This window comes from Bufo gargarizans, chromosome 4 (genome assembly GCF_014858855.1).
Source record: "Bufo gargarizans isolate SCDJY-AF-19 chromosome 4, ASM1485885v1, whole genome shotgun sequence".
NCBI lineage: Eukaryota > Metazoa > Chordata > Amphibia > Anura > Bufonidae > Bufo > Bufo gargarizans.
In genome coordinates this window covers 444,314,350-444,458,528 of record NC_058083.1, presented here as the reverse complement: position 1 = coordinate 444,458,528, position 144,179 = coordinate 444,314,350, and positions in this window count along the sequence as shown.

Here is a 144,179-nt window from a genome sequence, read left to right as displayed (position 1 = left end):
GCACTGGCTCTTGGAAGACACTGCAGCAACTATAAAACTGTGCTGTCTATGGATGGGTGTCTATGGTTTGCTAACGAGAGAGAGAAAATGTTTTTTTTTTAAGAAAATTATGCAGAAGCCTACAGCATATGGATGTCATAGAAGGGATGCACTTGTGAGCCCCCATCTATGATTCAGAATTAAAGGGGTTGTCTCACTTCAGCAAGTGGCATTTATTGCGTTGAGAAAGTGAATATAAGGCAGGTACTAATGTATTGTGATTTTCCATATTGCTTCCTTTGCTGAATTATTTTTCCATCACATTATACACTGTTCATTTTCATGGTTACAACCACCCTGCAATCCATCAGTGGTGGTCGTGCTGGCACACTATAGGAAAAAGCATTGGCCTCTCTCATGGCTGGGACCGTGGGAGCGCACGTAGGCTAGTGCTTTTCCCTATTGTGTGCAAGCACAACCACCACTGATGGATTAGAGGGTGGTCTGTAACCATGGATACGAGCAGTGTATAATGTGATAGAAAAATGAATCCAGCCAGCAAAGGAAGCAATATGGAGACTCACAATACATTAGTAAGTATTTTGTATTAACTTTGCCTACATAATAAATGCTATTTGCTGAAGTGACAAAACCCCTTTTAGGGCCACTCTGCAGGGTCATCTCCCCTTTTTGCAGACTCAAGCTATATATGAACTATGTATTACATTTGAATACCTGCCGTGCATTACTACATTTCCCCTGCAGCGGCCACAGCAAGGGAAATACCTTACTGGCCATCACTTCCCGTGGCAAAATCAGCTGCTTGCTGTGGGTGCTGGGAGCAAGACGCGAAGTGATCAGCTGATCATTCTGAAATGGGTTTTCTCTGATGGGACAACCCAGTTAACTCCATTTCACCTTCCTGTTCTTTTGTTCTTTCTTTTGCACAGGCACATATTGGTGTTCAATACCTATGTTCTCACTGACTTGATCACTAAATAGACTATATGGTGATTATATAATCTCTCTATGAATACAATGATACTTTACTTTTTTGCATTAATTTCAATGTTGAAAAAAAAATTTATTTCATTTTTTTTTTATCTTGTAGAAATAGTTTCTCAGAAGTAAATGACATGAACCAACATTTCAGAAGAATATGATGAGTTAAACTAAAAAGTAGAAATGTTAACTCTAAACCATTCCAGACTGCTGTGAAGTCTGTATTACACTGTAAAGTCTGTATTACACTCGCCGATATTTCGCATGAACACTCATTAGCGATCATCTTGCAGTGTAATACCACTGTCGGACCCCCGCCGATCAGATGCTGATGATCTATCCAGAGGATAGATCATCAGTTAAATGAAAGTGCAGAACCCCTTTAATAATCAGTGCTTGCAAGTGGCATATTGTGTGGTCTAATAGCGGTCGGCCGCTGGCAAACCACTAGACAGTATGGGGACGAGTGATGGTATAGCGATCGCTCCTCCACATGGTGCAGAGGAAATTTCTCCTCGCTTCCCTCCCGACAATCGCTTGCTGATCTGCCTCTCTAATACAGGCTTTTCTGTTACTCCCTAAGACTAGAAATATTCTGGATACTGTAGAACAATCTTCTAGTTATCAGCTCTGTGCTACATGTATTTACAAAGTCTGAACTAAAAACGGCCTTATTTTATTCTGTGCAATACTTGTCTCTCTCAAACAGTATTAAAGGTTTCATGAAGATAACCCCTTTATGGAACTGGCTCTTCTCATCTTCTCACAGCTGTTATCTTAGAGGTAAGTCACCAAGGTTAAATGGCTACCGTTGCAAACAATGGCTGTTCATTTAAAGGAAAATCAGACATCATATAGTACATGACAATCTCTTACAAGGCATTCTGGACATGGATCCAGAGTTCCCCCTAATAACTGCTCCAATTGCTCTGGTAGATTTATTTCCAGCTGGCAGCTAAGGGGCCTGTCTTTACTTGGGGGGTTTGTCCTTCTCTGCTCCATCTCTCTCCCTATCACAAAAGCATCCTAAAATCTCATTGTGAGAGGTACATACCGTATGGAAATAAAAGGTTAAGGAACAAAAAGAAACCAATGTGGATAAACAGAACTGTAAAGAAAGCAATAAATGACAAAAAGAAAGCATATAAAACACTAAAACAGGAAGGTAGCACAGAAGCACTGAAAAACTATAAGGAAAAAAATAGAACATGTAAAAAACAAATAAAAGCGGCCAAACTAGAGACCGAGAGATTAATTGCCAAAGAGAGTAAAACTAACCCTAAAATGTTCCTCAATTATATAAATGTTAAAAAGCATAAATCTGAAGGTGTCGGCCCTTTAAAGAGTAATGAGGGGGGAGTCGCAGAGAGCGACGAGGAGAAAGCAAAGCTGTAAAATATTTTTTTCTCCAATGTATTCACTGAGGAAAATAAACTGTCAGATGAAATGCTGAATGTTGAAATAAATTCCCCATTAAAAGTGTCCTGTCTGACCCAGGAAGAAGTACAACAGCGACTTAAATAGATTAAAATAGACAAATCGCCAGGACCGGATGGCATACACCCCCGTATCCTAAGGGAATTAAGTAATGTCATAGCCAGACCCTTATTTCTGATATTTGCAGATTCTATTGTGACAGGGAATGTCCCACAGGATTGGCGCATGGCATATGTGGTGTCAATATTCAAAAAGGGTCCAAAAGGGGGGCACGGCCTGACTGTCATGGTGGGAGGACGCAAGTCGTTTCAGCTCCGCCACTATCCTGTGTTATCCTTATCGTCTGAGCATCTGACCGGAAGAAACACCCCTATGTGATTCGGGGCCTCGCGGTTTACCGGTACCCGGGCTTTCTGGACTGTAGCTGCTGCGGTCTCTGTCTGCGGGATACCTTTGTGTGCGGCCTGTGAGCGGAGCGGTTCCCTGTGCTACGGACCCCTCGGTGAGAGCGGGGGGAGTGGGGACGCTACAGGATTGTACTCACCGGCTCTGGCGATCGGGTGGCGTCTGGAGCGGCAGGTCGCGGTGGCTCCCGGGCCCTCTCCCTCCTTCCTTGCTGGTCTGCCGGCGGCTCCCCACGTGTCTGGTGGTGCGGGCGCCATCTTGCCGGTGACGCTGGGGACGGTCCTTTTCGCGCTCCTGGACTGGCGCGGGTCCCTTGTGCTCCTGGTGGCATCGGGTGCAGCGTGAGGCTTGCCTGTAGCTGTGGGACAAGTGCCCTCTGGTCCGAAGCTGACAATTGTTCTGGCGAAGTGGTGCAGCCGCTGTCCTGTTAACCCTGTGTGAGGAAGCTGATTAAAGGGCCAGTACGCCTATTGCCGGTGGAGGGCTGGTCACCTTATGGGCCGAAAAACGGGCACCTCGAGTACAGCTATTCCACCTAAATTAATGCTGGACAACATGAGCCAAACGGACGATCGGGAGGCTGGGACCTCCTCTGGGCACTCAGCAGTGGACCTTGCGAAAGTTATGGCGGCCATCACTACCTGCCAGACGGCGCTCACGGTTAAAATTGACCATGTCCAGGCTGATCTTACTCTCCTCAGACATGATATAGAGAAAATTAGAGAGAGAACAACCGAAGTGGAAAGGAGGGTGAGTGACGTGGAGGACAGGGTTCAGCGTGATGACTCTGCGATAAACGCTCTGCAGAATCAAGTCAAGACTCTGATGGCGAAGGTAGAAGACGCCGAGAACCGTAACAGACGGAATAATATCCGCATTATGGGGTTACCTGAGAGAGCAGAGGGGCCCTCTCCTGAGGAGTTTGTGGAGCGTCTTATAAAGCAACTCTTTGATCCGATAAATCTCTCAGGGACTTTTGCGGTGGAACGGGCCCACAGGATTCCCACTCGTCCCCTGCCTCCGGGAGCACCTTCTCGTCCTTTTATCTTCAAGGTCCTTAATTATAGAGACCGTGATGCTATCCTGGCTGCAGCTCGCCGACTGAAGGACATTCATTTTGACAACACCCGGATTTCCTTCTACCCGGACTTCTCTGCAGAGGTGCAGAAGCAACGTAGGCAGTTTACGGCGGTGAGGGCCCGACTAAGAGAAAAGGGACTTATGTATGCCATGATGTATCCGGCACGGCTTAGAGTGCAGGAGGGAGAGCAGGTGAAATTCTTTGCCACCCCTGAAGAGGCATCGGACTGGCTTGACCGCAGGGGCTGAGCGCTACATATCTGATGTTTTGGGGTGTCTCACCGTTTGTTTTCAGATGTTCGCAATATCATCGGAGCTGAATGTGTGATGGTTGAGGTTGCCTGCTGCATAGGTTCAGTTTACGGTTTACCTAGGGCAGTGGGGTTTAAAACGGGGTCTCGGTTTCCCCTTTTCTATTAACGAGGTAAATGGGGGGAGGGTTGTTAGGCTTGGATAAGTTGGGGGCATCTGGGCAGGGTGGGGGGCATTGCCTGTCGATACGGGCTTGCTTTGGGGCTCTGGTTCTAAGTTGGGGAAGATGGTATGACTGTGTGAGTGTATGGCTTGGGTGGTGCGGTTGCTTCTGGGGTTATTGCCTTAATAGGCCGCCATGATGTCGGTATGTCGATTTGTCTCTTGGAATGTCAGGGGTCTCAATGACAAGATTAAACGATCACTGGTCTTTAATTTTCTGAGAATCCACAACCCGGACGTTCTGATATTGCAGGAGACACATTTACAGGGGCGGAAACTTTTGGCGTTAAAGAAGCCCTGGGTGGGCTCGGCATACCACGCTGTTTACAATTCTAGGGCCCGAGGAGTGTCCATTCTGGTAGCAAAGTCCCTTCCTTTCCGGTCATATTCTGTGTATACTGATGCGATGGGGCGCTTTGTGATTATCCATGCTGCAATCAGGGGCATTGATTATCTTGTGGTGGGTATTTATTTTCCCCCTCCCTTTCATAGGGAAATCTTGGATGAGAATTTGAGGAGAATAGCATCTATGCCTCCGGCGCCTCTGATTGCATTTGGGGATTACAACGCGACACTGGACCGGTCATTAGATCGGCTTCGCCCTAGTGATGCCCATACTGACGCGTTAAGCTCCTGGGCGGATGTATTTGATTTAACAGAGGGTTGGAGGTACTTGCACCCGGGATTGCGCCAATATTCCTGTTATTCTGCCCCGCATGCAGCGCTTTCACGGATAGACTTAGTTTTCCTTAGTAGAGATCTATTACCCGCTCTGGTGGTGGCTGACTATTTGCCACGAGGTATTTCTGACCATGCCCCCCTGTTGGTGGTTCTGAAGCAGCCCATTGCACCTGCTGGGAGAGTATGGAGACTTAATAGTAAATGGCTGGAGGTCCTACCAGTTCTTTGGGCGGTACAGCGAGGTATAAAGGACTACTGGGATCTCAATGAGGGCTCAACTAACCCGTTGACAGAGTGGGATGCCTTTAAGGTGGTAATGAGGGGCACTCTGATTCAAGCAATAGCAACGTATAGGATGGAGATAAGTGTTACTAGGACTAAGTTAGAGGGGGAGGTGGTAGAGAAAGAGCAGGCTTTTATTGCGAATCCAGATGGGGGAAACCGTAGGTTATGGGATGAGGCTCAGAGGAAACTTAGTCTACACTTGACAGAATATACCCAGAAGAAGCTATTGTATCAAAGGCGTTTATTATTTGCTGATGGGGATAAGAATGGGAGTGCCTTGGCATTCCTGGCTAGGACTGAGTCGCCTCAGACAGTGGTCCCGCACATCACTTGTGGGGATGGCGTGAGGGTATACCGGCCGGAGGACATCTGTGACCATTTTGTTCAATTTTATGAGGATCTGTATAGCTCCAAAATTGGGTTGTCCCCGGAAGAGATCCGGTCCTTCCTTCATACCATTCCCCTCACACCTGTTGCGAGGACGGATAGGAATTTTTTAGAGGCTGCTATTGATGTAGAAGAAATTAAGGCGGCGATTGGGGATATGGCAGTGGGGAAATCACCTGGTCCGGATGGGTTCCCAGTCGAATGGTACAGATTGGATGTTGAGATGCATTCTGCACGTCTATTGAAACTGTTCAATTATGCGTATGAGGCCGGTGGGTTGCCTTCATCCTTTGGAGAGGCTACCATTGTGGTGATTCATAAAACTGGGAAGCCTCCGGACCACTGTGCGTCGTATAGACCTATTTCCCTACTGAATACTGATGCCAAAATCTTGGCTAAAATCTTGGCCAAGAGACTTAGTAGGGTAGTCTTATCTATTATTGATCCTGACCAATCTGGCTTTATGCCTGGGAAGACAACGGATATCAACCTTAGGAGATTATTTACGAACTTGCAGGTCAGGCATGATAATGCGGGTTCAAGAGCTCTGGCTTCTCTGGATAACGAGAAAGCTTTTGACTCGGTAGAGTGGCATTTTATGTGGGAAACAATGTCCCGCCTTAGCATCCCTCCCTCCTTTGTTCAGTGGGTTCAATTATTGTATCAGGCACCTACAGCGCGCATCAGAGTTAATGGCGTTCTTTCCCGACCTTTTAGGCTATTTAGGGGTACGAGGCAGGGCTGCCCCCTGTCCCCGTTGCTGTTCGCTTTGATAATGGAACCTCTTACGCAGTTGATCAATAATAGCTCTTTGATAGAAGGGTGGACGATAGCTGGGATACAAGAGAAAGTATCGCTATATGCGGATGACCTGTTGGTCTACTTAGCGGACCCTGGTCCCTCCTTAGAAACCCTGCTAGATGTGGTAAATGGGTATGGTAGATATTCAGGGCTACGAGTGAACTGGGCCAAATCTAGTCTGTGTATAGTGGACACGGAGGAGGGAGTGGATATCTCTCCGGTATCCCCCCTGAAGGTGGTAGATAGTTTCCTTAATTTGGGGATACATATACATAGAGATCCTCGGCGGTTCTGTCATCTAAACTTGAGGCCCACTATGGAATATGTCACGCGCAAGTTAGAGGCCTGGGAAAATCTCCCCTTGTCTTTAATAGGCAGGATTAACATCTTTAAAATGGTGTTGTTACCGAAACTATTATACGTATATAGAGCGGCTCCAGTGAGGGTCCCGAAGTCCCACTTTGATGCCTTAGACAAGGTTACGACCCGATTCTTATGGTGCCATCGGGCCCCTAGGATAGCAAGGAAGACGTTGAAAGCCTCCTACTTACAGGGGGGTTTGCAACTTCCCGACCTATATGTTTATTATATTGTGACACGCCTGATGTACGCATCCTGGTGGATTAGAGCAGACCCCAACAATCCAGCGGTGGTGCTGGAGGCAGCGCTGGTTGGCTCTTATGAAGCTCTAACGAACTTGGTTTACAGGGGAGGGGGAGTTTTGGTCGAGGGGAGATACACGGAGTCTATGGTGACAGTTATAGAGGCCTGGGAGAGGTTTGTGGAGACTCATATGGATACTCAGGCAGGGAACATCTGGTCTCCATATATCCCACTATGGCGTAACAAGCACCTCCCTGAGCTTCTACATTTGCCAGATTTTGAATTTTGGCCTAGGAAGGGGCTTAAGTACTTGACGCAGCTGTTCCGGGAGGGGGTCTTTTGCTCTTTTGAGAGTTTGCGGTCGGACTTCCTGTTGCCTCAGACGTGTTTTTATCGGTTCCTCCAACTGAGACATGCTTGTGATAAACAGTTCCACTCCTTGACCTTGAACTTGGAGTGTGGTCCTCTAGAATCAATAGCTAGGAGGGCACAGCCATATAAACCGATTTCTTCCTTTTATGGTGAAATTATTAAGATGCAGGAATCTCCTATTCGACGATCCTTTGTGAAGTGGTCGACGGATATCCCAGAGTTGGAGGACTCTCATTTGGAGGAATGGCGTCTGGGGTGGAGGAGGTCTGTCGTGAGCGCTCGAGATCAGCTTATTCAGGTCAAGTGGATGCATAGGGTGTATCTGACCCCGGTGCGTCTATACCAAATGCATCAGATACCGAGTCCTGGGTGTGACAGGTGTGGGGGTGATAGCGGATCCTTTTTCCACATGGTCTGGTTGTGTCCATCTTTACAGGTGTACTGGAAAGGGGTGTGAAACTTCATTAGTGATAAATTGGGCCTACCAGGGATCTGCGATCCCATCGTATGCGTGTTGGGATTAGTTGTGGAGGCGACTCCATCCAAGTATACTAGAATACTGTTACGATTATTAATGTTCTATGGCAGGAAGAACATACTTTTGAACTGGAAACCTCCCAAGTGTCCCACGGTGAATCAGTGGGTGCAACTTATTAACAAGGATCTTCAGATGTACAAATTGACGTATGAAGCGAGAGGAGCCCCTGATCGTTTTGACAAAATCTGGGGTATATGGGTGCAAGCGGAGGGTACGGTTTGAGGTCTACGGTCGGTTGGGACTGCATCACCCAAGTGTGTGGCTGTGTGTGTGGTTGTGGAGTGAGTGAGTACAGACCTTTGTTCTCCTTTTCTTTTGTGACAACAGTGATGTACTGTAATTAATTACATTTGTATCTCGTACTGTTGTACATTTTTGTCATTGATATTTCTGTCTGGTCTTGCTTGCATGCGTGACTGGCAACTGGATCTGTTTTAACTTGAAAAATGTTAAATAAACGCTATTAAAAAAAAAAAAAAAGGGTCCAAAAACAGAGCCTGGAAACTATAGGCCGGTAAGTTTAACATCTGTTGTGGGTAAACTGTTTGAAGGTTTTCTGAGAGATGCTATGTTACAGCATCTTAACGGAAATAAGCAAATAACGCCATATCAGCATGGCTTTGTGAGGGATCGGTCATGTCAAACTAATTTAATCAGTTTCTATGAGGAGGTAAGTTCTAGACTTGACAGCGGCGAATCAATGGATGTCGTGTATCTGGACTTTTCCAAAGCATTTGACACTGTACCTCATGGAAGGTTAGTATATAAAATGAGAATGCTTGGACTGGGAGAAAACGTCTGTATGTGGGTAAGTAACTGGCTCAATGATAGAAAACAGAGGGTGGTTATTAACGGTACACACTCAGATTGGGTCACTGTCACTAGTGGGGTACCTCAGGGGTCAGTATTGGGCACTATTCTCTTCAATATATTTATTAATGATCTTGTAGAAGGCTTTCATAGTAAAATATCAATTTTCGCAGATGACACTAAACTGTGTAAAGTAATTAACACTGAAGAGGACAGTATACTACTACAGAGCGATCTGGATAGATTGGAGGCTTGGGCAGATAAGTGGCAGATGAGGTTTAACACTGACAAATGTAAAGTTATGCACATGGGAAGGAATAATGCAAGTCACCCGTACATACTAAATGGTAAAACACTCGGTAACACTGACATGGAAAAGGATCTAGGAATTTTAATAAACAGCAAACTAAGCTGCAAAAACCAGTGTCAGGCAGCTGCTGCCAAGGCCATTAAGATAATGGGTTGCATCAAAAGGGGCATAGATGCCCGTGATGAGAACATAGTCCTACCACTTTACAAATCATTAGTCAGACCACACATGGAGTACTGTGTACAGTTCTGGGCTCCAGTGAACAAGGCAGACATAGCAGAGCTGGAGAGGGTCCAGAGGAGGGCAACTAAAGTAATAACTGGAATGGAGCAACTACAGTACCCTGAAAGATTATCAAAATTAGGGTTATTCACTTTAGAAAAAAGACGAATGAGGGGAGATCTAATTACTATGTATAACTATATCAGGGGTCAGTACAGAGATCTCTCCCATCAGCTATTTATCCCCAGGACTGTGACTGTGACGAGGGGACATCCTCTGCGTCTAGAGGAAAGAAGGTTTGTACACAAACATAGAAGAGGATTCTTTACGGTAAGAGCAGTGAGACTATGGAACTCTCTGCCTGAGGAGGTGGTGATGGTGAGTACAATAAAGGAATTCAAGAGGGGCCTGGATGTATTTCTGGAGTGTAATAATATAATATAGCTACTAGAGAGGGATCGTTGATCCAGGGAGTTATTCTGATTGCCTGATTGGAGTCGAGAAGGAATTTTTTATTCCCCTAAAGTGAGGAAAATTGGCTTCTACCTCAGAGTTTTTTTTTGCCTTCCTCTGGATCAACTTGCAGGATAACAGGCCGAACTGGATGGACAAGTGTCTTTTTTCGCCCTCATGTACTATGTTACTATGTACTATGTTACAGTCGTGCATATTTTCTGATGCAGTTCCCTCCCTATAATTATCACAGTTTCTAACTTAGCATGTGTATCCATCTCAGCAAGGTGGACAGAGGAATAATGAAAAGAACAAACAGCAGGTGGTGCTATATACATACAATTTATTGAATAACTCCTTAGGTATACTTTTAGTTACATGCAATTAAAGTAGTTTGATACAGGAGGTGGTTTGAAAAATACACAATAATTTTACAGGACAACTCCAAGGTCCACCAGAGTGGAAGCCACTCTTTCTTCTGGCACATAGACTAAACTCTTTGATGCTGGTTGTCTTTCCTAATAGATGGACAGCAGTTTTCATTCATAGACCACCCTTTAGAGCTTTCATCTTTCATCACAGGAGAAAATGAAACTCAGCTCTTGCCTTAGATATGGAAAAAAGTTCATAAGTGTTTAGGTTGCTCCTTCCATTGTGAAAATAAAACTGTGACTCTTAATGGGTGTCTGACTGTCAAGATTTACAGAGAAATAAAACAAATCAAAAGGAGAAAATGTGCGCTAGAACACTGAAACAGGGATGTTGTAGAAGGTCCAATGAGTCAAAATTTGAGACCTTCAGGGTGAAAGAGGGAATTATGAATACCCCATTAAAGCAATCAATAATCAGTCCAGTGAAGGTAATGGGGCTCATTGACTTATTTTTTTAAAACTTCCTCCATGTAGTAATGACGATAAATACAGTATATTGTCATCTATTTTGTTCACCTGACAGCTATTGAAGGTGTATAGGCTCCTTAAGAAGCAAGGAAAAGTATATCTGCAAATGGAAGTTTTGAACAAAGAGGGTTTCTATACAAAATACTGAAGAATGTGATATTGCTGTATGCTTAGTTGTTCAGGCTTCTGTGTAGTTTCCCACTAAATATATATATATATATTATTTTTTTTGCTTTTTCCATCCATTAGAGAATGAATAACCTGTACTTAGTGGTCTTCTTGACTGGAAAAGCAAAAAGATTTTTATTATTTTTTATTTATTTATTTAACTTTTGTACAATATATGCTTGATAAACCCAGCAATCTGATCAAAATCCTTGATGCATCTGAATAGTTTTGAGCTTTCTTTTAAGATGTTTTGTTCCAGGGACCAGTAGAGAAAATTTCCATATAAAATCCTGTGTTTTTTCTTTAATAGAAGGTATTGCTATCCCTTCAGAACTCCTGCTGTTCATTTTTTAAATTGTCAAGAATTTTACATAGTAAGCTACTAAGCTGGTCACACAGATAAAAGTTGCTGGTCCCGCCATTGACTAGCCAACTATTTCAAGTTGCGGGGGACCTCAGAATGCCCACATTCAGTATATATCAGGAAAAAAGGGGGGTGGAAATGAAATAAGCAAATGAACCACACTTACAGAACAAAGATACTGATTATAAGACCCCTATTATGATGTACATAACATGCAGTGGGCCCATACTGTACCTCCCTATGGCTCTGATTTTATGTGTCCTATTGGAGGTACACATCTGCTCTAGGAGCCTTGTTCATGGCTGTACAACGGTACACTTCCAGGTGGTTTTGTAGTACTTGGAAACTCTTCTTTAAGTAATTCAGGAGAATATATTAAGTTGAAGAGTAAAATTCACTCTGACACCACAAGAGATGCTTATTTGCTTATTATTGCATTAAATGGAAAAAGTGTAAAGCCCCATAAAGTGCCCTCTAGTGTTAAGGAAAATCAAAGAATTTGAAGCTAAGTATCAGGCAAACTGGGCTTATTTAGAGCAAATGAAGCTACAGTAAATTATAGGCACTTTCTTGCACTTTCTATCACCATGAACTTATTCCCCATTATCTACCATATACTGTAACTATATGTATTATTATATATATTGTGAAACTAAAGTTGAGCGGCAAAGCAGCCAAATCGAATATTACAAAAAAATCTGCTTTGTGACAAAGTAATATTGCATTTCTTTGTAAATAGTGGGTGAAATGACAGGGAGCAATGATTGTGCCAACCCCCCCCCCCCCCATCATTGTACCCCTTAGATGCCGCGTTTATACATGATTGCAGCATCTGATATACATAAAAGAGTATATAATCAAAAAAATTATACTTTCCTGATCCATTTGCTCACAACGGGCCGGCTGCCGCCATCTTGCTTGAAGGTCTGGCATGAAATCTTGTGCGGCCCGAGATGACGTCATCATGCACGGAATTTCAACTGAGATCTCAAACAAGATGGCGCTGGGCAGCCCCTCGCAAGCAAGTGGATCAGGTAAGTATTTATTTTTTGTTTGTTTATCGCATTTCAGGTTAAATCGAATCACTACCACGAAGTGCGAGGAAATTCATGGCAAATCAAATTTATCCTGAAATTCGGATCGAACTCTACTTCATAGACTTTGATTCGCTCATCCCTAGTGATAACCAGTAAACCACACTAGTTCTCCAAGACTACTAAACTTAACCCTTAAATACCACCGTGCAATGTAAAGTATAAAGCATATTAGTATCAAACCCTCCACCACCTTAGACAACCAAACATATTATGAATTTACCACTAAACCTCTCTAAATCACCAGTAGTATGACAGCCAAAAGGGTTATTATTGGTTCAGACCCTTACTCATCTGCTTCGGTGGTCACAACTGCTCATGGTACAATGACATCACAGACTATTCCATGGTAATGCTTTTACGGTGGGCAAAAAGAGGGCTCTCTTACTGTGTGTGGAGAACTAAGGAGGCAGTATTACTGTGTGGGGTTTAAATTAGGCACTGTTTCTGTATGAGACACAAAGGGGGCCATTGTCACACTGCAGTATGTGGGGCTGCGTGCTCTATAGTCTGTATTGTACCTGTTTGCACTGCTTTGGATTTTATAATAACATTTTGGAATTTTCTACTGGAGAAGTGCCATGAGATTTCTATCTCTTTTATTAGACAGTATGTGGGGCACAATTACATGTGAGTCACTATTATTATATGGGTGCTCAATTACTGTGGGGTGCAAAAGAGCCAAGGAGGCAGTAGTACTGCATAGAGGGGCTTAAATGGGGGGCAATCAAGGTGCTTTATCGATGCCTTAGGACTTGTTCCAGTGATCTCTCAAGACACTAGCAACAGCCCTGCACTAAACTTAAAGGGACCCTGTCATCAACTTTATGCTGATCCCACTGTGGGCAGCATAAATTAGTGACAGACATGCAGATTCCAGCGATGTGTCACTCATGAGATAAAAGTAAGTGGTTGCTGAGAACCAGCATCATAATCATTACAGCCCAGGCTTTGAAAAGAGTCAAATCTACCTGAGAAGAGTCCTGGTTATTATAATCTCCTGCTCTACCTATTCATGTGGTGATGATTGGCAGTTCTCTCCTAAAGAGAAAGGGAGAAAACTAGGTAGAAGACTGTCAGGTGGCCGTGACTCTTTTCCTGGCCCAGTCTACAATAATTGTGATGTTGGTTTTTGGCAACCACCAGTGGCGTGCCCAGGGGGAGCAGGGGGCGAGGGGCAGTGCGCCCCGGGTGTCGGCTCTGACAGAGGTGCCAGCAGGCCCAGAAGCAATGAGCGCTTCCATCAATACAGATGGAAGCGCTCATTGCTGAAACGCTGACACCTGTGACCCAGTCCCACATACTGCGGCAGGGCAGAGAGCAGAGTGCATAGTTCCCTGCCCCGCCGCCGATCACCACCAAAGGCTTCAGGCCTAGTAGTGAAATCCCAGCGAAGGCGCGCGTGATGAAGTCATGACTCGCGCCTGTGCCGGGCGCAGTGCCGGGACTCTGCAAGCAAGCGCAGGTAAGTATTTGGCTTTTAGGGTTTCCTTCTTATTTTTCTTTTTTTTTTTTTTATGTGCCAACTTTGGGGGACATGAGGGGGCCGGGGTGGACAGAGGACGTGTGGGGGCAAACTTTTATTTTATTTTATAATGTGGCAACTTTGGGGGACATGAGGGGAGTGCACACAGGTGGACATGGGGGGAATATGGTGGGATACCGTGTGGCACAGTGGGGGGGGCAATTTATTATGGGAGGGATGGCAATGTGGGGGACACTACTGTGTGGGGGGCAGCATGGGGGACACTACTGTGTGGGGGGCAGCGTGGGGGACACTACTGTGTGGGGGACACTACTGTATGGGGCAGTGTGGGGGACACTACTGTGTGGGGGGCAGCGTAAGGACACTACTGTATGGGGGCAGTGTGGGGGACACTACTGTGTGGGGGACACTACTGTGTGGGGGCAGTGTGTGGGAAATTACTGTGTGGGAGCAGCGTGGGGGACACTACTGTGTGGGGGTCAGTGTGGGGGAAATTACTGTGTGGGGGAAGCGTGGGGGACACTACTGTGTGGGGGAAACTACTGTGGGGGGGCAGCGTGGGGGACACTACTGTGTGGGGGAAATTGCTGTGTGGGGAGCAGCGTGGGGGACACTACTGTGTGGGGACACTACTGTGTGGGGGGCAGCGTGGGGGACACTACTGTGTGGGGGGCAGTGTGGGGGAAATTACTGTGTGGGGGACACTACTGTATGGGGGGACTACTGTGTGGTAGCAGTGTGGGGGACACTATTGTGTGGGGGGCAGCGTGGGGGACACTACTGTGCAAGCAAGCGCATGTGAGTATTTAGCTTTTAGGGTTTCCTTCTTATTTTTCTTTTTTTTTCTTTTATGTGCCAACTTTGGGGGACATGAGGGGGCCGGGGTGGACAGAGGACGTGTGGGGGCAAACTTTTATTTTATTTTATAATGTGGCAACTTTGGGGGACATGAGGGGAGTGCACACAGGTGGACATGGGGGGAATATGGTGGGATACCGTGTGGCATAGTGGGGGGGGGCAATTTATTATGGGAGGGATGGCAATGTGGGGGACACTACTGTGTGGGGGGCAGCATGGGGGACACTACTGTGTGGGGGGCAGCATGGGGGACACTACTGTGTGGAGGGCAGTGTGGGGGACACTACTGTGTGGGGGACACTACTGTATGGGGGCAGTGTGGGGGACACTACTGTGTGGGGGCAGCATGGGGGACACTACTGTGTGGGGGACACTAATGTGTGGGGGGCAGCGTAGGGACACTACTGTATGGGGGCAGTGTGGGGGACACTACTGTGTGGGGGACACTACTGTGTGGGGGCAGTGTGTGGGAAATTACTGTGTGGGAGCAGCGTGGGGGACACTACTGTGTGGGGGTCAGTGTGGGGGAAATTATTGTGTGGGGGCAGCGTGGGGGACACTACTGTGTGGGGGAAACTACTGTGGGGGGGCAGCGTGGGGGACACTACTGTGTGGGGGAAATTGCTGTGTGGGGAGCAGCATGGGGGACACTACTGTGTGGGGGGCAGCGTGGGGGACACTACTGTGTGGGGGGCAGTGTGGGGGAAATTACTGTGTGGGGAACACTACTGTATGGGGGGACTACTGTGTGGTGGCAGTGTGGGGGAAATTACTGTGTGGGGGGCAGCGTGGGGGACACTACTGTGTGGGGGCAGCGTGGGGGACACTAATGCGTGGGGGACACTAATGTGTGGGGGACACTATTGTGTGGGGGGCAGCGTGGGGGACACTACTGTGTGGGGGAAACTACTGTGGGGGGGCAGCGTGGGGGACACTACTGTGTGGGGGAAATTGCTGTGTGGGGAGCAGCATGGGGGACACTACTGTGTGGGGGGCAGCGTGGGGGACACTACTGTGTGGGGGGCAGTGTGGGGGAAATTACTGTGTGGGGAACACTACTGTATGGGGGGACTACTGTGTGGTGGCAGTGTGGGGGAAATTACTGTGTGGGGGGCAGCGTGGGGGACACTACTGTGTGGGGGCAGCGTGGGGGACACTAATGCGTGGGGGACACTAATGTGTGGGGGACACTATTGTGTGGGGGGCAGCGTGGGGGACAATGTGGGGGAAATTACTGTGTAGGAGACACTACTGTGTGGGGGGCAGCGTGGGGGACACTACTGTGTGGGTGGACTACTGTGTTGGGAGCAGTGTGGGGGAAATTACTGTGTGGGGGACACTACTGTGTGGGGGGACTACTGTGTGGGTGCAGTGTGGGGGGACTACTATGTGGGGGCAGTGTGGGGCAAATTACTGTGTGGGGGGCAGCGTGGGGGACACTTCTGTGTGGGGGGCAGCGTGAGGGACTCTACTGTGCGGGGGAAACTACTGTGTGGGGGGCAGCATGGGGGACACTACTGTGTGGGGGGCAGTGTGGGGGAAATTACCGTGTGGGGGACACTACTGTGTAGGGGGCAGCATGGGGGCCTTGCTATTGGGGAGGCACTGTAGAGGCCAGTCTATTATTTCTGGGGACACTATAGAGGGATTATTACCTGGAGCACAATATAGGGTGTTATTATTATCACTGGGGGCATTCTAGGGGACATTATAGCTGCTGTAGACACTATAGGAACATTTGGGGTCATTTATCAAACTGGTGTAAAGTAGAACTGGCTTAGTTGCCCATAGCAACCAATCAGATTCCACCTTTCATTTTTGACAGCTCTTTTGGAAATCCAGTTCTACTTTACACCAGTTTGATAAAGGACTCCAATTATGTCTATTAGGGTTACTATTTTTTCAGCAGTATAGTACCTGGGGCATTGGGGGGCACAACGGCCACAGGTATTGGGGGTGGCAGCAGGATGACACTGTGGGGACACCAGGATGGAGAGGTTGATGGAAAAATTGAGAAATCTAACGTGTCTGTGTTGCATACTCTGTAGAGACGAGATGCGGCTGAAAGAATTTCTCATGGCGGTCTAACGGAGGAGAAGTCTACATGACAGGGGATGTCCCTGGATGTAAGAGATATGTGGTCAAGTATTGGGGGGGGGGGGTGCCAGAGAAATTACCCGCCCTGGGTGCCAAACACCCTGGGCACGCCACTGGCAACCACTTAGTATCGGTGAGCTGAAATCAACTCACCTGTCTCTACTTTATGCTGCTGTTAGTATCGGCAGCACAAAGTTGATGACAGGTTCCCTTTAATATGCCATTAATTCTCCTCAAACGTCACGTGACCATAGTTGCCATATAGTCAAGCAGTAAAACTTAAAGGATAACTTTCATATATTTTTTTACTTGCTACTTTATTAGAGCTAGGCATGTATACCTGAGTAAGGCTACTTTCATGCTTGCGGCAGAGTGATCCGGCAAGCAGTTCCGTCGCCGGAACTGCCTCCCGGATGCTGCAATCTGCATGCAAACGGACAGCATTTTTAGACGGATCCAGATGCGGATCCGTCTTACAAATGCATTGCAAGAATGGATCCGTCTCTCTAGATGTGATCCGGAGAAACGTATCCGTTATGTATTTTTTTCACATATGATGGATCCGGCATTGCGGTATTTTTAATGCCGGATCCGGGACTAATACATTTCAATGTAAAATAATGCTGGATCCAGCATCCTGACAACTGATCATTAATTTTCGATGGAGGTAATACCGTAGCATGCTGCGATATTTCCTCTGTCCAAAACGCCATTTAGTGAATGAACTGATGACATCCTGATGCACCCTGAACAGATTTCTCTCTATTAACAATGCATGGGGATAAAACTGATCAGTTCTTTTTCGGTATTGAGCGCCTATGATGGAACTCATTGCCGGAAAAGAAAAACACTAGTCTGTCAATGATTTCTAAAAGATCTGTAATTACCTTATAATAACAGCTTTTATTAATGTCCTCTGTCCCTTTCCACTGCTCCCTTAAAAGGCTGTCGCTATGGCTTGTCTGTCTCCCAACTTAATGTAAACAGAAGACGGAGGGGCAGTCCTTCACACTGCATGCCTGCATTAGGCTTCAGAGTGAGGAGGCGTGTCTCTCAGTAATCCAATCTGATTGGCTGGCAGGGAGCTGCTGGCTACAGCAAGTGTGTATGGGAAGTAAGGGAAGGCAGTCTTGGCCTCAGAGAACTGGCAGAGGAGCCATCTTGAGAAGATCCTCATATTGTAGGATTCAAGACAGCCGTAACTAAGGGGAAAACTCAAGGAAAACATTGGTAAGTGAAGAAACTAAAGATTGCTTTATGCATAATGCTGCTGCAGCAGTAACATATGCTAAAATTGATTTTTTGATGAAAACATGACAGTTGCCCTTTAAAATGAACCTATTAAATGCTGTATGGAGCAATTACTCTCCTTGACTCATAAACTACTGCTTTACAATATATAGATAAGATTGTATAAAATATAAAATCTGCCATTGCCCTTTTTACAGCAAGATGGGATTTCTAAAACATTTCATGTCACTGTATGGGAAGAAGTAAAGAACTGCTAAAATCGCTTCTGGTGAATTCAAACATATTTATTGCAACAAAAGTCCATCCACCAACAATTACCGGTACTCTCTAGTAAATTTACAGGTGTAATCATTTCTGTATTTAAGAGGAAATCACAGTAAACTTCCCATCTAAAAATGTCTTTTGTGTAAAATGCATGCTGCTTCTCTGTACCAAATGGAGCTATGCCAATGTCAGCTTGACTAAGTTAACCACTTAATATCAGAAGCTTTGATCATATGTATATTAACAGCACTGGTGTATAAATGGGAGGTATTGGGACTGTATAAGGTACAACAAAGAGCAACAAAATGATAAAACATGCAGAATTTAAGTTATAAGCATAGATTAAAAGAATGTATAGTATATGTTTCTTATACAATATATATATATATATATATATATATATATATATATATACAGTATATATAATACAGTAAAAAGCTGTTCCATGTAGATAAATGTTTGACTATGTGTCTTGGTACTTCAAATCTGCAGGCGCCATTGAGGGATACATAAAGCTAGTTTCACATAAGCGCCAAAATGTTCAGACAGGCTGTTCCAGTAGAGCAGGGATGGACAACCTGCGGCTCTCCAGCTGTTGTAAAACTACAATTTACACCATGCCCTGCTGTAGGCTGATTGCTGTAGGCAGTCTGGTCATTTTAGGAGTCGTAGATTTGCAACAGCTGGAGAGCCACAGGTTGGCCATCCCTTCAGTAGAGGAACAGCCTGCTGGAGTTCATGGTTACTGCCTCTCCCCTCCACAGTCCATTGACTATAATGGGCCCTGGCAGGGATCCAGTCTGTTTCCATCATTAGTGCCAGGATTCCACCAAACAGAAACTGTTGCTTGCAGCTGTATTTGTCCAGTTGAATCTTGGCACTAATGCTGGAAACAGGCTGGATCCCTGCTGGGTCTCATTATAGTCAATGGGGCCTGGCAGTGCTCTGGCAGTTTCCAGCTATGCCGGATGTGATTAACAGAACATTTGAGCGCTAGTGTGGAACAAGCCTTAGACCACAGGTTGTTTCAAAAAGATGGACCCAACTTCAAGGCGGCATGTTTCATGATGGAAACATGTTTTAATTACACAAAAAGTTTTAGAATTAAAACATTTTATTAAGGGCTCTTACACACTTGCGTTGTCCGGATCCGGCGTGTACTCCATTTGCCGGAATTACACGCCGGATCCGGAAAAACGCAAGTGAACTGAAAGCATTTGAAGACGGATCAGTCTTCAAAATGCGTTCAGTGTTACTATGGCAGCCAGGATGCTATTAAAGTCCTTGTTGCCATAGTAGTAGTGGGGAGCGGGGGAGCAGTATACTTACCGCCCGTGCGGCTCCCGGGGCGCTCCAGAATGACGTCAGAGCGCCCCATGCGCATGGATGACGTGATCCACCCTGAAGCACCATGGGAGCCGCACGGACGGTAAATATACTGCTCCCCGCTCCCCACTACACTTTACCATGGCAAACAGGACTTTAGTGTCCCGGCAGCCATGGTAACCATTCAGAAAAAGCTAAACGTCGGATCCGGTAATGCGCCGAAACGACATTTAGCTTAAGGCCGGATCCGGATCAATGCCTTTCAATGGGCATTAATTCCGGATCCGGCCTTGCGGCAAGTCTTCAGGATTTTTGGCCGGAGCAAAAAGCGCAGCATGCTGCGGTATTTTCTCAGGCCAAAAAACGTTCCGGTCCTGAACTGAAGACATCCTGATGCATCCTGAACGGATTTCTCTCCATTCAGAATGCATTAGGATAATCCTGATCAGGATCTTTCCGGCTTAGACCCCCGACGACGGAACTCTATGCCGGAAAAGAACAACGCAAGTGTGAAAGAGCCCTAAGTCATCAAGTTTTATCATTACACGTTTTCCCCTAGTGCGTGGTTGTCCTATACTCTTCCCCTTACATAAGCATGTTGTTTTCTCAGTTTGTCGGTATGAATAACAAATTCTCTTTGGCAGATCAATGCCAAAACGCCATTGATATGCACGCTGCTCTGCAGTTGCATATTTAGTCTTTCTGAACTGCAGAACGCAAAAAAACTCATGTTGCGGGGTCACTATCTGGCAAACAGTTTGTGGTTGCAGAGATATAGCGATTTCAAATTGGGTTCATCTTTTTGAAACACTCTGCATTGCCGGCTCAGTATGTAGGACTGGCTGAGAATGTAATGTGTGTGGGGAGTTATTGGAATTTAATTTCCCCACCAGTTCCTTTTGTTCTCCTAGGAGATACACTGCCAACAGAAGACTTAGGCACTTGTATATCATAGAGGATGAAGCAGCATCATAGGCGGATTTGGCATTTCTGGGGTCCCAAGCAAAGTTATCCACCCTTTCCCCGCTCCCTATTGTAGTACTAAGCTTGGCTCCCATTGCACAGCTAAAGTCCTACCCATTGCATAGATAAGGTTTGTCCTTGTCGAAACCACTAAGCCCCATTCTCAGCTTAGCAGTGCAGTTTGGGCACTTCAGATGCAGCTCTACAACTGCACAGGCGCACGGTATAGAGAGGGTTAAAGTTCCCAGGTTACACTACTAAGCTTAGAGTGTCACCCTGTTAGTCACTTTTTTAAGTCAATCCTTTGTGGCCAACAGGGGGCCGCCTGATTTCTGGGACCCCAAGCATTTGCTTGGTTTTTATGTGGTGGTAAATTCTGCCCCTTCCACGTACAATGTCAACGAGCTGCCTCTAAAGCCAGCGACATAGTGACATAGTGTTGTGTAGTAAAAAAAAGAATGGACTTATGGGAAAGGGACATAATAATTCCAGCACTATATTTAGGAGCCTATTTTATTCTTTGCATTGTGTAGAATAGACAATTAAAGGGTTTCTACCACTTAGGTGTCACATATTTAGCTGTCAGACACTAGCGATCCGCTAGTGTCTGCTCTGCCCAACCATCCTAATATAATTGCTTTTGGGGCAGCCGTTTTGATAAAAAAACTACTTTTATTAATATGCTAATGAACCTCTAGGTGCTATGGGGGCGTCATTAGCACCTAGAGGCTCCATCTACCTTCAGAAACTGCCGCCGCCCAGCGCGTCCCTCCAGCCCGCCCATCTCCTCCTGAATGCGATCCTCCTTGTGAGCGCCTGTATTCGGCGCATGCGCAGTGAATGTCTGACAGCTTCCCTGCTCAGACATCTCCACTGCGCCTGTTCCTCGGAGCACTATGGCGTCATCGCGCAGGCGCAGTGGAGATGTCTGAGCAAGGAAGCGGTCAGACATTCACTGCGCATGCGCAGAATACATACGCTCACAAGGAGGATCGCATTCAGGAGGAGATGGGCGGGCTGGAGGGACGCGCTCGGCGGCGGCAGTTTCTGAAGGTAGACGGAGCCTCTAGGTGCTAATGACGCCCCATAGCACCTAGAGGCTCATTAGCATATTAATAAAAGTAGTTTTTTTTTATCAAAACGGCTGCCCAAAAGCAATTATATTAGGATGGTTGGGCAGAGCAGACACTAGCGGATCGCTAGTGTCTGACAGCTAAATATGTGACACCGAAGTGGTAGAAACCCTTTAATTTGCACAATGGGCCCTACATGCGCTCACATACAAATGACTGTATAGGGGAATAGGGTGAGGTGAGCAATTAACCATATTTTTGCCAATCTTGTCAAATGTCACACCCTCCATGTGTAGTAACAGCAAAGATAAGCCAGAAAAAAATAATGCATTGGCAATCTAAGAGAAATGCTAAAACAATGGTGCAGAGGTTTTATCTGCAATAAAAAAATCAAATTAAACACGCTGCTATCATCTCAATGACCTATGAGAACCCATGGATTCTAGTATTGTAAAGTTTGAAAATATATTCATAAGTCAGTTTGCAAAAATATTTATGGAAAAAGCACCAATCAGAATCAGCCAGGTTACTGGTCTTACCATTCTATAATATGTAATAGTGACACAGAATTTGTTTTATGTGCATTTACCTCTGCGGGTAAATCTTTGTTGTGTTCATATTGAATTTTTGAAGCAGTATTCTATAATTTCTTTCACTGACCAGTTTTAATAAAAAGCTAATATGACGAGTGTGACGAGAGATTTGCAACCACTGCAATGATTTCCCCCTAGAAAACTGGCTAGAACTTTATAAATATCATTAGAGTGAGTTACTGCTCATGTATTTACTCATAAAATAACCGATTAGATGCTACATTTACGCATTTGATCAGCGCAATCTAGCATAAGACCTATACGAGATCCAACAAATCAATTTAATCTTCATTGATAATTATTAAAGGGGTTGTCATTCCATGAATAATATTCTACAGTTTATAAACCTTTTGTAATTGCATGTAATTAAAAATGTATTCAATGAAATCTATCTGTATAGCGCCACCTGCTGTTTGTTCTTTTTCTACTTTCTCTGTCCTGCTCAGTGAGACGGAAGCACATGCTCAGTTCCATCCTTCAACGCCCACCAGCTGAAGCAGAAAGGACATGGTAGGGAGAAAGGACAGAACCCCTAAGCTGACAGCTTGAAATAAATCCTGCAGAACAATTGGAGCAATGAATGGGGAGATCTCTGGGTCCATATGAGGTACAGGCCTAGTTCTAGCTTTATTGGAGAATGGTTGTCATATACTAGATTATTTATGATTTTCATTTTTTACATTAATCATGGGATAGCCCCTTTAATGATCATATTTTATGATAAAATTGTTCATTTTCACTTTTTAGTTAAATTGACCCTTTAATTAAAATTCCATTTCACAGTAATTGGGGAATGAACAGAGCACTTACGTTGTGCCCTCATTTTCATCTTTTCAACTGCAGATCCTCCAATTTCCAGGCTCCTCTTCTGTCATCCAAGATGGCCGCTCTTATTCTAAAATTACCTGATGGATACCGTGTAGTTTCTAGTCCAAGACACTTCCTGCTTGCCTTGACTTGTGGGTGGGTCGGTTGTCAGACTTCTATTGATATCTGATATTGATGACCAGTCCTGAGGAAGGGTCGTTAATATCGAGAATCTGGAAACCCCTTTAACTTATATTTTTTAATGTGTGCTCTGGGTTCTAACGAACTGGAACTGATAAATTCCCTTGGCCAGTCTGCCTCCCTCCACCCTCCAACTGCAGAGTGTTTGGCCCAATACACTTTACTTTCATTGTACATAATGAATAAAAGTGAGCAGAAGTTTCACACTACATCACATGGCCACCATCTGAGCATTGCTAGCAGTACTGAAGTCAGGGGCCCTGAATGGTTGAGGGGCCTAGGGCTCAGATGCTTGGTCATCCTTATTAATATTCACTCCAGTGCAGTGAATACTAAAGAGTATGTCTGGCCCCCTGCCAAATTGTTATTCTTAATCACTTTAGTGCTGTGAATACTAATGATGTTGTCTAGCCCTTCACTTAGATGTGGGTTGGATGAGGGGCCCTCTACTAGCACATAGACTTTTACTTTATAATTTTTTAGATTTTTTGTGCGGTTAAAACCCCAGACTCTCTGTGTGGCAGGCAGGAGATTTACCATTACACTATAGACCTGCCTGGTAAGAGCAATACAATTTTCTGTGCTTAAAAAAGCTACTAAGTAGTATAACTGCATTACTATTAATGCTTTTCTTCACGTTATTAAATAAAAAGTATATTACTGTAATGGAAAAAATAAAATCACAGGTGTTCACTGGGAACTGAACCCTAGACCTGTCCCATGGCAGTCAGCAAGGTTTATTATTACACTATATGACCAAACATGTAGGATGGGAGAAGGTTCTGTGGCTAAAAAGCATTAACAGTTATACTATTTGGTAGCTTTTTAAGCACGCAAATGCCTTGTTAAAGGGGTTATCCCACTTTGTGTTTTTATACTTACCTGCTGCCACCGCGCGTTCACTTCCTGGATTCTGGCTGGGGGCGGGCTTCATCTTGATTGAAGTCTTCTCCTGGCCAGGCCGCGCGCTGGACTGAACACACACGCCGCCGCGCATGCGCGATGGTGACTTATTTCTGGCCAGTATAGTACAGAGCCGACGTGCGCGTTCGCAGCTTTGTACTATTCTGGCCGGGAAGAAGTCACCGTCGCGCATGCGCGGCAGTGTGCGCGTTCAGGACAGTGAGCGGCCCGGCCGGGAGAAAATAAGGAGTCTTCTGGGCAAGCGCGACCATCGGGATTTTGGAAAAGAGCGGTGGCCGTAACCAGGGGAGACCGAGTCACAACAATAAGGTAAGTGGGGATGAATTTTATCCTAATCGGTGGGAATTTGTTAATAAAGTATATTTACAAAAATGATCACTGTCAAATCATTAACAGATTTATGATGGGATAACCCCTTTAAGGTTCTACCAGGCCAGAGCTTAATGGCAAACCTACTGTCTACAGCAGGCATCCTCAAACTGCGGCCCTCCAGCTGTTGCAAAACTACAACTCCCAGCATGCCTGAACAGCCTACAGGTATCAGCCTACAGCAGGGCATTGTGGGAGTTGTAGTTTTACAACAGCTGGAGGGCCGCAGTTTGAGGATGCCTGGTCTACAGACATAAAAATCTTGGAATATTCCAGTTTTCACACTGCTCATTGTTTCTCTGCAGCTCACTTGTCAGCTTTGCTGTGTAGATTGGGACATAATCAACAGAAGGTGGAGGATTTAGTAACAGCTGGAGCCCTAGAAAGAAGCAGTATAATAGCACTATACGTAGAGATAAGACTCTATATGCATCTCCCCTGTGACTCCTTGGGCTGTTCTGCATTACTTTTTAGACAGTATAATGGTCAATGACATTATCTGCCAAAAAACTCCCATTCTTCACAGAGAAGGATAAGTTTATTGGGGAAAACTGTACAATTGAAAGGATGCTCTAGTATGCTGTCGCCTCTAGCTTGGATATAAGGTAATATAGGCCTCTTTCACATGAGCATATGAAATTTGTCCGTATTTCAGCTCTAGAATACACACAGATGATATACCACCCATATTGTCATCAGCATCGCTTCAATAATTCACCTGGATTTACATTCATATTCCTTCCTCCTTGTATTTGTGATGCACTCCTATAGACTATAATAGGAGTATTTGGAAGCAACAATGCACAAAACTAGACAAGTTGCATAATATTTTAAAACAAGAATATATAGCAAATATAGTGAATATTCAGAAAAAAAAACGAATGTAGAACAATTTAGCTAATATAGTGCTATAATCTTTTTTTTTTAATAGTTGTCATTTTTTCCAATCTGAACGTCAGATTTCTATGTCTTATTTGCCCTTGTGCGGTTCAGTTATATGTTCTAAAGCATTTTTTGGCTTGTATTAGTGGGGGAAAAAGGGCTTATTAGTCGTTGTGTGGTGAAGTGAGAAAATTACAGCCCTTTTTAGCGTGTATTAGTGGCAAAAAATATATATTTGCCGTTCAGTGGTGCAGTTATACGTTCTAAAGCCCTTTTTGGTGTGTATTAGTGGCTGCCTATCTGCCTTATCGTCAATCTTCTTGCACATCTGACCGGGGTGCCCTCTGCACTCACATTCCTCTGCCATGTACCAGCTCCATCAGCAGCAACTTGATTCTAGAGCAGCTTTCTTCACCCGCCTAGTGAAGAAACTACTCACCAGCAGCATCAGCTGCTAGACCTGGAGCAGGACCTGAACCAGCAGGTGGTGGCATACTTGGACAGCACCCTGCCATCCCACATTGAAGATCTGCTCGACTACTGGGCAGCCAAACTGGATTTGTGGCCACAACTGGCAGAGTTTGCCCTGGAAAAGCTGTCCTGCCCGGCCAGTAGTGTGGAATAAGAGCGGGTGTTTAGTGCAGCAGGGGCCATAGTTGCCCCAAGAAGAACTAGCCTGTCCACCCAAAATGTGGAGAGACTGAACTTTGTCAAGATGAATCAGGCGTGGATCAGCCAGGATTTCCACCCACCAATGCCTGATGCATCAGACTAGATCATCCATGGTGCCACACCAACACTTTGACAAAAGAGACCGGTTTCTTCGGGCTACCTGCTTTAGCTACTATTCTGATGCTGTCACCCGCCTGATGCCACACATCTGATGCCAAGTGCTCCTTCTTACATCTACCATCTTCAGCTGATACTGGTATTGCCACCCACATCCCTACTCTGTCAACAGGTCACTCTGTGGTCTCCTGATGCTGCTGCCACCTCACCACTCAGGTCTCCCGATGCTGCTGCTGCCATCTCCGCACTGTCATTGTGCCACCCTGTGGCCTCCTCCTGATGCTGTTGCTGCCGCCACCTCCACGCTCTGTCATTGTGCCACTCTGTGGCCTCCTGATGCTGCTGCCACATCTACACTTTGTCATAGGGCCACTCTGTGGACTACTCATGCTGTTCCCACCCTCCCCACTTCATGACTGGGCCTTTCGGCCTGGCTGACATCATCATTTATTTGACCCTTCTTCTGCTCTGTCAGAAGGAAGGAAAAATGAGAAGCACAACAGATTCTGTCTATGTAACAGCTATAAGGCCTGCATGACATGGTCCCTATTTTGCATGAGAATTGGCTTATGATTTTGTAGGCAAAATCAGGATTGGGAACAAAACACAGAAGACATGCAAATATTCCATTCACGTGTCATCTCTGTTTTAGATCCACTCCTTTTGTTTTTGGCTTTAGCAATACTGATGGATTACTGACCAAATGCTGACCGAGTGACAGCGGATGCTCCACAGACAGGATCCGTTTTTTGGTGGTTATTGTTCTGACGGATCAGAGGAAGGGCAAAATAATCAATGACGTCAACACAAACTGCTGACACCCTCTCCACTCTGTCAGGGAGCTCTACTTTTATAAGCATTTAATAGAACAGGTTTTGTAGAAATCTATGTAGAATCTGTGAATTGGTGCAAATGGAGTGCGGTCTTTCACGCTATAGTAGGATCTTGGGCCTCTGCACAGTTCTTTATACCTGGCGCTAACATTGACCTGTAAGGCTGAGTTCACACTTGAGTTATTTGGTCAGTTTTGGCCCAGTAACTGCCTAAATAAGTGAATTGTGCAGTGATTCTAATAGTGACGCCTGTCATCTATATGTCATACTGACTCACAGTATTGTTTCACTGCCACAGCAGACTCCCTATGCGTGTTACTGCAAGGCACAGTGTTCCACACCACTATACAGGCTCTCTTTGCAGCCAGGAAAAAGCATTTTTTTTAACACGATTCAACACGAATAAATTCAGAACAAACCGATTTTTGGGGGAAAATTCGGCATACCGGCCAAATCAAATTTTGGGGAAATTCGCTCATCTCTAGGTGCAAGTTTTTCCATTATACATTATCTCTGAGTTTCACTACGGGTTTTGTCTCACCATAAGGGTCCATTCACACGTCCGTTGTTTCTTTCCTGATCTGTTCCGTTTTTTGTGGAACAGATCTGGACCAGTTGCGTACCCATTCATTTTCAATGGGTCCTGAAAAAAATCGGACAGCACAATGTGTGCTGTCCATTTCCGTTGATCCGTTCCGCATGTCCGAAAAAATATAAAACTTGTCCTATTATTATCCGCAAAATCAGATCCTGGTACAATACAAAGTCAATGGATCCGCAAAAAACGGATGACATACGGATGACATACGGAAACATTTTCAGGAACAACGGATCCGCAAAAAACGGACCGAAATTCGGGATATAGAAAAATACTGACGTGTGAATGTAGCCTAAGGGCTCATTCAGACAGCTGTAGATTTTTGCAGTACGCAAATTACGGATCCGCAAAACACGAATACCAGCCATGTGAGTTCTGCATTTTGCAGACCACACATGGCCGGCCCTATGATAGAAATGACTATTCTTGACCGCGATATATTTTTTGCGAGGCCGCGGAACGGAAGTACGGATGCAGACAGCACACAGTGTGCTGTTCGCATCTTTTATGGCACCATTCAAATAAATAGCGGAACAGATGCAGACCCATTCATATGGTCACCTGAAAGAGACCTACCTGATGGAAATAACTTACCAAATAAATGACCAGTAAACTCAGCCTAACATTTGCAGCAGATTCTGATACACAAAATATGCGCCATATACAGCTGGGGTCCCAAATGGTATCTTAATTGCTAGATCAGCGATAAATTTGGCAACTTTGAAGGCAAAGGAAGTATTGCAATCTGGAGGAGACATCCATGGGAAACCCTAGCAGTGTGTGGTCAAGCATTAGGCCTCTTTCACACTACAGTTTTTTGCGTTCCGTATACGGTCCGTTTTTTGCGTTCCGTATACGGTCCGTATACGGAACCATTCATTTCAATGGTTCCGCAAAAAAACGGAATGTGTTCCGTATGCATTCCGTTTCCGTATTTCCGTTTTTCCGTTCCGTTGAAAAGATAGAACATGTCCTATATTTGGCCGAGAATCACAGTCCGTGGCTCCATTCAAGTCAATGGGGCCGCAAAAAAAACGGAACACATACGGAAATGCATCCGTATGTCTTCCGTATCCGTTCCGTTTTTTGCGGAACCATCAATTGAAAATGTTATGCCCAGCCCAATTTTTAATATGAAATTACTGTATACTGTATTTGCCATACGGAAAAACGGAACGGAACAACGGAACGGAAACGGAACCACAACGGAAGCAAAAAACGGAACAACGGATCCGTGAAAAACGGAACGCAAAACACTGAATGCAACATACTGTAGTGTGAAAGAGGCCTTATCCTGCTGAAAAATGCCAGTTGGAAGCCCTGCCATGACATTTTTATCTGGATGTGTTTTTTTTTTGTTTTTTTTGGGGGGGGGGGGGGTTGAGTGTACATTTAAAACTCTACTATAAAACAATTCAACCCATAGATAGGGATTTCCTTTCATTGATCAGAATAAAATGCATTGCTTTTTATAGAGATTCTGCATATTCAGTGTAGAAAAGGTATAAATTAACAATTCCCTAATTCTAAAATCAATACAATGGAGCCACATTTTAAAACAGTATATAGTAGGAAATGTCAGTACTAGTCATGTACTACAGTTTATGGGAACTAATGGAACAATAGGAGAGAGTCTCTTTGATATGATACAATAGAGTTCCCCGGTTTGTGACTTCTTAACTGTTGAAAAACTACAACTTCCACCATGCCCTGACAGGCACATGCTTTTACAACAGCAGGAGAGCCATAGGTCAGCGAACACTGCGGCACCTGAACATTTCCACTCTGGATGCTGTCAATGTTTGTGTAGTCTAACCGATGTGTTCTTGGATATATCTGCGCTGCAAAATACTGTATTTGCATAATAATGAGTTCCTCTTCAGATGACATCTTCAATGGTCTGCATTGATCCATCTGTGACTGAGTCACTTCAAAGACACTGATAACTGTAGAATTCAAAATCTGCTGCCTGTTAGTTTTTGAGCTCAATAAGGTCATGACTATTTTAGGATAGCCGTGGAAGCATTTTTAAGCAGTAAATGTACAGTATGCATTGTGTCCTTTTCACACAGCCACATATCTGCACCTAGTACTGTATTTTCATTTACAATTAATTGCAATCTCTTGCAAAGTAAGATAAAATCAATTTTTATTTATAGTTCTGATTGAATACTAAATATGTTTGTCTTAATTTCATTGAAAAGCTTTGAAGGTCATCTAGCAACAGTACTGATGAATGAGTTTGTGCCAGTATCGGACTGGGCTGCCTAGGGCCCCCTAGTTACATTTTTTATGGGGCCCACTGTATAGCTACAGGCAAATACAGCATTGGCAGACACCAACAAGGTGCTACAAGATGATTGGTTATGGGGGTCTCTGCAACATCTTCAAAAGGTAAGTCCTAGAGGGAGAGGATATTGGTTGGCCTGCCTCTGTTGGGTTGGCCTGCCTCTGTTCCTAGAGGTCATCTTAGCCTTCCGATGCGTCTTTATAATAACAAACTGCATAGTTTGTTAAATAATCTGCCCACCTTTTTATATTGATATAAGTTATTTGAGATGCTGTGATGGGGGACTGGGGGCCCACATTTGTCAGGGGCCCACCGTGGGATTCACCTGTTCCCCTGTGGGCCAGTCTGAGTCTGGTTTGTGCCACTAATAACACTTATTCCCTACCCACGTCCCATTGGTTCCAGACTGTCTTCACTATACTTTCAATTCCCACATGTACACTTCCTACTTGGATGAGGTCAAATGGGCTGCTGCAGCCAATGAATGCCCTCAGCGTTGACGTGTCCCCAAGTGGCATGTGATCCAGCAGCGATATGCTGCTTGGGGTCATTTCACTGCTGAAACCAGTCATTGGAGAAGATTTATCAAAACAGGTGTAAAGGAAAATTGGTTTAGTTGCCCATAGCAACCAATCCGAATGATTATTTCATTTTCCAAAGAAGCTCTGAAAGATGAAGAGTGGAATTTGATTGGTTGCTATGGGCAACTAAACCAGTTTTCCATTCCACGTCTTTTGATAAATCTCCCCCATTGGCTGCAGCGGCATACGTAACTCAATCTGTGCAGGATGTTTATATGTGGGGGCCGGAACTGAGCAGCAGGTTAGTATAGTTCCCTTCAAAGGTCCTGCTGGGTGGGGGAGAATTAAAAAAATATAAATAATAATAACTCATTGAAAACCACTTTAACCACCTCCCGACCGCTGTACGCGTATATGCGTCCGGGAGGTGGTTGCTTTATTCCTCCTGGACGCATATACGCGTCTTCTCGCGAGACGCGAGATTTCCTGTGAACGCGCGCGCACAGGCGCGCGCGCTCACAGGAACGGAAGGTAAGCGAGTGGATCTCCAGCCTGCCAGCGGCGATCGCTCGCTGGCAGGCTGGAGATCCGAATTTTTTAACCCCTAACAGGTATATTAGACGCTGTTTTCATAACAGCGTCTAATATACCTCCTACCTGGTCCTCTGGTGGTCCCTTTTGTTAGGATCGACCACCAGAGGACTCAGGTAGGTCAGTACAGTCGCACCAAACACCACACTACACTACACCCCCCCGTCACTTATTAACCCCTTATAAACCCCTGATCACCCATGATCACCCCATATAAACTCCCTGATCACCCCCCTGTCATTGATCACCGCCCTGTCATTGATCACCCCCCTGTCAGGCTCCGTTCAGACGTCCGTATGATTTTTACGGATCCACGGATACATGGATCGGATCCGCAAAAAGCATACGGACGTCTGAATGGAGCCTTACAGGGGGGTGATCAATGACAGGCGGGTGATCACCCATATACACTCCCTGATCACCCCCTGTCATTGATCACCCCCCTGTCATTGATCACCCCCCTGTAAGGCTCATTTCAGACGTCCGCATGATTTTTACGGATCCGATCCATGTATCCATGGATCCGTAAAAATCATGCGGACGTCTGAATGGAGCCTTACAGTGGGGGTGATCAGTGACAGGGGGGTGATCACCCTGATCACCCCCTGTCATTGATAACCCCCCTGTAAGGCTCCATTCAGACGTCCGCATGCGTTTTGTGGATCCGATCCAAGTATCCATGGATCCGTAAAAAATCATGCGAATGTCTGAATGGAGCCTTACAGGGGGGGTGATCAGTGACAGGGGGGTGATCACCCTGATCATCCCCTGTCATTGATAACCCCCCTCTAAGGCTCCATTCAGACGTCCGCATGCGTTTTGTGGATCCGATCCATGTATCCATGGATCCGTAAAAAATCATGCGGATGTCTGAATGGAGCCTTACAGGGGGGTGATCAATGACAGGGGGGTGATCAGGGAGTCTATATGGGTGATCACCCCCCTGTCATTGATCACCCCCCCCCCCCTGGTAAGGCTCCATTCAGACATTTTTTTGGGCACAAGTTAGCGGAAATTTTTTGTTTGTTTTTGTTTTTGTTTTTTCTTACAAAGTCTCATATTCTACTAACTTGTGTCAAAAAATAAAATCTCACATGGACGCACCATACCCCTCACAGAATCCAAATGCGTAAACATTTTTAGACATTTATATTCCAGACTTCTTCTCACGCTTTAGGGCCCCTAAAAAGCCAGGGCAGTATAAATACCCCACATGTGACCCCATTTCGGAAAGAAGACACCCCAAGGTATTCCGTGAGGGGCATATTGAGTCCATGAAAGATTGAAATTTTTGTCCTAAGTTAGCGGAAAGTGAGACTTTGTGAGAAAAAAACAAAAAAAAATCAATATCCGCTAACTTATGCAAAAAAAAAAAAAATTCTAGGAACTCGCCATGCCCCTCATTGAATACCTTGGGGTGTCTTCTTTCCAAAGTGGGGTCACATGTGGGGTATTTATACTGCCCTGGCTTTTTAGGGGCCCGAAAGTGTGAGAAGAAGTCTGGGATCCAAATGTCTAAAAATGCCCTCCTAAAAGGAATTTGGGCCCCTTTGCGCATCTAGGCTGCAAAAAAGTGTCACACATCTGGTATCGCCGTACTCAGGAGAAGTTGGGGAATGTGTTCTGGGGTGTCATTTTACATATACCCATGCTGGGTGAGAAAAATATCTTGGTCAAATGCCAACTTTGTATAAAAAAATGGGAAAAGTTGTCTTTTGCCAAGATATTTCTCTCACCCAGCATGGGTATATGTAAAATGACCCCCCAAAACACATTGCCCAACTTCTCCTGAGTACGGCGATACCACATGTGTGACACTTTTTTGCAGCCAAGGTGGGCAAAGGGGCACCTTTCGGATTTCGCAGGCCATTTTTTACAGATTTTGATTGCAAGGTACTTCTTACACATTTGGGCCCCTAAATTGCCAGGGCAGTATAACTACGCCACAAGTGACCCCATTTTGGAAAGAAGACACCCCAAGGTATTTCGTGGGGGGCACGGCGAGTTCCTAGAATTTTTTATTTTTTGTCACAATTTAGCGGAAAATGATGATTTTTCTTTTTTTTTCTTTTTTCCTTACAAAGTCTCATATTCCACTAACTTGCGACAAAAAATAAAAAATTCTAGGAACTCCCCATGCCCCTCACGGAATACCTTGGGGTGTCTTCTTTCCAAAATGGGGTCACTTGTGGGGTAGCTATACTGCCCTGGCAATTTAGGGGCCCAAATGTGTGAGAAGAACTTTGCAATCAAAATGTGTAAAAAATGCCCTGCAAAATCCGAAAGGTGCACTTTGGAATATGTGCCCCTTTGCCCACCTTGGCAGCAAAAAAGTGTGACACATCTGGTATCGCCGTACTCAGGAGAAGTTGGGCAATGTGTTTTGGGGTGTCATTTTACATATACCCATGCTGGGTGAGAAAAATATCTTGGTCAAATGCCAACTTTGTATAAAAAAATGGGAAAAGTTGTCTTTTGCCAAGATATTTCTCTCACCCAGCATGGGTATATGTAAAATGACACCCCAAATCACATTCCCCAACTTCTCCTGAGTACGGCGATACCAGATGTGTGACACTTTTTTGATGCCAAGGTGGGCAAAGGGGCACATATTCCAAAGTGCACCTTTCGGATTTCACCGGTCATTTTTTACAGATTTTGATTGCAAAGTTCTTCTCACACATTTGGGCCCCTAAATTGCCAGGGCAGTATAACTACCCCACAAGTGACCCCATTTTGGAAAGAAGACACCCCAAGGTATTTTGTGAGGGGCATGGTGAGTTCCTAGAATTTTTTATTTTTTGTCGCAAGTTAGTGGAATATGAGACTTTGTAAGAAAAAATAAAAAAAATAAAATCATCATCATTTTCCGCTAACTTGTGACAAAAAATAAAAAGTTCTATGAACTCACTATGCCCATCAGCGAATACCTTAGGGTGTCTACTTTCCGAAATAGGGTAATTTGTGGGGGTTTTCTACTGTTTGGGCATTGTAGAACCTCAGGAATCATGACAGGTGCTCAGAAAGTCAGAGCTGTTTCAAAAAGCGGAAATTCACATTTTTGTACCATAGTTTGTAAATGCTATAACTTTTACCCAAACCATTTTTTTTTTATCAAAGACATGTAGAACAATAAATTTGGCGAAAAATGTATATATGGATGTCGTTTTTTTTGCAAAATTTTACAGCTGAAAGTGAAAAATTTCATTTTTTTGCAAAAAAATCGTTACATTTTGATTAATAACAAAAAAAGTAAAAATGCCAGCAGCAATGAAATACCACCAAATGAAAGCTCCATTAGTGAGAAGAAAAGGAGGTAAAATTCATTTGGGTGGTAAGTTGCATGACCGAGCGATAAACGGTGAAAGGAGTGTAGTGCCGAAGTGTAAAAAGTGCTCTGGTCATGAAGGGGGTTTCACCTAGCGGGGCTGAAGTGGTTAAACATCCATTGTAAAAAGTTTTTTTTAACCTTTTCTATGCCTTGAATTAGAACTTTACCAGGATTAAACTCCAAAAAATGTTTGGAGGCCCCTGACACACAACATTTAAATGTGTAAGCATTATAAATTGAGCCAGAGACATGTTTGACCACCCTTATTTTAAAGGCTACATATATACACCTTTGGGGACAAATATTTATTTTTAAATGATTGCATTATACTCAATATGGGCTAAAAATCATGTTTACAGTTGGTCTTGAGCATGGCAAAAATTTCACGAGTGTATCCCCCACCTTCCTAAATATTCTCATATCTCAAAATAATTACAGACCACAAAAGCAGACCCCTAAAAAAAACAATGATCACACACTAGACCCTTCAATAAATATGTAGACCTAAGAACAGACCCCACTTTATATAGATTCCAGGCCACACTCCTGTTTACAAATCCTTGACCAGATCCCCTTAAAATACAGACCCTAGACCAGGGGCACTAATTAATATAGATCCTTTAAACAGTGGTGTAGCATGGGAAGGGAGGAAGGTGGGTGGTAGCTCCTGGCACCTAATTGGAAGGTTGTACTAGACTGGATGGCAGAGCACAGGAGCCAATAGTTCCTGTCCCTGCCATTCAGCCTTATAGGCTGAACACCACTATGTTGGAATTTGTAATATTATCAGTAATGTTGGTCTTGTTACAGTATGGGGCGTGTCTCTATAAAAAAGGGTGTGTTCATAGGTTAAGGGGATGCAATACTTAGCTGACCCCGGACTAGACACCCTCTTTTTATACACACCAGACCAGGTTACTTCTATTTACAGAGTCAGACATGCACCGCTGTAGAATATGTCCAGCATTAGAGGGTGGAGAGATGCATATAACTATACAGTATATACACAATACACACATACACTGTATATGTATATATATATATATATATATATATATAGTTCAAGGAAAATGGCAGCACTGGTGCGAACAAAAACGAAGTTAGGGTGCACGTCCCAGGGGGAATAGGCTTCTTACCCCAATGTATAAATCCAGAAAAACGAGTGGCACTCCAATGGATAAAAATAAGTGAACCTTTATTCACCCAGGTGGTGCAACGTTTCGGCTCTACACTTGAGCTTGAAAAAGGCTCAAGTGTAGAGCTGAAACGTTGCACCACCTGGGTGAATAAAGGTTAACTTATTTTTATCCATTGGAGTGCCGCTCGTTTTTCTGGATTTATATATATATATATATATTCATAGTGAGGAACAGAAGTATTTGAACACCCTGCAATTTTGCAAGTTCTCCCAATGCAAATTCACATTGTAGGTGCATTCCCACTCTGAGAGACAGAATTTAAAAAATCATTTAAAAAAATCAGGAAATCACATTGTATGATTTTTTTAAGAATTTATTTGTCTTGCACTGCTGAACATAACTTCTGTTCCTCACTGTAGTTATGATTAGGCTGTTGAGTTAGACATAGTAGCTTGCTGTCCTATGTCTCTTTTTTAATAATTGTGCAATTTACGATAGATCGCACCTTGTTGGTGCCAATTTAGTATGAAAGTTTATTCGAACATATTTTTGTAAAGAAGAAAATAACTTTATCGAGGCAAAGAAAACAGAAACAGAGAGGGTTCAATGTTACCTCAGCTACACCATAATTATCTCTGACTGAGCGCAATTCTCAGATTTCTAACATCAACGTTTGTTTTCAGGTACATTTCTTATTCTCCATTTCTTGCTTTCACGGTAGAGAATAAATGTAAGCCTGATTGACAGTATCCTGATAGACAAGTAGAACATAATTGTGGAAAATTGAGCCTTGTTGTATTCAGCAGTTAGCACGGAAGATTGTGCCATCGTCAGCAAGTTTCTTAAAAGTTCTCTTGCGTTCTAGGGCCATTTATCAGTTGGCCAATTTATGTTATATCACAACCTATAAAAATCCCCCCTACTGCTATTCAATTATTTAAATAAAATAATATTAGAAAAGTTCAGTAAGTAAGCAACTTAAGTAAAATACATTATAGCAGAATCCTAATCTCTAGACAGAAAACTATATTTTCCAATCTGTTTTTCCTGCGAAGCTCCAGGAGTAGTCCTGAAATACACACATAGATCAGTCTGTGATGCTCATATTTTTTAGATTAATTTGGTTTACCTGTCACCCTTAGGGGATTTTACATTCTGTATTTGCAAGGAAAAGCAATGTTTACAGGAAGTTTGAATGTTTCTGGATAGAAAGCACAAAGCCAAAAGTAAGCAAGCATGAACTTGTGCAGCGACCGGGCAGCAGGGGCCCACGTGAGTGTGGGTGGCCTGATGGAGGTAGTAATTGGGGCTCACTGTTTCCTGAAGAGCTCCCTGGTCCAGCATCCAGTGACGGAAAGAAAGGCATTGGATTCCTTTGGGGCATAATCTTATTTTGAGGGATCTCCTGCCAGATGTTGGTTGAGGTGCCCTTGGTAGTCTGGCTAAGGAGTCTGACTTTTGTGCCTGACTCTGAAGTTAACTTTACTTGTCTTCAGACTAAACTTATGTTGACCTGACTGCACTTCACTGACTGACTTTCACTACATTTTAAGGAGACTTGGCACTGTGGGGGGCTGTGGAGGTCACTGTTAAGAGGGCGGGGTACTGTAGATGTCACTGTTATAGTGGATACTGTTGATATCTTTTTACGACACACACAAACATTAAATAAAATAGATGAAATATACCTGTGCAAAGCTGGGTCCTTCAGCTAGTAGTACTATAAAATTAAGCTAAGTCAATCTCACATGCTTTGGTATGCACCCCAAAAGGATCAGAAATCTATTGTAAAAACATTGTTCACTTTTTTAAAAAAAATCCTGAAATATTGTTTTCACACTGACCAACATTTACAATTTTTTTAGAGTGTGGGAGGAAATAGGATTAAGAGGAGATGAACACACAAACACAGGAAAACCATTTGCTCTCACATTTGATCCCACAACACCAGTCCTGCAAGGCAACAATACCAAACACTGAGCCTCTGTGTTGCCCCTGAGAAGGCAGCTACTCTTCCCTGTTCCTCCTCCCAGTCAAGTGACCAAAGCATATGGCACAGAGCATGCACACAAACCTCTCTTATAAAACAGTGTGAGGAATACTTACTAATTCTATGATATGCATAAATTTAGACAGGTTGTCTAGACATCTCCAAATGTATCACTGTGGCTCAGATTGGATGATTTGGTGCAGGAATACGCACGTTTGTCTAACATGTTGGTTAGCGTAGTTTGATGCAGAATGTTTTAGCACATTTTGGCACAATTTTGGCACAAAATGTTGCTTATTAGACCACATTTTCAGTCAAGTTATGGTAAGCTATGCCCCCTTTGGGGGGCTAGGTGTAGACAATTCTCTAAACCCAGAATTGCCAAAAGACATCACATTTTGGGCACAATTTATACCCAAAATCTAGGAACGGACATTAGTAATTGTGGGCCAGTATGTTGTTTACCGACTGATGTTTTCTGAAGTCCAGGTGTCTACTCTAGAAGTTCTGCCCCATGATCCTGGAAAGAAAATAGAATAAAATGTAATTTTATATTTTACAATACTACCTGTCCATTTTTACAAAGGTCTCATCAGAACTGTTTATTGGTTTTAAAAGGAATGAAAGAGTGTATTGTGGGTTTTATATAATTTCTGATATTCAGGGTATAAATATCCTTAGCGGTAGAAATGCACATTTGTACTTACATTATATATTTCATTAGGCATTGCTTGATTTTGTAATATGCTAAGGAAAATATCTAATGTCATAGGATGCATGGCAATAAGGTTGTTTGCACTTATGTGGTTGGCCACTGATATTGGGTGATAAAATGAGACATGTAGTGCTGAAAACCTTTAACTTTGTATGGGACATTTCAAAAGATAATGGGTCAGAGAGGGTTAAAAAATAATAATAATAATCAACAAGATCCACAGCAATGATCTGTTTTCAATGCTTCTAGACTGTCCATACCATGCTTTTCGATATACTGTATAGCAGTCATAAACTGGTTCATTTCTCTTCTATTCCAGTGTTTGACAATAAAGGGTTTACACTAGGTAAAAAAATAAAAAAATAAATTGCATGTGTCCTTATGGCGATCTACCTCAATCTGCTTACACCTCAACTTTTTCTCTAGCTTTTTTTTTTTTTTTTCATGTTAATTGTAAGTTTATATTCAAAGGTGAACACACATTCTAAATCCTTATTTCATGGTGTTGAAACATATGTAGCTTAAGCTAATCTACACTGTAATTATCTGGGAGTTAGAGTAAAAATGTTAATAAAACATTAAAATATAGAGGACATCTGTATAATGAAATAATTAACCCAATGCCATTTTAGCACCAAAAGAATTAAAACAATTTAGCAAATTATAAAACAATATTTAAAACTGAAAACTGATATTTTCAGTAGATTAAAATGGTATTACGGTTTTTGGAGTCAGTCATAATTGCACTCTTTGTTCCTTAAGAATAGGAATCTTTTATAAATTGCCTGTTAATGGAAGCAATTCAAATTGCTATTTAATTGTAATAGATGTGGTCATTTATTTCAAGTGTTGCATTGAAAACATCTTGCTTAAATAGGTTTGTTCATAATTATACTGTACTGTAGATAGGACACGTGAAACTAAAATCTGACATAAAGTAGATGACACAATGAGCAAAGTCAGAATGTAGCTGGGTTCTTACAAACTGCTTACCTTTTAATTATATTCTTTAGTGCTGGCTTTTTTAGCTCTTATACATGCTACATGGTAATGACAGCTCAATGAACTTTAAGATCCACCATTTTTTATTATTAAAAGTCTGAAATTATTAAATGCAAATAAATTGTGTGCAGTGCCACACAGAAAATGCCTAGTAGGATGCAATCCATTGCAAACCCTCTCTGAAGTGAGGGCTCCTGATGTTGCCAAACCTTCTGAGCCAGAAGTGCCTTAAAAACTTGAGTCTGTGAAGGTTCTGATTTATCCAAGTCATGGTATATCTGTAAAGAATAAATCAAGGCAACTGGACTTACTGTAGATTTATTGAAAACGTTTCACTCGTTCTTCCAAAGAGCTTTCTCAATTCTGAGTGACTGTACAAGAATTCTCTTGGCTTCTCCATTTTTACGTAGATGGCCTCCTTCACACCTCGTTTGTACCAATCGGCCTCCTTATCCAAAACACGTACTTGACTGTCTTCAAAGGTGTGACCTGTTTCTTTTAGATGTAAGTACACATCTGAATCTTGACCAGAGGTTTTGGCTCAATTTGAAAGAATTGGCAGAATTGAGAACGCTCGTTGGAAGAATGAGTGAAACGTTTTCAAGAAATCTACAGTACGTCCAGTTGCCTTGATTTAGTCTTTACAGATATATTCAAAACTTGAGGTTCAGTATATACTTAATTTGCTAAACCTTAGGAGTTCTTTGATCTGAGGTCTGCCTTACAAGCAAGGAAGCATCCATAGCTGTAGAACTATTGAGAGTTTAAACTAGGTGAGGGACCTGTTGAGACATGTCCTCAAGGTCAACAGAAGAAATGCCTAATAACACTCCCTTTTCAGATCAGAGTGGAGTATAAGAAGTAATGGTTTATGTTAGAACAAGGAAAGAGATTAAAAATGAGTGAATCGATTCTAAACAAATTTAATTTGTTACAATTTTCCCAACAATTCTGCTTCCAAATATAACAAAAGTTTTGTTGATTCACTCCAAAGGAATTGTGCTAGAAGGCACTCACCATTTTACATATCAAATTTAGTACTGGCTGTCGAGTCTGCCCATAATGCCTTGCAGTCAGCCTGACTGCCAATCTGGAGGAAGAAGCGTATCAGCCACTGATGTGATAGGACACATAAGACAGACAGTAAAGGTCTTACAGAGACAAGGTTAGGGTTTGTGAAGATATTGTATATTTAGTTTGTTATTTTAGTTTTAGATTGAATTATGGGTTTTTAGCACTAGGGATAGGATAGAGCAGTGGTGGCGAACCAATGGCATGGGTGCCAATGGCGGCACTCAGGGCCTTCTTATTTTGATATAGCCTTTATCGGGTAAGTGCAAGTGACAGCTTCCTACTTATATAACTCTATTTGCACTTTATTTTTGTCTATTTCGGACAGCCAGTCAGCTAGAGCACGTTATCCATATTGCAATATCAGTAAGGCACTATCCAGTGTGAAACATCTTTTCCAACATTACTGGAAACATATTTTGCTGCAGTCATTGCACAATTTTGACTTGTTTTTCAAAAACTTGAAAGTTTTCTACATTTAATAAGCGGACTAATTATTTTACAGCACCACTAGCAACATATATTTGGTCGCAGATGTTGCACAGTTGTAAATTTTCTACATTTAATATGTGCACAAATTAGTGTATTTTCCAGTGTCAGCACTGGAGATGTGCAAAGTATTGGAAAATTTGATTCGGTTGCTTTGCCGAATTTTCCCCAAAAATTTGCTTAGTGATTAATTACTTCATCATGAAGCGCATTTCTTTGTAAGTAGTGGGTGCAATGACAGGGAGCAGCAAATGCACATGAATATGCATGATTGGGCATCTTAATAATGCATTTACTATGCTGTGGAAGTCTGTAGAGGACACTCAGGCAGGGATAAGGTAAAAGTAGAAAAAAGTGCTATATTTTGTAAGAAGAGAACCATGGTTACAGCATGCTGGCATGCAAGGGAGGTGCGGTGGAGAAGTTAGAGAGGGTGGGAGTAGTGGCAGTAGCAGTAAGGGAAGCTGCAAAGCTGCAATCTCTCTCTCCAGTGATCCATGGCCTACACGTGCAGCAAGTTGAGGGACACAACCATTCTTTCCCTGAGGGCAGACCTTGGACTTCTGGGGCCTCCTGTCTAGTGGTGGCCTTGATGTTAGTTGAATAGGCAGTGGGGTGCAAGGCAGGAGAGCAGGTAGAGGACCATAAGATATTGAAGGCAATCTCTTTACTGAATAGATGATGGGGGTTACAGTACAAATGAAACCAATGGGCACAGTTCTTCCAAAAGACTGTATTAGAGATGACCTTGCAGTTCGCCCGGCGGTCGGTTCGCGGCGAACTTCGCACGTTCGCAATTCGCCGAACATGCGAACATATGATGATATTCGCGCCCGCCATATTCTTTTACATTGTGAAGAACTTTGACCCATGACACATCCATCAGGTGGTACAGGACAGCCAATTGAAAAGTTTCAGCACATGGACATAAATAAACCTGATCTGGCCGCCATTTTACATTCAGTCTTTTGCCAGTGTAGGGAGAGGTTGCTGTGTAGAGCAGGGACAGACTGTTAGGGACACAAATTGCTAGCTAATAGGGCCACAAAGTTCCTTTTAAGAACTGGTATAGGTGTACTATCGATAGGTGAGACATACTGAGGGGTGTAATATACTTATAATAAACTTTCTAACATGGAAAGTATATTATAGTGCAATTGTATTGTGCAGCCGTTGCGTGCGGTTTTGCTGCGTCACTGCATCTACACAGAAAGAAAAACACTATTTGAAGAAATAATTTCTACTGGTGTGATATACCAGTTGCCCCCCCAAAAAACTGATTGAAGCAGGGATTTTATATACCAATAATATACGTTCTATTTGTCTGCGTTTTTGCAGCATTTTACCGCATCTACACAGGGTGACAAACACTATTTGAAGAAATAATTTCTACCAGTGTGATTTACCAGTTGCCCCCCAAAAAAACTGATTGAGGCAGGGGTGTGATATACCTTCTTCCACAAATACTGCTTTTCTATAGGGACTTTTGTCACAGGGTCATTTTAAAATGACAGGCAGAGGAAGTGGCAGGCCATTCCGCAGGGGTGGTAGGGGTCAGGCAGGTGCACCAGGAAGGAGTCTAAGTGGGAAGTTGTAGAAGGTGCGTGCGATTACGTCAAAGGACGCACCAGACTTGGTTGAGTAGCTCACTCAGCTTTCCGCTTCTGCACCCTCCTCATCATCTCTATCTGCACCCTCTTCACTCTCTGTTGTGTCCACCCCCAAAGACACCACCACCACCATATCCCCTCCGCTCAAGTCAGAGGAATTATTTTCCCATCCATTACAAGACCTTACCAATGTGCAGCCATTCTTGGCATCGGATCAGGAAGAGGAGGTATCAATGGTCGCCACCCAGCAGTCTGACGACAGTACCCAGATCAGCCAAAGGAGAGTGGTCCCCGCTGTTGCTGCCTACTCCGAGATCTCTAATGTCTGTGGTGGTGAAGGTGACAAATCCAATGATGACGTGTCGAGGAAGAAGAGGGGAGTTCAGAGGGAGAGACGGAGCAGCAGATAGGGAGGAGAAGCAGGCAGAACTTACAGTGCACAGGAGGCAAAAAGCAGACTGCTAATGTATCTGCAACTAAACATCCACAATGCACGGTCACATCTGGCGCTCCCAGGACGCCGGCACATGGCTCCGCAGTGTGGGCTTTTTTTAATGTGTCCGCTGCTGACAATAGTGTTGCCATCTGCAGCCTGTGCTGTCAATGCATAAGTCGTGGTAAGCCCAACACTCACTTAGGGATGACCGCCTTAAGAAGGCACCTGGCCTCCCATTACCGAGCCCAGTGGGAGCAACGCCGTCAGAACCCACAAAGCCACACTCCCGGCGCTCACCGTATTGCCTCTTCTCCTCTCTCCTCCCAGTTAGCCTCCACTCCACCTTCCACCGTGCAGTCGTCACATTCATCTGGCAAAAGGCAGGCTTCCTTGCCCAAAATGTTCGAGCGAAAAAAGATGATGATGCCGGATAGCCCTCTTTCCCAACGGCTGACCGCTGGCTTGTCAGAACTGCTAGCCCGCCAACTACTGCCATATAAACTGGTGGACTGGGAGGCCTTTAGAAATTTTTTGCCCAATTGGAATACCTCAATGGAAGGTCCCCGGAAGGAAATATTTCTCCCACAAGGGCATCCCAGAGCTATAGGGCCATGTTAAGCGCAAGTGAATGTATCTCTGGCACACAGTGTCGGTGCCAAGATACATCTGACCAGAGACACATGGTCTAGCAAACACGGGCAGGGAAGGAACCTAACTTTTACTGCCCACTGGGTGAACCTTCTGACGGCCGTCAAGCATGCAACCCGTGGCACCTGTGTAGATTTAGTGTTATCACCACGGATTCCATGCAGGCCTGCCTCTTCGTCTCCTCCTCCTACTCCATCCTCCTTCTCCTTCTCGGCTGACTCCTCCTTTTCCGCTTCTACTATCTCTTCCGCTGCGCCCCCCCCCCCCCAAGATCCCCAGAACCTATTCTACATGCCAGGTGAGACGTAGTGGTGAGCGGCAGGGGTCATATTCGAATTCGCGATATTTCGCGAATATTTTTAGAATATTCGTCGAATATTCGAAAATTCGAAGATTCGCAAAAAAAATTTCTTGCTAAAAATCGGCAAGGTAATGATTGTGTAATATGCGAATTTTCGTAATTCGAATTTTCGGATTCGAATTTTTATTGCGAATTTTTCAACTTTAAGACAAAGAAGATTATAGCACTATGTTAGTTAAATTGCTCTATATTCGTTTTTTTCGAATATTCGCTATATTGCTATAATTACGAATATTCGAAAAAATGAAGTTATAGCAATATAGCGAAAATTCGAAAAAAATGAATATAGAGCAATTAAGCTAATATAGTGCTATAATCTTCTTTGTCTAATAGTTGTAAGTTAAGTTAAAAAATTCGCAATAAAAATTCAAATCCGAAAATTCACATATTACACAATCATTACCTTGCCGATTTTTTTCAAGAAAAAAAAAACAAGATTATAGCACTATATTAGCTAAATTGCTCTATTTTCGATTTTTTGAATATTCGCTATATTGCTATAACAGTTTTTTCGAATATTCGTAATATATAGCAATATAGCGAATATTCGAAAAAAAACGAATATAGAGCAATTTAGCTAATATAGTGCTATAATCTTTTTTTTTATAGTTGTAATTTTTTTCCAATCTGAACTTCAGATGAGAAAAAAATTACAACTATTAGACAAAGAAGATTATAGCACTATATTAGCTTAATTGCTCTATATTCGTTTTTTTTCGAATTTCCGCTATATTGCTATAACTTCATTTTTTTCGAATATTTGTAATATTCTAAAACAAGAATATATAGCAATATAGCGAATATTCGAAAAAAACGAATATAGAGCAATTTAGATAATATAGTGCTATAATCTTTTTTTTTATAGTTGTAATTTTTTTCCAATCTGAACTTCAGATGAGAAAAAAATTACAACTATTAGACAAAGAAGATTATAGCACTATATTAGCTTAATTGCTCTATATTCGTTTTTTTCGAATTTTCGCTATATTGCTATAACTTCGTTTTTTCGAATATTTGTAATATTCTAAAACAAGAATATATAGCAATATAGCGAATATTCGAAAAAACGAATATAGAGCAATTTAGCTAACATAGTGCTATAATCTTCTTTGTCTTAAAGTTGAAAAATTCGCAATAAAAATTCGAATCCGAAAATTCGAATTACGAAAATTCGCATATTACACAATAATTACCTTGCCGATTTTTTCAAGAAAAAAAAATCGTGCATTTTCGAATATGACCCCTGCCGCTCATCACTACTCCTAAAGTCAAGTATATTGCAGCCTTCTTATTGGCCCACAAGCTAGAAGCAGGAAGGGATCATGTGTACTGATAAAAAAAAAAAAAAAAAAAAAAAAAGGAAAAAAAAGAATATTCGAAATTACGAATATATATAACTATATTCGAAATATTCGCGAATTTTCGAAGTGGCTATATTCGCGATAAAAATTCGAAATTCGAATATTCGTGATCAACACTAGTGAGACGTTGCCATGCTGTGCCTGGAAGCCAAGAGCCACACCGGTCCTACACTCCTTTCAGTTTTGCGGTCACAGGCAGATCAGTGGCTAACCCCGCTCAATTTGACAGTTGGTAAAGTGGTGTGCGAAAACGGTGCCAATATGCTGAGCACGCTGAAACAGGGCAAAATTACACACGTGCCGTGCATGGCACACGTCCTGAACTTAGTCGTGCAGCAATTCGTTGCCAAATACCCCGGGTCCAGGACGTCTTGTGGCAGGCCAGGAAAATCTCTTTCAGATCTTACACGGCCATGGCTCGCCTTGCTGACATTCAGCAGCGACACCACCTGCCCGTCAGATGTCTGATTTGTGACTGCCCGACGAGATGGAACTCCACAATGTATATGCTTGATAGGCTGCTCCAGCAGAAACATGCAGTTAATGACTACCTGTGCGAACTCTGCGGCAGGACAGGTTCTGGGAGGTTGTTTTTTTTTCACCGCGCCAGTGGCTGCTTATGCGCAACGCATACAGACTTCTGCGGCCATTTGATGAGATCATCAAACTGGTCAGTTGCAGCCAGGGCGCCATCAGTGACATTGTACCTAACGCCTTCTTTCTGGAGCATGCATTGCTTTGTGTCAATGATCAAGCCGTCGAGGAGCAGGAGCAGGAAGATTAGGAAGTTGCAATGCTGGATGAATTCTCAGCAGGGGGGCTACTCCATCTGAGTCAAGTCAACAACAGGATTCTGAAGAGGAGTTAGAGGAGGATGGTGCCGGGGCAGAGGAGGAGCAAGAAGAGCATGCTTTAAATGTTTCTGGGATCCCTGGTGTTGTCTCCAGGGATGGGGGGGGGGGGGGGGGGAGAACGAGGACGACATTATCCTGGATGATGAGCAGGAGCCAGGCCACTCCACCGCTTCCATTTTAGTGCAAATGGGGGGCCTTCATGCTCCAGTGTTTAAAGAGGGACCCCCGTATAAAAAACATAAAGGGCAAGGACCAGTACTAGGTGGCAACGGACTTAGATCCCTGGTATAAACACAAAATAGCAGAAAATTTTACCACCATCACAGAGGGCTGTCAGAATACAGCACTTCCAGGCCTTGCTTCAAGAAATGCTGCATTCTGCTTTTCCGGGCACTGGCAGACGAATTTCCACTCACAGAGAAACAGTTGCGGGTACCAATCCAACAGCGCATGGAAGAAGAGGGCGGTTTGAGGATTTGTTGGTTACTTCGGATATAAGATCATTCTTGCAGCCAACCCATCGACAGTCGTCCTCCGGATCCAGCCTCAGGGAACGCCTAGACCGACAGGTGTCTGACTACATCGGGTTAACGGCCGATGTGGACGCTTTGAGAAGTGATGAACCCCTAAACTACTGGGTGTGCAGGCTTGACCTGTGGCCAGAGCTGGCACAAATTGCCATGGAATTGTTGGCTTACCCCTCGTCCAGTGTTCTGTCCGTAAGGACGTTCAGCGCAGCAGGGGAGATCGTGACCTATAAGCGCACTTGCCTAGCTCATGACAGTGTGGACTACCTCACATTTCTAAAAATGAATGAGGCATGGATCTCGGAGGAATTCAACAAATGCGACGAGTCGACCATGTTTGACTAAAATTCATTCATGACAGCCCACTAATATCCGCCACCACCCATAACAAATCATGATCCCTGTCTTAGGTTACTTTCACAGTAGCGTTCGGGGCTCCACTTGTAAATTCCGTTTGATTGCTCTCACAAGCGGCCCTGAACGCATCCGTATGGCCCCAATGCATTCTGGGTGGATGCAGATCCGCTCAGAATGCCTCAGTCTGGCCCCGTTTGGCCTCCGCTCCGCTCAGCAAGCGGACACCCGAACGCAAGTGTGAAAGTAGCCTTAGGTAAATACAGCAGCATAAAAGGCCTTTTATGCCCTTTGAATGCCTAATTTTCGAGGCCTGTACTGGCCCACAGTTACATATTTATCCTGTGACCGCCTAATGTACCTCCAGCCACAGAATCCAAAGTTCTTTGCTATTAGGTAAATGCCCGTTGGCTAAATTTTGGGGCCTGTGCTGGCCGACAGTTACATATTTATACTGTGACTGCCTAATGTACCTCCAGCCACAGAATCCAAAGTTCTTTGCTGTCATGTAATTCCTATTGGCTAATTTTAGAGGCCTGTACTGGCCGACAGTTTCACATTTATCCTGTGACCGCCTAATGTACCCCCAGCCACATAATCCAAAGTTCTTTGCTGTCAGGTGAACGCCTATTGGCTAATTTCTGGGGACTGTACTGGCCGACAGTTACATTTTTATCCTGTGACCGCCTAATGTACCTCCAGCCACAGAATCCAAAGTTCTTTGCTGTCATGTAATACCTATTGGCTATTTTTTGGGGCCTGTACTGGCCGACAGTTACATTAGGCGGTCACAGGATAAATATGTAATTGTCGGCCAGTACAGGCCCCAAAAAATAGCCAATAGGTATTACATGACGGCAAAGAACTTTGGATTCTGTGGCTTGAGGTACATTAGGCGGTCACAGGATAAAAATGTAACTGTCGGCCAGTACAGGCCCCAAAAATTAGCCAATAGGTATTACATGACAGCAAAGAACTTTGAATGTACCTTCAGCCAGAGAATCCAAAGTTCTTTGCTGTCAGGTAATGCCTATTAGCTCATTTCTGGGGCCTGTAATGAACCTCCAGCCACAGAATCCTACAAAGTTGTGTGCTGTCAGGTGATGCCTGTTGGCTAATTTTTGGGGCCTGAACTGGAGTGGCAAGTTCTAACAACAATACTTAGTGCACCAATCACTAATATCTCATGAGACCTTATAAAATGTAAAGTTGTGTGTACCATGACAAAATAAATCGCATCATTAGGGATTTTTGCAATTCTTCCTTAACGTTGCGAAAATTGTTGCCAACCATCTTTTCTGATCGCATCCAACTTCGGTCTGGTGGAAACCCAGTTGCTGTAGTAGGCCGTGCATATTTTGTGCATGCTCATAGGCGGAAATTATATTGCCGATATTTTGCATTAAAAAAAATAATGACTGGAGATTGCAAATTCGAATAATGCATCTGGTATGTCACTGTCCATGTTTGAGCACTCCTAGTAATTATTTCTTGGCTGCATATATGAGCTAAGGGTTTTTCATGTTTGCCTGCCATTAAAGTGAATGGGGCCCGCCACGAACTTTCAGTTTGCGAACATTTGATCGCGTTCGCAAACCATCCCGGCCGATGTTCGTCTATCACTTGTCTGTATATGGGAGGTGTCCTAGATCTTTCTCTGTAGTGTGGCCAGTACCAGAAGCAGTTAACCCTAACAGCATGCAGTAAAGTCTAAAGCCGTAAGCAGGCAAATAATCCTCAGTAAAGTTGCTTTTTGGCAGTTTTCCACTCACAGAAACCATGTTTTCCTGGAGACCTTCTTTGCAGCAGCAGCACACAACAGGTCTTCTTTCTTGTTTGTTCTTTAGCATATTCTCTACTGAGGAGGGGGGGTCTTTCTCTCCGCTACTACACTAATAACTGCCAGTTTAACTTTTTTTTTACCCATGCATAGCCTTTTGAGATACATAGTTCGTTGATCATCTCAGTAAAAATTTTAAAAGCTTTTTAGAATGTGAACTAGTCCTTGAGCATTAATCCTTGAGCAGTGAACCAGTGGGTCACTGTATAATGTTCTTATTTTATTTTAGGGCTCATTTACATGGGAAGATAATTTGCCGATATCAAGCAACAATAAAGCCAGTCAATCAGTGCTTGCTAAAGAGCCCTTTTCACAGGCCGAGAATCTTATAGAGGACCTTTCATGGGTCCAGACTTTATAAACTATAAAATTATCAGGGTATGTAGGGCATACAGCGGGGATCTAATAGCGCTTACTATTTTTCCCGTCTTAAAAACCACGGGAGAATCTAAATTCCACTCGGTCACGAGGGGAATAAAGAAAACAAGAGGGATAGGGGGCGCACAATAGGATAGTACGTTTAACACAAAATAAATTGATTGAAGGATAAAGGTGCTCACCTTTTACGGTTGTGCTAAAGATAGGCACAACTCTATTGTCGACTTGTAAAGATAGAGACCCTTTAAATCCAGGAATGCAGCCGCAGAAGGAATTTCTTTGGGATCGGATGCCCAATCCCCCAAAGGATGCTTATAGGAAAGGAAGTTCTGGTCAGCCGCAAAATCACTGGTGAAGCAGGTCTTTGTAGATGAATCTTCTTTATTTCATAAATACCATATGTACATAGAACAACACGTTTCGAGGCTCAAAATGTCCCCTTTATCAGGTTATTAGGTTACCTAATAACCTGATGAAGGGGACATTTTGAGCCCCGAAACACGTTGTTCTATGTACATATGATATTCTATGTACATATGATATTTCTTCTGGCTACCTGCCTCAGCTACTATTCTGATGCTGTTACCTGCCTGATGCCAAGTGCTCCTAGTACTAGTATTGCCACCCACCTCCACACTATGTCACCTTGTCACTCTGTGGCCTACTGATGCTACCATGTCCACACTATGTCACCTTGCCTTTCTGTGGCCTTCTGATGCTGCCATGTCCACACTATGTCACAGTGCCACTCTGTTGTATCATGCTGCTGTTGCTGCTGCTAAGTCCACACTATGTCACCTTGCCACTATGGCCTCCTGATGCTGCCATCTCCACACTATGTAACCTGGCCACTCGCTGGCCTCCACATACTGCTGCGAGCTACATACTATGTGATTGTGCCACTCGGTGGCCTCCTCATACTGCTGCCACCTCCTGATGCTGTCGTTACCTCCAGACTTTGTCATTGGGCTCCTGTGTGGTCTCCTCATGCTGCACCACCTCACTACTCTGTCACTACTCTGTCATAGGGACACTCTGTGAACTTCTCATGCTGTTCACACCCTCCCCATTTCATGACTGGGCCACTATTTTGGCTTTCGGCTTGGCTGACATCATCATTTATTTGACCTTTCTTCTGATCTGTCAGAAGGAAGGAAAAATGAGATGCACAACAGATTTGGCAGTCTGTGAAGCAGCTGTAAGGCCTGTATGGTCCCATCAGATTGGCTTATGATTTGGTAGACAAAAGCAGGAGTGGGCTCAAAACACAGAAGACATGCAAATATTTCCTTCACGTGTCATCTCTGTTTTACATCCACTCCTGTTTTATTGGCGATAGCAATACTGAGCAAATGCTGAACGGGTGAAGGCGTATGCTCCAAAGACAAGATCCGTTTTTTTGTGGGTTATAGTTCTGACAGATCAGAGGAAGGGCAAATTAATCAGTGGCGTTAACACAAACTTACTGCTGACATCCTCTCCACTCTGTCGGGGGGCTCTAATTGTATAAGCGTGTAATAGAACAGGTTCTGTAGACATCTATGTGGAATCAGCTGACAAGGGTGTAAAAGGAGTGCACTTCTTCTTGACACTAACATCGACCTATAAGCCAGAGTTCATACTTGAGTTATTAGGCCAGTTTTGGCAAATTTAAGTATACTTTCTTATAATTTAATCAAGTTTTGGTTTAATAAAATCAATCTTAAAATATTTAATTAATTTAATAATAAAAATAAAATGTAGCATAAGACAGGATAGAATCGAACAGTCTTTTGTTTATTCAACGACGTGGAGGGTGTTGTGATGGAGAAAGCATTCCAAAAAACAATTGCTCTACACCTGAAGCCGAATCCTGTCAAGATTGATGCAAGTGCGGTATTGGCTGCTCATCCAGCAAGATACTTCTGGGGGAACCTGCCTGGCATGCTTACACCTCTACTAGCAACAGACAATGAAAAGAAGACAAAGCTTCAAGATTGCTTGGAGCCTGGAAGAGTTGTGAATTGAATCAAGATTCAAACCAACTAGGGCCCAGTCTCTTCGTCAGTGGTTTCCTAGTCATCATGGAATGGAAAGGAGGGCATCCTTATTATATTTACTAAATTTAATAATAAAATGCTTAATACATTTTCTAATAAAAATTAATTTTTCCTAATACAGGAGGAGGAGGACATCCTGTGGTGCACGGGGATGGAGATGGTCTTCAGATTCCCACACAGACGTCTCTGAAATGAACTGCGGCTCCTAAAAGCAACTCCTGGGAAGATCATGGAGCGTCTCGATCATCCGTCATATATTCGCCCCAGTTTATTTTGGAAGTGTGTAGAACTCATGTGGGACTCCCACGCTGAAGATTGATCATGGAGACACCGAATTGTATAATATATTTGGAATACATTTCATAATAAAATGTTTAATAAATTTAATAATTACATAAAAAAATAATTCTTAGGAGAAAATTGGCCAGTCTTCAGTTTATTCAACAACGTGGAGGGTGTTGCAATGGAGAAAGCATTCGAAAAAAACAATTCCTCTACACCTGGAGCCGAATCCTGTCAAGATTGATGCAAGTGCGGTATTGGCTGCTCATCCAGCAAGATACTTCTGGGGGAACCTGCCTGCCATGCTTAGGCCTCTACTAGCAACAGACAATGAGAAGAAGATCAAGCTTGTTCTTTTCTGTACATTCAATGCCTAATGTTTGGGGCCTGTACTCCACTGACCTGCAATAAAATTGTTATCCACTGGCCGCCTAATATACCTCCAGCCGCATAATCACTTGTTCTTTTCTGTCTGGTGAATGCCTAATGTTTGGGGCCTGTACTCCACTGGCCTGCAGTAAAATTGTTATCCACTGACCGTCTAATATACCTTCAGACACATAATAACTTGTTCTTTTCTGTCTAGTGAATGCATAATTTTTGGGGCCTGTACTGGCTTACAGTAAAATTGTTATGCACTGACTGTCTAATGTAACTCCAGTCACATAATTACTTGTTCTTTTCTGTCAGGTGAATGCATAATTTTTGGGGCCTGTACTGGCTTACAGTAAAATTGTTATCCACTGACCGTCTAATATACCTCCAGCCACATAATCACTTGTTGTTTTCTGTCAGGTGAATGCCTAATTTTTGGGGCCCGTATTCCCCTGGCCTAAAATAAAATTTTTCTAGGCTCAGCAGGGCACATTTTTGAGAGTTTCCCTTTAAGATGCATAAAAATGGCCCCTGATTAAAATAAAAAAAATGGTGGGGATTTTTGCCATTGATTCCCTTTTGGTATGTCACTGTCAATGTTGTGGGCCTATTTGTGCACTTCTAGTATGTATTTGGTGGCTGCAAATATGACGTGAAGGTTTTTCAGGTTCGCCTGCTATTAAAGTGAACGTGGTCCGCCACCAAACGTCGTCCATCATTACCAATGAACGAGTGAAATGCTCTTTCATCTGGTAATCTGATTGTTTTTGCACACAATGATGTAAACACGTTCTGCTCCTGGCAAACAATGAGTCAGTATGGGGAAGAGAGATGGCATTAGAAATCGCTTCTCCCCATACTCTGGAGAAGATTGCTCCATGTTATTAAAGTGGTGTCCTCCACCAGCGATCATCAGATTCTCAGGAACGAACGCTTCTCCCGATAATCTGCCGCTCTGTTGTCTCATTAAAAGGGACCTTTAGTTACAAATGTATGTCATCAGGAGTATGTTTGGACAATTGATATTTTGTACAGTCATTAATACAGTTTAAATTATTGTCATTCGGACAGCCCCTGTGTACAGTTTGATGTGTTGACAAGTGATGATTTTTATGTCTTTGTCCGTTTGTCATTTGATTGTTGGATATGTTTAAATGGGACAATGACAGGTAAAAAATGTTCATATGAACAATCATTCAGACAATCATCAACCTGTGTCAATGAGTCTTTACAGTGGATAAAATTTGGAAAGCAATACATGACTTATAGAAGCACTCTCGCAAAATAAATTATTATCTGGCCTGCAAGAAAAGTCATAGTTGCCAACAGTTCCAAATTTGCAGGGACTGTCCCTAAGGCCTCTTTCACACTGCTGTGTGTGTCCCGTGGCTGTATTGTGGCCTGCATACGGCGGGTACGCAATACACGGGACACTGGCTAGGTGCATTCCGCATCTCGGATGCAGACCCATTCACTTGAATGGTTTCGCAAATCCGGAGATCTGGTGCTGGACGGAACGGAAGCACGGAATGGAAGCACTACGGAGTGCTTCTGTGGTGTTCCGTTCCGTGCTTCTATTCTGCAAAAAAATAGAACCTGTTCTATCTTTTTGCGGAATGGACAGATCGCAGACCCCATTCATGTGAATGGGTCTGTGATCCGCATGCGGCAGCCTAACGGTCGGTGCCCGTGCATTGCAGACCACAATTTGCGCAGGCATGGCCAGCACACATTTGCGTGCAAGAGACCTAATTCTGAGGCAGTCTGCAAATTCGGGCTGTCCCAGGAGGAAAATTGATGGGACATATGTAAGCTACACCCATAAATGGACATTCACATCCAGTTTGGGAGCATTCCTGGAGGTGAGGTCTATTTGCTACTAATTTACCATCTGCAATGTGGGTGAATATGGAAATGTGCATAGCATAGTGAAGGTAATCTTTTTTTTCCGGTGGCTGTACCTTTGAGTTAACCCCTCCTTTCTGGTCCTCAGCCATGTTATGTGACCAGCACTCCGACTCTTCAACTGACACAGGAAGTCAGTTTCCTTAATCATTCATATGGCAGCCTGAATGTGAGTCTCATTGGAATAAATAGAGGAACTAACTTCCTGTCCACCCATAAGACGATGTGTCAGTTAGAGAGTCAGTCACATGACACAGCTGAGGACCAGAAGGGAGTGGATAACTCACAAGTACAGCCACCAGTAAGACGATTACTTTCACTACAAATTGCAACATATACCCTTCTAATGGGCTAGAGAATACAATTTTTTGTGGGAGCGTTTCTTTTAAGGGAACCTGTCAGCACCAAAATGGATCATAAACCGCCAGCAGTACCTTAAAGCTGTTAATATCAGGCTTCTAATGATGTTCTTATGTAAGATGTCTGAGGCACATGATCGCTGTAAAACAACTTTTATTCCCCCGCAGGTCGTATGCAAATGAGGCTTCCTTGCTTCGAGACTATGTAAGCACGCCCCCTAACCAGCCTCTCTTTTGTTAGATTGACAGCCTGCAGCGCTTCCGGCATGGCATAAGTCTCGCGCATGCGCAGTGCGCCGCTGAAACCCGGCTAACAGCAGCAGCCGGAAGCAGGATCGCGCCTTACCGAGGAACGCGCCGCGCATGTGAGAGACTTATGCGATCCCGGCCACACTGCAGGCTGTCAATCTAACAAAAGAGGGGCCGGTTAGGGGGCGTGCTTACCTGGACTCGAAGCAAGGAAGCTCACGTGAGATTTTATCTGTAGGGGTGTTTCTTAGGCGGAGCTTAGGGGCTTGACTCTGAGAAAATATGACTCTTTTCTGGTCACACAAGTAAGATATGACTCTTTCATGTTAATTTGTATAAAAGGTGGTAAGTACAAAAATGCATACCGGTAATACTTATTTAATTTGTCTGCAAATGAAATGAAAGTGTAATTTATATGTTTAGGGTAACACAATGAACATTTAGAAATGCTCAGTGAGGGTAGCATAGTAGAGGTGACAGGTTCCCTTTAAAGGTGTTTTCGGATCCTTATTTAATAATGGCCTATCTTCATGAAAGGACATAAATATCTGCAACACACCGAAAAGCTCTTCTGCAATTACTCTGGAGCCAAAATTCACTTCCGTGAGGGCAGTGCTGAAATAACTAGCTCCTTCTACTGCACAAAGTAGTCAGAGCTGTAGTTTACTGCTGACTTCTGGCACTGGAGCAAATGCAGAGCAGCTCTTCTAAAGACAGGTCATCAACATAAGAGGACTGGAAAACTCCTTTAAGGCATAGCCTATTTGAACAAATGGTAAATAAGGCACCCAACAATATATGTCTGCATGCTCCTAAAAGCGGAACTGGCTATAGGTAAACATTTAGTAAAAAATCTCTTTGTTACACATTGCAAATAAGTCAACGTTATATTTAGAGTTGAGCGGACACCTGAATGTTCGGGTTTGGCAGGTTCGGCCGAACTTGAAAAAAATGTTTGGGTTCGGGTACCGAACTTGACCCGAGTACAGCGCAACAGGGTACACAGGTCTCGCATGGAGGCCCAGTCATTGGTGGTGAAGTGATGCTGTTCCACAGTGCGACTCACCCGTGCATGCTGCAGCTGAAACTCCAATATGGCCTGCTGCTGCTCACACAGTCTCTCCAGCATGTGCAAGGTGGAGTTCCACCTGGTGGGCACATCGCATATGAGGCGGTGAGCGGGAAGGGCGAAGTTACGCTGTAGAGGATGAGAACACCGGAAGCGCGCACAGACGGCCCACACTTTACGCAGCAGCTCTGACATGTCAGGGTAGTTGTGAATCAATTTCTGCACCACCAAATTCAGCACATGCGCCAGGCAAGGGATGTGCGTCAAACCGGCTAGTCCCAGAGCTGCAACGAGATTTCGCCCATTATCGCACACCACCAGGCCGGGCTTGAGGCTCACTGGCAGCAACCACTCGTCGATCTGTTGTTCTATACCCCGTCACAACTCCTGCACGGTGTGGGACCTGTCCCCCAAACACATCATTTTCAGAACGGCCTGCTGACGTTTACCCCTGGCTGTGCTGAAGTTGGTGGTGAAGGTCTGTCGCTGACCAGATGAGGAGGTGGTAGAAGAGGAGGAGGAAGCCGTGCAGAAGAAGAGGAGGCAACAGGAGGCAAAAAATGATGCCCTGTGATCCTTGGCGGCGGAAGGACGTGCGCCAAACAGCTCTCTGCCTGGGGCCCAGCCGCCACTACATTTACCCAGTGTGCAGTTAGTGAGATATAGCGTCCCTGGCCGTGCTTACTGGTCCACGTATCTGTGGTTAGGTGGACTTGCCACAGATGGCGTTGCACAGTGCACACTTGATTTTATCCGATACTTGGTTGTGCAGGGAGGGCACGGCTCTCCTGGAGAAGTAGTGGCGGCTGGGAACAATGAACTGTGGGACAGCAAGCGACATGAGCTGTTTGAAGCTGTCCATCTCTACCAGCCTAAATGACAGCATTTCAAAGGCCAGTAGTTTAGAAATGCTGGCATTCAGGGCCAGGGATTGAGGGTGGATAGGTGTTAATTTATGCTTTCTCTCAAAAGTTTGTGAGATGGAGAGCTGAACTCTTCCGTGTGACATAGTGAAGATGCTTGGTGACGGAGGTGGTGTTGTTGGTGGCACATCCTCTGTTTGCTGGGCGGCAGGTGCCAACGTTCCTCCAGAGGCGGAGGAAGAGGCAGAGGTAGCAGCAGAAGAGGGAGCAGGAGGAGCCTGAGCCCTTTCTTGGTTTTGAAGGTGCTTACTTCACTGCAGCCCGTGTCTCGCATGTATATGCCTGGTCATGCAGGTTGTCCTAAGGTTCAGAATGCTAATGCCTTGCTTCAGGCTCTGATGGCACAGCGTGCAAACCACTCGGGTCTTGTCGTCAGCACATTGTGTGAAGAAGTGTCATGCCAGGGAACTCCTTGAAGCTGCCTTTGGTGTGCTCGGTCCCTGTTGACGGTGGCCAGTAGCAGGCGAACTGTTTTGGCGACGGCTGCTCTGCTTTTGCACCCTGCTCCCGCTTTTGCTACGCTGTTGGCTTGGTCTCACCACTGCCTCTTCCTCTGAACTCTGAAAGTCAGTGGCATGACCTTCATTCCATGTGGGATCTAGGGCCTTATTGTCCCCTGCATCGTCTTCCACCCAGTCTTCCTCCCTGACCTCCTTTTCGGTCTGCACACTGCACAAAGACGCAGCAGTTGGCACCTGTGTTTCGTCATCATCAGAGACATGCTGAGGTGGTATTCCCATGTCCTCATCAGGAAACATAAGTGGGTGTGCGTGAGTGCATTCTATGTCCTCCACCCCAGGAAGGGCTAGGTGGATGCCCTTGGGAAACCCTGCCAGCAGAGTCTTCAAACAGTATGAGACTGCTGCATGACTTGAGGCTCAGACAGGTTCCCCGATATGCATGGGGGTGATGTGACAGACTGATGGGCATAGGTTTCAGGCGCCACCTGTGCGCTTTCTGCAGAAGACTGGGTGGGAGATAATGTGAACGTGCTGGATCCACTGTCGGCCACCCAATTGACTAGCGCCTGTACTTGCTCAGGCCTTACCATCCTTAGAACGGCATTAGGCCCGACCAAATATCGCTGTCGATTCTGGCGGCTACTGGGACCTGAGGTAGTAGGTTCAGTAGGACGTGTAGCTGTGGCAGAACGGCCACGTCCTCTCCCTGCACCAGAGGCTCCACCAACACGACCACCACGACCGCGTCCCTTATTAGATGTTTGCCTCATAGTTAGCGTTCACAAAGCAAAATAAAAAGTGGTTGTCTGTTAAATATAATTAACCTCCAATATAAACCCTGATTGCACTTTTTTAACTATATATGACAGCGGTATTTGTGGCCTAAATGTGACAGTCACCTATGCAAGTGTAATCACAGATGTGCAGTATATGAAAAAAAGTTTTTTTTTTAACAACAGTAACCTAATAGCTGTTTTTGTGGCTTAACTGTCACAGTCACCTATGCATGTGTAATCAAAGATGTACAGTATATGAAAAAAAAGTTGTTTTTCACCACAGTATCCTAAAAGCCGTATTTGTGGCCTAAATGTGACAGTCACCTATGCACGTGTAATCACAGATGTGCAGTATATGAAAAAAAAGTTGTTTTTCACCACAGTATCCTAAAAGCCGTATTTGTGGCCTAAATGTGACAGTCACCTATGCACGTGTAATCACAGATGTGCAGTATATTAGAGGGATTTTTCACCACAGTATGCAATATATGAAAAAACTTTTTTTTTTTCACCACAGTATCCTAAAAGCCTTATTTGGGGCCTAAATGTGACAGTCACTTATGCACGTGTAATCACAGTTGTGCAGTATATAAAAAAAAGGTTTTTTTAACAACAGTAACCTAATAGCTGTATTTGTGGCCTGAATGAGACAAAAAGTTCATTTTCAGAAGTAGTTGGCTCAGGGCAGGCTTAAAAAAATTGTGCACTGCACCCACAAAACACATTTGATGTAGATAGCTGAGTAAAAAGGCAGTTCTTGATATTTCTCCCTGACAGCAGCTGCAGCCTCTCCCTACACTAATCCTCCCTACGCTACGTGACTCCAGCTTAAATAGAGGGTGGGTCACATGCTGGAGTTGGCCAATCACAGCCATGCCAATAGTAGGCATGGCTGTGATGGCCTTTTGGAGCAAGTAGTATGACGCTTGTTGATTTGCTGCTGTGCAGCCTTTCAAATAGCGCCAAGAAAGTGCAGAACACCGAACCCAAACTTTTACGGAAATGTTCGGGTTCGGGGCCGGATGCCGAAAAACCTAAAGTTTGGTACGAGTTTGCTCAACTCTAATTATATTCCCTTTATGCTTCAATGTATTACTGTACTTTTATATTATGGGACAGATGGTGTTTTTGCTGTCAAGAACACAACTTAATGCCATATAGAATTCACTCTGCATTTATGAGCATTCAAATAAAGGATATTATGCCTCAGCAGCTAATGTCTGTAAGTTCTAGTACATCACTGATTCTGCATTATGCAAGGTATTGCACCCCATGGTTTCTCTACCTTCCAAATAATTTAATTTCAGAAACAGTGGGGAAAACAGAATCTGTTCATTGTTCCACTTGGGAAATTCATTTTATTATCTGCAATCTCCATAGAAAACAAGTTACCATGGGAAACTGCAATTTTCAAACATGTTCAATTTATCACATTTACTTTCTTCTAACTGTACATTTGCTATGAGAACTCTGCATGTGGCAATTTTTTTTAATAAAACAAAATATACATCTTGTCTGTTCAAGAGGTCAGAAATAGGACTTAGAACACACACTTGTCAGAATTTTTGCATTTTGTTCCACAAGGTGGCACACTGCTATTGGGTAAAATGATGCATGTGCTTCTTCGTGCCCATAAAGTTGCCTCCTGCAGTTATTATTTTTTTCAACATAACCTTGTATGAACAGAACTGTGTCTTAATAAAATACGTGTGAAGTTTGAGTATCTTTGTGGTTTTTTTTGTTTTTTTTTCTGGGGGGCTAATGTGAATGGCAACAATCTCTGTACATTACTGCAGAGTATGGTGTTATATAAACAACAGATATAAATACACCAAAAATTAATTCGATTCTTTGAATTTTGTATAATTATTGAATCGTATTATAATAAAAGGATATGGAACAAAAAAAAATATGCAGTTATTGTGAGATGGTGTTTAAAAAGTGCTTATGTGCATGTGGCATACAGGACATTTTGAGATTTTACAACATTTTTTGATCCTGCCCCTAAAGCTGCGTTGTGTGAAACCAAACTGAACAATTGTGCAATCATGTTAGACAATACACAAACTGTATCATCAAATCACAAAAATCAATTTTCTTTTGCTTTTCAGGACTGTGAAACTGGAACCTTCAGACAGCATTTTTAACCCCTTAAGGACCCGCGCCGTACATGTACGGCGCTGGTGGACGTGACTTAAGGACCAGCGCCGTACATGTACGGCGGGCTGATCGGGCGGGTGCAGGAGCTGATCGGCCTGATCGGGCGGCTGATCGGGCTGATCGGGCGGGTGCAGGAGCTGCACCCGCCCAATCAGTGGCATGGACCCGCAGCCACTGACAGCTAGGCCCATGCTGCATACGTCGGAATTGGTAAAAACACTGATGCCAGCGTGTTAACCCCTTGTATGCAGTGGTCAAATGCAGAGGGTTCGCAGAGGGTACAGATGCCCTCCGCTTCCCCATTGGGTCCCTGCGCTGCAGTGCTGGGGACCCGATGACAGAGAAGGCAAGCCTGCTTCCTTCCATAGGCATCGGAGCTTGCCTTCTATGAAAGCCTGTGAGATCCAGCCCTTAGGTTGGAAAAGCTGACAGCCAATGCATTACAATACCGGTTGTATTGTAATGCATTGCAGAGGGAATCAGACCCAAAAGTTGAAGTCCCAGAGTGGGACAAAAATAAAAAGTAAAAAAGTTTCAAGTAAAAAAAAAATTACCTAAATAAACACATAAAATTGTAAAAAAAAATGAGAAAAAAAAGAGAAAACCAGACATATTGGGTATTGCCGCGTCCGTAATGACTGGATCTACAAAAATATCCGGTGATCCACCCCCTAACTGTGCTAAAACAAAAAAAATGTTGTCACCTTACATCTCAAAAAGTGTAACACCAAGTGATCAAAAAGTCATATGCACCCCAAAATCATGTCAATAAAACCATCATCTCATCCCACAAAAAATTTGACCCTAAATAAAATAATCACCCAAAAACTATGGATCTCAGAATATGGAGACATTAAAACATGATTTTTTTAAATAAAAAAATGCTGTTCTTTTGTAAAACTTAAATAAATAAAAAAAGGAAACATATTATGTATTGCCGCGTCTTTAAGAACCTGCTGTATAAAAATATCCCATGACCTAAACCTTCAGGTGAGCACCGTAAAAATTGAAAAAATAAAAACTCTGTCAAAAAAGCCATTTTTTGTCACCTTACATCGCAAAATGTGTAATATCAAGCGATCAAAAAGTCATATGCACCCTAAACTAGTACCAATCAAACCACCATCTCATACTGAAAAAAATGAGCCTCTATATAAGAGAGTCGCACAAAAAATTAAAAAAAATATGGCTTTCAGAATATGGAGACACTTAAAAACATTTTTTTTCAAAAATGCTTTATTATGTAAAACTGAAACAAACAACCATAATTGGTCATAATTAGTATTGTCGCGTTCGTAACAACCTGCTCTATAAAAATAGCACCTGATTTAATCTGTCAGATAAACATTGTAAAAAATAAAAACTGTTCCAAATCAGCTATTTTTTGTTACCTTGCCTCACAAAAAGTGTAATATACAGCAAACAAAAATCATATGTACCCTAAAATAGTACTAACAAAACTGCCACCTTATCCTGTAGTTTCCAAAATGGGGTCACTTTTTTGGAGTTTCTACTCTATGGGTGCACAGGGGATCTTCAAATATGACATGGCAACTTAAAATTATCCCAGTGAAATCTGCCCTCCAAAAACTATATGGCATCCCTTTCCTTCTGTGCCTTGCCATGTGACCGTATAGCAGTTTACAACCACATATGGGGTGTTTCTTTAAACTACAGAATCAGGTTAATAATAATAAGTAAGAACAGCTAAAGGGTTAACAAAGTTTGGAAAATAGGTTTTGAATAACTTGAGGGGTGTAGTTTCTAAAACGAGGCTATTTCTGAGTGTTTTTTTTATTATGTAAGCCCCACACAGTGACTTCAGACCTGAAAAGGTCCTTAAAAATTGGGTTTTGAAAATTGCCTTAAAAATTTTAAGATTTGGTTCTAAACTTCAAAGCATTCTAACGTCCCAAAAAAAAGAAATTGTAATTTACAAAATGATCCAAACATGAAGTAGACATATGGAAAATGTAAAGTAATAACTATTTTAGTAGGCATTACTATCTGTTTTAAAAGCAGAGAAATAGAAATTTTGAAAATTTCTAATTATTATTATTTTTTGTAAATTTGAGATTCTTTTTACAAATAAAAATGACATATTTTGACTCAAATTTACCACTGTCATGAAGTACAATACAGTATGGTCCATAAATATTGGGACAGCGACACAATTGTAACTTTTTTTGCTCTATACACCACCACAATGGATTTGAAATGAAACAAACAAGATGTGCTTTAACTGCAGTTTTAATTTGAGAGTATTTACATCCACATCAGGTGAACGATGTAGGAATTACAACAGTTTTCATATGTGCCTCCCACTTGTTAAGGGACCAAAAGTAATGGGACAATTGGCTTCTCAGCTGTTCCATGGCCAGGTGTGTGTTATTCCCTCATTATCCCAATTACAATGAGCAGATAAAAGGTCCAGAGTTTATTTCAAGTGTGCTATTTGCATTTGGAATCTGTTGCTGTCTACTCTCAAGATGAGATCCAAAGAGCTGTCACTATCAGTAAAGCAAGCCATTATTAGGCTGAAAAATCAAAACAAACCCATCAGAGAGATAGCAAAAACATTAGGCGTGGCCAAAACAACTGTTTGGAACATTCTTAAAAATAAGGAACCCACCGGTGAGCTCAGCAACACCAAAAGACCCGAAAGACCACGGAAAATAACTGTGGTGGATGACCGAAGAATTCTTTCCCTGGTGAAGAAAACACCCTTCACAACAGTTGACCAGATCAAGAACACTCTCCAGGAGGTAGATGTATGTGTGTCAAAGTCAACAATCAAGAGAAGACTTTACTAGAGTGAATACAGAGGGTTCATCACAAGATGTAAACTATTGGTGAGCATCAAAAACAGAAAGGCCAGATTAGAGTTTGGCAAATGTCATCTAAAAAAAGCCTTCACAGTTCTGGAACAACATCCTATGGACAGATGAGACCAAGATCAACTTGTACCAGAGTGATGGGAAGAGAAGAGTATGGAGAAGGAAAGGAACTCTCCCATGGAAGTAAATGGGAGAACCCGAGCATTAAACCAGGCACCCCCTGCTCTGAAGAGGGGAGGATGTCTGGTTCACATGAAAAGCTCTTAAATTGATGGAAACATCACTGATATGATTTGGGAACAGCATGGTGAGGATGTCTGGATGCATCTTGGACTCCCAGGTTGCTGTTGGGAACAATGTTGTCCGAGTAGTACGCCACATTTACAGACTGACAATAATACGCACAAAACCAAAGATAAAATCGATTTTAGAGGAAAAAATTTAAGGAAACATTCGTTCCTGTATATTTACTTGTATATAAAGTGCAAGTGCTGCCAAAAATTACAAGCAAGAGGCACTTCGATACAACCTGTATATCACATAAAGGAGAGCCGCATTCACATTGTGGTACAATTGTTCAGGTAGTGGGACTCCTACACTCATAAAACATATGCACTAAATGAAAGGGCTGCCAAATATTACAAGGAATTGGCACTATAATACACCCTTTATTACACATAAAGGAGGGCATCATACACACCCTTGAAAAATTATGATTGATGGCGAGGGCCTGCTGCTGATCCGACCATCTAAAACATTAGGGGCGAGGGCCTGCTGCTAATGTGACCATCTAAAACATTAGGGGTGAGGGCCTGCTGCTGATGTGACCATCTAAAACATTAGGGGCGAGGGTCTGCTGCTGATGTGACCATCTAAAACATTAGGGGCGAGGGTCTGCTGTTGAGCTGACCGTCTAAAACATTAGGGGGGAGTGCCTGCTGCTGATCTGACCATCTAAAACATTGGGGGTGAGTGTCTGTGGCTGATCTGACCTTCTAAAACATTAAAGGTGAGGGCCTGCTGCTGAGCTGACCCTCAAAAACATTATGGGTGAGGGTCTGCTGCTGAGCTAACCATCGAAAAAATTATGGTTAAGGGCCTGCTGGTGAGCTAACTCTCTAAAAGGTTGTAGGTGAGGGGCTATAGGTGAGCTGACCCGGCAAAACATTATATGCGAGGGCCTGCAGGTGAGCTGACCCTGTAAAAGATTGTAAGTGAGGACCTGCAGGTGAGCTGACCCTGTAAAACAAAGGTCTGCACGTGAGCTGATCCTGTAAAACATTATATGCGAGGGCCTGCAGGTGAGCGGACCCTGTAAAACATTATATGAAAGGGCCTAAAGGTGAACTGACCCTGTAAAAGATTGTAGGTGAGAGCCTGCAAATGAGCTGACCCTGTAAAACATTATATGTGAGGGCCTGCAGATGAGCTGACCCTGTAAAAGATTGTAGGTGAGGGCCTACAGGTGATTTGACCCTGTAAAACATTATATTTGAGGGCCTGCAGGTGAGCTGACCCTGTAAAACATTATATGCGAGGGCCTGCAGGTGAGCTGACCCTGTAAAAGATTGTAGGTGAGGGTCTGCAGTTGAGCTGACTCTGTAAAACATTATATGAGAGGGCCTACAGGTGAGCTGACCCTATAAATCAATATATGTGAGGGCCTGCAGGTGAGCTGACCCTATAGAAGATTGTAGGTGAGGGACTGCAGATGAGCTGAACCTGTAAAAATTTGTAGGTGAGGGCCTGCAGTTGAGCTGACCCTATAAAAGATTGTAGGTGAGGAACTGTAGGTGAGCTGACCCTGTAAAAGATTGTAGGTGCGGGCCTGCAGATGATTTGACCCTGTAAAATATTATATGTGAGGGCCTGCAGGTGAGCTAACCCTGTAAAAGATTGTAGGTGAGGGCCTACAGGTGAGCTAACCCTGTAAAACATTATATGCGAGGGCCTACAGATGAGCTGACCCTGTAAATATTATATGTGAGGGCCTGTAGGTGAGCTAAACCTGTAAAAGATTGTAGCTGAGGGCCTACAGGTGAGCTAACCCTGTAAAACATTATATGCGAGGGCCTATAGATGAGCTGACCCTGTAAAATATTATATGCGAGGGCCTGCAGTTGAGCTGACCCTATAAAAGATTGTAGGTAAGGAACTGTAGATGAGCTGACACTGTAAAAGATTGTAGGTGAGGGCATGTAGGTGAGCTGACCCTGTAAAACATTATATGTTAGGACCTGCAGATGAGCTAACCCTGTAAAACAATATATGCGAGGGACTGTAGGTGAGCTGACCCTGTAAAAGATTGTAGGTGAGGGCCTACAGGTGAGCTAACCCGGTAAAACATTATATGCAAGGGCCTATAGATGAGCTGGCTCTTTAAAATATTGTAGGTGAGAGCCTGTAGGTGGGAAAGGCAGCCTAACATGAAGTTAGCCATGGGTCCCAGAGTACTAACAGGCAAGACTTTGCTGTCGTCATCAGGAGGATGACTCGCAATCTCCTCATCCTCTTCCTTCTCTTCTGCCCACTCACGCAGAACAGATGGAATTAAACTTCCATGGGTACTGCACTCTGTAGCGAAGGCAACCGTCTCCTGCTCCTCCTCCTCCTATTAATCGTCCAATTCACGCTGAGAAGACGAACTGAAAGTGGTCTGGCTATCAGCCTGTGTAATTTCTTACCCCTTTTCCACCTCTTCCATATGCAAAGCATCGTCCTTAATTGTGAGCAGCGAGCATTTGAGTAGACACCGAAGTGGGATGGTTACGCTGATAATAGTGTTATCGCCATTCACATCTGTGTTGATTCCTCAAAGTTTCTTAAAACCTCACAGAGGTCAGAAATCCTCGCTTGTGAATAGTGGAAGCTGACTGGAAAGGCGATGACCATGTTGCAGCTGGTACTGCCCTCTGCTGCTCACTAGTGTTGAGCGGCATGTCCCATATTCGAATTCGCGAAATTTCACGAATATTCGAAAGAATATTCGTAAAATATTCGCGAATATTCGAATTCGTTATTATTTCGCATATGCGATAATTCAAATTTTCGTATCGCATAATACATATTATGAGATGCAAAATTCGCATGTGCGCTAATGAAATCGCCTTACGAAGATTCGCAACTCAATTCAATCACTAATGTAAGAATGCAAAGCCCTTTGCCTCTGTTCTGGGACAAGTGTAGATATTCGCATGTGCGCTAATAAAATCGCCTTACAAAGATTCGCGCCTCAATCACTTTCTAGGCAATGTGAGTAAGAACTGAGCTTTTGGACTTTTGTGAATCAATCGAGATACAGTGGGGGGTGATGACTGTAGTTGACAGAGTACAGATCAATGTAATCTGTAAGGTGAAAACTAAAATAAAAAATACGAATATTCGTAAATCGAATTTTACGAAGTTCGAAGTATTCGCGAATATGGTGCTATACTATATACATGCACAGGCCTTTGCCTCTCTGTTCTGGGGACAAGTGTAGATATTCGCATGTGCGCTAATAAAATCGCCTCACGAAGATTCGCAACTCAATTCAATCACTAATGTATGAATCATACATTAGTGATTGAACTGAGTTGCGAATCTTCGTAAGGCGATTTTATTAGCGCACATGCGAATATCTACACTTGTCCCCAGAACAGAGAGGCAAAGGCCTGTGCATTCATATAGTATAGCACCATATTCGCGAATACTTCGAACTTCGTAAAATTAGATTTACGAATATTCGTATTTTTATTTTAGTTTCCACCTTACAGATTACATTGATCTGTACTCTGTCAACTACTGTCATCACCCCCCACTGTATCTCGATTGATTCCCAAAAGTCCAAAAGCTCAGCTCTTACTCACATTGCCTAGAAAGTGATTGAGGCGCGACTCTTTGTAAGGCGATTTTATTAGCGCACAGGCGAATATCGGCACTTGTCCCAGAACAGAGGCAAAGGGCTTTGCATTCATACATTAGTGAATTGAGTTGCGAATCTTCGTAAGGCGATTTTATTAGCGCACATGCGAATATCTACACTTGTCCCCAGAACAGAGAGGCAAAGGCCTGTGCATGTGCATTCATATAGTATAGCACCATATTCGCGAATACTTCGAACTTCGTAAAATTCGATTTTCGAATATTCGTATTTTTTATTTTAGTTTCCACCTTGCAGATTACATTGATTTGTACTCTGTCAACTACTGTCATCACCCCCCACTGTTTCTCAATTGATTCCCAAAAGTCCAAAAGTTTAGATCTTACTCACATTGCCTAGAAAGTGATTGAGGCGCGAATCTTTGTAAGGCGATTTTATTAGCGCACAGGCGAATATCGGCACTTGTCCCAGAACAGAGGCAAAGGGCTTTGCATTCATACAGTATGAATGCAAAGCCCTTTGCCTCTGTTCTGGGACAAGTGCCGATATTCGCCTGTGCGCTAATAAAATCGCCTTACGAAGATTCGCAACTCAATTCACTAATGTATGAATGCAAAGCCCTTTGCCTCTGTTCTGGGACAAGTGCCGATATTCGCATTTGCGCTAATAAAATCGCCTTACGAAGATTCGCACCTCAATCACTTTCTAGGCAATGTGAGTAAGATCTGAGCTTTTGGACCTTTGGGAAACAATCAATTATATGTGTACTGTAATTTTGTGGAAAAAAAAAACAAAAAAAACGAATATTCGTTTTTACGAATATATAGCACTATATTCGAAATATTCGCGAAATCGCGAAGTTGCGATATTCGCGAAAAAAATTCGCTTTTCGAATATTCGCGCTCAACACTACTGCTCACAAAGCCTGGCCAACATGTAGAACGTCGAGTTCCAGTGCGTGCTCACATCGCACAACAGTCGGTGAGCTGGAAATTTCCAGCGCTGCTGCAGCATTGACAGACTGGCTGAAGCTGTCGGTGACTTGCGGAAATGTGCACACATGCGGCGCACCTTCACCAGTAGCTCAGGCAACTTGGGGTAGGTTTTGAGAAACTGCTGAACCACTAAGTTTCAGACATGAGCTAGGCATGGGATGTGTGTGAACTTGCCGAGCTTCAAAGCCGCCATCAAGATACGGCCATTATCAGACACAACCATGCATGGTTCTAGGTTGATAGGCGAGAGCCACAGCTCAGTCTGGGCTCTTATTCCCTGCCACAGCTCTGCGGCGGTGTGCTGTTTGTCTCGTAAGCATATCAGCTTCAGCACGGCCTATTGCCGCTTCCCCACTACAGTGCTACATGGCTTCCAGATACCGACTGATGGCTGACTGGTGCTGCATGCCGATAATTAAGAGGTGGAATTGGAGGAGGTGGAGGAGGAGAAGTGGGGATTAAAGCCACTAACGTATTTGCTGATGGAAACCCTGATGGAATTGGGGCCCGCAATCCTTGGCATCAGTAGCACCTGTGCAATCCCAGGGTACGACTCGCTCCCAGCCTCCACAACGTTCACCTAGTGTGCTGTCAGGGAAATATAGCGTCCCAGGCCGAATGCACTTGTCCATGTGTCCGTGGAAGTGTACTTTCCCAATAACTGCGTTAGTCAGGGCACGTGTGATGTTACGGGACACATGTTGGTGTAAGATGGGCATAGCACACCTTGAAAAATAGTGGTAGCTGGGGACTGCGTAACGCAGGACGGCCGCCGACATCAGGCTGTGGATAGCCTCAGTGTGGCTGGGTATTTGCGTTCAAAAGCCTACGTGTACTCCATCCCCCCTCCAAAACGCTCCCTCTCCCGCTTCCAACTCCCTATGACGCACCGCCAGACCGCTATTCCTTACCACTAAACGACCTACGGCTCTATTCACTTTTATCCTGGCTTTGTTAAGCCTCTCCACTGACCTAGGGTCCCTCCATTGCTTCTGTGGCACCATATCCGACCAGACCGTCACCAAACCTGGAAACTGAGCCCACAAACTTAACAAATCAAATTGAATGTCCTTTGTGAGCTCTCTAAAGGGGCGCACCCCCAAATCACCCCTCACCCATCCAAATGTAACACCAATACTACCGGGGCCACATCTAACCTTGCAAATCTATGAAACTCCGGGAGAACTCGACTCCACTGCATTCCTCTCATCCCCAACTAGCAATTCACAGCCACCTCTCTAGGAAAACCCAGTTGTCTTCCGTCCGGCCTGCCCGCTGCCCGCAATGCTCCCCATAACACATAGGAGTGCCCCATGATCCAAACCAGGCATGCCGAACCACCTGCAGGGAACACGAAATACAACATTTTAACAAAAATGGCCCTCAACATGCCTTATCCCCGCAATAACTCCATTACCCCTTTTACAACGCTGGCTTAACATAGGACCGGAAGTGGATAGACTCCCATCGACCAATGCGACAAATGATATCATCCCCCAACCCCCTCCTAGAAGCCTCCGTGGCCGCTCCAATCCGAAAAGATTGACCCCAAACACGCTTGCAGTACTGCCATAAACTGGAAACGAGAAAGAAAAGACCCATCCTCATGAACCAACAATAGCCCATTGCCCCCAACCTCACACCCCCAAAAATCCCTAAGACACCGAACCGGGCACGCGACCGAACCTACCACCTGGTATAAAACAACCCGACAACCACGGCCCAACTGATTTTTGACCTCCTAACACAAAATTCCACCCTATCATCAAATAAACCCACGTCCTCTCCCCGAAGCCCACCCGCTCGGATCTTACTCGGACTAACCAATTCCCTAATGAGCAACACCCCAAAAGAGACAAAAGAAAAGGCCAACTTAAACAAACTAACCTCACCAACCGACACACAAACAAACTGCTCAATCATTTCTGCCAACAACGTGAAGGAAATAGGCCTACGCTGATACTCCCCCGGCGACCTCCTCCTCCAACCCTTTAATGCCTGCAACACCCAAAATGATTTTGTCACATCCGATGTAGCCCGACACTTACAACCAAAATCCACACCTGTCATAAACTTCACATTTTAGCAGGTCTGACTACATATTACTGATTGGTGCACTGTTTATGTGCATTGGTGCACATATTACTGATTGGTGTATTGTTGTGAACTTGTGACATCAAAGCACTATGTATGTAGCATTGATGTATGGAAAGCAGAACCTATCACACTACTTAACACCCTGCACTGGAACCAGCTACACTATATCAGGATATAACCTACACTGACTATCTCCCACTAACTATCTGTATTATATTTGAGCTAACTATCTAACTATCTAATGTAACGAGTTTGACACACCAAAGCACAGAGCACAGCAATGACACTGCTGTCTCTCTCATAAATGCAAAAAAAAAATGCTGAAAATAGCTGCTGGGGAGGTTCTTATATAGTAAGGGGTAGACAACTTTCCTATTGGTTGCTAGGAATGTTGATAAGCTTAGACAAAGACATTGCAGCCTTCTCATTGGCCCACAAGCAAGAAGCAGGGAGGGATTATGTGTTCAAGTAAAAAGTATATAGCGCTATATTCTAAATATTCGTGCCTAACACTACTAGTTGACGGCCCCTCTGGTACTAAGGTGCAGACAAACACCAACAAAAAAACAAACCAAAACAAAGAAATTAGTCATAGGTAGGGATGAGCGAACTCGAACTGTATAGTTCGGGTTCGTACCGAATTTTGGGGTGTCCGTGACACGGACCCGAACCCGGACATTTTCGTAAAAGTCCGGGTTCGGGTTCGGTGTTCGTCGCTTTCTTCGCGCTTTTGTGACGCTTTCTTGGCGCTTTTTGAAAGGCTGCAAAGCAGCCAATCAACAAGCGTCATACTACTTGCCCCAAGAGGCCATCACAGCCATGCCTACTATTGGCATGGCTGTGATTGGCCAGAGCACCATGTGACCCAGCCTCTATTTAAGCTGGAGTCACATAGCGCCGCCCGTCACTCTGCTCTGATTAGCGTAGGGAGAGGTTGCGGCTGCGACAGTAGGGCGAGATTAGGCAGATTAACTCCTCCAAAGGACTTGATTAACTGATCGATCTGCAGCTGTGGATCATTGAGCTGCTGATCCTCAATTGCTCACTGTTTTTAGGCTGCACAGACCGTTTGTCAGTCACATTTTTCTGGGGTGATCGGCGGCCATTTTGTGTCTTGTGGTGCGCCAGCACAAGCTGCGACCAAGTGCATTTAACCCTCAATGGTGTGGTTGTTTTTTGGCTAAAGCCTACATCAGGGTGAAGCTGTCACACCAAGTGCATTTAACCAGCAATAGTCTGTTCATTTTTTGGCCATATACAAAATCAGGGGCAAGCTGCGCCTGTCACCAAGTGCATTTAACCCTCAATGGTGTGGTTGTTTTTTGGCTAAAGCCTACATCAGGGTGAAGCTGTCACACCAAGTGCATTTAACCAGCAATAGTCTGTTCATTTTTTGGCCATATACTAAATCAGGGGCAAGCTGCGCCTGTCACCAAGTGCATTTAACCCTCAATGGTGTGGTTGTTTTTTGGCTAAAGCCTACATCAGGGTGAAGCTGTCACACCAAGTGCATTTAACCAGCAATAGTCTGTTTATTTTTTGGCCATATCCCAGTCTAATTCTGTCACTAAATCCATACCGGTCACCCAGCGCCTAAATACTAGGCCTCAAATTTATATCCAGCTAAATCTGTCCCTAGTGCTGTAGCTGGGCGAGTTATTTAGTGTCCGTTCAAGCACATTTCTTGTTCTGGGTTGAAATACAATTCCCAATTTAGCAATTTCATAATTTAGTGGTTTCTGCTATATCAGAGCTATTTGAAATCTATCCCTAAAAGGGTATTTAATATTCAAGGTGCACATTGGGTCATTCAGAATAACTTCACACACACCCGCTACTGTGTATTTCCAAGTCTAATTCTGTCACTAAACCCATACCTGTCACGCAGCGCCTAAATACTAGGCCTCAAATTTATATCCAGCTAAATCTGTCCCTAGTGCTGTAGCTGGGCGAGTTATTTAGTGTCCGTTCAAGCACATTTCTTGTTCTGGGTTGAAATACAATTCCCAATTTAGCAATTTCATAATTTAGTGGTTTCTGCTATATCAGAGCTATTTGAAATCTATCCCTAAAAGGGTATATAATATTCAAGGTGCACATTGGGTCATTCAGAATAACTTCACACACACCCGCTACTGTGTATTTCCAAGTCTAATTCTGGCACTAAACCCATACCTGTCACCCAGCGCCTAAATACTAGGCCTCAAATTTATATCCCGCTAAATCTGTCCTTAGTGCTGTAGCTGGGCGAGTTATTTAGTGTCCGTTCAAGCACATTTCTTGTTCTGGGTTGAAATACAATTCCCAATTTAGCAATTTCATAATTTAGTGGTTTCTGCTATATCAGAGCTATTTGAAATCTATCCCTAAAAGGGTATATAATATTCAAGGTGCACATAGGGTCATTCAGAATAACTTCACACACCCGCTACTGTGCATTTCCAAATCTAATTCTGTCACTAAACCCATACCTGTCACCCAGCGCCTAAATACTAGGCCTCAAATTTATATCCCGCTAAATCTCTCGTTACCGCTGTCCTGTTGTGGCTGGGAAAGTTATTTAGTGTCCGACAAAGCACATTTTTTGTTCTGGGTTGAAATACAATTCCCAATTTAGCAATTTCATAATTTAGTCGTTTCTGCTATATCAGAGCTATTTGAAATCTATCCCTAAAAGGGTAGATCATATTGAAGGTGCACATAGGGTCATTCAGAATAACTTCACACACACGCTTCTGTGCATTTCCAAGTCTAATTCTGTCACTAAATCCATACCGGTCACCCAGCGCCTAAATACTAGGCCTCAAATTTATATCCCGCTGAATTTGAATACAATACATTGGGCCAAATAATATATTTGTTGTTGTGGTGAACCATAACAATGAGAAAAACATCTAGTAAGGGACGCGGACGTGGACATGGTCGTGGTGGTGTTAGTGGACCCTCTGGTGCTGGGAGAGGACGTGGCCGTTCTGCCACATCCACACGTCCTAGTGTACCAACTACCTCAGGTCCCAGTAGCCGCCAGAATTTACAGCGATATATGGTGGGGCCCAATGCCGTTCTAAGGATGGTAAGGCCTGAGCAGGTACAGGCATTAGTCAATTGGGTGGCCGACAGTGGATCCAGCACGTTCACATTATCTCCCACCCAGTCTTCTGCAGAAAGCGCACAGATGGCGCCTGAAAACCAACCCCATCAGTCTGTCACATCACCCCCATGCATACCAGGGAAACTGTCTCAGCCTCAAGTTATGCAGCAGTCTCTTATGCTGTTTGAAGACTCCGCTGGCAGGGTTTCCCAAGGGCATCCACCTAGCCCTTCCCCAGCGGTGAAAGACATAGAATGCACTGACGCACAACCACTTATGTTTCCTGATGATGAGGACATGGGAATACCACCTCAGCATGTCTCTGATGATGACGAAACACAGGTGCCAACTGCTGCGTCTTTCTGCAGTGTGCAGACTGAACAGGAGGTCAGGGATCAAGACTGGGTGGAAGACGATGCAGGGGACGATGAGGTCCTAGACCCCACATGGAATGAAGGTCGTGCCACTGACTTTCACAGTTCGGAGGAAGAGGCAGTGGTGAGACCGAGCCAACAGCGTAGCAAAAGAGGGAGCAGTGGGCAAAAGCAGAACACCCGCCGCCAAGAGACTCCGCCTGCTACTGACCGCCGCCATCTGGGACCGAGCACCCCAAAGGCAGCTTCAAGGAGTTCCCTGGCATGGCACTTCTTCAAACAATGTGCTGACGACAAGACCCGAGTGGTTTGCACGCTGTGCCATCAGAGCCTGAAGCGAGGCATTAACGTTCTGAACCTGAGCACAACCTGCATGACCAGGCACCTGCATGCAAAGCATGAACTGCAGTGGAGTAAACACCTTAAAACCAAGGAAGTCACTCAGGCTCCCCCTGCTACCTCTTCTGCTGCTGCCGCCTCGGCCTATTCTGCTGCTGCCGCCTCGGCCTCTTCCTCCGCCTCTGGAGGAACGTTGGCACCTGCCGCCCAGCAAACAGGGGATGTACCACCAACACCACCACCACCACCTCCGTCACCAAGCGTCTCAACCATGTCACACGCCAGCGTTCAGCTCTCCATCTCACAAACATTTGATAGAAAGCGTAAATTCCCACCTAGCCACCCTCGATCCCTGGCCCTGAATGCCAGCATTTCTAAACTACTGGCCTATGAAATGCTGTCATTTAGGCTGGTGGACACAGACAGCTTCAAACAGCTCATGTCGCTTGCTGTCCCACAGTATGTTGTTCCCAGCCGGCACTACTTCTCCAAGAGAGCCGTGCCTTCCCTGCACAACCAAGTATCCGATAAAATCAAGTGTGCACTGCGCAACGCCATCTGTGGCAAGGTCCACCTAACCACAGATACGTGGACCAGTAAGCACGGCCAGGGACGCTATATCTCCCTAACTGCACACTGGGTAAATGTAGTGGCAGCTGGGCCCCAGGCGGAGAGCTGTTTGGCGCACGTCCTTCCGCCGCCAAGGATCGCAGGGCAACATTCTTTGCCTCCTGTTGCCACCTCCTCCTTCTCGGCTTCCTCCTCCTCTTCTTCCACCTGCTCATCCAGTCAGCCACACACCTTCACCACCAACTTCAGCACAGCCCGGGGTAAACGTCAGCAGGCCATTCTGAAACTCATATGTTTGGGGGACAGGCCCCACACCGCACAGGAGTTGTGGCGGGGTATAGAACAACAGACCGACGAGTGGTTGCTGCCGGTGAGCCTCAAGCCCGGCCTGGTGGTGTGTGATAATGGGCGAAATCTCGTTGCAGCTCTGGGACTAGCCAATTTGACGCACATCCCTTGCTTGGCGCATGTGCTGAATTTGGTGGTGCAGAAGTTCATTCACAACTACCCCGACATGTCAGAGCTGCTGCATAAAGTGCGGGCCGTCTGTTCGCGCTTCCGGCGTTCACATCCTGCTGCTGCTCGCCTGTCTGCGCTACAGCGTAACTTCGGCCTTCCCGCTCACCGCCTCATATGCGACGTGCCCACCAGGTGGAACTCCACCTTGCACATGCTGGACAGACTGTGCGAGCAGCAGCAGGTCATAGTGGAGTTTCAGCTGCAGCACGCACGGGTCAGTCGCACTACAGAACAGCACCACTTCACCACCAATGACTGGGCCTCCATGCGAGACCTGTGTGCCCTGTTGCGCTGTTTCGAGTACTCCACCAACATGGCCAGTGGCGATGACACCGTTATCAGCGTTACAATACCACTTCTATGTCTCCTTGAGAAAACACTTAGGGCGATGATGGAAGAGGAGGTGGCCCAGGAGGAGGAGGAGGAGGAGGAGGAAGAGGGGTCATTTTTAGCACTTTCAGGCCAGTCTCTTCGAAGTGACTCAGAGGGAGGTTTTTGGCAACAGCAGAGGCCAGGTACAAATGTGGCCAGCCAGGGCCCACTACTGGAGGACGAGGAGGACGAGGATGAGGAGGAGGTGGAGGAGGATGAGGATGAAGCATGGTCACAGCGGGGTGGCACCCAACGCAGCTCGGGTCCATCACTGGTGCGTGGCTGGGGGGAAAGGCAGGACGATGACGATACGCCTCCCACAGAGGACAGCTTGTCCTTATCCCTGGGCAGCCTGGCACACATGAGCGACTACATGCTGCAGTGCCTGCGCAACGACAGCAGAGTTGCCCACATTTTAACCTGTGCGGACTACTGGGTTGCCACCCTGCTGGATCCACGCTACAAAGACAATGTGCCCACCTTACTTCCTGCACTGGAGCGTGATAGGAAGATGCGCGAGTACAAGCGCACGTTGGTAGACGCGCTACTGAGAGCATTCCCAAATGTCACAGGGGAACAAGTGGAAGCCCAAGGCCAAGGCAGAGGAGGAGCAAGAGGTCGCCAAGGCAGCTGTGTCACGGCCAGCTCCTCTGAGGGCAGGGTTAGCATGGCAGAGATGTGGAAAACTTTTGTCAACACGCCACAGCTAACTGCACCACCACCTGATACGCAACGTGTTAGCAGGAGGCAACATTTCACTAACATGGTGGAACAGTACGTGTGCACACCCCTCCACGTACTGACTGATGGTTCGGCCCCATTCAACTTCTGGGTCTCTAAATTGTCCACGTGGCCAGAGCTAGCCTTTTATGCCTTGGAGGTGCTGGCCTGCCCGGCAGCCAGCGTTTTGTCTGAACGTGTATTCAGCACGGCAGGGGGCGTCATTACAGACAAACGCAGCCGCCTGTCTACAGCCAATGTGGACAAGCTGACGTTCATAAAAATGAACCAGGCATGGATCCCACAGGACCTGTCCGTCCCTTGTCCAGATTAGACATTAACTACCTCCCCATAACCATATATTATTGGACTCCAGGGCACTTCCTCATTCAATCCTATTTTTATTTTCATTTTACCATTATATTGCGATGCTACCCAAAGTTGAATGAACCTCTCCTCTGCCTGTGTGCTAGGCCTAAATATATGCCAATGGACTGTTGCAGTGGTGGCTGACATGAAGCCTGATTCTCTGCTATGACATGCAGACTAATTCTCTGCTGACATGAAGCCAGATTGTCTGTTACGGGACCTCTCTCCTCTGCCTGGGTGCTGGGCCTAAATTTATGACAATGGACTGTTGCAGTGGTGGCTGACGTGAAGCCTCATTCTCTGCTATGACATGCAGACTGATTCTCTGCTGACATGAAGCCAGATTGTCTGTTACGGGACCTCTCTCCTCTGCCTGTGTGCTAGGCCTAAATATATGCCAATGGACTGTTGCAGTGGTGGCTGACGTGAAGCCTGATTCTCTGCTATGACATGCAGACTGATTCTCTGCTGTCATGAAGCCAGATTGTCTGTTACGGGACCTCTCTGCTCTGCCTGTGTGCTAGGCCTAAATATATGCCAATGGACTGTTGCAGTGGTGGGTGACGTGAAGCCTCATTCTCTGCTATGACATGCAGACTAATTCTCTGCTGACATGAAGACAGATTCTCTGTTACGGGACCTCCCTCCTCTGCCTGGGTGCTGGGCCTAAATATATGCCAATGGACTGTTGCAGTGGTGGGTGACGTGAAGCCTCATTCTCTGCTATGACATGCAGACTAATTCTCTGCTGACATGAAGCCAGATTGTCTGTTACGGGACCTCTCTCCTCTGCCTGTGTGTGTGCTGGGCCTAAATATATGCCAATGGACTGTTGCAGTGGTGGCTGACGTGAAGCCTCATTCTCTGCTATGACATGCAGACTAATTCTCTGCTGACATGAAGACAGATTCTCTGTTACGGGACCTCTCTCCTCTGCCTGTGTGTGTGCTGGGCCTAAATATATGCCAATGGACTGTTGCAGTGGTGGCTGACGTGAAGCCTCATTCTCTGCTATGACATGCAGACTAATTCTCTGCTGACATGAAGACAGATTCTCTGTTACGGGACCTCCCTCCTCTGCCTGGGTGCTGGGCCTAAATATATGCCAATGGACTGTTGCAGTGGTGGGTGACGTGAAGCCTGATTCTCTGCTATGACATGCAGACTAATTCTCTGCTGACATGAAGCCAGATTCTCTGTTACGGGACCTCTCTCCTCTGCCTGTGTGTGTGCTGGGCCTAAATATATGCCAATGGACTGTTGCAGTGGTGGCTGACGTGAAGCCTCATTCTCTGCTATGACATGCAGACTAATTCTCTGCAGACATGAAGACAGATTCTCTGTTACGGGACCTCCCTCCTCTGCCTGGGTGCTGGGCCTAAATATATGCCAATGGACTGTTGCAGTGGTGGCTGACGTGAAGCCTCATTCTCTGCTATGACATGCAGGCTAATTCTCTGCTGACATGAAGACAGATTCTCTGTTACGGGACCTCCCTCCTCTGCCTGGGTGCTGGGCCTAAATATATGCCAATGGACTGTTGCAGTGGTGGCTGACGTGAAGCCTCATTCTCTGCTATGACATGCAGACTAATTCTCTGCTGACATGAAGACAGATTCTCTGTTACGGGACCTCTCTCCTCTGCCTGGGTGCCGGGGCCTAAATATCTGAGAATGGACTGTTCCAGTGGTGGGTGACGGGAAGCCAGATTCTCTGCTATGGAACCTCTCTCCAATTGATTTTGGTTAATTTTTATTTATTTAATTTTTAATTTAATTCATTTCCCTATCCACATTTGTTTGCAGGGGATTTACCTACATGTTGCTGCCTTTTGCAGCCCTCTAGCTCTTTCCTGGGCTGTTTTACAGCCTTTTTAGTGCCGAAAAGTTCGGGTCCCCATTGACTTCAATGGGGTTCGGGTTCGGGACGAAGTTCGGATCGGGTTCGGATCCCGAACCCGAACATTTCCGGGATGTTCGGCCGAACTTCTCGAACCCGAACATCCAGGTGTTCGCTCAACTCTAGTCATAGGTGAATGAATCAGAAACAGGCGGACAACGCAGTACAAAAACGAGAGACAGGGAGTAGTTAAATGACAAGCCGAGATAAAATACAGTACCAGATGGGATGCACAGTACAAATCATGTGAGACAGAGAGTGGTCAAAAGACAAGCTGAGGTCAAAAGCACAAACAAATCCAAATGAATCCGAGAACCAGGAACTTAGGCTACTTTCACAATTGCGATTTCCCTTTCTGCTATTGAGATCCGTCATAGGTTCTCAATAGCGGGGGAAAACGCTTCCGTTTTGTCTCCATTCATTGTCAATGGGGACAAAACTGAACTGAACGAAACGGAATGCACCAGAATCCATTCCGTTCCATTTGGTTGCGACCCCATCGCGGATATAATACTGTCCGCGATGTGGTGCTGAGCAAGACGGATCAGTCCTGACACACAATGTAAGTCAATAGGGACAGTTCCGTTTCCCATTGACTTTCAATGGAGTACATGACGGATCCGTCATTGCCATTTTAAAGATAATACAACCGGATAAGTTCATAACGGATGCAGACGGTTGTATCAACATGATGGAAGCATTGTTGCTGATCCATGACGGATCCAGCAAAAACACTGGTGTGAAAGTAGCCTTAGCTAGTGAGCCCAAAAAAGACTATCACTGGCACTAGTATATGGACAGGAAGGGGTGTAGATAGAGCACTGAGTCCCTGGATCAGAACCTGATAGGACATGACTCGGCACTCCATTCATCAGAACACAGCACACGGTAATAGAGGACCTGAGAAATTATCCCACTGCTAGTCTCCTCCAGCACACGCCCGCTGTGGGGAAAAATAGAGCATTGCATCCTGTTGCTAAGGATGCTATTGCATCACCGGGGGCGTGGCTTAGCAATCGCCGCCGCTAGAAATCTCACTGCTGGAGCCCATACAGGTAAATTTATTGCATACACATACTGGAACTGTAATCAGTCCTGCAGTGGTCTGCCAATCACATGCCCAGTTAGGAAATAGAAAAGCATATTAGAAAATGGTAAAATGTTGTCTCTGTCCAAATATATATGGACCTTACTGTACATACAGGCCTAATGTCTGCAGTTGACATTACAAAGGTCCCATGCACATGTTGAAATTTTCCCTTAGATAATCTAAATTAAGAATATTAGGCTTCTGTTCCAATCTGATTGATAGAGAATTTATAATAAGGATTTATTATTACACAGGAATAGGAATTGCTTTAATGTAAAGGTGGAATACTAAATTAGTGTACCACTCTATAAATAATCAAGATGATAACAATAAACTTTATGAATAGTTTTATTTCCATGTTATCATTAATGTTATCATGAATTCTAACTAAATGTTATATATCTTAGCATAATAAGAATAGAATAAAAAATAACTTCACCGTAAAAATGTGACTATTTAAAGGGGCTTTACGGGAATATGCCCTTAGCATAGATTATAAATATCTGATTAGTGGGGGTCCGACTACTGGCACCCCCACCAATCAGCTATTTGGAAAGGCTGTGGTGCTCTGGTGAATGCTGTGACCTCTTCCGAGGCCAGTGACATCACGTTTATCAGTCACATGGCCTAGGAGCAGTTTAGTCCCACTCAAGTATATTAGCCTGCAACATCAAGCACAGCCACTACACAACGAACGACTCTCTTACCTAAGATCCGTGGCCTCTTCAGAGAGCTGATCGACAGGGGTTCCAGGAGTCGGACCCCCTCTGATCAGATATTGATGACCTCTCCTGAGGATAAGCTCTTGTATGAGCTGAAACGTTGCCTGCACATGGGTGATTAAATCATCATCACTTTTACTTGGAGTGCTGTCCTTTTTTCGTTTCCTATTGATGGGGTAAGCTGCTACATCCCTGGACATAGCACCCTTTTTGTATTCCGGTGCCGCCATTGTTTTCCTTTTATATATATATATCTATATATATATCTATATATATATATATACAGTACAGACCAAAAGTTTGGACACACCTTCTCATTCAAAGAGTTTTCTTTATTTCCATGACTATAAAAATTGTAGATTCACACTGAAGACATCAAAACTATAAATTAACACATGTGGAATTATATACATAACAAACAAGTGTGAAACAACTGAAAATATGTCATTTTCTAGGTTCTTCAAAGTAGCCACCTTTTGCTTTGATTACTGCTTTGCACACTCTTGGCATTCTCTTGATGAGCTTCAAGAGGTAGTCACCTGAAATGGTCTTCCAACAGTCTTGAAGCAGTTCCCAGAGATGCTTAGCACTTGTTGGCCCTTTTGCCTTCACTCTACGGTCCAGCTCACCCCGAACCATCTCGATTGGGTTCAGGTCCGGTGACTGTGGAGGCCAGGTCATCTGGCGCAGCACCCCATCACTCTCCTTCATGGTCAAATAGCCCTTACACAGCCTGGACGTGTGTTTGGGGTCATTGTCCTGTTGAAAAATAAATGATGGTCCAACTAAACGCAAACCGGATGGAATAGCATGCCGCTGCAAGATGCTGTGGTAGCCATGCTGGTTCAGTATGCCTTCAATTTTGAATAACTCCCCAACAGTGTCACCAGCAAAGCACCATCACACCTCCTCCTCCATGCTTCACGGTGGGAACCAGGCATGTAGAGTCCATCCGTTCACCTTTTCTGCGTCGCACAAAGACACGGTGGTTGGAACCAAACATCTCAAATTTGGACTCATCAGACCAAAGCACAGATTTCCACTGGTCTAATGTCCATTCCTTGTGTTCTTTAGCCCAAACAAGTCTCTTCTGCTTGTTGCCTGTCCTTAGCAGTGGTTTCCTAGCAGATGTTCTACTATGAAGGCCTGATTCACACAGTCTCCTCTTAAAAGTTGTTCTAGAGATGTGTCTGCTGCTAGAACTCTGTGTGGAATTGACCCGGTCTCTAATCTGAGCTGCTGTTAACCTGCGATTTCTGAGGCTGGTGACTCGGATGAACTTCTCCTCCGCAGCAGAGGTGACTCTTGGTCTTCCTTTCCTGGGGCGGTCTGCATGTGAGCCAGTTTCTTTGTAGCGCTTGATGGTTTTTGTGACTGCACTTGGGGACACTTTCAAAGTTTTCCCAATTTTTCGGAACTGACTGACCTTCATTTCTTAAAGTAATGATGGCCACTCGTTTATCTTTACTTAGCTGCTTTTTTCTTGCCATAATATAAATCCTAACAGTCTATTCAGTAGGACTATCAGCTGTGTATCCACCTGACTTCTCCACAACGCAACTGATGGTTCCAACCCCATTTATAAGGCAAGAAATCCCACTTATTAAACCTGACAGGGCACACCTGTGACGTGAAAACCATTTCAGGTGACTACCTCTTGAAGCTCATCAAGAGAATGCCAAGAGTGTGCAAAGCAGTAATCAAAGCAAAAGGTGGCTACTTTGAAGAACCTAGAATATTACATATTTTCAGTTGTTTCACACTTTTTTGTTATGTATATAATTCCACATGTGTTAATTCATAGTTTTGATGCCTTCAGTGTGAAATCTACAATTTTCATAGTCATGAAAATAAAGAAAACTCTTTGAATGAGAAGGTGTGTCCAAACCTTTGGTCTGTACTGTATATGTATATTCAGTTATTTGAGCATTTCTACATATATATAAAAAAATATATATACCATGTAAAATGTGTCAATCAAAGCCCAGACAGAGCGATCCTGCTTGATTAGCAATTTCTTTAAAGGGAATCTGTCACCTGCTTTTACCATTTTAAGCTGTCACCACCGCTATGTTCACTAAAGTACCTTATTTCCATCAGTCTTCTTTTTACTTTATTTCGTTTTGTTATTTTGATATAAAAGCGCTTTTTATGATATGCTAATGAGGCTCCAAGGTGCCCAGAGGGGCGTTTTTTTCACTCTCCGGTGCCCAGTGACGCCCCCCTGCAGTGCCCAAGAACGCCTCCTGATCCTCAAATAACCTCCCACAGCCCGGTAAATGGTTCCGCCCCCTCCCCATGTCATAGTCTACCTTCTAGAAATGCCCCGTCCTTCTTCCTGTCGACGGCCAGAAAACCTGCGCAGGCGTGATCATTAACCTCCTCAGGGCAACAGCGCTCAGGTTACATCACTGGGCTCAGCACATGCCCAGTGAGACTTTTGAGGCTGTTGCCCTTAGGAGCTTGATTATCGCGCAGGTGCAGGCCGCAGGCGGTACTGCACCTGCGCGAGTTTTCTGGCCGCCAACAGGAAGAAGGACGGGGCATTTCTAGAAGGTAGACTATGACGTGGGGAGGGGGCGGAACCGTTTGCCGGGCTGTGGGAGGTTATTTGAGGATCAGTAGGCGTTCTTGGGCACTGCAGGGGGGCGTCACTGGGCACCGGGGAAGGAAAAAAAACGCCCCTCTGGGCACCTTGGGGCCTCATTAGCATATCATAAAAAGTGCTTTTATATCAAAATGACAAAACGAAATAAAGTAAAAAGAAGACTGCTGGAAATAAGGTACTTTAGTGAACATAGCGGTGGTGACAGCTTAAAATGGTAAAAGCAGGTGACAGATTCCCTTTACTTACTCTAGGACTAATCAATCTTTTTAAAAAAAATTCAGGAAGAAAAGGATTAGACTGCAGGGGTTCAATCTTATTTTTACTGACTTAGCTCATAAATTTCATGTGGCACATTTGAAACTCTCTCAAGTAAATTCTACCTCTTACAGCAGATGGTAAGGATTTATTTTTTGCAGTTTAAACTAAAATTGAATGGAATGCTATAGTAAACTAATTATTTTACTTGTATTCATTTTGGAGAAGGACTTTGATGAAGTTCATTATATATCATTTGTCAATAACATTGCACTTTAAATATCCTGGGGAAATCTTCATGCAGTTTATTTTCTTTTTAGTGAAATTTAGAACATATTTCCCAGTAAAATGCATGCATTGTATGCAGCAATGCAGTCTGCATGTCTCATGTCTAAATCTAGTATAATGTGTGACCTAAAAAACTGTGTAAATTATAGGCTATGGTCACAGTTTTTCAAAGCTAAAAACCAGCTTCTGTGCACCATATAGACATCTCAAGCCCTAGTTTGATTTATGAATCCCATCATTAAAGTTCAAGGGTTTTGTCTGAGTGGAAATGCTATCTTAGAGAAAGACATATATATCATATTCAAAGGATATGGCACAGATGTTCTATTGTGCATTCTGACTGATGGGACCCTCATCAATCTAGAGAACAAAGGTCTTGTGTTCTCCACTCCTACCATGAAGACATCAAGTGGCAGCAGGTATCCTGTCTTTTAACTATGCGTGTATGATACAGTCTACAGTACATATAAGTCTATGAAACGTGATAAAACTTCCTAGGTCACAAACTTTGCAGATTACCCTAACACAGCTTCAAAACTGGTTTAGAAGATGTAGGGCCATGTTCTCCATATTGGCGGTTGCCACAGTGGTCATACCACCACGAATCAGAGATTTTTGCCATATTCTATGGTATAGTGCTTATGCACGTCATGTTTTTCACTGGAATACCCTTTTAAGTATGTATAGCTATAGAATGTTGTCTAATTCTAATTTGTACAAAACTGGATTTATGTGGTATTTGATACATTGAAGAAAACAATTAGAAGAAAGGTGTTCTGTCAGGTAAATAAACTGTTTCTACATTTACTATATACACTTTCCCTTATCTCCATATAGTTTATGCTGATATATAAGCATTGCAAGCCCTCATAAATGATTAATTACTGTTCGATAGTGGAATAAAGAATGCCAATGCTTTAAATTATATAAGAACACTAGTGTTGCCTAGCAACAATGGGCTTCCTGTGTCAATGACTACTGACAATTACGTAACTATGAGCATACCAGGTATAGTAGCTGCATAGCAGTTAAAGGGGTCCAAGTTATGTAAAAAAATAAAACACTGTAAATTTGATGGACTGCTATATATACTTAAGTTAATCATGTTTTAGGCAAAATAAATATATATATATATATTCCTTTCCCTAGTTCTGTTCTGCCCCCTTTGTTTACATGCAGTTGCAGAGCTGTGGGGCGTGTAACAACAACCTCTGAGGTTTACGTCATAAATATTTGAGTGTGTCAACAAAGACTGCCTTTCCCCTTCCCAGCTCTGCACAGGGAGTGAATAAAATATCCCTGCAATTTGACTGCTGGGATACTCAAGTTGTATGCGTGGGACTACAAGTCCCAGTTGTGTAGTACAGTGACATTGCTGATACACACAGGCTCTTCTCCCTTCCTGTTCTTGTGCAGTGTTCTGCAGACACACCTCCTCACAGCCAGCAAAAGAGTACAGAGGAGAGAACTCCTCCAGTCTTTGCAGGGTGAGGAGGGAGGCAAGATCATGTGCACAGCATTTGTCTCCATGCAGCTGCTCAGTACCTGAGACAGAGCCTCCAACCCTGAGTCTTTGCTGCTGCTGATAGAAGGGGTTAAACTCTCCTGAAGAATCCACAGGGAGGGGAGGCACAGGGCAGGCAGCTGAGCCAGCAGATTGGGCAGTACAGGGGGCATGGCTTGTCTCTCAACCATCACAGCCTTCACAGTGACATTCCATGCACACAGGCAGACCTGCTTCTCCTGCTCCCTCAGACTTGTGCACTGAACATCATCAGAGCAGGGAAAGAAGCTGACATCATAGGTCATGTGACCTGAGCTAACTAGGAGAAAAGGGCCACTGTAGATGAAGTAAGTGAATTGAAAACTCCTTACATTTGCTTAGTTAAAAACATACAAAGAACAAAAAGTAACTTGGACAACCCCTTTAAGGAGTCTCACCTCTATTCAGAGGTAAGGTGCAGATAGACATGACCATGAATGATGGAAAATAACTGGAAGACATGGTAAGTACATTATCGCTGTACTGTGACTTTGGTGTTTGCATTTTTTGTGTTATGACATTATTCCAGTTTTTGCTTCATCTCATGTCACATCTTTTTGTACATTATACTTTTTCTGTCTCCATTATTCCTGTGTTATGATCTCACTTGTGTATACTGCCTGTACTGTGACATTTCTGGTTATTATCTTTGGCAGAACAGACAGCATGTGCAGCACATGGCTCAGTGGTTAGCACTAGGGTCTTGCAGCTCTGGAGTCTTAGTTTCGAATTCTATTAAGGACAACGTCTGTATGGGGTTTGTATGTTCTCCTCTGTGTTTGTGTAGGTTTCCTCCCACATTTTAGACTGTGAGTTCCATTGGGGACAGCAAATAATGATAATGTCTGTAAAGTGCTGCAGAATATGTTAGTACTATGTGAGTGAAATAAATACTGTGACATCTCTATATGCACTGTGCTACTACTGTGACATCACTGTGTTCATGATCTATAGTTTCAACAATTCATATACTGCGCTTTTATTATGTGTATGAGCCCAGTACTGCAACATCACTGTGTACATTCTGTCAGTACTTTGACATCTCTAGGTACTTTATACCTATATTATGCATTTACTGTGACATTTTCAATTGCAAAATTTGTGAACTGATTATCCTAGTAATGTGATATCACTGAGTACAATAATTCTGGGCTATAAAAGTAGGTGTTCAATGTGCCAATGAGTTGCAGTGTGTGTCACTGTGTTTATTATCCATGTAAAGTGCATGACTGTGTGTTTTCCTAGTACTGCCACCTCACTGTGTGTATTTTACTAGTACCATTCTTGCGCCGGCTCCACAATCACCTGCTGATATCCATTAGGCCTGATGAAGGGCTACATATAGCCTGAAACGTTGCCTAAAATTATATCCAGCTGAATACTGTAAATCACATAATACTTCACCTGCAATTTTGGAGTGCTGTCAATTTGTTTATGCAACTGTGTGTATTTTCCTAGTACCATGATATCACCCTGGTCATTATCCTAATATTGTTACACCTCTGTATGCATTATGTCTATGCATGAAAAAGGACACATACAGTTGCAAGAAAAAGTATGTGAACCCTTTGGAATGATATGGATTTCTGCACAAATTGGTCATAAAATGTGATCTGATCTTCATCTAAGTCACAACAATAGACAATCACAGTCTACTTAAACTAATAACACACAAAGAATTATTAAATGTTACCATGTTTTTATTTAACACACCATGTAAATATTCACAGTGAAGGTGGAAAAAGTATTTGAACCCCTAGACTAATGACATCTTCAAGAGCTAATTGGAGTGAGGTGTCAGCCAACTGGAGTCCAATCAATAAGATGAGATATGAGGTGTTGGTTACAGCTGCCCTGCCCTATAAAAAACACACACCAGTTCCTTGTTTACTTTTCACAGGAAGCATTGCGATTAAGAATTGTTGACTCGCATGAAGCTGGAAAGGGTTATAAAAGTATCTCCAAAAGCCTTGCTGTTCATCAGTCTACGGTAAGACAAATTGTCTATAAATGGAGAAAGTTCACCACTGCTGCTACTCTCCCTAGGAGTGGCCGTCCTGTAAAGATGACTGCAAGAGCACAGCGCAGACTGCTCAATGAGGTGAAAAAGAATCCTAAAGTGTCAGCTAAAGACTTACAAAAGCCTCTGGCATATGCTAACATCCCTGTTAGCGAATCTACAATACGTAAAACACTAAACAAGAAGGGATTTCATGGGAGGATACCACAGAGGAAGCCACTACTGTCCAAAAAAAAACATTACTACACGTTTACAGTTTGCACAAGAGCACCTGGATGTTCCACAGCAGTACTGGCAAAATATTCTGTGGACAGATGAAACCAAAGTTGAGTTGTTTGGAAGAAACACACAACACTATGTGTGGAGAAAATAGGCACAGCATACCAACATCAAAACCTCATCCCAACTGTGAAGTATGGTGGTGGGGGCATCATGGTTTGGGGCTGCTTTGCTGCTTTAGAGCATTGATGGATTGCTATCATCGAAAGAAAAATGAATTTCCAAGTTTATCAAGACATTTTGCAGGAGAACTTAAGGCCATCTGTCCACCAGCTGAAGCTCAACAAAAGATGGGTGTTGCAACAGGACAACAACCCAAAGCATAGAAGTAAATCAACAACAGAATGGCTTAAACAGAAGAAACATGAAGGGGGAGAAATGTGACATGGAGGGGGAGAAATGTGACATTTCTCCCCCCATGTCACATTTCCCCCCTCCATGTCACATTTCCCCCTCCATGTCACATTTCCCCCCTCCATGTCACATTTCCCCCCTCCATGTCACATTTCCCCCCTCCATATCACATTCCCCCCTCCATGTCACATTTCTCCCCCTCCATGTCACATTTCACCCCCTCAATGTCACATTTCTCCCCCTCCATGTCACATTTCTCACCTTCTACGTCACATTTCTCCCCCTCAATGTCAATGTCACATTTCACCCCCTCAATGTCACATTTCTCCCCCTCCATGTCACATTTCTCCCTCTCAATGTCACATTTCACCTCCTCAATGTCACATTTCACCTCCTCAATGTCACATTTCACACCCACATGTCACATTCCCCCCATGTCACATTTATCCCCCTCCATGGCACATTTCCCCCCTCCCATGTCACCCCCCCCCCCCTATTAATGTTGTGTAAAAAAGATTATTGTCACCTGGCCCTGGTCCCGTCTGCAGCTCAGCAGGAAATCACTGGCCTGACACGTGACACAGCTGTGCCACTGATTGGCTGAGTGGGAAAGGTCCTCAAACTTGTCAGGAGCTTAAAGAGAAGATACCAGGACCACACAGAGGAGAACAGCCTCGGGTGGGCGGACGGAAGTTTCATTTTTCTGCCCCTTCTTGGCTCGGCGTCTCTGTGCCCTAAGGCAGCCGCTTGGTCTGCCTTATTATAGCGCCAGGCCTGCCAGTAAGGGAGCTAAGGGTAGATTTTAGATTGTCACATGTCCTGCTAGAGTAAGTGACAAAGTTATGTAGATCTGAGCGCTTTGCCGAGTACCACATGTGCTCGAGCGCCATGCTCGAGTCTCCTCCGCGGATGTTTGGCGCTTTCTAAGCAGCCAATAAACATGCTGGTAAGTATTGGCATGACTGTAATGCCATTAGACATGTTTTCTACTGGCATTACAGTAATTGGCTGGCAGGAACATGTCATTGGGTGCTATATAGCACCCAATCACGCGGGTTCGGCTCATTGCGAGTCAGGGAGAGCTTCTGTAAGGAAGGGAGAGAGCGAATTTGATCTCAAACCTTTCAGAGACCCAAAAGTCCTTTTAAGGACTATTATTAGAGGTGGCAGTAAAATTTATTTTGGGGTAATTATTTTTTTGTGTCAGGGCGACTGTTAGTGACATTCATTTTCTGCATTCTACAAACTCTGCTTGCTATGACCAGTGAGAAGCAAATCAACACTGATATCTAGGCCGTGTGTGATGCCTATATTTAATCCAAATAGCAGTTACAGTCAGTTTCTGTATTGTTCAAACGCTGCTTGCTGTGACCAGTGAGAAGCAAATCTACACTTATTTCTAGACAGTGTGTGAGGCCTATATTTAATCCAAATAGCAGTTACAGTCAGTTTCTGTATTGTTCAAACTCTGCTTGCTGTGACCAGTGAGAAGCAAATCTACACTTATTTCTAAACAGTGTGTGAGGCCTATATTTAATCCAAATTGCAGTTACAGTCAGTTTCTGTATTGCTCAAACTCTGCTTGCTGTGACCAGTGCGAAGCAAATCCACTCTTATTTCTAGACAGTGTGTGAGGCCTATATTTAATCCAAATAGCAGTTACAGTCAGTTTCTGTATTGCTCAAACTCTGCTTGCTGTGACCAGTGAGAAGCAAATATAGGCAGTATTAGAAGAGAAAAAATATATCCAGCTCACCATAAGCGCTCGGTGCACGGAGAGGACCGGACTTGTCCTTTGTACAATCCCAATAAAAGCAAATTCTCCAGCATCCGTCAGTATTGGTCGTCTTTATTGTAGATCGGTATAAAAGTACATACTGCAATCTTCACCACCCTCCACCACAGGTTAACATGTTTCAAACTGGAAAGTTCTTAATCATAACCTACTTTTATACCGATCTACAATAAAAACGACCAATACTGACGGATGCTTGAGAATTTGCATTTATTGAGAAGCAAATATACACTTATTTCTAGACAGTGTGTGAGGCCTATATTTAATCCAAATATCAGTGTCAATATGAAGAAGGCATGCTTCCACTGGGTTAGGCACCACCCTGTCTTCCACCAAGTCCAGTCTCAGTAGCCAACAGTCTGGTCAACAACACAATCCTCACCCTGATCATCCTTCCTCCCACCATGTAGAGTCTAGCCAAACAAGCGATCCGGTTCTCGTATGTTCCGAGGAGCTGTTTTCACCCCTATCACTTAATTTGGCCCTCTTCCCCAAGCACTTTTGAAGAGGGACATGGGATCTTGTGCCCTGATTCTCAACCTCTAGAGCCTTCACACTCACAAGATGATGTGTTTAAGGAGGTGGGATGATGACGAGACACAGTTGCCATCAAGTCAACCACAATTACTGTCTGCAGAGGTTGATGAAGGGGATGATATACCGTTGTCAATCACTAAAGTTGTGTTGGGGTCAGCAAATGAGGAGGATGATCGGAGTGGGGAAGTTGAAGAGGACTTGGTGGACGATGAGGTCGCTGACCCAACATGGGAAGGCGGAAACGCGAGCGAGGACAGCAGTCCTGAGGGGGAGCGATCTGCAGCTCCGCAACAGGCTGGAAGAGGCAGTGGGGTGGCAACAGGGAGAAGGCGGACCATGCCAAACAGACCCGCAAGTGTTCCACGGAGCACCCCCTTGTGGAAATCTCCCTTGCCAAAGGGTAGGTGTTGCGCGGTATGGCGCTTTTTTGCAGAACGTGCAGACGACAAAAGAATAGTAGTTTGCAACCTGTGCCAAACCAAAATGAGCCGAGGTGTGAACAGTAGCAATCTCACCACCACCAGCATGATCCGCCACATGGCAGCCAAGCACCGCAATAAGTGGGAGGAACACCTGGGTCCACAATCTGTGTCCGCGGCTCACACCACTGCCTCCTCTTCCCCTATGTTGGGTGACGACCAATCGCCTGTCGAAGGCGCAGGTCCGGATGCCTCCTGCGCTGCACCTGTACCGTCGCAAGCACCATCAGCGACCACATCCACTTCCCTGTCCCAGCGCAGCGTCCAAATGTCTTTACCCCAGGCATTTGAACGCAAGTGCAAATACCCTGCCACCCACCCACAGGCCATGGCACTAACCGCCCAACTTTCTAAGTTACTGGCGGCTGAAATGTTGCCATTTAGGCTTGTTGACACCAAGGCTATTTTTCCCGGTGTGCCGTCCCTGCCTTACACCAGCATGTGTCTGCTAACATCACCCGTGCCCTGACCAACGCAGTTACTGCTAAGGTTCACCTAACAACTGACACATGGACAGGTGCTTGTGGCCAGGGACACTACATTTCCCTGACGGCACACTGGGTGAACGTAGTGGAGGCTGGGAGCGACTTGTACCCTGGGATGGCACAGGTGCTACCGACGCCCAGGATTGCGGCCCCAATTCCATCAGGGTTACCGCCAGCACCTATGTAAGTGGCTCCTCCTCCTCCGCCACCTCCTCCACTTCCACCTCTGAATTCTCCGCGTGCAGCACAAGTCAGCCATCAGCTGGTAGCTGAAAGCAGTGTAGCACTGCTGTAGGGATGAGTCAACAGGCCGAGCTGAAGATGATATGCTTAGGGGATAAACAGCACACCGCCGCAGAGCTGTGGCAGTGGATAAGAAACCAGACTGAGCTGTGGCTCTCGCTACTCAACCTGCAACCAGGCATGGTTGTGTGTGATAATGGGCATAACTTGGTGGCGGCTTTGGAGCTCGGCAAGCTCACACATATCCCATGCCTAGCCTACGTCTTTAACTTAGTGGTTCAGCCGTTTCTGAAAACCTACCCCAATTTGCCCGAGCTACTGGCGAAGGTGCGCTGCGTGTATGCACATTTCCGCAAGTCATCAACAGCTTCAGCCAGTCTGTTGAGGCTGCAGCAGCACTTGAATTTCCAGCTCCCCGGCTGTTGTGCGACATGAGCATGCGCTGGAACTCCACGTTACACATGTTGGTCACGCTTTGTGAGCAGCAAAGGGCAGTAATGGAATACCAGCTGCAGCACGGTCGTCGCCTTTCCAGTCAGCTTCCGCTCTTCACAAGCAAGGAGTGGGCATGGATGAAGAAACTTTGAGGAATCGACACAGATGGTGAGCGGCGATAAAGCTATTGTCAATGTGTAACCATCCCACTTCTGTGTCTACTCAAACGCTCGCTGCTCACAATTAAGGCCGACGCTGTTCGCGGGGAAGAGTTGGAAATGGGGGAAGAAGACATGACCCTGGTTGATAGCCAGAACACCCTCAGTTTGTCTTCTCAGCGCATATTGGAGGAGGAGGAACAGGGGATGGTTGCCTCCGCTACACAGGATAGTAGCTATGATGGAACTTTAATTCCATCTGTTCAGTGTGGGTGGACAGAAGAGGAGGAAGAGGATGAGGAGATGCACAGTCATCCTCCTGACGACGACAGCGAAGTCTTGCCCACTGGTACTCTGGCACACATGGCTGACTTCATGTTAGGCTGCCATTCCCGTGACCCCCGTGTTATACGCATTTAAGATAACAGGGATTATTGGGTGTTCACCCTTCTGGACCTCCGCTACAAAGAGAACTTCTCATCTCTCATTCCTCCAGTGGAGAGGACGAGCAAAATGGTGCTATACCAGAGGTTCCTTGTTGACAGATTGCTGCAAAAATTTCCATCTGACAGCGCTGGCAGCAGAGTCGATACTTCCTTGGGCAACCAAGGTGGGGAGACAAGGGGAACACACAGCACTTCCAGCAAAGGCAGGGCAACACTCTCCAAGGCCTGGGACAGTTTTATGACTACCCGCCAGCACCCTCAACATGATGCACGTCCTGGTGTCATAAGGAGGGAAAAGTTTTGGAAGATGGTAAAGGAGTACGTAGCAGACCGTGTCAGCATCCTCAGTGATCCCTCTGTGCCTTACAACTACTGGGTGTCCAAGCTGGACACGTGGCACGAACTGGTGCTCTACGCCTTGGAGGTGCTGGCCTGGCCTGCCCTGCCGCCAGCATTTTGTCTGAGCCGGTATTTAGTGCTGCTGGTGGCATTATAACAGATAAGCGTATCCGGCTGTCAACTGAAAATGCTGACAGGTTGACAGGTGGATTGCCCCTGACTTCTCCACTCCACCAGAGAAAAGCCACAACTGAACCTAAAGGCACTTTAAATGTGTTGTTTAGAATGTACTGAATACTCTGTATTCCCATGCACCCCTCCCGCCACAAAAAAGGGTATATGGTTGTATCTTCCTTTTCTCATCCTCCTCCTCCTCGTCCATCACGTATATGCCTTCTCATATAATTTTTCGGATGGTCAGCTCACCAGCAGGCCCTCACCCATAATTTTATAGATGTTCAGCTTACCAGCAGGCCCTCACCCATAATGTTTGAGATGGTCAGCTCACCAGCAGGCCCTCGCCCATAATGTTTTAGATGGTCAGCTCACCAGCAGGCCCTCACCCATAATGTTTTAGATGGTCAGCTCACCAGCAGGCCCTCACCCATAATGTTTTAGATGGCCAGCTTACCAGCAGGCCCTCACCCATAATGTTTTAGATGGTCAGCTCAGCTGAAGACCCTCACCCCTAATGTTTTAGTGGGTCACTAGCAGGCCATCAGTCATACTTTACCTCTCCTGTATAACGTTTCCTCATCCTAAATACCTATGACATTCTCTGTAATTTTTTTGTACTCGTTCCAATGACAGGCTTTCTTAAGAGTCCTGTTTTGTTATTTATCGTCACTACCTCCCTGAGTCGGTACTGGAAAATTTGCGTGCTCCCGTCTGCCTTTCTTGGAAGTGGTAGCTGTGGCCATCCCCTGTGGTCACCATGGTAGGCGCAAAAAAGAACATCAAAAGTTGAAAGAGCAGACATCCGAATAGATCGTCAACATCACGGGGACGTGCGATCAGCTTAGAAGTTATCTAGAGTTAACAAAGCGGCAGCAGGCCCTCACCTACAATTTTTTACATGGTCAGCTCAACGTCTATTCCTCTTCCAAGTTCATTATCATCAGATGATAGTCTGGTCAACACAATCGTAATCACCGATGGTCAAGTAACTAATTATCACAGAGGAGTGTCTTTGATTATCAGAATGAACTACACAAATCGACTCGATCCACACGCTCAAAACGGCCCTGCACCACCACCTACAGAATCGCGAAATAGGTATCAATCTGTCAATCCTTTCTGTGTCCAGGCCGGGTAAAGCTTCCCGTGCATAGTCAAATTAAGCCGCAGGCTCCACTTCTGGTGGTGCCCTTCCATCTATTAGTTTAAGTGTCAGCTTTGCAACCATATTCCCCCTGGAACCCAAAGACTTTAGTTTCCCAGAAAATGCTCGGCGGGAAATGGGAATAACGCTGCCGGGGATCGTCTTCGAACCTCCAACTTAAGTTGTTGATTAATCAAAACGTTCGTGGCAACAAAGGATTAGAGTGTGGTTCGGCTTGCGCCAGTACAAGAATTTCACCTCTACAGGTACAATACGGATGCCGTTCCTTTTCCAATGAGTTCAGTTTGATCGTCCAAAAGTCCGGTCAACACAATCAAAACCACCGGCCGTCCCTCTTAGTCATGGCCCCAGTTCCGAAAATTACAAAAAAATGTTGTCTGAATTTGCTCTTTATATAAAAGAAAATATACAGGAAAGACTGTTTCCTAACAATTTTTCATCTAAAATCGCTTTTATTTTCGGTTTTGTGAGTTTTATGGTCAGTCTGTAAAAGTGGCATACAACTCGGGCAACATCGTTACCAGCAGCGACATTGTAGTCCAAGATGCATCCAGACATCCTCCCTGACCAATTTCGGTGGTGTTTCCATCAATTTCTGACCTTTTACTATGAACCAGGCACCCTCCCCTCTTCAGAGCAGGGGGTGCCTGGTTTAATGCTCGGGTCCTCCCATTGACTTCTGTAGAGCACCCGAGCATCCCAATGTGTTCGGGCAGAGCACCCAAGCATCGGGGTGCTCGATCATCACTAGTTCTGACCATAATGGAGTCTTGTTCCATTCCAAACTTTGCAATGGAGCATCAGAGCCCCATGATTACCTATTATGCTCCTGAATTTAGCTGCTCTGCTGGATACTATGGACCATATTAGATACTGTCCGTCACAAGCATGACATCTGGAACTGCCTTACACCAGAGGTGGGTACTTGCAAATTGTTCTGTAATGTTTGTCATGTTATTTACCGTAATTCTATTTATTGTTACTTAATGTCATGAACACTTAGTTTGGTAATGTATGGAAGTGATGTAGTTAACCAATGCTGACAAAATTCCTAGAGGAAGCAGACATATGGACTGTTTAGATCAACCCCACTCAGATTAGTCTAGTCTAGTCGTGAGTTTGCAGTGGAATGTAGAGCTGCCACATGTGCTTCCTCCTCACTGGACCAAAGTTGTAGAGACTTACCTTCTCTGAAGATTATCTACTGAGTGAGACCTCACCATTTCTATAGTACTCCATAAAAAAAGAGAGAGAGGAAGTTCCAGGATCTTTAATGGCCAAGCAAACTGAGTGAGTGAAATACTCATCAAAAGCAATAGGCAATACTGCTGTGAGTGGGAAACTGCCCCAACACCAATCACACTTATTGACAGTCTGGCCAGTTGTATCAAAAACCCTGTACACCTCAATTGCAGATTACATACATTACCTAAAGCATTACTGCCAACCTCAGATTCTGAAGAGAAAAAGAGTAGAAGTATGTTGAATCTAAACCTAGTCTATACACTGTATGCAATAGAATATCAACTGTGTACATCCAGTGCAAAAATATGGTGCCAGGGAGCTGCAGCAAACAAAATCAGTTTACTGCAATTATCAGTGTGCCTGTGTAAACCACAGAAATATGTTGAATCCTAATGCATTAAGTGAGGACAAAAAAATAGAAAAGCTGCAATCCCACCTATTGATTGGAGGTGTAATAAGCTATAGAAATCCCAATACATTGATGGTGTCCCATCATGCTCCATCATGTCACTGCTGCTGCCTGCCTACCTACCATACGGGCCACTAACATTACCACTACATAGCATCACTACTAGGGATGAGCGAACTCGAACTGCATAGTTCGGGTTCGTACCGAATTTTGGGGTGTTCGTGACACGGACCCGAACCCGGACATTTTCGTAAAAGTCCGGGTTCGGGTTCGGTGTTCGTCGCTTTCTTGGCGCTTTTGTGATGCTTTCTTGGCGCTTTTTGAAAGGCTGCAAAGCAGCCAATCAACAAGCGTCATACTACTTGCCCCAAGAGGCCGTCACAGCCATGCCTACTATTGGCATGGCTGTGATTGGCCAGAGCACCATGTGACCCAGCCTCTATTTAAGCTGGAGTCACATAGCGCCGCCCGTCACTCTGCTCTGATTAGCATAGGGAGACGTTGCGGCTGCGACAGTAGGGCGAGATTAGGCAGATTAACTCCTCCAAAGGACTTGATTAATCGATCGATCTGCAGCTGTGCATCATTGAGCTGCTGAAATTCAATTGCTCACTGTTTTTAGGCTGCCCAGACCGTTTGTCAGTCACTTTTTTCTGGGGTGATCGGCGGCCATTTTGTGTCTTGTGGTGCGCCAGCACAAGCTTAGACCAAGTGCATTTAACCCTCAATGGTGTGGTTGTTTTTTGGCTAAAGCCTACATCAGGGTGAAGCTGTCAAACCAAGTGCATTTAACCAGCAATAGTCTGTTTATTTTTTGGCCATATACTACATCAGGGGCAAGCTGCGCCCGTCACCAAGTGCATTTAACCCTCAATGGTGTGGTTGTTTTTTGGCTAAAGCCTACTTCAGGGTGAAGCTGTCACACCAAGTGCATTTAACCAGCAATAGTCTGTTCATTTTTTGGCCATATACTACATCAGGGGCAAGCTGCGCCCGTCACCAAGTGCATTTAACCCTCAGTAGTGTGGTTGGTCAAGCTGTCACACCAAGTGCATTTAACCAGCAATAGTCTGTTCATTTTTTGGCCATATACTACATCAGGGGCAAGCTGCGCCCGTCACCAAGTGCATTTAACCCTCAGTAGTGTGGTTGGTCAAGCTGTCACACCAAGTGCATTTAACCAGCAATAGTCTGTTCATTTTTTGGCCATATACTACATCAGGGGCAAGCTGCGCCCGTCACCAAGTGCATTTAACCCTCAGTAGTGTGGTTGGTCAAGCTGTCACACCAAGTGCATTTAACCAGCAATAGTCTGTTCATTTTTTGGCCATATACTACATCAGGGGCAAGCTGCGCCCGTCACCAAGTGCATTTAACCCTCAGTAGTGTGGTTGGTCAAGCTTTCACACCAAGTGCATTTAACCAGCAATAGTCTGTTCATTTTTTGGCCATATACTACATCAGGGGCAAGCTGCGCCCGTCACCAAGTGCATTTAACCCTCAGTAGTGTGGTTGGTCAAGCTGTCACACCAAGTGCATTTAACCAGCAATAGTCTGTTCATTTTTTGGCCATATACTACATCAGGGGCAAGCTGCGCCCGTCACCAAGTGCATTTAACCCTCAGTAGTGTGGTTGGTCAAGCTGTCACACCAAGTGCATTTAACCAGCAATAGTCTGTTCATTTTTTGGCCATATACTACATCAGGGGCAAGCTGCGCCCGTCACCAAGTGCATTTAACCCTCAGTAGTGTGGTTGGTCAAGCTGTCACACCAAGTGCATTTAACCAGCAATAGTCTGTTCATTTTTGGCCATATACTACATCAGGGGCAAGCTGCGCCTGTCACCAAGTGCATTTAACCCTCAGAAGTGTGGTTGGTCAAGCTGTCACACCAAGTGCATTTAACCAGCAATAGTGTGGTTATTTTTTGGCCATATCCCAGTCTAAATCTGTCAGTAAATCCATACCGGTCACCCAGCGCCTAAATACTAGGCCTCAAATTTATATCCCGCTAAATCTGTCGTTACCGCTGTACTGTTGTGGCTGGGCAAGTTATTTAGTGTCCGTCAAAGCACATTTTTTGTTCTGGGTTGAAATACAATTCCCAATTTAGCAATTTCATAATTTAGTGGTTTCTGCTATATCAGAGCTATTTGAAATCTATCCCTAAAAGGGTATATAATATTCAAGGTGCACATAGGGTCATTCAGAATAACTTCACACACACGCTACTGTGCATTTCCAAGTCTAATTCTGTCAGTAAATCCATACCGGTCACCCAGCGCCTAAATACTAGGCCTCAAATTTATATCCCGCTAAATCTGTCGTTACCGCTGTACTGTTGTGGCTGGGCAAGTTATTTAGTGTCCGTCAAAGCACATTTTTTGTTCTGGGTTGAAATACAATTCCCAATTTAGCAATTTCATAATTTAGTGGTTTCTGCTGTATCAGAGCTATTTGAAATCTATCCCTAAAAGGGTATATAATATTCAAGGTGCACATAGGGTCATTCAGAATAACTTCACACACACACGCTACTGTGCATTTCCAAGTCTAATTCTGTCAGTAAATCCATACCGGTCACCCAGCGCCTAAATACTAGGCCTCAAATTTATATCCAGCTAAATCTGTCGTTACCGCTGTACTGTTGTGGCTGGGCAAGTTATTTAGTGTCCGTCAAAGCATATTTTTTGTTCTGGGTTGAAATACAATTCCCAATTTAGCAATTTCATAATTTAGTGGTTTCTGCTGTATCAGAGCTATTTGAAATCTATCCCTAAAAGGATATATAATATTCAAGGTGCACATAGGGTCGTTCAGAATAACTTCACACACACACGCTACTGTGCATTTCCAAGTCTAATTCTGTCAGTAAATCCATACCGGTCACCCAGCGCCTAAATACTAGGCCTCAAATTTATATCCCGCTAAATCTGTCGTTACCGCTGTACTGTTGTGGCTGGGCAAGTTATTTAGTGTCCGTCAAAGCACATTTTTTGTTCTGGGTTGAAATACAATTCCCAATTTAGCAATTTCATAATTTAGTGGTTTCTGCTATATCAGAGCTATTTGAAATCTATCCCTAAAAGGGTTTATAATATTCAAGGTGCACATAGGGTCATTCAGAATAACTTCACACACACGCTACTGTGCATTTCCAAGTCTAATTCTGTCAGTAAATCCATACCGGTCACCCAGCGCCTAAATACTAGGCCTCAAATTTATATTCAGCTGAATTTGAATACAATACATTGGGCCAAATAATATTTTTGTTGTTGTGGTGAACGATAACAATGAGGAAAACATCTAGTAAGGGACGCGGACGTGGACATGGTCGTGGTGGTGTTAGTGGACCCTCTGGTGCTGGGAGAGGACTTGGCCGTTCTGCCACATCCACACGTCCTAGTGTACCAACTACCTCAGGTCCCAGTAGCCGCCAGAATTTACAGCGATATATGGTGGGGCCCAATGCCGTTCTAAGGATGGTAAGGCCTGAGCAGGTACAGGCATTAGTCAATTGGGTGGCCGACAGTGGATCCAGCACGTTCACATTATCTCCCACCCAGTCTTCTGCAGAAAGCGCACAGATGGCGCCTGAAAACCAACCCCATCAGTCTGTCACATCACCCCGATGCATATCAGGGAAACTGTCTGAGCCTCAAGTTATGCAGCAGTCTCTTATGCTGTTTGAAGACTCTGCTGGCAGGGTTTCCCAAGGGCATCCACCTAGCCCTTCCCCAGCGGTGGAAGACATAGACTGCACTGACGCACAACCACTTATGTTTCCTGATGATGAGGACATGGGAATACCACCTCAGCATGTCTCTGATGATGACGAAACACAGGTGCCAACTGCTGCGTCTTTCTGTAGTGTGCAGACTGAACAGGAGGTCAGGGATCAAGACTGGGTGGAAGACGATGCAGGGGACGATGAGGTCCTAGACCCCACATGGAATGAAGGTCGTGCCACTGACTTTCACAGTTCGGAGGAAGAGGCAGTGGTGAGACCGAGCCAACAGCGTAGCAAAAGAGGGAGCAGTGGGCAAAAGCAGAACACCCGCCGCCAAGAGACTCCGCCTGCTACTGACCGCCGCCATCTGGGACCGAGCACCCCAAAGGCAGCTTCAAGGAGTTCCCTGGCATGGCACTTCTTCAAACAATGTGCTGACGACAAGACCCGAGTGGTTTGCACGCTGTGCCATCAGAGCCTGAAGCGAGGCATTAACGTTCTGAACCTGAGCACAACCTGCATGACCAGGCACCTGCATGCAAAGCATGAACTGCAGTGGAGTAAACACCTTAAAACCAAGGAAGTCACTCAGGCTCCCCCTGCTACCTCTTCTGCTGCTGCCGCCTCGGCCTCTTCTGCTGCTGCCGCCTCGGCCTCTTCCTCCGCCTCTGGAGGAACGTTGGCACCTGCCGCCCAGCAAACAGGGGATGTACCACCAACACCACCACCACCTCCGTCACCAAGCGTCTCAACCATGTCACACGGCAGCGTTCAGCTCTCCATCTCACAAACATTTGAGAGAAAGCGTAAATTCCCACCTAGCCACCCTCGATCCCTGGCCCTGAATGCCAGCATTTCTAAACTACTGGCCTATGAAATGCTGTCATTCAGGCTGGTGGACACAGACAGCTTCAAACAGCTCATGTCGCTTGCTGTCCCACAGTATGTTGCTCCCAGCCGCCACTACTTCTCCAAGAGAGCCGTGCCTTCCCTGCACAACCAAGTATCCGATAAAATCAAGTGTGCACTGCGCAACGCCATCTGTAGCAAGGTCCACCTAACCACAGATACGTGGACCAGTAAGCACGGCCAGGGACGCTATATCTCCCTAACTGCACACTGGGTAAATGTAGTGGCAGCTGGGCCCCAGGCGGAGAGCTGTTTGGCGCACGTCCTTCCGCCGCCAAGGATCGCAGGGCAACATTCTTTGCCTCCTGTTGCCACCTCCTCCTTCTCGGCTTCCTCCTCCTCTTCTTCCACCTGCTCATCCAGTCAGCCACACACCTTCACCACCAACTTCAGCACAGCCCGGGGTAAACGTCAGCAGGCCATTCTGAAACTCATATGTTTGGGGGACAGGCCCCACACCGCACAGGAGTTGTGGCGGGGTATAGAACAACAGACCGACGAGTGGTTGCTGCCGGTGAGCCTCAAGCCCGGCCTGGTGGTGTGCGATAATGGGCGAAATCTCGTTGCAGCTCTGGGACTAGCCGGTTTGACGCACATCCCTTGCCTGGCGCATGTGCTGAATTTGGTGGTGCAGAAGTTCATTCACAACTACCCCGACATGTCAGAGCTGCTGCATAAAGTGCGGGTCGTCTGTTCGCGCTTACGGCGTTCACATCCTGCCGCTGCTCGCCTGTCTGCGCTACAGCGTAACTTCGGCCTTCCCGCTCACCTCCTCATATGCGACGTGCCCACCAGGTGGAACTCCACCTTGCACATGCTGGACAGACTGTGCGAGCAGCAGCAGGCCATAGTGGAGTTTCAGCTGCAGCACGCACGGGTCAGTCGCACTGCGGAACAGCACCACTTCACCACCAATGACTGGGCCTCCATGCGAGACCTGTGTGCCCTGTTGCGCTGTTTCGAGTACTCCACCAACATGGCCAGTGGCGATGACGCCGTTATCAGCGTTACAATACCACTTCTATGTCTCCTTGAGAAAACACTTAGGGCGATGATGGAAGAGGAGGTGGCCCAGGAGGAGGAGGAGGAAGAGGGGTCATTTTTAGCACTTTCAGGCCAGTCTCTTCGAAGTGACTCAGAGGGAGGTTTTTTGCAACAGCAGAGGCCAGGTACAAATGTGGCCAGCCAGGGCCCACTACTGGAGGACGAGGAGGATGAGGATGAGGAGGAGGTGGAGGAGGATGAGGATGAAGCATGGTCACAGCGGGGTGGCACCCAACGCAGCTCGGGCCCATCACTGGTGCGTGGCTGGGGGGAAAGGCAGGACGATGACGATACGCCTCCCACAGAGGACAGCTTGTCCTTACCCCTGGGCAGCCTAGCACACATGAGCGACTACATGCTGCAGTGCCTGCGCAACGACAGCAGAGTTGCCCACATTTTAACGTGTGCGGACTACTGGGTTGCCACCCTGCTGGATCCACGCTACAAAGACAATGTGCCCACCTTACTTCCTGCACTGGAGCGTGATAGGAAGATGCGCGAGTACAAGCGCACGTTGGTAGACGCGCTACTGAGAGCATTCCCAAATGTCACAGGGGAACAAGTGGAAGCCCAAGGCCAAGGCAGAGGAGGAGCAAGAGGTCGCCAAGGCAGCTGTGTCACGGCCAGCTCCTCTGAGGGCAGGGTTAGCATGGCAGAGATGTGGAAAACTTTTGTCAACACGCCACAGCTAACTGCACCACCACCTGATACGCAACGTGTTAGCAGGAGGCAACATTTCACTAACATGGTGGAACAGTACTTGTGCACACCCATCCACGTACCGACTGATGGTTCGGCCCCATTCAACTTCTGGGTCTCTAAATTGTCCACGTGGCCAGAGCTAGCCTTTTATGCCTTGGAGGTGCTGGCCTGCACGGCGGCCAGCGTTTTGTCTGAACGTGTATTCAGCACGGCAGGGGGCGTCATTACAGACAAACGCAGCCGCCTGTCTACAGCCAATGTGGACAAGCTGACGTTCATAAAAATTAACCAGGCATGGATCCCACAGGACCTGTCCGTAACTTGTCCAGATTAGACATTAACTACCTCCCCTTAACCATATATTATTGTACTCCAGGGCACTTCCTCATTCAATCCTATTTTTATTTTCATTTTACCATTATATTGCGAGGCTACCCAAAGTTGAATGAACCTCTCCTCTGTCTGGGTGCCGGGGCCTAAATATATGCCAATGGACTGTTCCAATGTTGGGTGACGTGAAGCCTGATTCTCTGCTATGACATGCAGACTGATTCTCTGCTGACATAAAGCCAGATCCTCTGTTACGGGACCTCTCTCCTCTGCCTGGGTGCTGGGCCTAAATATCTGACAATGGACTGTTGCAGTGGTGGCTGACGTGAAGCCTGATTTTCTGCTATGACATGCAGACTGATTCTCTGCTGACATGAAGCCAGATCCTCTGTTACGGGACCTCTCTCCTCTGCCTGTGGGCTGGGCCAAAATTTATGAAAATGGACTCTTACAGTGGTGGGTGACGTGAAGCCTGATTCTCTGCTATGATATGAAGACTGATTCTCTGCTGACATGAAGCCAGATTGTCTGTTACGGGACCTCTCTCCTCTGCCTGGGTGCTGGGCTTAAATATCTGACAATGGACTGTTGCAGTGGTGGCTGACGTGAAGCCTGATTTTCTGCTATGACATGCAGACTGATTCTCTGCTGACATGAAGCCAGATCCTCTGTTACGGGACCTCTCTCCTCTGCCTGGGTGCTGGGCCTAAATATCTGACAATGGACTGTTGCATTGGTGGCTGACGTGAAGCCTGATTCTCTGCTATGACATGCAGACTAATTCTCTGCTGACATGAAGCCAGGTTGTCTGTTACGGGACCTCTCTCCTCTGCCTGGGTGCTGGGCCTAAATTTATGAAAATGGACTTTTACAGTGGTGGGTGACGTGAAGCCTGATTCTCTGCTATGACATGAAGACTGATTCTCTGCTGACATGAAGCCAGATTGTCTGTTACGGGACCTCTCTCCTCTGCCTGGGTGCTGGGCCTAAATTTCTGAAAATGGACTCTTACAGTGGTGGGTGACGTGAAGCCTGATTCTCTGCTATGACATGCAGACTAATTCTCTGCTGACATGAAGCCAGATTGTCTGTTACGGGACCTCTCTCCTCTGCCTGGGTGCTGGGCCTAAAGATATGCCAATGGACTGTTGCAGTGGTGGCTGACGTGAAGCCTGATTCTCTGCTATGACATGAAGACTGATTCTCTGCTGACATGAAGCCAGATTGTCTGTTACGGGACCTCTCTCCTCTGCCTGGTGCTGGGCCTAAATTTATGACAATGGACTGTTGCAGTGGTGGCTGACGTGAAGCCTGATTCTCTGCTATGACATGAAGACTGATTCTCTGCTGACATGAAGCCAGATTGTCTGTTACGGGACCTCTCTCCTCTGCCTGGGTGCTGGGCCTAAATTTATGACAATGGACTGTTGAAGTGGTGGCTGACGTGAAGCCTGATTCTCTGCTATGACATGAAGACTGATTCTCTGCTGACATGAAGCCAGATTGTCTGTTACGGGACCTCTCTCCTCTGCCTGGGTGCTGGGCCTAAATTTATGAAAATGGACTCTTACAGTGGTGGGTGACGTGAAGCCTGATTCTCTGCTATGATATGAAGACTGATTCTCTGCTGACATGAAGCCAGATTGTCTGTTACGGGACCTCTCTCCTCTGCCTGGGTGCTGGGCCTCAATTTATGACAATAGACTGTTGCAGTGGTGGCTGACGTGAAGCCTGATTCTCTGCTATGACATGAAGACTGATTCTCTGCTGACATGAAGCCAGATTGTCTGTTACGGGACCTCTCTCCTCTGCCTGGGTGCTGGGCCTAAATTTATGACAATGGACTGTTGCAGTGGTGGCTGACGTGAAGCCTGATTCTCTGCTATGACATGAAGACTGATTCTCTGCTGACATGAAGCCAGATTGTCTGTTACGGGACCTCTCTCCTCTGCCTGGGTGCTGGGCCTAAATTTATGACAATGGACTGTTGCAGTGGTGGCTGACGTGAAGCCTGATTCTCTGCTATGACATGAAGACTGATTCTCTGCTGACATGAAGCCAGATTGTCTGTTACGGGACCTCTCTCCTCTGCCTGGGTGCTGGGCCTAAATTTATGAAAATGGACTGTTGCAGTGGTGGCTGACGTGAAGCCTGATTCTCTGCTATGACATGAAGACTGATTCTCTGCTGACATGAAGCCAGATTGTCTGTTACGGGACCTCTCTCCTCTGCCTGGGTGCTGGGCCTAAATTTATGACAATGGACTGTTGCAGTGGTGGCTGACGTGAAGCCTGATTCTCTGCTATGACATGAAGACTGATTCTCTGCTGACATGAAGCCAGATTGTCTGTTACGGGACCTCTCTCCTCTGCCTGGGTGCTGGGCCTAAATTTATGAAAATGGACTTATACAGTGGTGGGTGACGTGAAGCCTGATTCTCTGCTATGATATGAAGACTGATTCTCTGCTGACATGAAGCCAGATTGTCTGTTACGGGACCTCTCTGCTCTGCCTGGGTGCTGGGCCTAAATATCTGACAATGGACTGTTGCAGTGGTGGCTGACGTGAAGCCTGATTTTCTGCTATGACATGCAGACTGATTCTCTGCTGACATGAAGCCAGATCCTCTGTTACGGGACCTCTCTCCTCTGCCTGGGTGCTGGGCCTAAATATCTGACAATGGACTGTTGCATTGGTGGCTGACGTGACGCCTGATTCTCTGCTATGACATGCAGACTAATTCTCTGCTGACATGAAGCCAGATTGTCTGTTACGGGACCTCTCTCCTCTGCCTGGGTGCTGGGCCTAAATATATGCCAATGGACTGTTGCACTGGTGGCTGACGTGAAGCCTGATTCTCTGCTATGACATGAAGACTGATTCTCTGCTGACTTGAAGCCAGATTGTCTGTTACGGGACCTCTCTCCTCTGCCTGGGTGCTGGGCCTAAATTTATGAAAATGGACTCTTACAGTGGTGGGTGACGTGAAGCCTGATTCTCTGCTATGATATGAAGACTGATTCTCTGCTGACATGAAGCCAGATTGTCTGTTACGGGACCTCTCTCCTCTGCCTGGGTGCTGGGCCTAAATTTATGACAATGGACTGTTGCAGTGGTGGGTGACGTGAAGCCTGATTCTCTGCTATGATATGAAGACTGATTCTCTGCTGACATGAAGCCAGATTGTCTGTTACGGGACCTCTCTCCTCTGCCTGGGTGCTGGGCCTAAATTTATGAAAATGGACTCTTACAGTGGTGGGTGACGTGAAGCCTGATTCTCTGCTATGATATGAAAACCGATTCTCTGCTGACATGAAGCCAGATTGTCTGTTACGGGACCTCTCTCCCCTGCCTGGGTGCTGGGCCTAAATATCTGACAATGGACTGTTGCAGTGGTGGCTGACGTGAAGCCTGATTTTCTGCTATGACATGCAGACTGATTCTCTGCTGACATGAAGCCAGATCCTCTGTTACGGGACCTCTCTCCTCTGCCTGGGTGTTGGGCCTAAATATCTGACAATGGACTGTTGCATTGGTGGCTGACGTGAAGCCTGATTCTCTGCTATGACATGCAGACTAATTCTCTGCTGACATGAAGCCAGATTGTCTGTTACGGGACCTCTCTCCTCTGCCTGGGTGCTGGGCCTAAATTTATGACAATGGACTGTTGCAGTGGTGGCTGACGTGAAGCCTGATTCTCTGCTATGACATGCAGACTAATTCTCTGCTGACATGAAGACAGATTCTCTGTTACGGGACCTCTCTCCTCTGCCTGGGTGCCAGGGCCTAAATATCTGAGAATAGACTGTTCCAGTGGTGGGTGACGTGAAGCCAGATTCTCTGCTATGGGACCTCTCTCCAATTGATTTTGGTTAATTTTTATTTATTTAATTTTTATTTTAATTCATTTCCCTATCCACATTTGTTTGCAGGGGATTTACCTACATGTTGCTGCCTTTTGCAGCCCTCTAGCCCTTTTCTGGGCTGTTTTACAGCCTTTTTAGTACCGAAAAGTTCGGGTCTCCATTGACTTCAATGGGGTTCGGGTTCGGGACGAAGTTCGGATCGGGTTCGGATCCCGAACCCGAACATTTCCGGGAAGTACGGCCGAACTTCTCGAACCCGAACATCCAGGTGTTCGCTCAACTCTAATCACTACTACTACCCCTGAACAGCCACACAGATCTACTGTCTTCTTTGTTCCATGCTGTGCTGCGCATGCTGCAGCTACTATTGAGACCACATGCCACAATTACCCTACCCTTTCTACATCCACACTAAATTGCTGCTGCCCCCAATTAAAAAGGAAAATTTTTCCAGGCTTGTTCAGAACAAAACACTTAACACTTGTGTGGGTACTAGTGTTGAGCGAGCATGCTTGGCCAAACAGCAGTTCAACTCGAGCATTGCTATGCTCGGCACATCACAGTGTTTTGCCTAATACTGTGTATGCTCAAGCACAATTGAACACAATGAAAATCAATAGGAGACCCGAGCATTAAACCAGGCACCTCCTACTCTGAAGAAGAGAGTGTGTTTAGTTCACAGAAAAAGGTTAGAAATTTATGGAAACACCACAGTGAGGATGTCTGGATGCATCTTGGACACCCATTACCTATGACATACTATAGACAACCACACAAAAGCTATATACCAAAATCCAGGTATGTGAGACAGATACAGTCAGCATACCTTACAATGGTAGCATAGTGCACTATGAGACATTCAAAATCAGCTCTCATCTGACTGAGAACCAGTAAGCTTCAAAGTTGCTTCATAACTGTTGAATGTCTTGGGTGGACCTGCGCAACTAGATCATTATCATTAGGGTGACAAAAAGTTTTCTGATTGTCCTAACATAATATTCAATAACCTTTCTATACAGTTTTGTCATATAAACTCATTTGCATAATTGTGGTCATATAAAATTAGCCGAATATGCTTGTTTTTCAGCTGAAACACCATTAGCATGGCAAATTTGCGATAAAAATTAGCGATTAGAATACTCGCGATCAATACTACTCATGAACAGTGCCATTTATTGGATTCATAGTCTTAGGCTACTTTGACACTGACATTTTGCGTTTCCGTTTTTGAGATCCATTCAGGGCTCTCACAAGCGGTCCAAAATAGATCAGTTTTGCCCTAATGCATTATGAGTAGAAAAGGGCCAGCTCAGAATGCATCAGTTTGCCTCCGTTCCGTCTCCATTCCGCTCTGGAGGCGGACACCAAAATGCTGCCTGCAGCGTTTTGGTATCCGTCTGACGAAATTGAGCCAAACGGATTCGTTTTGACACACAATGTAAGTCAATGGGGATGGATCCTTTTTCTATGACACAATCTGGCACAATAGAAAACGTATCCATCCTCCATTGACTTTCAATAGTGTTCAAGACGAATCCGTCTTGGCTATGTTAAAGATAATACAAACGGATGCAGACGGTTGTGTAACGGACCGTTTCAGCAGACAAGGGGTTAAAATCCGTTTAGGCGATATGCCCCTTTCTGAGAGACAGGCACAGCTACTGCAGAACACCAAACTCCCGAACTGGATACAAAATAGCACTCCAAACTGGAACCTCGTGAATAGCTGCTAGCAGACGAACAGGAAAAGCATACAATCAGCTTACACTCCTGGCAATCAGTCTCTAACAGCATACAGGGAATCCCCCCAATAACGAGACAAGGCTCAATGTTGAGGGTCAAGCAGTGGTCTGACGTGCTGGCACACCCAGCCTGGTTTTTATTACAGTTGTTGCAAATACAGGACAGATACAGCACATCCCCACAATGCATCATGGTTTCCTCCTCTCTGTCCCGGAGACAACCGAAGAGCAATCCAATTATCTCTCAGGACAAAGGGAAGTCGCCAATACACATGTGGAGACAACAGGACAGACTGTCATGGAACCATGAACCAGACGTACAACAAGAGATGAGTGGAAATAAGAAGGCTTTATTGAAAATAAAGCTGTAAGGCAAAAGTCCAAACGGATGGCTAAACCGAAGCAGGGTCTTGCGAAACCAGAGATCAGGAACCAGAAGGGTAGTCAGATGAAGCCAGGATCAGGAACCAACAGGGTAGTCAGACGAAGCCAGGATCAGGAATCAGCAGGGTAGTCAGACGAAGCCAGGATCAGGAACCAGAAGCAGCAGCAGTCTTAGAAGCATGTGAGCACAGGAGGACCAAGCAGGGAACTGAAGCCACAGACCTCCTATATATATGAGCTAGGCATCCAGCTCCTCCCAGTGGGAAGGAGGAGCCGCAGGGTGGGAGGCTACAAGAAACCCAGAAACCAAGATGGCCGCCAGCACATGTCAAACGAAGGAGAACAGCAAGGAGGTAAGACCATGACAGTACCTCCCCCTCAAGGGCCCCTCCTCCGCGGAGTAAGGAACGGTTTCTGAGGGAAGCGTGCGTGGAAGGCTCGGAGCAAGGCAGGAGCATGGACATCTGCGGAGGGAACCCAGGAACGCTCCTCTGGACCATAACCACGCCAATGGACCAAAAACTGCACCCGGCCGCGGACCAGGCTTGAGTCCAGGATATTGCTCACCTCATACTCCTCACGATTGCCCACTTGGACCGGACGAGGCCGAGGAATCGAGGAAGTGAAACGATTACACACCAGTGGCTTCAAGAGGGAGACATGAAACACGTTGGAGATCCGCATGCCAGGAGGAAGCGCAAGGGCATAGGCTACCGGGTTTACCCTGCGAAGCACTCGGAAGGGACCAACAAAGCGAGGCGCCAGCTTGGGAGTGGGCACTCGAAGGTTGAGGTTGCGGGTGGACAACCATACGCGGTCTCCGACCTGGTAGGAAGGAGCGGGCGCTCGTCTGCGATCAGCCTGGAGTCTCTGGCGCTGCGCAGAGACCTCAAGGGACCTCTGGATCTGTACCCAAGAAGCACGTAGGACGGAAAGGTGATCCTCCACAGCCGGAATATCCTGGGGAGAGAATACCTCCGGTAACACGGCAGGTTGGAACCCATAATTGGCCATGAAGGGAGACGTCCCAGAGGAAGAGTTCACCGCCGTGTTCCTGGCAAACTCAGCCCAAGGCAGGAGGTCAACCCAATTGTCTTGGTGATCGGAGACATAGCAACGAAGGAATTGCTCCAAGGCCTGATTGGATCGTTCTGCGGCCCCATTGGACTGAGGGTGGTAGGCCGATGAGAAAGAGAGATGAATCCCCAACTGGGAGCAAAAGGCGCGCCACAACCTGGACACAAACTGACTCCCCCGATCCGACACAATCTCCTTGGGCAAACCGTGCAACCGGAAGACCTCCCTGGCAAAAATCGAGGCCAACTCTTGTGCAGAGGGTAACTTCTTGAGAGGTACACAGTGGCACATTTTGGAAAACCGATCCACTATCATGAGAATGACCGTATGGCCTCGGGATGCAGGGAGGTCCACAATGAAATCCATCCCCAGGTGTGACCATGGACGCTCCCCGGTGGCTATGGGTTGCAAAAGGCCCAACGGAAGGTGCCGAGGGGACTTACTCTGGGCACAAACGGAGCATGCCGCTACATATGCGGCGATGTCGGAACGTAGAGAAGGCCACCAGAACAGACGTGAAACAGCCCAGGACAGCTGATTCTTTCCAGGATGCCCCGCGGCCTTGGAGTTATGGTAGGTTCGCAACAACCGAGTGCGCAACTCCTCAGGCACAAAACACCTGCCGTTGGGTCTCCCAGAGGGAGCACCAGATTGAGCCGCCAAAATCTGCTCACCCAGGGGAGAGGTCAGGCTGGTGCGAATGGCGGCCAGGATCTGATTCGGAGGTATGACCGAAGTCGGAATCGACTCCTCCCCGGACAGCTCGGAGTACTGCCGTGATAAGGCATCCGCTCTGATGTTCTTGGAACCGGGTAGGTAGGAGACCACGTAATTAAAACGTGACAAGAACAGAGCCCATCTGGCCTGACGTGGTGTCAATCTCTTGGCCTCAGAGAGGTAGGTCAGATTCTTGTGGTCCGTCAGGATGAGAACCGGAACCACCGAGCCCTCGAGCAAGTGCCTCCATTCTTTAAGGGCCTGCACGATGGCCAATAACTCCCTGTCACCAATCTGATAGTTGCACTCCGCGGAAGACAGTTTCCGGGAGTAAAACCCACAAGGAAGCAGAGGACCCTCTGGTGTTCTACGCTGAGACAGGAGGGCGCCTACTCCCGTCTCAGACGCGTCCACCTCGAGGACAAATGGCAACCCAGGGTTGGGATGCGACAGAATGGGAGCCGACACAAAGGCGGACTTTAGAGCCTCAAAAGCTCGGATGGCCTCGGGCGGCCAGACCTGGGGATTACTGCCCTTCCTGGTCAGATCCGTGAGAGGCTTGGCTAGCATGGAAAAGTCCCTGATGAACTTCCGATAATAATTGGCGAAGCCCAAAAAGCGCTGCAGGGCACGAAGACCACTGGGCTGGGGCCACTGTAAGACAGCCGAAACCTTCTCAGGATCCATGGAGAACCCCTCAGCGGAAATGATGTAACCTAAGAAGGTTACCTGGGATCGGTGAAATTCGCATTTCTCAAGCTTACCGAACAGCTTGTTCTCTCGTAACCGTTGCAACACTCGTCTGACATCCAGAATGTGGGCCTCCATGGATTCAGAATATACCAAGATGTCATCCAAATAGACCACCACACACTGCTGCAACAGGTCACGGAAAACATCGTTGATGAATTCCTGGAAGACTGCGGGCGCATTGCACAACCCAAAGGGCATAACCAAGGATTCATAATGACCGGTCCTGGTGTTAAACGCGGTCTTCCACTCATCGCCCGCCTTGATCCTTACCAGGTTATATGCCGCCCTCAGGTCGAGTTTGGTAAAGACCGTGGCCCCTTTGAGGCGATCGAACAGCTCGGAAATCAAGGGTATCGGGTAAGCGTTCTTGATCGTGATGCGATTGAGACCCCTGTAATCGATGCAAGGCCTCAACCCACCGCCCTTCTTTTTCACAAAGAAAAATCCAGCCCCTGCCGGGGACGAGGATTTGCGAATGTGTCCGCGTGAAAGCGCCTCCCTCACGTACTCCTCCATGGCCTCATTCTCCGCTACCGACAGTGGATAGACTTTGCCACGAGGAGGAACGGCACCAGATTGTAACTCTATGGCACAATCGTATGGGCGGTGCGGAGGTAGGGCAACCGCACGCACCTTATCGAATACATCCCGGTACTCCTCGTATTCAGGAGGCAACAGAGAGTCCGAGGAAGTACACAGCAACTTGACAGGCCCATGGATGCAACTAGCCCCACACTGCGGTGACCACGAGAAGATCTCGGCCGATTTCCAATCGAAAGTCGGATTATGCTTCTGGAGCCAGGGGTACCCCAAGACCACCGAGTAGTGTGGAGACGAAATAACCTGGAGACAGACCGACTCTCTGTGAACGGCACCAATGGCCATCCCCACTGGAAGGGTCTCATGAGTCACGTGTGGCGGCAGAAGGGGTCTGCCGTCTATCGCCTCAAGAGCCAGTGGGGAACCTCGAGGCTGCAGAGGAATGGAATTGGCGGGCAGCGAACACACTATCAATGAACAAACCACCAGCACCAGAGTCCACCAACGCCTGGGTCGTCACCGAGCCCCCGACCCAGGAGAGGACAACAGTAATCAGTGGTTTGTCAACACGGGAAACCGGGGACGAGGAGACTCCACCCAAGATCTGCCCCCGACAGGATCTCAGGTGCGAGCGTTTCCCGGACGGTTCGGGCATGCCAACCGAAAATGCCCACCGAGACCACAGTACATGCATCGGCCCTCGCGTCTCCGGAGTACCCTCTCCCCCTCGGACAGGCGAGCAAACCCCAGCTGCATGGGTTCACCCCCAGACAAGTCATCCCCAGGAGGCGTGGGAGGAGAGGGAGGCACGGGTGGGACAGCAAACGTAGGCGCCAATCTGTTAGAAGGCCTCCGCAGGCTCTCCTGAAAGGAAGGTCTCTCCCTGAGTCTGGTGTCAATCAAAATCAGGAAAGAAATAAGAGACTCGAGCTCCACAGGTAGGTCCTTAGCTGCAACCTCATCCTTCAAGGCATCCGAGAGACCATGAGAGAAAGCAGCGACCAGAGCCTCATTATTCCAGCCCACCTCTGCTGCCAGGGTACGAAACTCAATGGCGTATTCAGCTACGGATCGTGAACCCTGTCTGATGGACATAAGGAGCTTCGCAGCAGAGGCAGCACGAGCCGGCACATCGAATACCTTCCGAAGAGAAGCAACAAAACCGGAAAACTCGGCAACCACCGGATTGTTGTTCTCCCATAAAGGGCTGGCCCAGGCCAAGGCCTTGTCCGAGAGCAGCGAGATCAAGAAGCCCACCTTTGATCTCTCAGTAGGAAAGGCATGTGGCAGCAACTCGAAGTAAATGCCCACCTGGTTAAGGAAACCTCGGCACTGAGTTGGCTCTCCCCCAAAGCGCTGTGGAAGGGGGGCAGAACCGGTCATACCCCGAAACACCGCAGGCGCAGCAACAGGTGTCGGGGTAGACTCTGGCGCAACAACCGGAGCGGCAGTAGGAGCGGGCCCAGGAGCGACAACCGACCCATCGGCAACGGAAGCTAAATGAGCCGTGCGTTCAAGCAGGGTTTGCAACGCCACAGCGAACCGACCCAACAGGTGATCCTGCTGATCAAGTCTGGCAACCAGCGTAGGTAGCGAGGATGGCCCTGTACCGTCAGAATTCATGGCTTGGTCCTAATGTCATGGAACCATGAACCAGACGTACAACAAGAGATGAGTGGAAATAAGAAGGCTTTATTGAAAATAAAGCTGTAAGGCAAAAGTCCAAACGGATGGCTAAACCGAAGCAGGGTCTTGCGAAACCAGAGATCAGGAACCAGAAGGGTAGTCAGATGAAGCCAGGATCAGGAACCAACAGGGTAGTCAGACGAAGCCAGGATCAGGAATCAGCAGGGTAGTCAGACGAAGCCAGGATCAGGAACCAGAAGCAGCAGCAGTCTTAGAAGCATGTGAGCACAGGAGGACCAAGCAGGGAACTGAAGCCACAGACCTCCTATATATATGAGCTAGGCATCCAGCTCCTCCCAGTGGGAAGGAGGAGCCGCAGGGTGGGAGGCTACAAGAAACCCAGAAACCAAGATGGCCGCCAGCACATGTGTCACGGCTGTTTAAGGGTAACAAGAGTATACACAGTAAAAAGAGCTACTGACCGGACCCAAACTAGGGAAGAGAAAGGGTGACCCCTGTCAGACCCTCAACACTCTCCCTATGCTGCTAAAGCACATGCCCGGATCCAAATGGTGGAACGAGGCATGCCCGCGTACCTTAGACTGATGAGCCCTGTAACCCCTACAATAGTGGAAGGGGCACGGCCTCCGATGCCCTGCACAGAATATGGAGGGAACCGGGGCCACCTCAGATCCAGTCAGGAAATCACCAGGTACATAACAAAGTCTGCACACTTAGCTGATGGAGCTGCAGCCGTAGAGAAGACGGATCCAAGGACCGCTGGCAATATCCGGAGTGCTTGCAGCAGCAGAACACAGGTCCAGAGAACTAGTAGCTAAAGGAGTGAAGATACTCAAGGCAGAGCTACAACTGAAAAGAGAAATATAATCCACGCCCTGCAATAGGAGGAGGGGTGATTTAAAGGCAGAGAAATCAACCGCAGGAGAGACAGCTGGGAGTAAGACCTCATCACAGGGGCGGAGAAACAGAACAGTGAGAAAACCTCCAACCCTAAGTGACATCATCACAGGGGTGGAGACACAGAGCTTTGAGAACGTCTCAAAGCTCTGGTAGTGACAGTACCCCCCCTTCTACGGGTGGACTCCGGACACCCAGGACCCACCTTCCCAGGATGAGCCCTATGAAATGCCCTGATAAGGCGAGTGGCTTTAATGTCCGACATCGGAACCCACATCCTCTCCTCAGGACCATAACCCTTCCAATGAACGAGGTACTGAAGAGAACCGCGGACAATGCGAGAGTCCACAATTCTGGAAACCTCAAACTCCAGATTGCCATCAACCAAAATCGGAGGAGGAGGCAAAGAGGAGGGTACCGTGGGCTGGACATATGGTTTTAAGAGAGATCTGTGAAAAACATTATGTATCTTCCAAACCCGTGGAAGATCAAGGCGGAAGGCAACAGGATTGATGACTGACAAAATTTTATAAGGCCCAATAAACTTGGGGCCCAATTTCCAGGAGGGAACCTTCAGTTTAATATTTCTTGTAGACAACCACACCAGATCACCCACATTCAGGTCCGGACCAGGCACACGTCTCTTATCAGCCACACGCTTATACTTCTCACTCATCTTTCTGAGATTACTCTGAATCTTTTGCCAAATGGTAGACAAAGACGAGGAAAATCTCTCCTCCTCAGGTAAACCAGAAAGAGCCCCTCCCGAGAATGTCCCAAACTGCGGATGGAACCCATATGCACCAAAAAATGGTGACTTATCAGAAGATTCCTGACGACGGTTGTTCAAAGCAAACTCAGCAAGAGGGAGAAATGAACACCAATCCTCCTGGTTCTCTGCCACAAAACAGCGCAAATATGTCTCCAGATTCTGATTGAGGCGCTCAGTCTGACCATTCGACTGCGGGTGAAAAGCAGAAGAGAAGGACAGCCGAACCCCCAGGCGAGAACAGAAAGCCTTCCAGAACCTGGACATAAACTGCGTGCCTCTATCGGAAACAATCTCAGAGGGAATGCCGTGCAATTTAACAATATGATCGACAAAAGCTTGCGCCAACGTTTTAGCATTGGGTAAACCAGGGAAAGGAACAAAATGAGCCATCTTGCTAAAACGGTCCACGACCACCAGGATCACCGACTTCCCCGAGGAACGAGGAAGATCCGTGATAAAGTCCATGGACAGGTGTGTCCAAGGACGGGAAGGTATGGGTAACGGGAGAAGGGAACCTGAAGGTCGTGAACGAGGGACCTTAGCGCGAGCACACGTCTCACAAGCCGCCACAAAACCCTCCACAGACTTACGAAGAGCCGGCCACCAAAATCTCCGAGCAATGAGATCTACCGTGGCTCTACTCCCGGGGTGACCAGCAAGAACTGTATCATGATGTTCCTTAAAGAGTTTGTGACGTAGCTCAGGAGGCACGAACAACTTCCCGGAGGGACAACGGGCAGGTGCCTCAGACTGGGCAGCCTGGACCTCGGCCTCCAAATCGGAATATAGAGCAGAAACAACTACCCCCTCCGCCAAAATGGGACCCGGGTCCTCGGAGTTTCCTCCTCCCGGAAAACAGCGAGAGAGAGCATCAGCCTTCACATTCTTGATCCCAGGGCGGAAAGTAACAACAAAATTAAATCTGGAGAAGAACAGAGACCATCTGGCCTGTCTCGGATTCATACGCCTGGCCGACTCCAGGTACGCCAGATTCTTATGGTCGGTAAAAACGGTGATAGGGTGCCTGGCCCCCTCCAACCAATGGCGCCATTCCTCGAAAGCCAACTTGATGGCCAACAACTCCCTATCTCCCACATCATAGTTTCTCTCTGCCGGGGAGAGTTTTCTAGAGAAAAAGGCACAAGGTCGCCATTTGGCAGGAGAGGGGCCCTGGGACAAAACCGCACCCACACCCACCTCGGAAGCATCCACCTCAACAATAAAAGGTAAGGAAACATCGGGATGCACCAAGATGGGAGCAGACGCAAAACTCTCTTTAATCTTAGAAAAGGCTGCAAGCGCCTCCTCCGACCAAGAGGAAAAATCCGTCCCCTTTTTTGTCATGTCAGTAAGGGGTTTGACAATAGAGGAATAATTCAAAATGAACTTTCTGTAGTAGTTAGCAAAACCCAGAAAGCGCATCAATGCCTTCTGATTTTCAGGAAGCTCCCACTCCAGCACAGCACGGACCTTCTCCGGATCCATGCGAAAACCAGAAGCAGAGAGGAGAAAACCCAGAAATTGAATCTCTGATACCATAAAAAGACATTTCTCCAGCTTGGCATACAGTTTATTCTCCCGCAGTATCTGCAGGACCTGAAAAAGATGATCCTGATGAGTCTGAACATCAGGGGAAAAAATCAAAATATCATCAAGATACACCAATACAAATTTCCCCATTAAATGATAGAAAATACTATTAACAAAATGCTGAAAGACGGCCGGAGCATTCATCAGGCCGAAAGGCATAACGAGATTCTCGAAATGCCCGTTAGGGGTATTAAAGGCCGTTTTCCATTCATCCCCCTCTCTGACCCTGACCAGGTTGTACGCGCCTCTCAGATCCAATTTGGAAAACACCTTGGCCCCAACAATTTGGTTGAAGAGGTCCGGGATCAGAGGAAGGGGATAGGGATCGCGAATTGTGATACGGTTCAGCTCCCTAAAATCTAAGCAAGGTCTCAGAGAGCCATCTTTTTTTTTAACAAAAAAAAACCCGCGGCAACAGGCGACTTTGAGGGACGAATATGCCCCTTCTCGAGACTCTCAGAGATATAGGTTCGCATTGCGAGTCTCTCCGGTTGTGAGAGATTGTAGAGGCGTGCCTTTGGCAGCTTGGCGCCGGGAATGAGGTTAATGGGACAGTCAAACTCCCGGTGAGGAGGTAGCTCCTGAACACCGCTCTCGGAAAACACATCCGAGAAATCAGAGAGAAATGATGGCAGAGTTTTAGTAGACACCTCTGCAAGAGTGGCTGTGAGACAATTCTCTCTACAAAAGTCACTCCACTCATTTATTTGCCTTCCTTGCCAATCAATAGTGGGGTTATGTCTAGTGAGCCAGGGTAGCCCCAAAACTAGAGGAGAAGGCAATCCGTTAAGGACAAAACAAGATATCTCCTCCACATGAGTGTCTCCTACAGCTAGCCGGATATTGTGAACAATGCCTTTCAGAGATCTCTGCGAGAGTGGGGCAGAGTCAATAGCAAAAACAGGTATATCCTTTTCTAATGTACAAACCTGAAACCCATGCAAAGCTACAAATTGAGTGTCAATAAGATTGACGGCCGCTCCACTATCGACAAAAATCTCACAAGGAATGACCTTGCTCTCTAGCGCCACCCTGGCAGACAGGAGAAAACGGGAACTGCAGGTCAGAGGAAAAGCATCAATTCCCACATCAACTTTGCCCAAAGTAGCAGATGAAGCAGAACTTGATGATCTACCTCTTGAGGTTTTTCTCTTATTATCGCTCTTAGTACAGTCCAGGAATCTCCTAGACGGACAAACATTTGCCAAATGACCTATGCCCCCACAACAAAAACACACCATATTCTGAGGACTAAATCCTCTTTTATCAGGGGCAAGTCGGCCTAGCTGCATGGGCTCCTCCTCAGAGGGGAGCGAGACAGGATGAGACCCCTGCATACTGAATGAGTCCGCACCATTGCCCCTAGACTGACAATGGCTGGACGGAGAGGTCTTGTTTCTTTCCCTTAGACGCCTGTCAAGGCGTACCGCCAATGACATGGCAGACTCTAAGGATGTTGGTCTCTCATGGAAAGCAAAGGCATCTTTCAAACCCTCTGAGAGACCATGACAGAACTGACTTCGGAGTGCAGCATCATTCCAGCCTGAATCAGCTGCCCATCTCCGAAATTCAGAACAATAAAGCTCCGCAGACAGTTTGTTCTGGCATAGAACATGTAAGTTCGATTCTGCCAGAGCAACACGATCCGGGTCATCATATATCTGCCCCAGGGCCACAAAAAACCTCTCCACGGATCGCAGGGAAGGATCCCCTGATGGCAGCGAAAAAGCCCAAGTCTGAGCATTACCTCTGAGCAGGGAGATGACAATCCTCACCCTCTGTTCCTCATTACCAGAGGAGAGGGGACACAAACAAAAATGGAGTTTACATGCCTCTCTGAAGCGAACAAAATTCTCACTGCCCCCGGAGAACGTTTCTGGAAGTGAGACCTTTGGCTCGCAACAGACTCCATGAGCCGGAGCAGAGCCCAAAGCTTGTAGCTGAGTCAGAGATTGACGGAGATCCGCTACTTCCAAAGAAAGACCCTGCATGCGGTCAACCAGGTCAGAAAGCGGATCCATGTCAACAAGGACGGTTTTGGTGGATTATAATGTCACGGCTGTTTAAGGGTAACAAGAGTATACACAGTAAAAAGAGCTACTGACCGGACCCAAACTAGGGAAGAGAAAGGGTGACCCCTGTCAGACCCTCAACACTCTCCCTATGCTGCTAAAGCACATGCCCGGATCCAAATGGTGGAACGAGGCATGCCCGCGTACCTTAGACTGATGAGCCCTGTAACCCCTACAATAGTGGAAGGGGCACGGCCTCCGATGCCCTGCACAGAATATGGAGGGAACCGGGGCCACCTCAGATCCAGTCAGGAAATCACCAGGTACATAACAAAGTCTGCACACTTAGCTGATGGAGCTGCAGCCGTAGAGAAGACGGATCCAAGGACCGCTGGCAATATCCGGAGTGCTTGCAGCAGCAGAACACAGGTCCAGAGAACTAGTAGCTAAAGGAGTGAAGATACTCAAGGCAGAGCTACAACTGAAAAGAGAAATATAATCCACGCCCTGCAATAGGAGGAGGGGTGATTTAAAGGCAGAGAAATCAACCGCAGGAGAGACAGCTGGGAGTAAGACCTCATCACAGGGGCGGAGAAACAGAACAGTGAGAAAACCTCCAACCCTAAGTGACATCATCACAGGGGTGGAGACACAGAGCTTTGAGAACGTCTCAAAGCTCTGGTAGTGACAACATGTCAAACGAAGGAGAACAGCAAGGAGGTAAGACCATGACACAGACATCACCATTTAAACACACAATGGGACAATGGCACAATGGGACAATGGAACACACCCACACAAAATCCTCCCCTCTGCCGGTGATGATTATTGAACACAATGGCGAATATATTTATCAAAGGCAGAGAAATACAGTTTTATAAAACATATCACAAGAACCCCAAAACATGCAATAACCCCATAACCAATATATCTTCGGAACCGGGGGATCTGGGTGAACCACATATCCAAAATTCACCCACATCCGTTCAGTAGTTTGGAAGATACAGTTTTATGCCAGTTACACCGAAAATATACAAGTTATACAGAAAATAGTCACTAATAAATGTGTCCCCTGTTTGGTAGTTTCAAACTACTGAATGATGTCTCTGTGCACCAAATACAGGCAAGATAGCACCGTGTTGAAAAGTCAGAACAGTGTCTGTGAGTTAAAATGGCCGCTATCTATTGTTCTCACCATGTGCTTCATCCATTGTTCTCACCATGGGAGTAGTAAAATCCAAGTAAGTAAGGCAAATGATGCAATCCAGGGACAGAGGGCTCAGTCCCAAGTGCCTTAAGACCCAATAACTTAAGGGACCATAATCCCAGGGCAGGAGGCTGGCAAACAGCCCCCTCCAAAACACAGTGGCGAGGTTGGTTTCGCCACAGGTTGTATCATCTGAACAGATCCGCACCAAACGCGAGTGTGAACGTAGCCTAATGAAAAGACTATGAATCCAATAGATGGCGCTGTTCATGACTCATCTATTGGTTTCATAGTCTTTTATTTTTTTTTATACATTTTATAAAGTTTTGATATAATTTGCACATTTACAGTACATTCAAAGGTACATATTGGATCAAACTACAGGTTATATTCCTTTTTTACAGATATGTGCAGTGAAAACGAAGATAAAACACATATAAATAGTGCAATAATCCTTTCCCTAAACATTTCCCTTCCCACCCCCAACCCTCGCCCCTTCTATACAGGTGATATGGTTTAAAGTTTTCATTTTATTATAGGTATTCCTGGAGGTGAATGGTGTCCCATTTCGGAGTTCATGTGGATTTATTGTTGTGTAGTCTCATGGTAGTGCGTCTTTATGTAAGGATTGATGATGCTTTATATGTTATTGGTTTCATAGTCTTATGACAAGACTATGAATCAAATAGATGGCGCTGTTCATGAGTAGTGTAGATCACGAATAATCTAATCGCAAATTTTCCATGCAAATGGTGAAAAAAACAAGCTGAAAAGCAAGGCAGATTCTGCTCATTTCTGCATGTCTTTGCCATATGCCCATGTTTATGCGAATGAGTTTACATGACAAAACTGTAAAGAAAAATTATTGAATATTATGTTAGGATAATCAGAATTTTTTTTGTCACCCTAATGATAATAATCTAGGTTCGCAGGTCAACACAAGCCATTCAACAGATATGAAGTTATTTTAAGGCGTACTGGTCCTCAGGTGAGTTGATCTGTATAGATAGGCAGGGTTGGAGTAGCTGCCCCTTCCCTGATTACCAGGGCCATTTAGGGCTAACATAGCTCTTATCTGTACATGTAGTTACCCAGTCACACCATTGTGATATTCGACAGACCTCGCTGAATTTAATTTGGCCTGTTGTGCCTGGGTTACGTCTGAACTGGTAAGGACGTTCCGTTTTTTTAAATTTTAGTAAATTCTTTTCACTGGGGAGTTTTCATGTAACATAGTAACACATAGTAACATAGTACATAAGGCCAAAAAAAGACATTTGTCCATCCAGTTCGGCCTGTCATCCTGCAAGTTGATCCAGAGGAAGGCAAAAAAAAAACTGTGAGGTAGAAGCCAATTTTCCTCACTTTAGGGAAATACAAATTCCTTCCCGACTCCAATCAGGCAATCAGAATAAATCCCTGGATCAACGATCTCTCTAGTAGCTATAGCCTGTAATATTATTACGCTCCAGAAATACATCCAGGCCCCTCTTGAATTCCTTTATTGTACTCACCATCACCACCTCCTCAGGCAGAGAGTTCCATAGTCTCACTCTTACCGTAAAGAATCCTCTTCTATGTTTGTGTACAAACCTTCTTGCCTCCAGACGCAGAGGATGTCCCCTCGTCACAGTCACAGTCCTGGGGATAAATAGCTGATGGGAGAGATCTCTGTACTGACCCCTGATATATTTATACATAGTAATTAGATCTCCTCTCAGTCGTCTTTTTTCTAAAGTGAATAACCCTAATTTTGATCATCTTTCAGGGTACTGTAGTTGCCCCATTCCAGTTATTACTTTAGTTGCCCTCCTCTGGACCCTCTCCAGCTCTGCTATGTCTGCTTTGTTCACTGGAGCCCAGAACTGTACACAGTACTCCATGTGTGGTCTGACTAATGATTTGTAAAGTGGTAGGACTATGTTCTCATCACGGGCATCTATGCCCCTTTTGATGCAACCCATTATCTTATTGGCCTTGGCAGCAGCTGCCTGACACTGTTTTTTGCAGCTTAGTTTGCTGTTTATTAAAATTCCTAGATCTTTTTCCATGTCAGTGTTACCGAGTGTTTTACCATTTAATGAGTACGGGTGACTTGCATTATTCGTTCCAATGTGCATAACTTTACATTTGTCAGTGTTAAACCTCATCTGCCACTTATCTGCCCAAGCCTCCAATCTATCCAGATCGCTCTGTAGTAGTATACTGTCCTCTTCCGTGTTAATTACTTCACATAGTTTAGTGTCATCTGCGAAAATTGATATTTTACTATGCAAGCCTTCTACAAGATCATTAATAAATATATTGAATAGAATAGGGCCCAATACTGACCCCTGAGGTACCCCACTAGTGACAGTGACCCAATCTGAGTATTTACCATTAATAACCACCCTCTGTTTTCTATCACTGAGCCAGTTACTTACCCACATACAGATGTTTTCTCCCAGTCCGAGCATTCTCATTTTATATACTAACCTTTTATGTGGTACAGTGTCAAATGCTTTGGAGAAGTCCAGATACACGACACCCATTGATTCGCCGCTGTCAAGTCTAGAACTTACCTCCTCATAGAAACTGATTAAATTTGTTTGACATGACCGATCCCTCACGAAGCCATGCTGATATGGCGTTATTTGCTTATTTCCGTTAAGATGCTCTAACATAGCATCTCTCAGAAAACCTTCAAACAGTTTACCCACAACAGATGTTAAACTTACCGGCCTATAGTTTCCAGGCTCTGTTTTTGGACCCTTTTTGAATGTTTGTGAGTATTATTTATTTAAATTGGTTCTCCTAGTATATTTTATTTAGCAAAAGTAAAGGCCCCATGCACACGGCCGTGTTTCACAGCCGTGTGCGGGCCGTGGAACCGCGGCCTGGATCCTTCCTGAGAGCAGGAGCGCACGGCGTCACTGGTTGCTATGACGCCGTGGGCTCCCTGCTGCCGCCGCAATACAGTAATACACTGGTATGATCTATACCAGTGTATTACTGTACTGTGCCGGCAGCAGGGAGCGCACGGCGTCATAGCAACCAGTGACGCCGTGTGCTCCTGCTCTCAGGAGGGATCCAGGCCGCGGTTCCACGGCCCGCACACGGCTGTGAAACACGGCCGTGTGCATGGGGCCAAAAGCTAAGTTTTAGCTACCTTTTCATTCCCCTCTTGGACCCCATGTTTATAGTTTTCACTCTGGGAGCATTATCTTCATTGGTTTTCATTTCTTGTGATAGTTTTAACCAGCACCAGTAGGGAGCATACCCCTATGTTCAAGTAGATAGAGTATTGTACTGCATATCTTGAGAGGTCGAGGTTACATTTATTTTTCTAGTGTAGCTAAATCTCTTGCAAGAGAGAAGCAGATGAGAAAAATGACACTGTATAATGAACACTAGAGTAATGCTGGATTTCAAACAACACAGTTTCCTAAAGAAATATAATACATGTCATAATGAATGATATATTGGTATTTTCCTGGTGCTGTGTACAAGCTTGTATTATTTATCAGAGGTTTGTAAGTTATTCGGGTACTGACATTTATCCTATTGATGCCATCAGGGATCAATGGTAAGTCTTACATGTGACACTTACAACTGTAATATCCGTCAGCTACTGAATAAAATATCTGTCGACCGGTTTTCTGCTGTCATGTAATGTGTGCATCTTTCATCAGCCTCACGGTAATGGGTGCACAGATTTGTGGACCATCTCAGTGGTAATTTTCATAGACAGTTACTAGGTAACTAGCAGAAAATAATTATGGAAAGGCAGAATATTGGTTGCTAAGCAATGTTGACAAAAGTACTACAGCGAAAGCAATAGAAAAGTTGAGTTTGCACTATTCATTACATGATGTTAGATCAGTTGTCAAGTTTTTAGATGTTGATGCTTAAGTAAATTTAGGATTGTTATTTATGAAGATACTATTAAAGGGGTTGTCCGGGTTCAGAGCTGAACTCGAACATAACTCCATTTTCACCCCGACAGCCCCCCAGACTTGAGCATCGGAGCAATTCATGCTCCGAAGCTCTCCTTTGCCCTGCGCTGAATCGCGCAGGGCAAAGGCATTTTTAGGAATTCTGGTGAAGTACCCGGGGTCTTCATGGGGCTGCCAGGAAGGCCGGTGACATCACCGGCACTGATGGGCAGGCTTTAGCACTGCCCTAGCCAGTAAAAGTACTGCCCTAGCCGGCGCTAAAGTACTGCCCTAGCCGGCACTAAAGCGCTTTAGTACTGCCCTAACTGCCCTAGCGCTTTAGTACTGCCCTAGCCGGCGCTAAAGCCCGCCCATCAGAGCCGGTGGCTTCACGGAACACACTGCCGGGCAGAAGTTTCCGCCCGGCAGTGTGTTATGCTAAACAAAAGAGCCCGCGATCTAACGCTGGGCAAGGGAGCGCATCGGAGCATGAGATACTCCGATGCTAGCCTCAGGGATGCTGCTGGGGTGAAAATAAGGGTATGTCCGGGTTCAGCTCTGAACCCAGACAACCCCTTTAAGTTAAAATATTAATATAGACGCAATAGCAACAACTTTAACATATACGCAGTCACGTAATATGGTTTGGTAGGAAATTTAATGAATGGAATTTACTCACAGCAATTCAGTTAGTAGGGCATCTATAAGTTCTCATTTAAAATCATAACATAAAGGGCTTTGCCATCAGGTATGTTGCAATAAAACCGTTTCACCCGAGACATTTGTGTTCGACAGTTGAACATCATGGTCTTGGTCCCATCTTCCTAGGTGCCCACATTCTTGAGAAAATTGATGTTTTATAATATGCAAATGTACCTCAAGGAGCAACGAGGGCAGTGCCGTTGCACCTCACTGCTCCCTGAGGCTCTACTCACTGCTCTTCCACAGGCAAAGATGCCTTAAACACTATATAAGCTGGGCAGATTATCTGGCCCTTTAAGAACCAGAAGTAGCACATGCAAAGGAGCAGGTTGCAGAGGCTCTATATGAAGTGGACGGAATTGTACTATTCCGACGTCCATGCCCACCAAGAAGGAGCAGAGAGACATGGACCATCGGAGCACTGGAGTGGCTGGTCAGGTGAGTGTTCTGGCAGCTGTACCCACTGGGAGCAAGTAGATGCGACAGGCACAGAACACAGTTGTGACACAAGTCCAGTGCTAGAGTGAGACCTACTAAGCAGAGTATCCTCTAATATATTTGTGAAAAGAGAGTTAGAGTAACAGCCATGTACGGTGCCTCTGCCAAGAAGTGTAACTAATAAAAGTTGTGTCTCTACAAAAATGACTGTGTATAACTATCAGGTACTGTAGCTGATACACTAGTTGTCTACTTGTTTAGTAAACATCATTCATGTTGAATTTGCTGAGTTTGTGTCTATCACTGTGCCTTCCTTGCATGGGTCCCAAAGACATAAAGGAAAACGTACCCCATAAGGAATGACTTAATTACAAATGTCTGCTATGAATCAGGTGTGTTATGAGTGGGCATTATGGACCTTTTTTTTCTGTTTGTAGTAATCGACAAAATAGCAAGAACAGCCCAATGTAGCAAACAGAAATGTCATTTCTTTATGAAAGTAAGAATAGTAAACCTTGAAAATTACAAACAGAATGTTTCCAATGCAATAGAAAAAGCAATTAAAGTGAAACAGAAAAAAATCACTGAAAATGAAATTCATGTACCTTCATATTTGCTAATGTTAGTTTCACGTCCTCATTAGACCTCTCTGGTAGAGAACAGCCTGCCAGAGCTCTCTGGATCAGGCATAGCCGGATGTTATTGTGTGCCCGCTGGCCAACATTGCCTATAATGGGACCCAGTGGAGATCCATCCACTACCAGGCAAATATGCTGGGAGACGGCCGGCCAAAAAAAAAACAGCATGCAGCGTTTTCTGCCCGGACGAATCTCTGGTAGAACAGCCTGCCGGAGAGCTCTAACACAGGTGGGAAAGAAGCCTTACCTGATGTTACACTTCGCCTTCTGTATGTGAATGAGGGTTTATTCTTTGAAACTCACAGCACTCTGCAGCACTGTATGAGTTAACTCTCTCTTGCTCTGCTAGACGGTGTCATGCTGATTATACCTGTGATATACCTGTGATATATGTTTAGTTGTGTGTCCTACTTCTTGGATCTCAATAGATCAGCCAGGTCACTCTGCTTGCTGGAGCATGTACTAGAGCTATAATCTGTTTGTCTCTGTACTCAGTCTGTCTGTCTGTCGTCTGACCTAACCTGTGATTTGATCTGTTTATTGGCCTGTAATCTGACCTAGTTTCATCTGCCATAGTCCTGAACTATCATTGGATTTTAAATTAATGTACTCTGCCTGACCTCAGCTTGGTTCCATCTATGTACTATACATTACCTGTTCCTCTGGTGCTCTGCAGAGGTGTCTCTGACTTCCATGGGTGAGTTGGCAACTACACTGAAACTAATTCAAGAGATAACAGCCTGGTGGCTACTCTGCACTGAAGACCACATCCTTGTATAGGAATTAAAGGGTCAAAACCAGGGGACCGCCAGAACAACACCTTCAGGAATAGCCCAAACGTCAAACCTGTTAATTGGTACAGTGGTTCCAGAACCATTGTCCCTAACACCTGAATGTTTTCAATATGGAGATACCTCATTGCTCTTAACCAGACTGCAGCTGAAGCATGTACTGGGCTATGACAACCAGGAAAAAATGACATGAGCTACCCATGAGCCAACATAAGAAATACTACAACTGACAATTTACAGTAGAATTCCCTTTGGTCGTGTTATGTTATCATGGACAGCAAAATCTTTAGCTGCAACCTAGTAGAGGAGAGTAGGTAAATTAGTGTTGATCGAGCACCATAGTGCTCGGATGCTCGGGCCGAACACATCGGGATGCTCAGGTGCTCTACCGAGCACCCGAGTATCATGGAAGTGAATGGGAGAACCGGAGCATTAAACCAGGCACCCCCTGATTCATAGGAAAAGGTCAGGAAATGATGGAAACACCACCAAAATGGTTCGGGAACAGCACGGGGAGGATGTCTGGATGCATCTTGGACTCCCAGGTCGCTGCTGGGAACGATGTTGTTCAAGTAATATGCCACTTTTACAGACTGACAATAATACGCACAAAACCGAAGTGTCACGGCTGAGGATGGGAAGACATCAACTTAAAGGGGAAGTGCACACAACTCAAACCCTGTGCACACCAAATAGGGAATGTGCACACATATAAAGGCAGGTTGCCAGGTGCAACCGCATGCACATTGCAGCAAGCTGCCCAGCACCAGCTCAGGCTGCCAAACTGCAAAACAACCACATGTTGCCAGCGGCAACCACAAGTGAGGCAACATACTATCGGCCCTCACCTGTGGCTGAACAACAACACCAGACCGCAGGCAACAGCATGCGGACACAGGAGTCACGACCATGATCATGGCCGTGACACTCCCACCCCTCAAAGCCCCCCCCCCCCACACCAAAAAAAAGAAAACTAGTGAGGAACTCACACAAGGGGATAGGAGAAAGGGAATCAGTGTCAGTACCTGCGAGTCTCCCCAGGACTGCTGCCGGACCCTGGAACAACACACAGGAACCAGGATCCGACTGCCAGCCTCTGGAACAACACACAGGAACCAGAGACCAGCAAAGAAACAGCCCGAGGAGACCGCACTGACACTGCGTCCACTCTCCACTCACGTCCACACTCCAGTCACTGCCAGCAGACACTCCTAACCAGCACGCAGCTGGACCACTAACGGAATGCTGCCAGCAGAGGACCAGAGATAGGAACATGGAGAGGGACGAGGGATCACCAACACGGACACGGAAGGTAAGGTGGCGGGGAACAAGCCACCAACCGCGCCGTAAACGGTGATCCCCGGAACGCTCTCCCTCCGGAGAACGCGCATGCAGGCCAAAAGAGGATGGCACTGCATGCTGCACCCTCTTTTGAAGGTGTGCAACCGCACACCAAACAAAGAGTGCAAATAAAAAATAAGGGGACGCCAAGACAGAACACGGTGAAGGGAAGTGCACAAAACTCAAACCCTGTGCACACCAAACAGGGAATGTGCACACATATAAAGGCAGGTTGCCAGGTGCAACCGCATGCACATTGCAGCAAGCTGCCCAGCACCAGCTCAGGCTGCCAAACTGCAAAACAACCACATGTTGCCTGCGGCAACCACAAGTGAGGCAACATACTATCGTCCCTCACCTGTGGCTGAACAACAACACCAGACCGCAGGCAACAGCATGCGGACACAGGAGTCACGACTATGATCATGGGCGTGACACGAAGATAAAATCGATTTTAGAGGAAAAATTCTTTCCTGTATATTTACTTGTATATAAAGTGCAAGTGATGCCAAAATTTACAAGGAAGAGGCACTCCGATACAACCTGTATATAAGATAAAGGAGGGCCTCATTCACATTGTGGTACAATTGTTCATGTAGTGGGACTCCTACACTCTTAAAGCCTATGCACTAAGTGAAAGTGTAGTGTCCCACTAGGTAGGCGTGGGCACTACACAAGGGTCAAATGGTTTGCATGTTACTTCTGCTCACAAGGGACAGTGATGTTACATTTGACTGTGCACTTTAATGCATTTTCTATGTGTTTTTACATGCAATGTTTCCCCTGTATTATGCATGGCAGGCCTATTAGGGTGTAGTTAGGCATCCTAGACACTAGAGGGAGCCCCTAGTATAAATGTTCAGGCCCAGACAGGGAGGAGTTAGTTCTTAGTCAGGAGTCTGTGGAGACAGAAGTGAGAAGGCACCAGCCAGAGATACAGGTCCTTCTAAAAAAAATTGCATATTGTGATAAAGTTCATTATTTTCTGTAATGTACTGATAAACATTAGACTTTCATATATTTTCGATTCATTACACACAACTGAAGTAGTTCAAGCCTTGTATTGTTTTAATATTGATGATTTTGGCATACAGCTCATGAAAACCCAAAATTCCTATCTAAAAAAATTAGCATATTTCATCCGACCAATAAAAGAAAAGTGTTTTTAATACTAAAAAAGTCAACCTTCAAATAATTATGTTCAGTTATGCACTCAATACTTGGTCGAGAATCCTTTTGCAGAAATTACTGCTTCAATGCGACGTGGCATGGAGGCAATCAGCCTGTGGCACTGCTGAGGTGTTATGGAGGCCCAGGATGCTTCGATAGCGGCCTTAAGCTCATCCAGAGTGTTGGGTCTTGCGTCTCTCAACTTTCTCTTCCCAATATCCCACAGATTCTCTATGGGGTTCAGGTCAGGAGAGTTGGCAGGCCAATTAAGCACAGTAATACCATGGTCAGTAAACCATTTACCAGTGGTTTTGGCACTGTGAGCAGGTGCCAGGTCGTGCTGAAAAATGAAATCTTCATCTCCATAAAGCTTTTCAGCAGATAGAAGCATGAAGTGCTCCAAAATCTCCTGATAGCTAGCTGCATTGACCCTGCCCTTGATAAAACACAGTGGACCAACACCAGCAGCTGACATGGCACCCCAGACCATCACTGACTGTGGGTACTTGACACTGGACTTCATTTTGGCATTTCCCTCTCCCTAGTCTTCCTCCAGACTCTGGCACCTTGATTTCCAAATGACATGCAAAATTTGCTTTCATTCGAAAAAAGTACTTTGGACCACTGAGCAACAGTCCAGTGCTGCTTCTCTGTAGCCCAGGTCAGGCGCTTCTGCCGCTGTTTCTGGTTCAAAAGTGGCTTGACCTGGGGAATGCAGCACCTGTAGCCCATTTCCTGCACACGCCTGTACACGGTGGCTCTGGATGTTTCTACTCCAGACTCAGTCCACTGCTTCCGCAGGTTCCCCAAGGTCTGGAATCGGTCCTTCTCCACAATCTTCCTTAGGGTCTGGTCACCTCTTCTCGTTGTGCAGCGTTTTCTGCCACACTTTTTCCTTCCCACAGACTTCCCACTGAGGTGGCTTGATACAGCACTCTGGGAACAGCCTATTCGTTCAGAAATTTCCTTATGTCTTACCCTCTTGCTTGAGGGTGTCAATGATGGCCTTCTGGACATCAGTCAGGTCGGCAGTCTTACCCATGATTGCGGTTTTGAGTAATGAACCAGGCTGGGAGTTTTTAAAAGCCTCAGGAATCTTTTGCAGGTGTTTAGAGTTAATTAGTTGATTCAGATGATTAGGTTAATAGCTCGTTTAGAGAACCTTTTCATGATATGCTAATTTTTTTAGATAGGAATTTTGGGTTTTCATGAGCTGTATGCCAAAATCATCAATATTAAAACAATAAAAGGCTTGAACTACTTCAGTTGTGTGTAATGAATCTAAAATATATGAAAGTCTAATGTTTATCAGTACATTACAGAAAATAATGAACTTCATCACAATATGCTAATTTTGTTTAGAAGGACCTGTATGCTGAGGGCCTCCTCCTGACATGCAGCTTGATAGCCCTGGCTGCTAGCTACAACCAGGAGGCTAGTGAAGAACCCTAGCCTGCCTGTAGATCAAGTGAGCCTCAGTTAGCTCAGAAGATTACCCCAGTAGTAGGGATGGACCTCCTGGGAGCAACCTGCAGTTTCCCTACCAAGCGAGGATAATACAACCAAGTACAGATAAGTAACCTGATGGGCAGAAGTACTATAAAGTGAAGAGCAAGGGTCTATACTGGAGGAAGGATTTATATACCAAGGATTAAAGCCAGCAATTAGGCATCCGGGCCTTGGGATCCAGCCAGCTAGAATAGCTGAGGGGATAGAGCAGCATTGTACTGCAAAGCATTAACTGTTTGCCCTCCAAGTATCTTGCATGATTAATACCTGCCATCATTGAAAGTAAACCTGCTTGTGAAGTATTGTTCAAGGGACTGCATCCTCATTGACAACTGTAATTGACTGTACAAAGTTGGACTGTTTTCCAAGTAAAGCAACGTTTGGTTCACCATACAATCTGTGTACCTCAATTACTATTCCTACCAACCGGTGTGCCACCGTTACAGGCACTGGCGTCACGATCCTTAAAGGGACCTTACCTAAGGCACTCAAAACACCTATAACATCCAGGGCACCTCACATACCATCAGGCCTGGTCCCTATCTACAGAGTGTGCCCCAAAGGAACTAGTGTCTGCCTCTCTTTCACTGTCGCATGCCTGCCCAGGGTTCTCCTCAGAAAAGTGAGTAACCCTCGATTGCCCATACCGTGACCTCACTGTCGCTATACCCTGCAGGTCTGGTGTGCTGCAAAAGGACTGCCAAAAATTACAAGGAACTGGCACTCCAATACACCCTTTGTTACACATAAAGGAGGGCATCATACACAGCCTTGAAAAATTATGATTGATGGCCTGCTGGTGACCATCAAAAACATTTGAAGCAAGGGTCTGCTGATCTGACCATCTAAAACATTATAGGCGAGGGCCTGCTGCCGCTTTGGTGACTCTACATAACCTGGGGCCAATCGCACGTCCCCGTGATGGCGACGATCCATACAGATGTCTGCCCTATGAACTTTCGATGTTATTTTCAGCGCCAACCACGGTGACCATGGGTAAGGGGGAATTAGTGTTAGATTCCAGAGAGGGAGCCTGAGAAACTGCTACGGCTACCACATGTAAGCAAGGCAGCATGTGCACAAATTACCTATTAGGTATAATTAGGTGAAGGCCTGCAGATGAGCTGACCCTTTAAAAGATTGTAGGTGAGGGCTTGCTTGTGAGCTGACCCTGTAAAAGATTGTAATTTTTAGGTGAGGACCTGCAGGTGAGCTGACCCTCTAAAACATTATAGGCGAGGGCCTGCAGGTGATCTGACCCTCTAAAAATTTATATGTGAGGGCCTGCTGGTGAGCTGACCCTCTAAAACATTATGGTTGAGGGCCTGCTGCTGAGCTGACCATTTAAAAAATGTACAGCGTTCAAAGCAGGCCAGGTCGCCTAAATACTTCAGCTAGGAATAATGAAATAGGACTCCGGTTCTATTTTGCTGGTTTTCGGAATCAGGGCTATCATTGAGAGGGATGGCTGGGGGCATCCGTATTGAGCCGCTAGAGGTGAAATTCTTGGACCGGTGCAAGACGAACCAAAGCGAAAGCATTTGCCAAGAATGTTTTCATTTATTTTAAAACGAAAGTTGGATGTTCGAAGATGATCAGATACCGTCGTAGTTCCGATCATAAACTATGACGACCGGCGATAAGGCGGCGTTATTCCCATGACCCGCTGAGCTGCTTCCAGAAAATCAAAGTCTTTGGGTTCGGGGGGAGTATGGTTTCAAAGCTGACAAAGTATGTCACAGATAAATTGTTGAACGTTACACTGCAGATGTGGCCCTGGTAAGGTCACTGTCAGAAGCGGGCACCGTCTACAGAAAAATTACAATGTATGTCACAGAGAAATTTTTGAAGCGCACATGTGCATATGTGGCCCTGGTAAGGTCACTGACAGAAGCGGACACCGTCTACTGAAAAAGTACAATGTATGTCACAGAAACATTTTTGAAGTGCACAGGATATCACTGATAATTTAGGGATGCGCACACTTTACACAGGAGATGTGGTACAGCTAATCTCACTGTCTGCAGCGGACACCGTCTATGGAAAAAGTACACTAGATGTCACAGATATTTTTTGGATGCGCACACTTTACACTGGAGATATGGCACGGATAATTTAAGGCTAGATCTACATGACGACATTTGTCGCGCGACTGATAAGGCACAACTACACTGGAACATTTGTCGCGCGACATTTTGTTGCACCAATGTCGCGCAACAATTTTTATAATGGCAGTCTATGGTATCGCACTGCAAGATGCCTCATGCTGCGACTGCGACGCGATAGTCGTAGAAAAATCCATCTCAAATGGATATTTTGCGACTGTTGCAGTCGCAGCATGTCGCATGTTGCAGTGCGACACCATAGACAATCATTGTAAAAATTGTCGGGCGACATTGGTGCAATAAAATATCACGCAAAGAATGTCGTTGTGTAGACCTAGCCTAACTGTCTGCAGCGGGCACCGTCTATGGAAAAAGTACACTGGATGTCACTGATATTTTAGGGATGCGCACACTTTACACAGGAGATGTGGCACGGATAATTTAACTGTATGCAGTGGACACCGTCTACGGAAAAAATACACTGGCTGTCACTGATATTTTAAAGATGTGCACACTTTACACAGGAGATGTGGAGCGGATAAATTAACTCTCCGCAGCGGAAGCCATCTGAGGAAAAAGTACACTGGATGTCACTGATATTTTAGGGATGTGCACACTTTAAACAGGAGATGTGGCGCGAATAATTTAACTGTCGGCAGCGGCCTATTACACGGTACTAAGCGCAGGATGCGCTAAAAATATATATTGCTGCTGTCACACACAATAGTCCTTAAAAGGACTTTTGGGTCTCTGAAAAGTTTTTTGTATAAAAATCTTCCTATTACACTCCCTACACTGTCTGTCCCTTCCTATGCACGGCTCTCCCTAAGGCCTCATGCACACAACCGTTTTTGTGGTCCGCATCCGAGCCGCAGTTTTTGCAGCTCGGGTGCGGACCCATTCACTCCAATGGGGTTGCAAAAGATGCGGACAGCACTCCGATCATCACTATAGGTAATATCTCAAATAACAGTAGCTGGTATAACTGGTAAGGCCAAAAGCTGAATATTTTTTTTTTGCCAAAAGTTTCACCTTGAAGGGACTGTGAGAAATGTGACATGGAGGGGGTGATATGACATGGAGGGTAGAAATGTGATATGGAGGGGGGAGAAACGTGACATGGAGGGGGAAGGAATGTGACATGGGGGGTGATGTGACATGGAGGGGGAGAAATGTGACATGGAGGGGGAGAAATATGACATTGAGGGGGAGAAATGTGACATAGGGGGTGATGTGAAATGGAGGGGGAGAAATGTGACATAGGGGGAGAAATATGACATGGGGGGTGATGTGACATGGATTTCACCCCCTCTATGTCATATTTCTCCCCCTCCACCTGAGCAGCAGCGCCTGGCCCAATGTCTCTGCAAGGAAGGATAGCTGGGATTCTCTTAGGAGAAAGGACCTTTGATGACATCATCACCATGTGACCAGTAACATATTGATATTACTGGTCACATAGCTTTAAGGTAATCAAAGGTCCTTTCTCTCTATCAGGAGTGTTGCTGCAGGAGAAGTTTGCCATCATTGTTGAGCTTTTTTGTGAAGATTACATCAGGAAAAGGTGACAGGGGCTGTTATGCTAATATATTGTAAGCTACTGTATAGTGTGGGGTGCTGTACTGCTCTGCTATATATTGTGGAGTGCTATACTGCTCTACTGTATACTCTGGGGTGCTGTATACTGTATACTGTGGAGTGCTGTACACTGTATACTGTGGGGTGATGTATACTGTATACTATGGGGTGCTGTATACTGTGGGGTGCTGTATATTGTGGAGTGCTATACTTCTCTACTGTATACTGTGGGGTGCTGTATACTGTATACTGTGGGGTGCTGTATACTGTGGGGTACTGTATATTGTGGAGTGCTATACTGCTCTAGTGTATACTGTGGGGTGCTGTATACTGTTGGCTGCTGTATACTGTGGGGTGCTGTATACTGTATACTGTGGGGTACTGTATACTGTGGGGTGCTGTATACTGTAGGGTGCTGTATACTATGGGGTGCTGTATACTGTATACTGTGGGGTACTGTATACTGTAGGGTGCTGTATACTGTGGGGAGCTGTATACTGTGGGGTACTGTATACTGTGGGGTACTGTATACTGCGAGGTGCTGTATACTGTGGCGTGCTGTATACTGTTTACTGTGGCGTGCTGTATACTGTGGGATACTGTATACTGTGGGGTGCTGTATACTGTATACTGTGGGGTTCTGTATACTGTGGGGTGTTATACTGTATGCTATAAGATGCTATACTGCATACTGTGGGGTATTATACTATGTATTGCATACTGTAGGGTACTATATACTGTGGGGCATTGTATACTGCGTACTGTGGGGTGCTATACTATATATTGCATACTGTGGGGTGCTGTATACTATAGGGTGCTATACTGCATATTGTGAGGTGTTGTATACTGTGCATTGCATACTATGGGGTACTGTATACTGGGCAGTGTTATATACTGTATACTGTGGGGTATTACACTGTATACTGCGGAGTGTTATACGCTATACACTATGAGGGGCTGGGGGTGTTATACTATAGATGTCAATTCAACAAATCTGACCTAGATAAATGAAGTATATTAGGTTCTACTAAATAAAAACTGTCCCCCCTACGGCTGATAGCCCCCAATTTACATTCATCCTATAATCTGTAATAATAATTCCACTCTATTTCATTAAAAGTCCTCCGACCACTAAACACCGATGAGCTATCGTAGTGTATTTTTCTGTGTTCACTCCTGCACCAGGGATGTGGTTCTATGCACTCGTCCCTCTATTGCTTTCTTTTCATTGATTATATGGTTTAGGGTCAGCACTGAAGATAGCCGTCCTCTAAAATCGCTTCATAAACTGCCCTCAAAATGTTTGCCAGATCCCTGGCATCCTCAGGGGTAATGGGCAATAACACTATATATGTGGCATAGTTTTCTTTAATATTTATTAGAAAAAAATAAACATGGGGCACAATGCGAAAGAGGGGACGGTTGGGGCAAATGGACAGAGGATGCCCAAGATGGGTAAACAGCCCCCGGCCTATGATATACTTAATCTGCCCCTGGTGCGCGCTCTGATAAGCCAGGGAGCATGCTCAAGCCTATCTCACTTTTATGCTCGCCGCCGGCCGCCGCTCACCTTCGGGGTGGGACAACCTCCCATCGTCCTTGTAGCCGCTTTCTCCAGTGCTCCTGAGCAAGAAACGGCTGTGCTGTGCGGCCTGTGCCTTCTAGTGAAGTGACCTCCTCACCAGTGTTGTATGTGTCACAGTGTGTGTCTGCAGATACACTGCCGCCGAGCTGAGCCTGCAAAAAGCACTGTGGTGTGTGGCAGTTGTGAGTGATGTGGACAGTCACAGTGGTACTGCTGTGTGCGGCAGTTAGGAGTGGTGCGGACAGTCACAGTGGCACTGTGGTGTGTAGCAGTTAGGAGTGGTGCAAACAGTCACAGTGGCACTGTGGTGTGTGTCAGTTAGGAGTGGTGCAGACAGTCATAGTGGCACTGTGGTGTGCGGCAGTTAGGACTGGTGCAGACAGTCACAGTGGCACTGTGGTGTGTGTCAGTTAGGAGTGGTGCAGACAGTCACAGTGGCACTGTGGTGTGTGGCAGTTAGGAGTGGCGCAGACAGTCACAGTGGCACTGTGGTGTGTAGCAGTTAGGAGGGGTGCAAACAGTCATAGTGGCACTGTGGTGTGCGGCAGTTAGGAGTGGTGCAGATAGTCACAGTGGCACTGTGGTGTGTGGGAGTCAGGAGTGGTGCAGACAGTCAAAGTGGCACTGAGGTGTGCGGCAGTTAGGAGTGGTGCAGACAGTCACAGTGGCACTGTGGTGTGTGTCAGTTAGGAGTGGTGCAGACAGTCACAGTGGCACTGTGGTGTGCGGCAGTTAGGAGTGGTGCAGACAGTCACAGTGGCACTGTGGTGTGTGTCAGTTAGGAGTGGTGCAGACAGTCACAGTGGCACTGTGGTGTGTGTCAGTTAGGAGTGGTGCAGACAGTCACAGTGGCACTGTTGTGTGTGGCAGTTAGGAGTGGCGCAGACAGTCACAGTGGCACTGTGGTGTGTAGCAGTTAGGAGGGGTGCAAACAGTCACAGTGGCACTGTGGTGTGTGGCAGTTGGGAGTGGTGCAGACAGTCACAGTGGCACTGTGGTGTGTGTCAGTTAGGACTGGTGCAGACAGTCACAGTGGCACTGTGGTGTGTGGCAGTTAGAAGTGGCGCAGACAGTCAAAGTGGCACTGTGGTGTGTAGCAGTTAGGAGGGGTGCAAACAGTCATAGTGGCACTGTGGTGTGTGGCAGTTAGGAGTGGTGCAGATAGTCACAGTGGCACTGTGGTGTGTGGGAGTCAGGAATGGTGCAGACAGTCACAGTGGCACTGAGGTGTGTGTCAGTTAGGAGTGGTGCAGACAGTCACAGTGGCACTGTGGTGTGTGTCAGTTAGGACTGGTGCAGACAGTCACAGTGGCACTGTGTTGTGTAGCAGTTAGGAGTGGTGCAAACAGTCACAGTGGCACTGTGGTGTGTTGCAGTTAGGACTGGTGCATACAGTCACAGTGGGACTGTGGTGTGTGGCAGTTAGGACTGGTGCAGACAGTCACAGTGGCACTGTGGTGTGTGTCAGTTAGGAGTGGTCCAGACAGTCACAGTGGCACTGTGGTGTGTGTCAGTTAGGACTGGTGCAGACAGTCACAGTGGCACTGTGTTGTGTAGCAGTTAGGAGTGGTGCAAACAGTCACAGTGGCACTGTGGTGTGTTGCAGTTAGGACTGGTGCAGACAGTCACAGTGGGACTGTGGTGTGTGGCAGTTAGGACTGGTGCAGACAGTCACAGTGGCACTGTGGTGTGTGGCAGTTAGAAGTGGCACAGACAGTCAAAGTGGCACTGTGGTGTGTAGCAGTTAGGAGGGGTGCAAACAGTCATAGTGGCACTGTGGTGTGTGGCAGTTAGGAGTGGTGCAGATAGTCACAGTGGCACTGTGGTGTGTGGGAGTCAGGAGTGGTGCAGACAGTCACAGTGGCACTGAGGTGTGTGTCAGTTAGGAGTGGTGCAGACAGTCACAGTGGCACTGTGGTGTGTGTCAGTTAGGAGTGGTGCAGACAGTCACAGTGGCACTGTGGTGTGTGGCAGTTAGAAGTGGCGCAGACAGTCAAAGTGGCACTGTGGTGTGTAGCAGTTAGGAGGGGTGCAAACAGTCATAGTGGCACTGTGGTGTGTGGGAGTCAGGAGTGGTGCAGACAGTCACAGTGGCACTGAGGTGTGCGGCAGTTAGGAGTGGTGCAGACAGTCACAGTGGGACTGTGTTGTGTAGCAGTTAGGACTGGTGCAGACAGTCACAGTGGGACTGTGGTGTGTGGCAGTTAGGACTGGTACAGACAGTCACAGTGGCACTGTGGCAGAACAGTGTGCAGACAAGAGGCAGCAGACTAGACAGACTAGAGAGGTATTTTTTCAGTTAAGGGCTGCCTTGAATTTTCAATAGGGGGAGGGGTGTTAAGGAGTCACAAGGCTGCTGCCAGGAATTTACAAGGGGCCCAAATATGGATGGGAAAGGACCAGGCTTATTAACCTGTAGGATACCAGTGCCATACCTGTACGGCGCTGCAGGACGGGACTTGAGTCCCAGCTCTGTACAGGTATGGTGGGCTGACCGGGCAGGTGCAGAAGCTATGCCCGTCTGATAGGCGGCATGGGTCTGGCTGTCACTTTCAGCTGAGCCCCTGCTATCAGGGCAGGGTGCACCGGCATCAGTGAAAACTCCAGCCCTATAAAAATATAACATGATCCGCCCCGTCAGGTGAACCTGTAAAAAACATATAAAAGCTGTGCTAAAACAGCAGTTTTTTCTTCACCTTTCTTCACAAAATGTGTTATACCAAGCTTACATTGTATTTTCATGGTGACAGATTCCCTTAAAATTTTCATTTACCAGCAATTTTCTGTTTACTAGCGATACAAAATGTTATTTCAAACAAATTTTTAAAAAAAATCTTATGGTTTCGGCGGGGTAAAGGGGGGTGCCAGAGAAAGTACCGGCCCCGGGTGCCAAATACCCTAGGCACGCCGCTGCCCCATTTTGTAACTTTATGTGGTCTGACACTTTTTGGCTGCATTGCTTCCACTTTGCAATAATGCCACATGCAGTTGATGGGGGAGTATCAAGGAGGGAAGAAATTTCACAAACTGACTTTGGCAGGGTGGCATCATATTACAGTACTACGCCGTAATTGAGTGAGCTCTATAGGACGCTCCATTCCTGCACAAGTGTTTGGAAAGGCAGATTGCATGGCTAGGTCTGGATTTTATACTGTATACCGGTACAATGGAACCGAATGAAACACTTGAATTTAGTGAGAGGTGTATCCCAATACTTTTGTCCATATAGTGTATATGGGATTGTCAGAAAAACACCACAGGTTTCTTCCCAGTGTTGCAGAAGCACATTGGCCATCCAACTGAAAATACAACGCTACCATAAAGTGCTGAAATAATAGAGTCTTAAAGGTTCCATACAATAGTGCCTTAGAATACAGGTGCACAAGTGCTAAATATTATACAGTTGTACAATAATATAGTAGGACTCTATACTCATAGGCCCTGATTTATCATACCTTCAGTCTAGAATTCTGGCATCAAAAAGTTGCAAAAATAGGGTTTTGCGAGTGTTTGCATTCACTTGTGCACAATTTAAGCGAATGTGCAAAATTTTGTGGCTTTTTGCATTTTTACGCCACTCACTCCAGTTTTGTAATGCGAGTGGAAAAGTGGTTGTTGATAGCTATGTGAATGAGTTTCACTCCAGATTTATCATTGAGACTTTTTTTAAAAAGTCACAAAAAAGTTGCAGTCTCACTCCAGGAGGGTGGAGTAGGAAAACTGGAGTAGCTTCTCTAGACAAAAGTGTTAGGTTTAACCCTAAGTTCACATCTGAACGTTTTACAGCGAGTTCCTACGCGCTGTAAAACGCTCAACAAGGAGAAGCCAATGCTTCCCTATGGGAATGGTTCTCACCTGCGCGTTTTACAGCGCGTACGATCGCGCTGTAAAACGCCCGACGCTCAAACAAGTTCTTGAGCTTTTTTTGGGGCGTTTGTCACGCGTTCCCGTACATAGACTTTCGGGAACGCGCGACAATGGCGTTCGCTTGTCTCTGTGTGCGCTATTGCAAACGCCCGTACAATCGCGCATACAGAGCGCTCGTTTCAGAACGCTCAGGTCTGAACCCAGGGTAAGGATAAATTTATCAAGTAACATTAGATAAATGTGGCATAAAGTACTCCAACGCAGACTTTCCTTCAAATTTTCTCTTCATGATAAATTCCCCCAGAGTATAGCATCATAGAAGGTTAAAAAAGCAATGCCAAGTGTTAAAGTTTCTGTTCTATACAGAAAAATCTCCACTATACCTGAGAATCAAGCAAAAACATGAACTAAACTTTGACTTCCACTCCCAATTTATGAATATACAGTCATTTTCTTGGTCTGAACCTGAACTTAAATCCTATGATAGGGTGTAAAGTAAAATGTTTACTCCATACAATGAGAATCCAGCTATTCCTCTATAATAAAATTATAAAATGTTTTACTAATCTTCTCAACAGATTTTGTGCTGGAACTGTAAATGTATATGTATAACGTTAACATGGTTTTCTGGTTTTAATTATAAAATTTATTTCTCTAGAGGATAGGACGATGAACAATTTTCTAATTTTCTAATATACATCTTTTTAAAATTTTGCTCGTAGACCTCAGAGGCGCATCACTAATTAGGCAATGTGAGGCGGTGGCCTCAGGCAGCAATGTGCTAGGACAGCAGGGGGCAGGAATTTAGCCTCCAGCCATGCATTCCGGCACAGCCCTGCGGAAATCTGTGTCTCTAGGGATTATTGTACATTGTGGTTTTACTGCGGTAAAAGTTGTTTTTGCTGTAATTCACAGCAAAAACCTCAACAAACCTGTGATTTACAATGACCCCTAGGCATACATGTACATACCAGAGTATGAAGTACCTTTGGGAAACAGTAATATTAGGCTAAAGGACTTTTTGATGTTGTCATCACATCTCATGATCACAGGTCCTTTACCATCCAAAAAATGTCGAAGGAGAAGAAGGATAAGAAGAAAAAAAAGCCACCCCCAAAGTAGAAGAAAAATGTAACTGAGTCTTATGGGGCGAATATTAATAAATGTGCTTCCATTATGGAAGGACCGGGAAGCGGTGAATGCAGCCTGGACACACTGGCTACCTGGTCCTCTGCAGTCGGCTGTGCTGTGACTGCGCACAGCGTGAGGATGCTCTGTGACCTCACGCTGTGCGCTTTGGGTCACAGCCGCAGCAGGAAGAAGAAGAAGATTGATGTAGGTGAGTAGCGCAGCAGGAGAGCTAGGTTGATTTATTTTTTTATGTGCTCAGAGGCATGGGGGCTGAACTGAAGCATTGAGGCTGATCTGAGGCATGGGGGTCTCATATGAGGTCTAAATGGGGGTCTTATTTACATAGCGGCTCTTATCTGAGGTCTGATTAGTGGTCATTCACATTGGGGTCTGAACTGAGGTCTTATTAGGGTCTTATTAACATTGAGGTTCAGATCTGAGTTCTAACTGAGGGTCTTATTAACATTGGGGGTCTGATTGCTGGTCTGATCTGAGGTCTAATGAAAAATATTTTTCTTATTGTCCTCCTCTAAAACCTAGGTGAATCTTATAGGGCGAACAATACGGTAAATAAGTATATATACTTCTGTCTGTGTACTTGTGTGTGTATGTTAGTATGTGTTTATATGTCAACATCTGCTTATTCTGTATATAGGAGATTGCAGCAATGTTATGAGATACTAATACAGATACTTGTAAAAAACAATAATAATATTGGGTGAAACTTATGGGAAATGTAAAAAGATATAGTGATATTATATCACCAAACTAGGGCATTAAAGTAGTAGCATGCAAATTCCTCATCTCAAACAATTTATTGAAGCAAAATCCAACAGTGGTGGTGGGTATACCCCCACAAAAAAAGTCAATGTTTCAATAAATTGTCATGTGGCCTTGAGCATCAATTACAGCTCGACAACAACGTCTCATGCCACTCACAAGTCAACTTATTGTTTACTGAAGTATGGCATCCTACTCTAATTAAAGGTTGTCACTCAGGTCATTGAGGTTCTGGGGTACAAAATTATGAGCCTCTACACGGCGACTCATTCCATAGGTTTTCAATGGGATTCAGGTCTGGAGAAAGTGCAGGCCATTCCATTTGAAGTTCCCCAGTCTACAGCAGCTGTTCCCTAATGATGCAGCCTCGATGAGCTGGCGCATTGTTGTCCATGAAGATTAAATTAGGCCTTTGTTGTTCATGCAGAGACACAATGACTAGATGAATGATTTTATTCAAGTAGTACCATTCACAAAGAGTAGGGCAGTTCTGTGTTGAGTAGACACACCAGTCTACACTGTAACACCATCACCACCACCAAAGGCAGTTAGCGCTCTCCTTGATGGCTACAATATCGTTGCCGCCCATCATTTCTGCTCAGCGTGAATCGACTTTCATTAGTGAACAGCACTGAGGCCCACTGGTCCATCGTCCAGCATAGATGCTCCCTGACCCATGCAAGAAGATGACGTCTGTGCCTGGTAGTGTGGTCAGGTACCATTGCAGGTCATCTAGCACGCAGACCACACTGATGTAAACGGTTTTGAATGGTCTGATGTGACACTTGGAGGCCTCTCACCTCCCTTAAATGTGCCTTGAGTTGTGTGGCATTGATCATCTGGTTCCACAATAAAGTGGTCATCTGTGTGGGATGTGGCCAAAGAACGTCTACTTTTATGCATTTCTGTGACTCTTCCAGTCTCTACGTATCTCTGCTGCAACCTGCTGATGACAGTCTGTGACACTCTAAGCTCAGTGACCACTTTCATCTGAGAACATCTTGCTTGAAGCCTCGCAATGGCAAGGTACTGTTGATCAATTGTTAGATGTTGTCTTGGTCTCATGATGCAAAATGCAAACTGCATATCACTGTTTAAATACCAATTCTAATTGAACCAGGAAATTTATTGGGAGAATCATGGATCAAACGCTTGTGAATTTTGCCATTAAGCTCCTTGTTAGGCTACTTTCACACTTGCGTTTTGTGCGGATCCGTCATCCTCTTCAATCAGCTAATCAGCAGGGATACCGGGTGTCAGACCCCTGACAATCAGATATTGATGACCTATCCTGAGGGCAAAGGGGAAACCATTTTGATTTTCGCCTCTGGTAGCAGAAAGGCTAGGTGCAGCCTACGGGGTATATCCCCCTATTTTGCCAGACCTGCAAAGGGAAGATTACTTACCTGCTTCCCGGTGTCAACTACTTCCTCTGCTGGCCTGGACTGCTCAGCTAGGCTCCATCGATGTCAACATCCAGCTTGACATTGCCGCAGCCAATCACTGCCCGTGACCATGTCCATCATCATGACAAATGGTCACATGGTTGCAAGAGTATCCGGACACGGCCACAGCCAATCACTCAAGGAGAAGGAGCATGGAGTCGACGCTGGGAAGCAGGTAAGTAATCTTCCCTTTGCAGGTCTGGGAGAACCCTTTAAGCATCTAACAGGAAAATAGTAGTGTACTGATGAGCTGAACACATAGGGCCAGATTTATCATTTTGATTACGCCAGTTTTCTGGCATGAAAGAATTGCAAACTGCATGTGCAAAGATTTGTTTGCAAATGCCATCTGTCCTCACCATGGTGAGGACGAAGGGTGGGCAAATCCAGTAGCCCCGGCACATTTATCATCTTCTATGCCAGTTTTTCTGGCATAGAATATCACTGAAATCTACGCATGGACTGTCAGATGCTGCGCCTAGGCATGCTCCTTGGCATAAATCTAGCACAGCATCCAGCAGTGTGACTAGTTATTATAACCTGGCATATGCCGCCAGGCTATGATAAATCTGGACCATAAGTATATACAGTATTACTACCTGCAGCAGCATTTCTTCATCATGTCTGTCATTGTCTGTGTAGAAGAATCTCCACAGTATCTCTGTGTGTAGTGTTTGTTTTTGTTTCACTAAACTTTTTTAACAACAGAACATCACCTAGAGACGCAGTCATTTTACTAATCACCTAGAGATAGCCATATGAATACACATTACTTTAATTCACACAATAAAATCATTATTCCACCACTAGTCCCAGATGAATTCCTCCGAGATCCATGCCACACAGGTAGTCCACACTGTCGTGAGCTAGGTGAGTGCGCTTATCGGTCATGACCGCCCCTGCTGCGCTGAACGTCCTTTCGGACAGAACACTGGACGAGAGGCAAGCCAAGAGTTCCATTATGCCACCTCTGGCTACAGGTAAAGCCTGCACACCCAATAGTCCAGGGGTTCCTCGCTTCTGAGAGCATCCACATCGGCCGTTAACCCGATGTAGTTGGACACCTGTCGGTCTAGGCGTTCCCTGTGGCTGGATCCGTAGGGCGGCTGTCGATGGGTTGGCTGGAAGAATGATCTCATATCCGAAGTGACCAACACATCTTCAAACCGCCCTCTTCTTGCAGGAGCTGCTGCATTGGTACCTGCAACTGTTTCTCTGTGTATGGAAATTCCTCTGCCAGTGCCCGCAAAAGCAGAATGCAGCATTTCTCAAAGCAAGGCCTGGAAGTGCTGCATTCTGACAGCCCTCTGTGATTGTGGTAACATGTCCGCCATTTTGTGTTTGTACAGGGGGTCTAAGTACGTTGCCACCCAGTACTGGTCCTTGCGCTTTATGCTTTTTATGCAGAGGTCCCACTTCAAACACTGGAGCATGAAGGCCCCCATTTTCACTAAACTGGAAACGGTAGAGTGGCCTGGCTCCTGCTCATCGTCCAGGATAATGTCATCCTCGATCTCCTCCCCCCAGCCACGGACAACACCAGGGATCCCAGAAAAGTTTTAAGGATGCTCTTCTTGCTCCTCCTCTGCCCCGGCACCATCCTCCTCTGACTCTCTTCAGACTCCTGTTGACTTCTCTCAGATGGAGAAGCCCCCCCTGGGAATTCATTTAGCATTGCGACTTCCTCATCTTCCTGCTCCTCGACGGCTTGATCAATGACACGACGCAATGCATGCTCCAGAAAGCAGGCGTGAGGTACGATGTCACTGGCTGCGACTGAACAGTTTGGTGATCTCATCGAATGGCCGCAGAAGTCTGCAGGCATCGTGCATCAGCAGCCACTGTCGCGGTGAAAAAAAAGCAAGCTCCCCAGAAGTCCCCAGGTAGTCGTTAACTGCACGTTTCTGCTGGAGCAGCCTATCAAGCATATACAAGGTGGAGTTCCATCGCGTCGGGGCAGTCGCAAATCAGACGTCTGGCGTGCAGGTGGTGTCGCCGCTGAACATCAGCAAGGCGAGCCATGGCCGTGTAAGATCTTCTAAAATGGGTAGAGATTTTCCTGGCCTGCCGCAAGACATCCTGGTATTTGAAAACAAATCACTGCACAACTAAGTTCAGGACGTGTGCCATGCACGGCACGTGTGTCATTTTTCCCTGTTTCAGCGCGCTCAGCATATTGGCACCGTTTTCGCACACTACTTTACCAACTGTCAAATTGAGCGGGGTTAGCCACTGATCTGCCTGTGACCGCAAAACTGAAAGGAGTGCAGGACCGGTGTTGCTCTTGGCTTCCAGGCACAACAGACACAGCACAGCATGGCAACGTCTCATCTGGCACGTAGAATAGGTTCTAAGGATCTTGGGGG